Source organism: Cupressus sempervirens, chromosome 4 (assembly GCF_028749045.1).
Source record: "Cupressus sempervirens isolate cs-2001-9-10 chromosome 4, ASM2874904v1, whole genome shotgun sequence".
Lineage (NCBI taxonomy): Eukaryota > Viridiplantae > Streptophyta > Pinopsida > Cupressales > Cupressaceae > Cupressus > Cupressus sempervirens.
Genome location: NC_143121.1, coordinates 382730681 through 382831734, shown reverse-complemented (window position 1 = coordinate 382831734; position 101054 = coordinate 382730681). Strand labels below are relative to the sequence as shown.

General features: G+C 34.7%; 1 protein-coding gene across 1 annotated transcript; it reads left to right on the top strand.

Moving 5' to 3' along the window:
* The first annotated feature begins 33680 nt into the window (after nt 1-33680).
* LOC149561661 (phosphomannomutase-like) lies at nt 33681-99451 on the top strand. The gene is made up of 12 exons (XM_089825228.1): nt 33681-33984; nt 40862-40953; nt 70760-70804; nt 70977-71043; nt 71919-71995; nt 97304-97339; nt 97428-97483; nt 97571-97670; nt 97801-97896; nt 98015-98107; nt 98318-98369; nt 99116-99451. Exons 2-12 carry the CDS (start codon nt 40885-40887, stop codon nt 99166-99168), a joined length of 744 nt encoding a protein of 247 aa, XP_089681354.1. The 5' UTR covers nt 33681-33984; nt 40862-40884; the 3' UTR covers nt 99169-99451.
* The last annotated feature ends 1603 nt before the right edge of the window (nt 99452-101054 follow it).

Sequence of the window (101054 nt, the reverse complement as noted above, 5' to 3'; positions counted from 1 at the left end):
GAAAAACAAGTCTGCAATATGGACAGCATCATGAGTTTTGTGGCATGAAATGAAATGTGCCATTTTGGAGAACCTATCAACCACCACGAATACTGAGTCATTACCCCTTTGTGTCCTTGGCAATCCAAGAACAAAATCCATACTTATGTCCTCCCATGGCCTTGATGGAACAGGCAATGGCTGATATAGGCCAGTATTTTGACTAAACCCCTTGGCAACTTGACAAACCTGGCAACTCTGTACAAACTTCTTCACATCCTGTGTAATTTGAGGCCAAAAATAATGTTCTCTAAGAATGGCAATGGTCTTATCCCGACCAAAATGTCCTGCCATCCCTCCACTGTGTTTCTCCTTAATCAGATTTTCCCTCATGGAACTCCTTGGAATGCACAATTAACTGCCTTTGAACAACATGCCATCCTGAATCAAATAGTCTAACCACTTGGTTCTATCTATAGCCACAGGTTCTTTACAAGCTTTCCATGCTTCAGCAAAATCAGGATCCTCAGGGTACAAATTCTTGAGTTCATCAAACCCAACTACTTCAACCTGCATTGTTGTAAGCAACAACTGTCTCCTACTTAATGCATCTGCAACCCTATTAGATTTTCCACTTCTATGCTTCAACACAAATGTATAACTCTGCAAGAATTCTACCCACTTCATATGCCTCTGATTCAATTTACCTTGGCTATTTAGGTACTGTAATGCCTGATGATCAGTATACAAAACAAATTCCTTTGGCAATAAATAATGCCTCCATTTCTTTAAGGCCTGAACTATCGCATAGAACTCTTGATCATAAACAGAATACTTCTTCTTTGCATCATTCAATTTTTCACTAAAATATGCAATAGGCTTACCTTCTTGGCTTAATACAGCCCCAATAGCGCTACCACTAGCATCACAGTCCACCTGGAATACTTTTCTGAAATCTGGAAATGCCAACACAGGCTGTTCAGTCACCTTCTTCTTTAGCAATTCAAAACTTCTCGCAGCTACTACAGTCCATTTGAACTCTTTTCTATCCCCTCTTATTGTATCAGTTAGAGGTGCACATATGCCACTGAAATTCTTAATAAACTTCCTGTAAAAACTAACCAGACCATGAAATGATCTTACCTCAATAGCAGACCTTGGAGTAGGCCATTCCAAGATGGCTTTTACCTTCTCTGGATCCATTTTGAGACCTTCAGGTGATATAACAAATCCCAAATAGACTAACTCCCTTTTTGCAAAGACACACTTCTTTAGATTAATTAACAGTTTCTCTTCCCTTAGCCTTTCAAGGACACTACGAATATGCAGTAAATGTTCTTCCAAAGTCTTGTTGGAAATTAAAATATCATCCAAATAGACAATAACAAATTTTCCCAAGAACTTCTTAAGTACCTCATTCATGAGCCGCATGAAGGTGCTTGGGGCGTTCGTCAATCCAAAGGGCATGACTAACCACTCATAAAGACCCTCCTTGGTCTTGAAGGCTGTTTTCCACTCATCTCCTTCTTGAATCCGTATCTGATGATAGCCACTCTTCAGATCTATCTTTGTGAAGTACTCAGCTCCACTCAAGCAGTCCATAAGATCATCCATCCTTGGCAAAGGAAATTGATACTTGATGGTTATCCTATTTATAGCTCAAGAATCTGTACACATCCTCCACTCTCCATCCTTTTTTGGTGCGAGTACTGCAGGTACTGCACATGGACTCAGGCTCTCTCGAATCAAGCCCTTCCTCAACAGCTCCTGAACCTGTCTATTTAGCTCCTCTGTTTCAGTAGGAGTCATCCTGTGAGCAGCCTTGTTAGGCAAACTAGCTCCTGGAATCAGATCTATCTGATGACTGATTTGCCTTACTGGTGGCAATCCATCTGGAATGTTATCAGAGACAATATCTCTAAATTCCCCTAGTAAATCTGAAACTTCAAATGGTATTTCACTACTACCTTCTTTATCTTTCCTAGGAATCAAAGCATAGCACATACGCTGATGTTTCATGCCATCTAAAAACTTCCTTCCATCAACAAGACAAATCCTAGCACTGCTACATACCTTTTCACCTTCCTTTTTCATGGGCTTCAATTTGTGGCAAACTCCATCCTTTGTCAGAGAGTATGTGTTTGCATGCCCATCATGTATTGCATGTCTATCAAACTGCCATGGTCTACCCAACAATAGATGGCAAACATCCATCGAAATAACATCACAGAGAACTTCATCATGGTAACTCCCAATTTTGAATTTTACTAAACATTGTTCACTTACCAGGACCTTATGATCATCTTTTACCCAAGAAATCCGATAGGGCTGGGGATGTTTCTCCCTCTTGAGCTTCAGCTTAGAGACCATCTCTTCGGATACCAAGTTATCAGTGCTACCACCATCAATGATCACATCACAACATTTATCCTCACACTTGCATCTGGTACGGAACAAACTCCTCCGTTGTCCTGGTTCATTTTCACCACTTAGTAGGACTCTTTCATTTACCAAGGTCTCTCCTCTTTCTGCATCCTCTGAATGTGATGATTGTGCATCCTCATCCACATGAGCAACCCTAGCTTGGCCCTCAGCTCTCCTATCTATACTTCCTTGTCTTTGAGGGCATTCAAAGGCACGATGACCTTCTTCATTGCAATGGAAATAGGTACCACAGAAGCCTCCTCTTCCTTGGCCACGTCCTCTACCTCTTCCTCTTTGATTTCCAAAGTCTTGATCATGGGAGCGGTTGAAACCCTCATTCCTCTGGTTCCTGCTAGTACCCTCATCTTCATTTTTCTTTTGAGTTTCATTGCGGCCTCCAGATGATCTACTGCTTCCCCTTCCTCCTTGACCGCGCCCTCTTTGTCTTCCTTCAAACCTTTTACTCAGCTTCTCTTCAACTCGTAGGGCAAACTGGTATGCTTCTTCAACGCTGGTCATTCTTACCAGACTTAGTTCCTCTTGGATGCTAGGTCGTAACCCACTGATATAACGAGCAACCTTCTCCTTATTTGCTTCTGCATGCCCTGCTCTAATTAGGAGTCGGTAAAACTCCTCTGTATATTCTTGGACTGACCTTCCTGCTTGCTTTAACCCATGCATCTTCTTAAACAGATCAAGCTCGTAGTCCACAGGAATGAACTGCTTCTTCAATTTGTCCACCATGCGATCCCATCTTGTGATCTTCTCCTTTCCTCTTCTAAGTCTTTCCAGTTGAATCTCTTGCCACCAGATTTTGGCATGGCTTTTTAGTTTGGCCTTTGCAAACTTAACCCTATCCAGGTCCCTTATATCCTCATACTCAAAGTATTCGTCCAGTTCATTGATCCAATCGATCAACTCATCTGGTTTCAAATTTCTCGAAAATATACCCACTTCAATTGTAGGTCTTTTCCCAAACCTAGAAATGGCCCTAAAAAGCCTTTCCTCTACAGGATTCAGAACTTCTCCGTCAACTTCCATTACTTCCTCTTCATTGTCATCCTCACTATTGTCATCTGCGGCAATATTTGCTCCTCTACGAAGCTCCTCTTGCAATGCTTGTACCTGTCTCTGGAGGGCTCTAACCTCCTCAGGATCAACAGCTCTGGCCCTTCCACCACGCTCTCTTCGTGGAGGCATCTCCTAACTCGAACCCACAACCACACAGTCCTGGTGCAAACTGCCTCACAGTCGGCGCTCTGTCTACACACTCAGGAAAACCCGCTCTGATACCACTTGATGGAGACACAACCCAACAACCAGAATAGACACAATAGAAAGGGGGAATTATATTAACTGAGAAAATAAGCTGGTACAAACAGTGCAGAGAAAATAAACTCAAAACATGCCCTGCGGGCTTACAATAGCATAAATCTGGAGAATATTTCTCCTTTTAGCACCTCCTCTCAAGCTCCAATCCGAACTGCCTTTTACAATGCCAAAAATCTCCTTAAATAGACCCCAGAGGGTTAAGGACTAGGAGTGCATTCTAGAAAGTGCTAGTAGGCATCCACCGACAAAATAGAAGGTTTCGGAAGCTGCGTTAGAAGTCAGTGCAATTCTAGAAGAATCCAGAAACGGTAGCCGAACTTCCGGGAGGCATAACTTTTGAACCGTAACTCTGATTGACGAACCGTTTACATTTTCGGAAAGCTCTCGAAGCGCTCTATAGCCCTATGGACCAGCTTTGCTCGTCCCCCATTTTTTGACCCTTTTCAAGGTCATTTAATGCCCCAAACCTGACTTTGAAGCATTCTTAGGAGGTCTCCAAAACCCGAAAAACTGCAATAACTTTCAAACCGTGGGGCCTTTTGACCTAATTTTTTTTCTGGAATGCTCTAAATCTCAATTACCTTCATCTGGCCAAGTCACACCTTCTAGGTCACCAAAATGATGGCCAAATTGCATGCTCCTATTTTTTCGGGATTTTCAAATGCATTGATAGTTGAACTATGAGAGTTGGAACCTTTATTTGAGCCAAATGGGTATCCAAAAATCTAAAGACATAGAACAGAAACTAAGTCTAAGTACATTTTTTTGGGTGACACAGGATTGCCCTTATACCTCTGGATGCTCCTGCATCATAATACATCTTACTTAATCATCTCCTTGATCTTCGTAAATCATTTCCTAGCTTGACAAGATTCAAACACATAGAACTTTGTATATTTATAAACTTTAATATTCATCTATTTGTATCATCTTAAATTGGACACACTCTAATTTAATAAAGTTTTGGCACCTATTTATTGTGAGATCATCAATCTCCTTCTGTCTTTCCATTCTTCCTCCCTTTTCTGTCCTCTCTCCTAAGTGGAATTAGGGTAAAACCTAATAGATATTCTTTAAAGCTCCTATTTTTATGGCATTAAGCTCGAGGTAGGGTCTATTTCTCTTGGGTCATTCCTTGTATTCATCTATCCACTTCAAATTTTCTCCTTTCACCAAAATGAGATTTTCTCATAATCTAGACCTAATTTTTGGATCCCAAGTAATGTTTTGGAGCCCCAAGACAGCTCTGGGGATTTTTTAACCTAATCATCAAGGGTGTAGTGCACCCCTAATTAGGCCCTATTTCGGGCCTCCTCTTTGGATCCCATGTTTTAGGATGTTCGAGTGTTAACTTCTAGGTTGGTTGGCTTGTGAGAGTTAGTCAAGTCCAAGCTCTATTTAAACCCTTCCATTTTCTCCATTTCTCATCCACAATCAATCTATCACAAGAATTCAACCATCAAACATCCACAAGCTGAAACATTCAAGTCTTCTATTTCTCAATCATTCAAGGAATTCAAGTTATTCTCCATTAAAGATCAAGGATTTATGCATTAGATCCACCAAAGGAGTCTATGCTAGATCTTCTATTTGCATTCAAGGCCTCCCTTCAAACATTTTAAGATCCTTTGTTGCATCTTCTATCTCCATCCTTTCAAGATTTATATAGGAAGATTTTGAGTGCATACATTCATGGAGGTTTTGATGTCAATTTAATTTCCTTTCTAGGGTTTTTGAAGTTAAGTTAAAGATATTCCATTTACATATTTGAATACATTCCAAATTCAAGAACATACTCATAGATTTACATTGCTTCATGTTAGATCTATCCCTACCACTTTCTAGCATTCTATTTCAATCATTTCAATTCAAGGTTAATTCATAAACTAGGGTTTGACCAAGGCAAACCCCCCATCAACAACAAACAAACAATCTCTTTGTTTTACAAATTAGAGATATTGACTCAACAAATAAGTTATAGATCTGAGTAACCTTTTTGTCTTTTCTCAAGAGTGCAAAATCAAAATCAATGTCACACTACACCCCTTAAGATTCCATTTCATCCTTGAAGATCCAGTTCCCCCCTAATAGTTCTCTAAAATATTTATGGGTTTTGTCTGCCTCATAGATTTCAACCTAGATCTTGAGTTATAATAGATTTTTACATAATCTAACAACATTTTTTCTAGGTTTTTACTCTACAAGGTAACATCTTCTCCTTTCATTTCCATACTTTTCCATTTCAACATTTCTTTATCTATCTTTTTACATAAATCCTCTTATAGATAAAGAAATGTTGAGATGGAAAACTTGATGTGGGGTTGAATAGCTTCCATTTTCCTACCCCACATTTATTGGTGAACCCAATGTGTTCTCTTATCTTATTTTGGAGTTAAATTCTTATTATATTGGTGTTATATATTTCTCTTGGTTAGCCTACATCTTGCATCATGAAGATCATTTTGTGTGTGGTAATACTTTTCAATATTCTCTTTCTTGCATCTCTTTATAGAACTTATGATGTTTATGAGATTTGTATGCATTTCATAGTGTTTATGGATCTTTATACTCTCCTTTCTTATTCCATTATGAGGTTAACAAATACATATCTTCCTTCTTCCAAGATTATGGTAATCTCTTTCTATGGTTGGCTTATTACCACTTTAGATTATATGCAAACCTAGTTGAGGATGCTCCCAATTCTTTTAAACCTTTGATAAACCCTCCTTATTTTCCTTCCTCTTCTCCTCTTACTTATACATATGTTCAAGCTCAAACTTTAGCTCATGAAGAGGATGTTTCTACATTCCTTGATGAGCTGATTTCTCCTTCTAATACTCATAGTAAAGGGAAATGTAAGGTCCCTTTTGTTCCTCCTCATGTTATAATTTGTTATACCAATTTTTATGCATGATTCTAATGAGAAATATCCTCCTATTGAATATTTTATTAATACTATCCTAAAGTTCATCACATGGTTGTTAAACAAGGTTATACTAGCTTAGGACTTGGTATCAATGAATAAGATCTTAAAAATCCTATTCATGTGTCTCCTAGGATGAATAAACATGGTATTGGATATTCTCCTTCTGGCATAGTGCAAGAATATTCTAGATGACCTCTCCATCTTTTATTACCTATAAAGGATCTTGATTATCCCAATACTCATGGAGGTTTAGTTTTAAAGGTGTGTATTCAAGTAGTTGTTGTTGAATTAAAGAAATTTCCTATACCTCTTGAAGATTCTCTTTTTTTGTATCCATGTCCCTTTAAATAATAAGGATGGTCACAACATTTTTTATTTCTTTAATTTCTATTTGTATGTTAAAGAAAAGGCTTCAATGGGTATAATTTATTATATGCATGAGGTGTTACAATTTCTAGATGATTTCACATAGTCTTTGTTTCTTACCTCTTGGAGAAAATTCCCCATTATCTTGTATAAGTTGTCTTTGGAATCTCCCAATAGGTTTATTTCCATTGTTCTTTCTTTATTTTTTCTTTAGTTCCTTTCTTCTTCCCCTACATGGGCATTTCTTCAAAATCTTATGAGAGAAGAATACATTTCTATCTCTTCTAGAGCTTGTAGTCTCTTTTTTTTGCATAATGTGTTATCTCTATTTTTTACATTTCTTTAATTTACATGTTTATGATATTTTCTTGAGAAGTTATAATGTCATGTTTTATTTGTCTTCCTATATATTGATATTGTTTTATGGAGCATTTTCTTTTGTAGGTATGTTTTTTTTTCTATATGCATAGTTATGTATTTTCTTTTCTTAGCAAAATATAATTCATATATGTGATCTTAATACTTCTCATATTATGATCTTCTATAGCTTCCTTTCAATTTTTTCTTTTCTAAGCATTATTATATTACTTAAAATTGAGTACCTCATTATAGTATGGTATAATATGTCTCTTGTGGGATATTGGATGTTTTTGTTTTGTGCATGGCCATTATTTTTCCTTACAAATCATCCATGAGTTCTTCAAGACTTGGCTATATAATCTTCTATAGGTTTCTTTTCTTGTCTCACACGTGGGGGAAAGATTCTTTGTACATTCTTTATCTTTTCCCTATGGATTTAATCTCTTCAAGCTTATGTGGAACTTGTTTACTATGTGACATTGTTATTTTCTTTATGAAGAATTGTGTCTTGACTATGAATTCTCTCCTTTGAAAAGAGGTATTCTACCCATTATCCCTTATTTGGAAACCATTATCCTTTATCCCAGAATTCCTATTCCTTATATATTGGGGGTTGAATAGGTGCATTCTTGTTCTTCTTCCCTTTTTCTTGGAGATATTATCTTTATTAAGAATCATCTTAGGTGGATATCTTGTTATTAAGATTTCTATCTTTTTAGGATCCTCTTTCCATAAGTGATATACCTTTTTCACAATTGTCTACATTCTTAGATTATAGGAGTCATAACTCCTCGCAATGATTGTAGTTCACAATGATATCTCCTTGTTGTGTAAGTAGGTATCTTCTTTCTCTTACTTCTCAAGACTATTTTATAAGGCATGATAAGGAGGGGGACATATATATTCCCTCCTTTTCCATAGTCTTTTCTCTCATGGGGTAGAAAATATGGATTTTGAGTATGACTTAGAGTACTTTAGCCCTAGATGCTAGTTATGCTTTCTAAGTCATTTTCAAAAATATGAATTTTTAATTCATCTCTCATTCTCTTTTGTGCACACACACACACACACATATGTTAAATCTCATAATGGGTAAAATATAAAAAATTCTAAATCTCATTCATGGGTAATGTATCCAAAATGCATATATGCTAAATGTTATATTTGGGTAATGCATAACAACTTGCTAAGTTCCAATATAGATAACACATTAAAATACAATATTCTACGCCCCATACATGGGTAGAACATTTTTTACACATGACCATCCCATGGTGATAACATGTCTTTTACACATGACCATGTCATGGTGATATAATGGGTATTGAGCTATGGGTGGAACTTTGGTGGGTTGACTGCCAGATTACCACCCTGTTAGACCATTCAATGCCATATTTTGCAACAACTCTTTTGGTGATTCACAATAGGGTGGGCACTATACTGGGTGAGGTAATCACTTTCCTTTTCCTTCTGTCTCTTTTGTTTTCATGCTAGTAGAGATAGATCCAGAAGTTGTATTGATTAATGATATTGCTCTTGCATTTCTTATCTCATTGGATATGTTCTTGTAATGGATTTCAAAATATGATGTTAGTGGGAGAGATGTTACTTTAGCTGAGCTTTCTCTCACTAGTTGATTTGGGCTTTCTTTTAGTACCAAACCTTTTGTCATGTCCTTGTCCTTTTATTTTTGCCTTCTTTTTTGTTTTTATTCTCACCCTTGTGCACGGATGTGGAGTTAGGATCCTTAGTTTTGGGTACTTTTTTATCTTTGATTAAGTGATGTCCTATCTCATTGTGATTCATTAGCTACCTTCTTCTCATCTTCTTCTTCTCTCTACTTTACCACAAGCATGAGTTCATCCACACTTTCGCTAAAGTGGGGGATAAATGTAGCATCTTAAATTGGATGTACTCCAATTTAATGAAAGTTTAGCACCTATTCAATGTGACATCATCAATCTCCTTGTGTGTTTTATTTCTTCCTCTCTTTTCTTCCTTTTCTCCTAGGTGGAATTGGGGTAAAACCTAGTAGATTCTCTTTAAAGCTCCTATTTTCGTGTTGTTAAGATCACAGTAGGATCTACTTCCCATATGTCCTTCTTTTTATTCATTTATCCACTTGAAATATTCTTCTTACATAAAAACATTATTTTCTCATAATCTAGACCTTATTTATGAATCTCAAGAGTTATTTAGGAGCCTCGAGATAGCCCCATGGTTTTTTCACTTGATCATCAGGGGTGCAATGTTCCCCTAACCATTCAAGGGCATAGTTTACCCCTGATGAGGCACTATTTTGGGCCTCCTCCTCAAGTTTTGTATTCTGGGATGTTTGGTTGTTAACTTCTAGGTTAGTTGGTCTGTAGGAGTTAGTCAATCCCGAGCTCTATTTAAACCCTTCCATTTGCTCCATTTCTCATCCAAAATAAGTCCATCAAAATAATTATACCATCAAGAATCCACAAGATCAAACATTCATTTTTTCTAGTTCTCAAGCATTCAAGGCATTCAAGCTATTCTCTATTAAAGATCAAGGATCTATGCATTCAAGGCATTCAAGCTATTCTCTATTAAAGATCAAGGATCTACGCATTCAAGCCATTGAAGGAGTCTATTATGGATCTTCTATTTGCATTCAAGATCTCCCTTCAAACATTTTAAGATCCTTTCTTACATCTTCTATCTCCATCCTTTAAAGATCTACAAAGGTGAATTTCAAGTGCATACTTTCATGGAGGTTTTGATGTCACTTTGATTTCCTTCCTAGGGTTTTTGAAATTGAGTCAATGCTATTCAATTTACATACTTGATTACATTCCAAATTCAATAGCATATTCATAGATTTACATGTCTTCATGTTAAAGCTATCCCTGCTACTTTCCAGCATTCCATTTCAATCATTTTAACTCAAGGTTGATTCCTAAACTTAGGTTCAACCAAGGTAAATCCCCCATCAATAACAAAATTACAATCTCTTTATTTTGCAAGTTATGGATATCGAATTGATGAATAGGTTTCAAATTTGAGTACCCTTTTTGGATTTTTGTGGAACTACAAAATTAGAATCATTGTCACACCTTCTCATCAGGGGTGTACTACACCCATGAAGATTCCATTTCACCCTTGAAGATCTAGTTTCCCCCTAACAATTCTCTGAAATATTTCTAGGTTTTTTTTGCCTCATAGATTTCAACCTATATCTTGAGTTACAATATCTTTTCACATCACCAAACAATGAATTTTCTAGGTTCTTACTCTACAAGGTACTATCTTCTCCTTTCTATTTCCATAGGTTTCCATTTCAACATTACTTTATCTATCTTTTTACCTAAATCCTCTTAAGGTGGGGGTGAGAGAGAAGTAAATCTAAGATATTCATTCCTTTCATATTAGGGTTTTTTATTGATACTTCCTTGTGTATCGATCAAATCCAATCAAAAGGGTGGATCTTGGCCTTCTCCCTTTCACATCTATGTGGAGTTGGCTAGCTTCCATTTTCCTACCCCACACATGTGTCACTTGGTAAACATTACTAATTTATTGGTAGTATGTTGTCTTTTGGTGATAGACATTCTTAGTCATAACTACATTTGGTATCCATATATTGCCCGGTTACTATACTTCACTCAATATCTTCCTTCACTTGGTAACTCTATATATGCTTGGTAAAGGTTCACTGACCTGCCTACCTAGTATTCATTGCCCTTACTCTTTGGCATAATTTGCAACTAATGAAAACATTTAATGAATTTAGGAGTAACATTCACCTCCTTTTGCATTAGTGACAAAAACTTGTTCATGTGCTCAAAATTGTACTTAGTAAAAATTTTGAGTGCTCCCCCTAGACATGTACTTCTTAGTTAGCTTGTATTTTTCAAAAAAAAAAATTGAACTTATATCATCATTATATCTCCTTATCAAAATCAGATTTTCACATATCTATCCCCTTTATATCTCATCTATCCACATATCTATGCCACACTAACTCATCATTATCTCCCTTTTTTGATAGTAATGCCAAAAATGAAACTTAACATACACGATATAATTAATTTTTTTCAAACAAAGCTTTATGTGCAATCTTTTCACTCTCTAGTGTGGTCTTTCATCCTTTCTTTAAATCTTCCAATGTTAGTTTTTGTGCTTGTACCTATGATGAAAAATCTATCATATGATCAAGCACAAAAATTTCATGTGTTGTAGTGAATCCTCTGGTCTTCTTCACAATCTTCTACATCACTTCTAGTTGTGGTATGGGGAGTGCTTGGAATTCAAAAAAAAATCCCTTTCTCTATCCTCTTCTCTCCTCAAGTCATCCTACAAACTCATAAATTATTTTATCTTTTGATGGTGAACCTAGAATGACCAAGGTTAATCTATTAACTTTTCAACACTATGATCTTCATTAAAAAAAATCTTTTCCAGAATATCTTAAGTAAAATGGGGCACATCACATAGTAGTTGGAACAATTTGACTAACTCCTTTAGTCTATCTTCCATCTCAATAGCTATTTTGTCAAGTTCAACTTGTTGTATTGTAATAGATTGGTTAATTTTATCCATTATTTTGTTATCAAGTCTTTTATTGGTTCTCTCTATCAATTTCTCCTGAGTGTCTACATCTGGAGCACTCACTTGTTTAAAAAGTGATACAAGTTGATCTAATATGGGTGACTTTTCATCCAACTTTATCTTTGGGAAAATTTCCAGTAAGATGTCTTTATCACCAAATAATACCTTTTGATGTTATGCTTCTTGCATCAATTTATCTTACAGTGTTTCCTTACTTTTGCATAATTCTCCATACTTTTCTAGAGCCTTAGGGTCAAATTTACTTGGGTCATATTGAGGTATTTCAATGAATTCATCCAGATTGAACTTGTGCTTAATGATGTCTTTGGTGGAACTAGAGTCTATTACTCCTCATTTTTCATTTGTGGCTCAACACTATAAGGGTTATCTTCCTTCCTCTCACATTACTTCTATTGTGTAGGTGCCTCAGTTTGTGCCATATTTTCTTCCTTCTATGGAGATTGTTCTTATGTGTGTTGTTTAGTATTATCTTTCTCCTTTTCCTTCTCCTTTTCTTTTTCATCCTCTTTGTCTTTTCCATTATTCTATGGGGTTGAGCCTATTTCCTTAGTAGATGTACTTGTTACATTAGTAGTAGTATTATCTTTATTTGACTTAGTGGAAACATTACCTTCAAATTTCTATTCAATTGCCTTTGGATTTTTATCATTATTTGTATGTTTAAGTTGTTTGATGATCTTATTAGTATCATCTTTATCCATAGCAGCGTTAGTAGCTAAAGAATCAATAGAATCAAATGAAATATTTACATTTTTGGTAGTACTAGTAGGTGCTAAATATGAATGGACATGTTCCAAATTTGTGCATCACTCATCAATTGTATAGTGGTTGACTCAGTAATAGGAGTCTCTTAAAGTTGTTTCTCGACATTGTCCATGACATCTTGATCCTTATTAAAACTTTCATCTAGATCATTCTCTATAATATAAACAATTTATATTATTTCTTCTTCTATGCCCTTTACCATTTGTGGAATATTCTCAATCACTTCGTTCACTCTGTCAACAATGTCTTCACTATCCAATTGAATATGCTCTTGTTGATGTTGCTTGGTGTACTCCATTTTCTTGCTCCTTATCTAAGTCATATATCATTATATCATCTTCCATAATTTATCACTTTCCTCTTCAACTTCCTAGGTTCTACCTTTTATGATCCTCAATGATCGATTCTTTGTCATGAGTATTTTCTTATTTTTGGCATGGCTTCATCAATTTTGAGTACATTGAAATTTGGAATAGTCAGTACCAATGACCTTTCTCTCAAGTTTCTCTCTAAATCTACAACATATCTCCATTGCACAATTATCTTGTTGTATATTTACTCTAGAATTCTACCTACAATCTCAATAGGAGCATGTCTATTAGTATACATATTGTCAACAATACCTTCCACAATCTTTATTTTGTCCTCTTCATTTAGCTTGTCATACTTTAATCAAATGCATAGACCAAAATCCTTCAAATTTCTTGATTGCTTCAACATGCTCATCAACAAATTTTGGTATAAGATTCTTCACAACTCTGAATTGATCTTCATCAGATTTAGACCTCTCACTATCATTTCCTTTTGCATTATTTTGTTTCTTATGTAGCTTTGTCATCAAATGCTAAACATTCTTCCTTTTGAGATATGTCCCAATTTTCTTTTTCTTAGGCTGAGTGTCCTTACCCATTCCTTTGTTTGTAGGGGGTGTGGATGCAGTGGCCACTCTAGTAGTAACTCAAGTAACCTTAAGACTCTAAGGTTTTTCAATTTGAACTTTCTTCTCCTTCTTTTCTTTTGGTTCCTCTTTTTTCATTTTCTCTTTAGGTTCTTCCTCACCTACCTCCTCTTCATGACCCTTCATTGCCTCTTCAATTGATTTGTCTCTACCTTCAGCTTCATCAAATTATCCTTCTAAGGTGTCAATCATTTTCTTGTACTTCTTCTCTATCTTGGAACTAATTTTTTTATCTTTATCTGTTTCTTGGTGTGTTCATATGTACCAAATGGCTTGGCATTTACATCTGTGGGTTCATTCAACAATACCTCAACTACCTATGTGGCTTGGTCAATATTAATGTCATATTGCATCGGTTCCAACCAAGTAGTCCTCAATTCAACTACCTTTATTAGACATGTGTCTATGTCAACTAGAAAGCAAATAGTTTCTTTGTAGTCTTCAACTAATTTTGGGGATATCCTTAACCTTTGGTGCATTCTAGACTTAAATTGCTCAAAATATTCATTCATAACTTTCTCAAAGCTTTCACCCAAACTAACAGTATAATCATTGATTTGGTAAATCACATATCCATTTGTATCTTGGTTAATATCTCCAATAGTAGGGAAGTAATTTTGCAAACAAAAGAAGATACATATTAGTAATGAACCATATTTCAAAGTATTGGTCTTAGCCACTTGGATGGTCTTTTGGTTATCTTTGAATTGCTTTAGTAATAGCTCAACTAAGTTTATCTTGAAGCCTTTGTTTACAATCTTATATGCCAAATCTATAGCTCTACATGACACATTTTTTGGTCTTCTCAACTAAAATATCTTGTAGGAAATCACAATATGGAAAACTTTGTCTTAGGATCACTAATCATACACACTCAAAGCCCTCTTCCATCCCAAGTTGCATCAGTTTTCTATTTAATTTCTTTCATCATTGCATCTTGCATAACCTTTGTCTTCTCAGTGATGAGATACCCAATAACCATGTGCATTACATCCTTGGTGATTTTCACCAATCCTTCTAACCACATAAATTATCCATGCACTTAGTCGAGAGAAATGCAAATTGCTCATTCTTGAAAACCTTCAAGAAGTGTAGGACATATGTTAAACACATCATATCAAGGTGCTTGTGTTCATCCTTTAACTACCCACAATTATGTATATGCTTACTATAGATTGCAATCGCCAACCTCTCCAATCTTGTAGCAAATAAATGATTGGATGTCTTATACCAACATAACCCTAGTAGGTAAAGATGATGATGCTCTCATATCACCCATTTAGCTACAATTTCAAGATGTAACTTGTAGTTAGGCTCTTAATAATCTTTATTTCTGACCATTTTTACCTTTGCAACCTTTGATACCTTTACTTGTGTTGAACTATATGCTATTTTTGTAGATCGAGAGACTAGGGTTTTGATAAATTATAATGTACTAGCTTGGGTGCACACAAACCTTCCACCAAATCACTATAATAGTTTAAATCTTCGATAAATTCACTAGTTTTATCTCTGAATTCAACTACATACATTGATCTTGTAAGCACTTAAATTCACTCTTAAACACTCATGTATGCAAGATAAATAATGAACCATCGGATGCCCTATTTATAGTGAATTTTTTCTTTAGGGTTGGGTAAGGTTCAATAAATGATTACTTTTGACCTCAGTTTCATACTAACCAACCTTCTTTACCAATCTCAAAACCTTGGTTGATTAATAATATGTTAACACTAATTAACTATCTTGATTGCTTGTGCTTATCAACTAAACCTCCAACTTTACACAAGTTGTCCTCTTACATCTTACATATGATAATTTGGATATCATTTTATGATTCTAAGGAGTTGATAAATGATCTACCAATTCAAATGTAGTTCCCATACATATATTTATGGCTTAGTTTTATGTTGTGGAGCCACCTGATGCAAAGGATGTTGTGTTGCCAACTAATAGATTTGATGTTCCACTATCTTATGTATTCTTTCTCCACATCTTTCCCATGTGGTTTTGAATGTCATAAATAGATCAAGATTTCCATTTCCTTTAATGTTATCATCATCAAGTGTTGATGCTTGGTACCTACAATTCTTGTTCATGTGAACAATCTGATGACAATGAAAACATGTCATGCCATAATTCTTTGAAATGCTAGATCTTCCACTCATGCATTCTAATATAATTTTCTACAATGTGACCATACCTTCTACATGATGTACATGTAATCCATGTATTGTAATCCCAATTGATTGTATTATCTTGTCTACTTAGTATCTAGTTTTTCCTCTATTGTGATATACAATCTTGTGCCTCATGTCAATACATAGTGCATGTGTAAAAATAACCATAAAACTTCTATCTCCTTAGGGTTTTGCTAAATTTGGATCTACATTCAAATGATTGAAGTCCATACTTATTGCAATTATAACAATAACCATCAAACTTAGGAGTGACATGAGTGTTACTAACCTTGCTCTTGCATACATTGGTTGTGTGGCCTATTTTTCCACGGTGATAACATGTTGGCTTCTTGGTTTTTGAAGTTGTGTAAACATTCATCTATTTAGCTTTCTTTGATGACTCTCATTGCTTGGTTCTAGAATGCTTGATATAGCCTAATCTAGTGGTGTCTCTCAATCATCTTTGAATTCTTAACTATTCATCTAATTTCCTTATGCTTTCTTTAGATCTCATCATCCTTTCATTAATTTCCTTTTAGTTTTCAAATCATTCTTCATTTGTTCATTTTCTAATCTCAATTCAACAATTTCTTCCATATTTCTACCAATCTCATGGTTAACATCGAGTAGTTGATTTACCATATCATAGTGGTTTTGTGTCAACCTCTGTATTTCAACATCTTTCTCATTACGTGTTGTAGTCATGTTCATTCTATCTTCTTATTTCATTGTCTTATTATCCTTAGTTTGTCCCTTTTGTTCCAGAACTTCACACGTTCTCACTGATTGAGGTTCTTCTTCTTTTTTATTGATTTTACTTGGTCAGTTAGGGTTTGGTTCTTTTTTCCATTAGAGTTGATATAGTATCTTCAGATTCATCATACATACTACCCTATGATAGTTCTTCAAATTATTCTTCCTAATATTGTGTGTCACTCTATTGATAAGCTAATTCTTTTCTTTTGCTTAGTGATTGCTTCAACTTCTCTTTCATTTCACTGATCTGACCTAGAGCAATCCTTAGTTCCAATCTTTGATTCTCAATTAACTTATCAAGCCTATACCTTTCCATCTATTTGGATCTTTTCTCTTAAGTGGTTAAACTTCGTAACAATAAATCTTACTCTAATACCAATTGTTAAAAATTTAAGGAAAGGTAAGGTGCTAAGAGGGGGATGGGGTTTGTATACCAAAACATAGGCACACTTCTATAAACCATTACACTTAAGAATACCCATGATGAAGAGCATCTCAAGAGGTGGATTATAGCTCTCTATCTATGATATGAAAAGATGCAAAGAGTGTTGAAGTTGATGAAAGATCAACCCCACAACTCCCATGAATCATCTGCATGCAAACACCTATCACAGAAAGAGAGAAGCAAAAGCTATGGAGGCTAGAATTCCCAAATCCATAGATGAGACATTCTTGATGAGCAAAAAGAGAGATTGTTATTATCAAAAGTGAATGAATGAATTACAATGAGATCAATCCTTATAAAGGAAGATCAAAAGCCTAACAGGTAAGTAACCTAGGTTGTATGATAATAATTAATAAAAGAATTAATTATTATATGCCCAAAGTTTAGCTTAAATAAACTAGAGATAATAAGTGACTTAATAATTAAATAAATATGCTTTAATTAATAAGAAAATACTTTATCAATCTAACAACCCTCACCCCCTTAAGATAAACTTAGGGAGTAGCTAAAAAACCTAGAAACTACTACTGAAAGGAGATTTGGGTCCAGTCAACAAAGCCTGATGAGGTACCCAAGCACAAACAAATCTCTAAAAAGAGGAGAAATATAGAAAACCACATGGGAAAAACTCTACTCCAAAAAGAGATGGAAATAATGTTCCAAAAGATAGGAACACAAGATGATCATGAAGAACACCACTAAAGCATGAAGCTGCAAACATTGTCAAAGTATTGATTTGAAGAACCTTTGTTGTATAACACATGACCACATAGAGAAGACTAAGTCTAAAGAGTTGATCAATCAAATATGGAAGATATCTTCATGGTATCCAAAAATAGGAATGAAATAAGTCTATATGGTAAATGATCTATCTCATTAAAATGCATATGTATCTAGCCATTGCAATCGCCTAGTACATAGGATCAAATACTAAATACATAGCTCACTCCATTGAACCAAAAAAGCAATAGAACCAACATGAAACCCCTATAATTCTAAGAGGTAAGACATGAAAACTAAAATTAAATACAATATCTCATGTAGAAAGAAGAACCAAGAACATCGAGAGTGCAAAAGAAGTACAAACACTTATAATGGCATATATCATCGACACATCATGAGGCTAATGTCATGGAGGGAACACTCACTTGAAAAAGGAATATGGAAAATATGGCCAAAATGAAACCCCCCAAGGCACTTTATAATGTAGTGTGAGTAAAAAAAAATACCAAGATGTGCAAGATCCCAAAATGCAATAGAGTGACGCTTTATCTTAGTGTGTTTGCAAAAATACTACGAAAGGATGTCAACAAAGATCAAAAGAGACATAAGGCTGATAGAAGAGATAGTACAACCAATGAAAAATGACCTGAAGAAATATAATCGATCCCTGAACTTGAAACAACCAAGATATCCACCAGAATGTAAAAAAAGAAAAAACTTGAATGGGATGTGCTTGGAGCAGAATGTGAAAAATATAATGTCTCAAAATATGTCTCCCATAGTGCAAAATAGAACCTCTAACTTTTAATGCATAAACTAGAAACTAAACAACACCAAAAGTCCAAATAAATTGCACCATCATGACAAGCTCGAAACCAACTTTCCAATGATATCTTGTTTGTGAAAAATGTAGTCCAACTGAGAAAGTTATGACCAAAAAACCACATATAGGTCAATAAGAGATGGAAGGGCAAAACAAGAAATTGACCACCTCAAGATCTATGTCAAAATGTCTTAGGAAGCATGCCCATTAGTACCATAAATTACAACAATTTGCATGATACAAAATTTTGGTCAGCATACCAAAAATCACAATTTTTGTGCCAAAAAAATCTTGATTTAAGTACCCAAAATTCTTGATTTGTGTGCCAAAAAATCTTGATTTTCATACCAAAAAACCTCGATTTGCATGTTGAAAATCAAAAAATCGTCACTTCGAGAAATGTGCCCAATATCAAAGCAATATATTCTTGCCTCAGATTCCAACTGTGTCCAAATTAGACAAATTTTATATGAAAATAAGAGTTTTTGGATGCCCTAAGCTCAACAGTGAGGTCTATTTGGGCTCAAAGTGCACTACAAAATTGTGACCCCAAATTCAATGCAAAACAACTTTGAAAAATAGAACCCTTTGAAAGAAAAAATATAGATAAAGAAAAGCCAAACTTGTCATAAACATAACAGGGGCATGAAGATCTGGAGCTCTGATACCATGTTGAAGTTGATGAAAGATCAAACCCATAGCTCCCATGAATCACCTACATGCAAACACTTGTCACAAAAAGAGAGAAGCAAAAGCTATGAAGATCATAATAAGTGACTTAATAATTAAATCAATATGATTTAATTAATAAGAAAACACTTTATTACTCTAACAAATAGAAGTGCAGTGACTCTCAAATGAACCAAGCTATGCAACCCTTGCAAAGTGCACCATAGAAAATTCAAAGATGAGAGAAAGAGTGCTAGCATTCAAGAATCACTATGAGAATGTAATGCAATGCCAGCTATGCTAAAATTATTCAAACAAGATACAAGCTAAGCTAACAAGATGAGAGTATTACAAAGCCTCTTATTTAGACTATGTAAGCTATTCTAAACCATAAAAGAAAGCTAAGCTAGATATTCCATGAAGCTACTATGAGAATGCAAGTATGTGGATGTAGATGCAAGAATTCTCTAAGTTATCCAAGGCTTCAAGGTCACCTAGATATTCATGTGCATAATGTTAGTACAAAAACTTAAGGTTAGAGAATGAGGAGAGGACCATCCCTTTTAAAGATAAAAAATTGGTTGAGATTGAGAGGGAAAAGAGGTTTAATCAAGGGTGGAGAATGCATCTTGAATGAGCCATGTGCATAAGCATATCACTTAATCAAGATCAATGGTGAGCTTTAAGAGGCAAAAGAAGTGTGGAGGAGAATAAAGATTCCTCTCACATAGAAAAGTGTGCCCCTCATGTGAGACAAAAAAATATTTTTCTTTTATTTTTAAAATAGGAATAATGCTTTGTGTATGCACACTTAGGATAAGAGGATTTTGGGGACTTTATTTAATTAAAATGGAGCGAGTTCTTTTAATTAAATAGGAACTTAGGATATAGTGGTCAAACCATAGGTTATATCGAATAAATAGCAAGGTGATGATTTGATCAAAGATAAGCAATGGATGAATTAAGCAAAAAAATGCTAGAAAGAGGACTCATAATCTAGATGACAATTTTTGGGTGATTGGAGGGGTGAACTAGTACCTTCTTAAACTTTTAACCCTCAAAACAATTTCAACCTTTAAAATTGTATCTTGATTTGCATTCATATACTTAGTAACTGAACAATAAATAATTGTAAGCAAATCTATTAGATATGATAAGAAAACATCACATAATTAATCAAAACACATAACACAATCATTTTCTCATGCAAAAACTATTGGTTAGAGAGAAAACTATAGTGGGGATGACACTCACAAATCCTTCACTATTGTAGTAAAAAAGGTTGCTCGATTAGACAATACAATGATGTCACTTCTAGTGACTTGCCCTATTAGGAGTAATACAATAGGACCTACTAAAGTCCACTTCGTTAAAGGGTTTTACAACACTCTTCAAGTGTGCACTATATTAGGAGACTTTACAATAAGACTATTAAGTCCACTCAATTAGGAGATTTTTTGCTACAATGGTGAGAAAGTAACAATAAAATGATATGATAATATGCAACTTACTTTTCCCATTCACATCGAATCTGCTCTACATTGATATATCAACTTCTTGTGATGGATTTCACCCAATCTGTCATTGTTCTCTTCTTAGTAGCTCTGCTCTTCTTTGGTTTAGCTATATCTTCAAACTATCATTCCTCAAATAGCTTTATATATATATATATATATATATATATATATATATATATATATATATATATATATATATATAGAGAGAGAGAGAGAGAGAGAGAGAGAGAGAGAGAGAGATCTTGTGATTTTCTTGATACATGACTTAATTAGGGTCTAGAATCTTCTAGAATGCTCGATCAAATAAATAAACCATCCACATTCATCCTTATCATCAAGAACATTAAGAAATTATTTCATTGGCTTAACCTTGTGCCTTGGGATTTTTAAAATCATGCATCAATCCCAATACATCTTAACTAATCATCTACTCGATCTTCATAAATGGTTTCCTAGCTCGGTAGGATTCAAACACATAGAATTTTGTGCATTTATAAGCTATTATATTCATCCCGTATAACTCGATAAACACTGACAAGTCTTCTTGGTAATTTATGCTAACCTTCAGTGATAGACTTACTTGGTCATAACTACGCTTGGTATCCATATACTATTCGGTTACTATACTTCACTTGGTATATGCCTTTGTTTGGTATCTTTATATATGTTTAATATTAAGGTTCACTGACCTGTCTATCTTGTATTCACCTACCTTACTCTTCAATGTAATTTGGCACTAATGAAAATATTTAATGCATTTAGGAGTAACAATTAATTCATTATTTTGTGGGTATCATCCCCATGGGGGTTTTCCCTTGGCCAGGGTTTCCCTAGTTAAGAAAATGCGGTGTTATGAGTTTCTTGGTGGGATGTTCTTTATTGCTATCCAATTTATGAGTGTTTGTGGTTAATTTCTAAAATCCAAAGTGGGGTAAAAAGTGTTGGGATACTAATTCACCCCTCTTCTGAGTATTCCCTATTTCTAGAAAGGTTATGCAATTTACCCATAAATTCTTCTTTTTAAATGTCAAAATTGACCATCAGTATTTTTGTATCACCATCCATCCATTTGCTTGAACAATACTTTCTTTTTTATCCCAAGGTCTTTTCAACATACTTTCTTTCATAAGGAGCATTGGGGACACAAAATTATTGCCTCCTTTTGAGGTGAAGTCCCTCGATTTAGATACAAGGTTTCTAGTGAGCAAGTTTTTACCATCCTTGTCCCTCTTTCTTCATGGACCTTAGATAAAGCTTCAAAATTGTTGGAGCATAATATGCTCAAGTAGTTGGTATATTAGAAACCCTTTTGCCATTGATGGAAGACAATCTAACCGAGAGTGCTTTGATAGTATGGAAAGCATTAGGTGTAGCATGGGTTGTTTTTTTTAAATTTGCAAATTCAACATTTTTCTTATACACCTGAGGTGTTCCCAACTTTTCATCTAATCCCTGTGGCCTACAAAATGAATGAGCATTCTACCAAAGTTTGCATGACCGTTAAAGTTTGTGTTGCTACAAAAAATTGTCATTTTTCTTTATTAGTATTTTATGTGTACTCACTTACAATAATAAATCTATTTAATTTTAATATATTATTTATAATATAAGTTTTGATTAAACTTCATGTATCTAAGTTTAATAAGTAAATATTTAATATTATTATAATAAATTTTTAAATATTTAAATTTAGTTTCAAATTAAGGTAAAAGCAAGTTTTGAAGGGACCCAAAACCCATTACAAAAAAACTAAAGATAAACATTAAAGCACCACCAGGTTTTACAAGTACTTGAAACCTAAAGTTTAAAACATTGAAACTAGGTTTTACAAGGACCTAAAACCAAAAGTTTAAGCCATAAAAAGGAACTAGGTTTTACAAAGACCTGGAACCTAGAGTTTAAACAAGCTAGAAAGCAAATAGTAAAAAACTAGAAAAACTACCCAGACCAGCAACCATCACACTTGCTCCACAACTAGCACCTATAGTAGCTCTTTGATAATGTTTGCCACCTCTTTACCTTCTTCTACAATACTCTGGATTATGTCAACTAGAGTAAGAATAGGAACCTTAAGAGCCTCAACACCCTTTTTCCTTATGCTCTACCTAGTTCTCTTATTAGATCCTCCTAGACTCCCCATCCCTTCATTACCAGGAGACATTATCTTCTCATTACTCTTCTTACCCAGACTGATCACTGCAACACACATACTAGAAGTGACTTGTTCCATTTTATACCACTTTCCTTAATTAAGTAACGAAGCTCCTACTCATATTATTTAAGCTTTTCAAGGATGTTACCAATTTGCACTTCCATCTGAACTCTCTTAGTGCATTCAATGTCAATTCCTTCTACATAACCCCCATTTTCTTCTTGAGAACCATTATTTCATTATATAGCCAAGAATCACCCTAGAGGGAAGCCTCCACTTTAAGCTTAGCAGTGTGAAGAAAGGAAAGTTTTGCATCTTGAGAGTCATCCCTCCCATCTACTACAACCCTAGGCTCAGAACCAACTGTAGTAGTCACAATATTGATCTGGGTATCAATATTAATATCCATATTCTCCATCCTCTCCTCCTTTTCTTCTTACTGTGGTTGTTGTCCTTACTGATAGGGCTTTTATCTTCAATTTCCTTACCGGTATCCTCCTCCATTTTATCCTCACTAGCATTACTCTTCATATGAGAAGGGCGATCACTCTATTTTTCTTCATCCTCCACAAGGGCTTTCGATCCAACATTTGAGTTAGTATTTCTATCCTCACTTCCCTCTACATTGTCTTTACCAATTGACACCCCTTTGCTCCTAAAGTCATCATCCAGGTTAGAACTAAGTTCCCCCATTTCCATTTTCTCATTATTATCAGAATTCTCAAATTTTGTGATTTCCTCAACATTTTTCTTAGTCCTCTCCTATATCAAAACCTTCTTGCTATCACTAGTCCCTTCTTCAACCTTTATTCTCTTAGGCTAGGGATCATTACCAGACCCTTTCCTCCTCTCCAAAAGTAGAGAGGGCTTTATAGCCTTACTTTTACAAAAGTTTTCAATAATTAATATTAAACCTTCATGATGTACATGACAAGATTCTTTCTTCCTATGAGCATATAGGCTTTGAAGCAGAGAGTATTTCAGAAAAAATGGAAAGGAAATCCTATCTTTGTGCCTAAAATGATTTAGGAAAATAAAGTGAAATTCAAGGACTCTCTTACCCCTACCATCAAGAATACAATACTCACGAATACATGACAACACGTCCCTCTAGATAACCTTTATTTGTTTTAGTTTGTAAATGTTGTTATTTTTCTCCAAATTCTTCTCTTCATCTTCTGTCTTTGGAAATTTCCTGAAAGTCACATTGGAGATACTAGTTTCCTTACTAAATTTAATCCCTTCCATTGGAAGCCTCATAATCTTAGCAATAAATTCTTCAGTCAATTTCATTGTGACCCCATGTAAAGTAACCCTATCTTCAAACCAGTTTTTAAAGAAATAATTTGTAATGTGAGGTTTATACCCATGGAGTCTCTCAATGTAGGTCATCACTTTTCTTTTCTACAAAATCTCCCACACAAAGGCCTTTGCCTTCCATACCCTGCAATTAATTGACTCTTGCTTTCTAGGTTCCCCTCCCATCTTGAAAACTTGTTTTCCCCTACAAATCACCAAAGTAGTGAAAACCAAAAAAAAAAAAGTTTTGAAGATTATCAAGGAGTTATTAACCTTACTTACATGCCAAATGCAAGTCATAATAGCGCAGAAGTACTTCTTAGGGAATCTCAAACTATCCTCCATAAGCCATCACTCCTCTTCATAAATTTTCCAATCTTAGGAAATCTTTCCTTCTCTAGCATGTGTCCTATCATAATTAACTATTGATGTCAGCTCCACCTCCTTGCATAGGTCAGCTTGCCACCTCAACTTGCTTTCCCTATAGACAGCTTGGTTGGCAATCCAATTAGCAATTGAATTACCCTCCCAAAAAATATGAGAGAATATAACATTATCAAATTTATTAATAAGGTTTTTTAATTTCTATTATACTTTCCTCAATTGTCCAAGTAACTAGACTCTTGTTATTAAGCACGTTAATAATGTTAAGTGAATCTCCTTCCATCCAAAGATTTTGATAACCATAATCCACTACCAACCTCATAGTATATAGCGTTGTCATAGCTTCAGCTTTATGGCTAGTAGAAATCCCTATAGCGATGGCAATAACATCAACAATTCTACTAGTATGGTCCCTCAAAACCCCTCCACAACCAGCTTTGCCAAGATTTCCTTTAGCATCACCATTAGTGTTACCTTTAATCCAATTCATAGGAGGATATTCTCATTTTACATTCTACCTATGATCATCAATTTTGATTTTATAGCCTTTAGTCTGCATAGGGTAATTGATTTGGATATCATCACTTAGTTTTATGTGAGAATTGAATTTTTCCTTGATAGCCCTAATTATATTATGACCAAGAACCCACTCAAGAATTTCTATCTCTAAAAATTTTATTATTTCTTTCTTTCCAGATTCCCCACCAAAGATGGGGTAAAGTAATTTTCCACAGAAAACTAATATTAACCTCCTTAGAAGGACATGTCCAACTCTGGAAGCATTGATCAATATTATTCTTCTGAACTCAATAGAAATTCCAATAGATAAGGATATAGCTCCACACTTTTTGACTATAATTGCAATTTAAGAAAATATGATTCCTATCTTTAGAATCCCTTTTACATAGGCAACATCTGTTAACCACATAAACCTCTCTTTTTTGCAAATTGTCCAAGGTTAAAATTTTGTTTTGAAGCAAGATCTAGAAAAAGAAAATTTAATTTTAGGAATAAGCCCTTTGATCTGAGCTTTAGTCCATTAAGGTGTAAAGTTTCTACAAATTCTATGACTAAATATGGACTAGATTCTACCTTCTTCCTCTCCTTATCTTGCTATGAATAACTTCAGTTTATTGTCTTGAATAAAAATAATGTATATAATTCAAAAATCTGTCTTTTGTTCTACAATTTGTATATGGGTAGTATTGAGTAAGGATCAGACTCATCTTTGTTCTTGTGTGCTCTTAGACTTCAACGTCACCCTCTATAAATATAGGAATCAAGGGACATGTCCTTAGAAAGGACTTGTCTCTTCCAAAGTTTATTTGCCTAACCTCTAGAAGTCAATGACTTTCCATGAATTAATTAAGTTAAAATAGAAACATAAACAATGAAGTTTAGATTAGTTTTAAACTAAAATAGAAGCATGGATACCAATACCATAAAGAGAACAATGCAAAAACTTAGTTCTATAGTTATCATGTCATATCAGGTCAAATCGATATGTTATCAAATCAGTATGCTAACAAGTTATAGAATTAACACTCCCTCTTAACTTGATAATCATACCGAGAGATATCATATCTAGCAACATCAATAAAGATGAACAAGCAAGAATTGATAGCCTATATCTATCTAAATATCCTTAGCATGTGGTATCATAGAACACATGATACAATGTCATATTACTAAACCTGTAATATGACAAATCACTGCTGCAAAGAATACAATGTATAGGATAAATCTAAAGAGTAATATAAGCTCTTAATTTATCCAAGTTGTGACTCATAGACACTGGTATTTGTATATCACAACATGATCCTAATTTTAAGATCTACCAAAATACAGGATAAACCCCAGAGAATAATAAAATTCTTCCTTTATCTAAATTGTGACTTATAGACATAGCAATGTCAACATCACAATATGATCTTGAACTCAACTAGATCTTACAGTAGAAATCTACTCTTTAGCACATTATCTAAGAGATTTTCATCTCTCATAATGGCTTTTATACAAGAGTTCATTATCTTAGAGATCGTCACCTCTTAAATAATGAAATACAAATGGTGGAGGCCATAACAGTCAATAGCTTGACAAATGAAATTATTTTATTAATAATTTAAAGAATACAAATCGATTACAAATCAACCATACCAAGTCTTCTCCTAAAGTGGTCTATCTTCACTCTAGATAAAGGTTTGGTGAGTATGTTTGTTGTCTGATCTACAGTGCAAATGTATTCTAATTTTATAGAATTCATGTCTACCATATCTCTTACATAATGGTAGGGAATTTCAATATGCTTGGACTTGTCATGAAAAACTAGATTCATCAAAAGCTTGATGGATCTCTGATTATCATAATGAATAAACGTAGGATTCATGGCTTGCCCAAATAATCCCACAAGTAACTTCCTTAGCCAAACTGCTTCTCGAGAGGCCATTACTACTACAATATATTTGGCTTCTATGGAGCTTTGAGCTACTGAAGACTACCTTTTGCATATCCAAGATATCATTACTGATCCTAAACTGAAACAACATCTTGAAGTACTTTTCCTGTCTTTAACACTTCTACCACAATCTGAGTCAGTGAATCCATGTAAATTTAAACCAACCTTCTCATATTTGAGTCCAAAATTAAGATTTCCTTGTAAGTATCTCATAATGTGTTTAATTGCAAATAGGTGAATCTCCTTTGGTTCACGCATAAATTGGATTAAGGCATTAAAAACATAGCAAATATTAGGTCTTGTATTTACTAAGTACATAAGGGACCCAATCATCTATCTATAGAGAGTAGAATCTATGGAAGGTGATTCTACTGCTACTTTTTTAAGTTTATGTAGATTCTGTCTCCATTAGAGAAGACATAGACTTGTAATTCCACATTCCAAATCTCTTCAAAATTTCTGATGTATACTTCTCTTGATTAAATATGATACTGTCAGAATTCTTCCATACTTCTAGTCCTAGGAAGTAATGAAGGAGTCTCAGGTCTTTCATCTTGAATTCTCTAATTAGATCTTTCTTGCATTGATCTAGAAGATGATCATCACCTATTATTAGTAAATCATCAACATACAGTATCAAAATTACCATATCATATTTATCTCATTTATAATATAAATTTGGATCAGCTTCATTCTTGGAGAATCCTAAGCCGATAAGATACTTATCAGTTCTTTCACACCAAGCTCTTGGAGCCTATTTAAGCCCATAGAGAGATTTCTTGAGCCTACAAACAATTTTTTTAGGATCTTAAGTTTTGAATCCTTCAGGGTGCTCCAAATATACTTCTTCTACAATCTTTCCATTTAGGAATGTTGTTTTTACATGCATCTAATGTACTTTCCATCCCTTTGATGCTACAATTGCTAGGACTTCTCTTACAGAGGTATATCTGGCGATATGAGCAAAAGTTTCTTCATAATCAATCCCTTCTTTCTGAGAGAATCCTTTGGCTATAAATCTAGCTTTATATTTCTCAATGCTACCATTAGCGTCATGCTTTATTTTAAATATCCACTTGGAAGAAACAATAGATTTTCCTTTAGGTCTTGGAACAATTTCCCAAACATCATTCTTCATAATAGATTGGTATTTTTTTTGTCATAGCTTCTTTCTAGGCTATATGTTTAATAGCATATGAAGGATTGGTTGGTTTTGTTTTGGACAAATCATTCATGTTTGTTGTATAACTAGAAAATCTTTTAGTTCTTTTGCTTTCTCTAACTGTTCCAGAAGGTGCAACAAAGTCTTGTACTTCCTCGACTATTTTAATGGCCCAAAGTGGTATTTTCTTTGAATTTTGAGTTTCTCCAAGATTTAGATTTTGAATTTCATCTTTAATTTCTTCTATGTTCTCCATCTAAGACTCAGACTCACTATTTCTTTCATAACTAGTTAAAGGAGAAGATTCTTTAGAACTTAGGGCTTTTTTGAATGCTAGATCTTCTTCAAAAATTACATCCCTACTAAGTTCAATACTTTTCTGTCTAGGTATAAAAATCCTATATGCATTAGATGTTTCACTATACCCTACAAAAATACCTTTCCTCCTAGAGGGTTCTAACTTAGTTCTCTTTTCTTTTGAAACATGGATTTATATGGGGCACCCAAAAAATCCTAAGATGACTTATATTGGGTTTAACCTTAGTAAAGACTTCTTCGAGATTTTTATCTCTAAGGTAAGAGTGACGACTTCGATTTTGAATATAGACAACACTACAAGAGGCTTCTACCCAAAGATAATATTCTAGATTTTGATCAAATATCATAGCTCTAACAACTTCTATAATTGCTCTATTCTTTCTTTCTGCTACCCCATTTTGTTCTAGATTATAAGGAATGGTGTACTCCCTCTTAATTCTTATTTCTTTACAAAACCTTTTAAACAAATATGAGGCGTATTCTCCTCCATTATCAGTTGTAAAAGTTTTAAGTTTATGTCCTGATAAGTTTTCAGTTAATGTTTTGAATTCTTTAAATCTCTTTAGAATTTCTTCTGATTCTTTGCACTTTAAGAAGTAAATCCATGGTTTCCTAGAGAAGTCATCTATGAACAAAATATAGTACTAGAATCTTCCAAGTGAAGGAACATACATAGGTCCACATAAATCTAAATGAATTAATTCCAAAACATTATTTGTTTGTCTAGTGCTATCATGAAATGGACTTTTGTTGTTCTTACCCAGTGCACACCCTTTGCATATGCTTGAATAGTCTTTATTTAGTTTAGGTAGACCAATAGCCATCTTCTCCATAGTTGATAAGGTTTTGAAATTTAGATGCGCTAATCTACTGTGTCATATTTCAATTATGTCTACAGCTTCATGAATTAAAGCTTGAATAGGATGACTAGATTCTAAATTCAACTCACACAAATATCCTTTTCTCTGACCAATCAACTTCGCTTTCTTGATTGAGAAGTTCTTTACCTAGGTTATTACTTTATTGTCCATGAATGTAATGTTATGCCCATCATCTTCAAGTGCTGTAATTGAGATTAGATTTCTTTTTATTCCTAGTACATAGAGTACACCTTTGAGAAGAAGAGAATTTCCTAATTTTAGTTTCAAGGTACAGTTTCCAATTCCTTCAATGGAATGTGTTGAATTATCACCAATGGTAACTTCACCATTAACCTTTTTTGATATAGAGTCTAGTGCTTCTTTGTATCTTGTTATATGTCTGGAAGATCCACTATCAATTACCCATGCTTTACTTGAGATTTTATTTGATAGTGACGAATACAATACACGATTCTCAGGATCATAGTTATCTTCTTCCCTAGTAACATTTGTACCGTTCGCTTGTTGTTTAGAATTCCCACTACAATTAAATTTGTAGTGTCCAAACTTTTCACATATGAAACATTTTATCTTGGATAGATCTTTCTTGGGTTTTACATTCTTTTGATTTCCCTTTTTCTTCTTGAAATGCTTCTTCTTGCCCTTATAGGAGTTTGTATTAAGAACATGAAGTTCTTCATCTTCTATTTTCAGTTTCCCTCATTTCTTTAATTTTTTAGATTCTTCTTGAAGACAGTCCCCCTTAAGTCTGTTGAAGTTAGGGAGTTTATCTCTAGCACTTATTCCTTGTACAAAAGTTTCTCACAAATCTAACAATCCATTTATAGCCATTAGTGTTATTTCTATGTCACTAATAATGGTTCCTATACTTGACAGTTCATCTCTAATGTCGGTAACCCTTAGGAAATAAGAATTCATTGATTCTCCTTTCTTTATTTGTATGTGATTTAGTTGCCCTTTCAGTGCGAGAACCCTAGTTGCACTATTGACCTCATATGCATTTAGTAATGCATTCATCATATCAAATGTTGTCTGATGTTTTGTTAGCATAGGTACAATATCATTCTTTACTCCATCTAATATGATCTGAATGACTTTTCTATTTCCTTTACTCCATATAGTTTTATGAGGTTCAATACTAGGTTGTTTGGATGCTCTATCAACAAATTGTTTTACATCATTTTCTTCAAAAATCACCATGATTCTAAATTTTCAGGCATCAAACTGTTCTTTCCCATCAAACCTGTCCTTAGGTCTGATTGTGTATGCCATTGAAGATAGGAGATAGTTGCTAGATATATATAAAGTTTGATTATTGAATTTTGGGGAGCCTAGGTTCAACTACTAGAACTTTGATACCATGTAAAGTTTCTGCAAATTCTATGACTGAATATAGACTAGATTCGACCTTCTTCCTCTCCTTATCTTACTGTGAATAACTTCAATTTATTGTCTTGAATTAAATTAAGATATATGATTCAAAAATTTGTCTTTTGTTCTGCAATTTGTATGTGGGTAGTATTGACTAACGAGCATACTTATCTTTGTTCTTGTGTACTCTTAGACTTCAACCTTACCCTCTATAAATACAAGAATCAAGGGACATGTCCTTTCTTAGAAAGGACATGTCTCTTCCAAAATTTATTTGCCTAACCTCTAGAAGTCAGTGACTTTCCATGAATTAATTGAGTTTAAACACAAACATAAACAAAGAATTTTAGATTAGTTTTAAACTAAAACACAAGGATAGACACTGATATCATAAAGAGAACATCGCAAAGACTTAGTTCTATATTTATCATGCCATATCAGATCAAATCAATCTGTTATCAGATCAGTATGCTAACAAGTTATAGAATTAACAAAAGGTCTAATACCCTTTTCCTCAATTCTAAAAGCATAAGAGACTTTAAAACAACCTCTTGGTTCAAATCCCCAAACCATTTTATCTTCAATATGAGGATATAGGCTAACACCATTCAAGATTAACTAGATACTATAAAAAATCATATTACTTTCAACAAGGTTAACCCATTCATTATTAATCCAATAATTCTCCACAAGAATACCAAAAGTCTATTTACATCTGTCTACAAGAGTTCTATCCTCAAAATCCTTAATTAGAGGATTATCCAGAATCCACACATCATTCCAAAACCTAATCTTCTACCCATTACCCACTTTTCAAGCACATCCTTTGATTAAAATATTTTTAGTTCCCTGAAAAACTCCTCAAATAGCAGAAGGAGATAAAACATTAGGATAAGAAAGAAAATCAGACAAAGAAGGAGCATCAAAGAGGTATTTATGTTTCCAAATAGATCTCCACTCCTTATTGTCATTATAAACTCTCTAACCCTACTTAGCAAGAAGAGCTTTATTCATACTCCTAACAGACTTGATACCCAAACCACCATCTAACTCAGGCTTACAAATTTGATCCCAAGCAATTAGAGCCATTCTCTTCTTATCCTTAGAACCAGATCAGAGGAAGTTCCTTTGGATTTTGTCAATAGTATCAACATATTTAGCTGGAATCCTAAAGAGACTCAAAGCATACGTAGGAATACTTTGGAGACAAGCCTTAAGAAGAGTAATTTTTTGAACTTGACTTAATAAATCACCTTTCCAACCTGCCAATTTCTTGTTGAATTTATTAATAAGATCTTCCCAAAAAGAAATCAAAGGATTTGGCCCCAGAGCGAGTTCTAAATAAATACAGGGAAAAGACCCTATAGAGCAACCAAGAATATTAGCAATCTTTCTCTATCTTGAAACAGGGGTATTGATAAAATACAATGAACTCTTATTCTAGTTGGTCAATTGACCTGAAGCAGAAGAATATAGATTAATGGCCTTTTTGAAGTTCCTTGCTTCCCTAACCTCATCTTTCCCAAGAAAATTGTATTGTCCACAAATTGTTCATGGGAACAAATAAGAGGATGAGAAGAGGACCACAAGCCTTTGATATCTCCTAAAAAAACAAATTTCCCAATATATCTGCCCAAGCAATCAACCATAATAGTGAAGATGATAGGAGATAAATGATCTCCCTATCTCAACCCCCTAGATGGTTTAAATAATTTTGAGGAACACCCATTAACTAGAACAACAACCGTAGTAGTAGAGATCATCTGCATAATTAGCTTAACTACATTGACACTAAAACCAAAAGATAATAAGATCTTATGAAGAAAGGACCATTCTACTCTATCATAGGCTTTAGCAATATCAACTTTCATTATAAAGCCCTGATTATTAGAAAGAGATAAAGAGTGGATATTCTCATGCACAGAGATAACAGAATTAAGGATTTGTCTACCAGGAATAAAACCATTGTGTTGCTCAGAAATAAGAGAAGGAAGTAGAAGCAACAACCTCAAAGTCAGAACTTTTGAATTAATTTTATAAAATGAATTGTAGAGACTGATTGGCATGAATTGATCTGGAGAATCTGCCCCAACCTTCTTTGGAATAAGGCATAGGAAAGTTGAATTAATTTCCTTCAACATCCTTTTAACCCCAAAAATTTCTTTAACAACAGCACACACATCTTTCCCAACCGGTTTCCAGTCTTTCTGAAAAAACAACATAGGAAAACCATCCAACCCTGGTGACTTATCCCCTCCTAACGAGCATACAACTTTATAAATTTCCTCTTCCTTAGGGCTAACACACAACATTCTATTTTGCTCTTCAATAACCAAAGAAGGAATAACATCCAACAACTTAGCCTGATGAGTCAAATCAATTCTAGAATCTAAAGACATCAAAGAAGAGAAAAAGGAACTTGAAATTTGAGATTTTGCTCTATGTTTTAAAGTAGATAAATGAATATTTAAATTCAGTTGAAATTAATTCTTTATATTAAATAATTATTTTAATATTCTCAATGTATTTTTAAATATTTCAAATATATAATATCTAAATTAAAGTTACAAGTAAAATTAGTTACACTAATTGATTATTATTTTTTATAATTATAATGATACCCTATTATACTATATATAATAATATTTAATAAAATACAATAAATTTATTAAAATTAGTAATAAAATTAGATTTGATGTTTAATCACAATTAATTGTTAGATGCTGGTACTGAGCCACTCGTTTTAACTTATAAAATAGTAGCTCATAACTAGATTCCACTATTTATTATTTATCAAAGGTAGAAATATAAATGTATTTTTAAGAAAATTGCATGAATCAGGTGGAAAGAAAACAGATTATGCATAGCACCTATTTGGTAATTAAACGCCTTACTGTCTAGGAAATTGAAAGGTGCAGCTTCAATCCAAATAGGTTGGAGTGCATGCCATACACCTCGTAGTGCCGTACAATATGTTCGACAATGAAATTTGCGCAAGTATCATGCGTCTTTTGAGTGACAACAGCGTGCCTTTCAAGGAAATTAACTGACAATCTGCTACTAATATCCGTCCATCGCAGAGGCTGAGGGGAAGATGCTTCGGTGACTCTTAATTTAGTTGCGGTGCCTCCATCTTATTTGAGGTATGTACTGTCGCTTAATTTTATTTTTTGAACTCCAAACCAATTTCTTTCTAGATCTGAATTTCACTTGGATCTCAATTTGAAATGAAATTTTGAGCTTTGCTCACAAGAAACCAGTCATAATGAAAGAATTTGTTGCTTCCGTTTTATATGTTTTGAACCTATTTGTTATCTTCAAGTGTTGTAATGTGTCCTAACTTAGGCGCTGTTGTCATTAGTTGTAGTTTTGACTAAGATCAAATAAGCCATTTGGATCCCTGATGTGTTTTTGACCTTGTAGGCAAATATGTCTTTACTAGTAAGGGATACCTATTGATCTCTGATTTTGATTGGGATCTTCCAATCAGTCATAGTTTGGTTGATGTAGGCAAGGGAAGAGGTATTTTGCTAGTTAATGTAAAGCAGGGAAGATGCATTGTGCTGGTTAATGTAAAGAAGGGAAAATGCACTGATCCAGCATACGGAGCTTCGACAGATTTAGTTGAAGAGCTTCTGAATTTTGTTTGGTTAAGTTTTGCATTGATGTTTCAGATTGTATTCCATAATCTAGTGTTAAGATGAGAAACACCTTTCAAACGATATAAGCCATGTCTTGTGATTTCATTGGACATTTAGGATTGATGACAATTTGTTGTTTCATATCTTATCTCTGTAAGTGACAGATCTGCTTGTTTCTCAAGCTTCTTGTTCTGTTCACCGTTCACTTAAGCAGTTTGACTTTTTGAGCATACTCTGCCCTCTCATCGTATTCTCGGTTCTGTCCATCAACATGCTTCCTGTTGTAAGTTGCTCATAAATATTAAAAACTCACGATTTTCCATTTTACCATTAGTTGGAACAATCCTGAACGCATGGAATTTAACTTTAAGAACATATCTATAAAACTAATTTAAATGCTGAAACCAGTGATGTTAATATTCCCTTTTTCATACATCCAAAGGATTTCCATCTCTCTTCATGATAGTCCTCTTAGTCATCAAGTCATGAGGTAGTGCTGCTATGACCTTTCACCATCCCGCCACTGCCATTTCATTTTAGATATTTTGAACTAATACCATTTGACAGGAATTAAGATCATGGTGTAGCCACTAATATCAGACTACTTCTTTTGCAAGATGAGTGCAGGTTGAAATTCGAGTATCTCAGAAATATTGTTCTATTGAGCTCTTATCTGACTTATACGCAATGACTGAGCTAGGGAAGTCCATCAAGGACTGTTTTTGTTTATATCTGTAATGATTAAGTTGTGGTAGGTAGTTATTAGGTTCCTTATTTCAATCTTTTGTTGAAAAAACCTATTTGGGAAAAAACTCCACCAAGGCTTTCGTATTTGAAAGAAAACAGGTGGATATAATTTGTACCAGAGAAAGAAAGCTGTGAGATATTCCTTAAATATCACTTTATCTTAGAACATTAGATGTTTTCAGGGGCATCTTGTATGCTCATTGTGTTTTTGTAGAATTTACACAAGAATAGATTCTGAAAATATAACTTTTATTGCATCACTATTGAAAAAGATTACAAAGGTTTGAAAATAAAGAATTCACCGCCAGAAGAAAAAACGAGCAAAAAACTAGATACACATGTACCTAGACATGTTTTATTTGCAAGGGAATAAAACTAAAAACAAATAAAACTCAATTCTAAATACATGCATATAGCACGTTCTCTATTTGCATAAAAACCAAAAAACTAACTGAAAACTTCTTCAGGAAAAAGCTCTTGTTTTTTCCAGCAGCATCATCAATTATCCACATACTCCCCCCTTGATGCTGAGTGGACTCACAATCTGATCATGAAGAACAAAAAACTGATTGTTTTCAACTGTCTTGGTGAAGATATCTACTAGCTGATCTTGAGCGTTTATGTGTTTTAAATATTAATTCAACTTCCTTTTTCTGTACCAAATCATGGATAAAATGATACTTCAAATCAAAATGCTTTGTCCTGCTGTGATGAACTGGATTTTTTGCTAACTTAATAGCACTTATATTGTCACAATAAATTAATGTAGGCTGAATTTGCTTCTCCCCAATCTCTTCAAGAACCTTTCTAAGCCAAAGAGCTTGTGTACCAACTAAAGTAACTGCAACATACTCTACTTCTATGGATGAGAGAGCAACAATGCGTTGCTTCTTTGAACTCTATGTAATCAAACCAGAACCAAAAGAGAAACAATTTCCAGATGTAGACTTACGGTCATCCACACTACCTCCCCAATTTGAATCACTAAATCAACAAGATTGAACGTTTTAGAAGAGTAGTAATGAATACCAAAACTGATAGTTCCTTTCACATACCTCAAAATCCGTTTGGCTGCTTTCATCTATATATTTGATGGATTTGTCATGTACCTTGAAATTAGAGAAACTGAATAAGCAATATCAGGTCTTGTGTGGGTTAGAAACATCAAACTCCCAACAATACTTCTATAATCTATCTCATTAACTATTTCAGTACCATCTTATCTACACAATGCAACTCCATGAGCAAATGGAGTGGAAAGAGGTTTACAATCAACCATATCAAATTTTTTCAACATATCCTTTGCATACTTTGTTTGACAAATAAAAATATCATCTTTACCTTGATAAACCTCCATTCCAAGAAAATATTTCACGAGACCAAAATCTTTCATCTCAAATTCATCCATCATAGTAGCTTTGAATTCATCTTTCATTTTAAAACAACTACCCATATACAATAAATCATCAACATACAAACTTACAATGACAATATCATTTCCTTCTTGTTTGTAGTAAATGGTAGGTTCACTCTTACTTCTTTGGAAAGCCATTCTGCTGAAAATACCCATCAATCCAAGCATACCATGATTGTGGTGCTTGCTTGAGATCATACAAGGCCTTCATCGACTTGTAGACATGATATTCTTTGCCTTGAACTTCAAAACCTTGTGGCTGCCCCACATATACTTCCTCTTCTAAGTACCCATTCAAGAAGACACTTTTCACATCCATGTGATGGATGCTCCATTTCTGAGCTGCAAGAGAGATTAACATCTTAATAGTCTCTTGTCTTACTACTAATGCAAAAGTTTCTTCATAATCAATGCCATACCTTTCAGTGAAACCTTTAGCAACCAATCTTGCCTTGTGTCTTTCAACACTGCCATCACTATTATACTTGATCTTGAAGACCCATTTCGTGCCAATCTTCTTCTTCTCATGTAGAAACTCTACAAGCTCTCAACTCTCATTCCTATGAATTGAATTCATCTCTTCTTTCATTGCTTGCATCCAAACCTCATTAACACATGCATCTTCAAAACATGGTGGTTCAAAATCAGCTTGAGCAAGCAATGCAAATTTTACTATCTCAACTATTGGATTTTCTTCATGTGCTTGATTTTGACTCCTTTGATAAATATCATTCATTCTTCTCATCTTCTTTGTAGGCCTTGGAGTTGAATTTTGTGCTTGAACTTGAATTTGGCCTAGTGCTTGGACTTGATAAGGGACTACTTGGAGGACTTGAAGATCTTGAGATAGAACCATTAGTTGGCTGCTCATGATCATTATTATCAACAATATCATCATTCAAAATAGATTTTGGCTTTTCAACATGGCCTTTTTGATGACCATAAATTCCCTCTTCATCAAAAATCACATTTGTCGAGACAAAAATCTTATTAGTAATAGGATTATAAAATCTATAAGCTTTGCTGTCCTCACTATAACCAGCAAAAATGCATGGTTCACTCTTACTATATCACTCTTGTCTATTCTAATCAGGCATGCAAACATAAGCCAAGCAACTAAAAACTTTAAAATGATTCACATTAGGCCTTTTCTCATACCATGCTTCATATGGAGTCATCTTGTTTAGGGCACTTGTAGGACTCCTGTTGAGAATATAGATAGTTGTAGCAATTGCACCACCCGAAAACAATTGTTCAACCCCTTGGTTTGTAACATGCTTCTTGCCATTTCTACCATAGTGCGGTTCTTCCTTTCAGTCACTCCATTTTGTTGAGGTGTGTATGCAGTTGTGAGTTGTCATTTGATGTCATTCATCTCACAAAAACTCTGAAAATATTTTGAGCAATACTTTCCTCCACGATCGATTCTCAAACATTTCATTGTGCCCTCTTGTTCATTCTCTACGAGCTTTAAACCTCTTGAAAGTATCAAGGGCTTCATCTTTAGTCTTCAAAAAATACACCCAACACATTCGTGAGAAATCATCAAGAAAAGTGATAAAATATGATGACTTACCCAAACTTTGTGTTTGCATAGGACTACATATATCAAAATGAACAAGTTGAAGTGGGTGATGGGCCCTCGGCCCTCCATGCATTGCCTTTTGGAAATGATTCCTTTGCATGCTTGCCTTTTGCACATCCTTCACAAATTTTTGTATGCTCTTCAACCTCAGGCAATCCAAGAACTAAGGCATTTGATGTTAGAAGCTTTAAACTATGGAATTTAGATGGCCATACCTAAGATGCCACAACCAACTTTTATCCTCATAAGCCATAGTGAAAAGCTTTCACTAAATTTCAAAGGAAACATCCTATTATTTTTTCATAGGAACAACTGTAATCACTTTATTTTCTTGATTCTTATCATAGATAATACATTTCATATTCTCAAATACCACTCTATAATTCTTCTCACATAACTACCCAACACTTAATAAATTATGCTTCAATTTTGGAGTATAATAAATATCTTGATGACTTTTCGTACCTTCCTTTGTCTGAACATTCATGACTCCTTTGGCTGCAACCTCCACCATATTGTATCATCAAGAGTCATTTTGGATCTAAAACCATCATCAAGCTTTGAGAATATTTCCTTACTACTAGACATGTGATTAGAACACCCAAAATCCAAAAGCCAAACATCATTCACATTATTTTCAGCTTTGTCCAAAGACAAAAATAAATTACATGAGAAAGGATCTTCATTTTGTTGAACATAATTGGCATTATTATTACCTGATTTCAATCTACACTGTCTTTCAAAATGGCCATACCTATTGCAATGATAGCATTGAATGTTCTTTTTATCAAATCTACCTGTTCCTCTTCCTCCTTGAGCACCTCCTCTTCCTCTGTTTCCTCTTGAATAATTCTGATTTTGATCCCTTCCTGAGCCTTTCTTGTTGTTATTGCTGCTACTAGCACCATCATTCCTTGAAATTTGCAATTGGGAAGCAAAAGCCTTCTCACTAATGCTAGTAGTAGTATCCCTCAATCTATCCTCATGTGACATGAGAGATCCAACCAGCTGATCATACTCCATGGTGGCTAAATCTTTGCTTTCTTCCATAATAATTGCTGCAGTATTCCATCTTGGGGTTAAAGATCTCAATGCCTTCTGTATCACATGCTCTTGGGTCATAGGTTCACCTAAAGTTGCCATTTTGTTGACCACATCTCTGACTCTCACACAAAATTCCCCCACATTCTTTGTTTCCTTCATCTTCAGATTTTTATATTCTCTTTTTAAGGTTTGTAGCTTTACCACCTTAATCTGATCATTGCCGTGATAAGCATCTTTTAGAGTCTTTCAAACCTCCTTTGCTATCAGGGCATCAACAATTCTAGGAAAAAGGCTTTTCAAGAGCCATTTGAATGTGAAATAGAGCCATTGCTTTCTTCTTTTCAGCTTCCTTCTTTATTTTCCTGTCATTTCCTTGAAGATCATTCCAATCCTTAGGCTCCTCATATCCTGATTCAACAATGTCCCAAAAATCTTTACCTATCATAAAAGTCTTCATTTTGATTGACCAATATTGATGATCAGCTCCTTTAAATTCTGGAATTTGCAAAGTATTGTTTGCCATACTGAAACCTTCACAATCCTGAAGCTCCAATACAAAATGTAGAATTTACACAAGATTAAAATGTTGAAAATATAACTTTTATTGCAGCACTTTTGAAAAAGATTACAAAGGCTTGAATATAAAGAATTCACAGCCAGAGGGAAAAATGAGAAAAAAACTAGATACACATGTACCTAGACATGTTTTATTTGCAAGAGAATAAAACTAAAAACAAATAAAACTCAATCCTAAATATATGCATATAGCACATTCTTTATTTGCATAAAAACTTAAAAACTAACTAAAAAATTCTTCAGGAAAAAGCTCCTGTTTTTTCCGCAGCATCATCAATTATCCACAGTATTGCCGAGGTACATATCATCTATCTCCAAGGTCCAATTCCCCACAGGTTTAAAAAGGCAAGACACATATGGTGTCTGATTCAGACTGAATGACCTCTCAAGTTTCAAGTATATAATGGTAATTCTAACTGTTAAACATAGTTTATCATGAATCTAAAAATGATTTTTTGGGGTTGATGTAAAACTTCTGAAAAAAAAGTCATGGTTAACTTGTTTTGAGAAAACTCAAGAAGGTAAACTAACGAAAGATTATGTTGGCTTACAAAAGTTTCATAAAAATTGATGTCAATATTTTTCATGCTTAGTCTAAGTCGTTGATAAGAAAATGAGAGTTGTGAGATCACTATCACCTTTTGCATATCTAGTCCAGTTTTTAAATTCCTACAGCTTACTGTCTAAGCCATGCTTCCTCGAGGTTTTCACATGGTTTTCAAGACCCTTGTTTGCACTATATACAGGTGCAGAAAAACCTTCCTGCTTGCTGTGTGCATTGTCTGTTTGAAGATGTGATATCTAGATTATGAATTTGATGCACTCACATTCAGATCAATCCAGATTTCTATAGCAATAATGCAGAATACAGTTTCCTGAATCCGTGACTCATATTTGGCACCTGAATTTTCTGAGAATTGTGGTGAAAGTAACTTTACAAGAAAGTCACCAGACTTTTTTACTCTGCAGCTCAAGTTTCCTCTAGATGATTACTTACATTCTGACCTTTGTAGGTACATTTGACTGCTCAAATAAGATGGCACAAAGAAAGCCAGGTGTGATTGCTTTGTTTGACGTTGATGGCACACTTACTCCTGCAAGAAAGGTATTTTGCTTATTATCATCTGTTTTTCTTATGGATTTAGAAAGCCACTTTGATATAAATCATTGGTAATGAAATGACATGTACATGGTATAATTTAACTCTTTAAAACATAATGATGACCTGTTTCAAGAGCAGGTGAATGCCAGCTTCATTTCTTCATTCATGTGCACATAAATGATTGTTTTCCTTAAGTACAGAATTCACTTCCTTAACTGAAAAAATGAGTTAAATTGAGAAATATCAATCTGACTTTTTTTTCACTATCTTGGAAAGCCTGTTAATTGAGATAAATTATGCAACTTCAGAATAGTCGATAACTAATTTGTTTGCATTGTCTTGTATTCTTGGGCTTATGCAAATTATGTAACTTTGGAATAGTGGATAACTAATTTGTTTGTATTGTCTTGTATTCTTGGGTTTATGCTGTTTCTTCATGACATGGTTTAATGTTTATGATAGAAGAATTCCTGATATAATTTGTTTGGCATCATTGTTATATCTAGGATCAGAGAATTTATTTTTCCCTTATTCCCATTTTCTCTATTCCTTTTATTTGAATGAATGAATGCCAATTTGTATTGTTACTTTTTTATTTTATTGAATACATGAATGAACCCTAAGAGTATGGCTTATGACTTGTGGATTGGTTATAAGATTGCTCCTAAAAATAAGAGAAACTTAAATTATTGTTGTGTTTCATAAAACTGACCAAAATGATCTAATTGGCCCTTCCTAGCTTCCCTTTCATCCACTAACATCCTGACTCTTCCTCCTTTGGTTGGACTAGTTGATCCATAAAACATATTCTCATGGTGCTACTAATTCCAGTCAGCGCACCAAATTTTTCCATGTTCTTTGGTGCAGTCTACTATCCTACCCTGTCACTTGTCACCATTCCTTCCTAAATGAATACTTCCCTCAATTTAACCGTCAAGCCTCACTTATCAAAAAGTTTCTTATTCATTGTTGAGTATTCCTTTAACGGTCCTTGATAAATAGTTTACATGGATAGCAATGGTTTTTGTCATGGCAATATTGCTAAAAATGTAGGAGGCACTTTCACGATGCACACCCATTATCACTACAAAAACACACACACAATGAGTCTGAGCATTACATATTGCATTACCCAGACCAAAGGAAAAAGAGATCCGATTATATTGGAATGATATTCATTGCATAACTCACACACTTTGGCATTATAGTATAACACATTGCAGTGCAGAGCTAGAAAAGAGATGCAAAATACAACTCTGAATGCATAATGATAAAACACATGACAAGATCAAAACACAAATGTAAGAGGACATTCTACCATGCACAACTATTTTGTTAAGAAATATAGAGTTTCTACTACCGAAGGTTGGAAAACTCAACATTAGAATTAACCAAAGGATTAGATACAAGGCTTGGACTACTACAACATGAAAATCTGGAACTTATATGTAAATCTGAAAATTAAGTTGCCTTAATGTGGAAATACCATGCTTAGATCGTTTTCCTTTATGATGTTAATATCAGCCTACATAAAATGCTAAATTTATGTGGAGAACATGGAATATCAAATATCATGGGATTTATGTTGATCCATAAAACATAAGAATATCAAATAACATGGGATTTATGTGGAGAACTCTTTGTGGGAAAAAAACTCTAACAATAACAGGGGCCAAGTATGCATTATCAACAACTAAATGTGATTACAATACATTGACTTTCATTATCCTCTTTGCCTCCAATATGGTAGCACCTGTGTACCTATGAACAACCTCCTTATGCCTCCTACCTTTTTTTTGGTACTCTTAATTTCTACATCCAAAGTGCTGTTTCTATAGAATGACAAGAGCTTTAGAACATCCAAAAAAGGCGTCCAAAGAAGAATCTTCATTCCAGATGCCCCCAACCCTTGGATTGTGTCAATAGAAGTCGAAAGGACATTGCTTTTGGCTCCAATACTTTCCCTCCAACTTGGGCAGCCAAACATGGAAGATCAACATTACATTAAGTGAAATAAATGACAAAATATCAATACCTTTTGCCTCTTCCAAGCACCCCACTTCAAGAAGCACAAATGTCACTCATTTGTCCACTTACCATGTGTCCACATGTGAGGAAAACAATATTAAATAATTGTTTTTGGTTCTGCTGAGTAACTCTACATTCAACTATTACTCTTAATTTCTACGTCCATAGTGCTGTTTATATAGAATGACAAGAACTTTAGAACATCCAAAAAAGGTGTCCAAAGAAGACTCTTCATTCCGGATGCTCCCAACCCTTGGATTGTGTCAATAGAAGTCAAAAGGACATTGCTTTTGGCTCCAATACTTTCCCTCCAACTTGGGTAGCCAAACATGGAAGATAAACATTACATTAAGTGAAATAAATGACAAATACCAATACCTATTGCCTCTTCCAAGCACCCCACTTCAAGAAGCACAAATGTCCCTCATTTGTCCACTTACCATGTGTCCACATGTGAGGAAAACAATATTAAATAATTATGTGCACAACCCACCTTTATCAATGCTATTGGAATGCATAATCCCGTATGAATGTATTATCGATAATAGTGAATAAATATTGCAAAATTTTTTCTTAATACACGCTAAGTGCCTTAGGACATTCACCATGGATGTTTGGAACCATGTCATAGGACCTACAAGGTAAGTGCCATCTTAATCTTAACACCGTTATCTCTTCAGAGAATCACAAACATTGACATTGTGGTGAAACATATTACACAAATCAAAGAAAACATAGAAAAAGTTAAACTAGAAAGAGAACTGTTGCATTTGTATATCTCATTATACATATAATTCACAACTTCATAACATGATGATAACACAACACCAAATGATCTTATAATATTTTGCCCCTAACACAATGACACTAAGTAATCCTCACAACGTAAGACCTGAAGAATGCATAGAAACACTTGTGATTATTTAGAAATGTTCTTGTGCTCAAAAAATGAATTAGTTGCAACACAACTCATGAACACAACACATAACAATACACAACTACAATGGAAGAATTTACTGTCATAAGAGGCTTCATGAGAAGGTGTAGATATCTTATATCATCCAGCTCTATAGTTGTTTTGGGGACAAAGAAACTCAAGAAGGGCACCATTGTGTCTCCAAACAAAGGGTGAAAACAAAATGAACTCAATAAAAGCATCTTGCATTGCTTGCTTGTGTACAATTCAAATGTTTGCATAGTTCTAGTCAAACTTGCATTACTTTATTAGGTAGTCTTTGAAATAAGGCGTGCTTTAGGAACATTTGCACAACTTCGATTACTAACTTTAGGATTCTTTTTTATCAAACTATTTTCAAACCAATTATGAGTCTTCCTCAATTGATTGGATTGAACTCGCTACATGTTCCCCTTTAAGTTGTTTTTGCTGTTTCTTTTGTGGCTTGATTATTTGTACTTTGGTAGCATGAGTGATGGTATGTTGACATTGATTTGTTGCTTCTTGCACACCGGCAATCTCCTTGATTTGATAGCTCATGGGATTGTTTCATGATTCAGTAGATGATTGCATTTCAAGGTTCAGCGATTGTTCATCTTTGGATCTAGCAGCTAATAGGTCACAGGGGAGATGGCTTTATTTCATCTTTGGTGCCCACCATTGGTCAGCTAAATTAGTAATGGGGCTCACTTCTTTTATAACCTCAACAATGATGTTTCAACGATTTGTAAGTGACATGTTTGATTTGATGGGTTCTATTGGTTGTTAGAGGTCAAGACCAAATGAAAATAAGGAATACTAGGGTTTATTGCTAGTCCTTTGAATGATAATAATTTGTTGTCTAGAGTCATGTTGGATACACCTGGACAGCTAACTTGCGGGCACCATAGTTCAGTAGGCATTTTTATGATGCCACTGCCAAAGACAGATTATTCTATGCAACTTTGACACTATAGAGGATTCAATTGGCTTGTTGGCAACATAGTTGAGACCCAACAACTATCCTTTGTAATTTATGACATGTGGCTATTTTATTGGTTTGTTGGAGGGAAATTGAAAATTTTGGAAGCTATTGATAAGCAGTTTAGATTGCCCTGTGCATTGAATGCAGATTGTTTGAGGAATATGAAGAAGAAGAATATTCATTTGGGGATTTTCTAATAGAACTCAATCATTTGACAACTATTAATTCAACTGCCCTTGCATTTTCCAAAAATCCTTGCCTTCTTTCTATCTTTTTCATTTCTAACTTCATATATTTGGAGTCCACTTATTCAGGGCTCTAGCTAATATTCTGCATTAGGCCTTGTATATGTGTCTAGATAGGAAGCCTTTTGTAGGACACAAAATTGAATCGTGATCAATATGAGCATAAAAATTGTGGATGATTTCTTCTTGTCTTGTCTTTGTGACTTGTGAATGAATGGATTCTTGTGACAATTTTAAACTGTTTATATTTTGTTTTGCTATGGAAAATTGCAACCCCCACAACTGTTGATTTCAGAATTGATGATTTCTTCACCGTGATCTACAATTTAATGACAATACAAGAGCTTAGAAAGCTGAATAAAGCTGCTAAACACTACTAACTCAAATTTTCTAAAATATCAACTAACATGAACACATCCAAAAAACCAAGGTTGCATGGGTGCGTGGGTACGGGAACGGGAACGGGTATTTTTCAAAACTAGGGACGGGGGTACGTGTGTATGTCTAATTTTATATATATATAATTATCTTATAGAAAATCTGAAAATCAAAATATCAGTCATGAGTCATGACATTGAGCATCCAAAACAAGAAATCCAAAAATGTTTAAACTTATAAATTTATAATATATACAACTGCTGAATGTTTAAAACTTTAAACTTTAGAGTCTAGATACTTAACAGAGAAGACAAACTTTAAATACGAACAATAACAGTAATAACTTCATAATGATAAAGATACTTAACAGAGAAGACAAACTTTAAATACGAACAATAACTTCATAATGATAAATCATATAGATAGGACATATTGATATTAAAATGATAAACTTCCAGTTTAAACTTAAAAAGTTTAATCAGTGAAAATCAGAAAAAGTTTATAGATTATAATCTATTGTTAATCAGCATTGTACCAAAGTCTCAAACTGATTACATATCGAAATAAGCTTGATAAACAGCAAGCTGATATGCAAACAAAAAACTAAAACAAAAATCAGACATCTTAATCTATTTTCTAGTCTTCTATGTCTTCATCATCCATATCAAGGTCCTCAGTTATGATGCTGTCCAAATAGTCATCACTCTTGAGCTCAGGTTCCTCTATTGGTAGAGTAACAATAGGCAAGTCAATAAGGCCATCTACTTCAACCTCTCCATCCACAAGGGCAGCAAGTTCTCCATCAGGTGAGGTTTGATCCCATTTTGATGAAGGACCATCATTGTATCCAGGATCTAGATGAGAGAGCAGACGAAGTGAGCTGTGAATGTACACCAATTTCTCTGCTTTCTTTGACCCCAAACGGTTTCTCAATAGTGAATGAATGAACCCATAAGTGCTCCAATTTCTCTCACAAGATGAAGAGCTAGTCTTCTATGTCTTAATCGGCATTGTACCAAAGTCTCAAACTGATTACATATCGAAATAAGCTTGATAAACAGCAAGCTGATATGCAAACAAAAAACTAAAACAAAAATCAGACATCTTAATCTATTTTCTAGTCTTCTATGTCTTCATCATCCATATCAAGGTCCTCAGTTATGATGCTGTCCAAATAGTCATCACTCTCGAGCTCAGGTTCCTCTATTGGTAGAGTAACAATAGGCAAGTCAATAAGGCCATCTACTTCAACCTCTCCATCCACAAGGGCAGCAAGTTCTCCATCAGGTGAGATTTGATCCCATTTTGATGAAGGACCATCATTGTATCCAGGATCTAGATGAGAGAGCAGACGAAGTGAGCTGTGAATGTACACCAATTTCTCTGCTTTCTTTGACCCCAAACGGTTTCTCAATAGTGAATGAATGAACCCATAAGTGCTCCAATTTCTCTCACAAGATGAAGAGCTAGCTACTTGTGAGAGCAATCTTATTGCAAATGATTGCAATTCAGGATCTCCACCTCCATGGTTCCACCACCACTCTATAGGGTCTATCTTTAATTATCATATAAAGCTTCCACGGAACCAAACTTACCTTGCCCATGTGAAAACTTATTCCATTGACTCCTTAAAACTGCAGCATCCTCACCTCGGTCATAGATCTTTTTTATTGCAGCCCAAAATCCTTTCATTACCTCTCTATCCTGATGTGGAGCCCTCTTCCGAGTCACTTGTATATCATGCCATTTAAGATTAAGAGCATATGCAGCACAATGAAGAGATGTGTTAAGCTTATTCCATCTTCCATGTAACTTCTCCTCTATCAAAGGATATAGAGAAGGGGCTTTTATATCAGTTATTGTCTTCACTTTTTCACACATGGAATCTATTGCTTCATAAATTTCTCCCAAACATGCCTTATTTGAATCTGCATATCTGATCAGCTCACATATGGGCTTAATAAACTCCACAACAAATTTCACATCAGCCCAAAAATGCTCATCAAGAATCATACCTCGTACCTCAACAACAGTATTTGAAGTAGATTGTCTCCAAGTTGTCCATGCTTCACTAACAACTGTGGAACACAAAGCTCCCTTGACTTCACAAAGGCAGTCAAGAAGAATGAAGTAAGAAGCAAAACATGTATCAACAGGTTTGAGTAGCTCCACCTTGGCAAATTTACGATAGATGGCTTGTGTGTGGTGGAGATCTGTAATCCATTGAAACTTGCCAATGTCTTTGAGTGCATTATTCAACGAATGCACACAACAGGGTGTCCAAAATATATGCTTGTACTTTTTTTGCACCAACATACCTGCTGCTTTACAAACAGGGGCAGCATCAGTAACAACTTGGACCACATGTGTAGCCCTCACCTCCTCAATGCCCTCACATAGCTGGGTGTGTAGAAATTCTGCATTTTTCTTGCCTTGAACAATCTATTGCCTTCAAAAAATAAGGCCCTTTGCTGCATGTTACCATGACATTAAGTAATGGACTATTTCTAGCATCTGTCCACCCATCCATCACAATACTGCATCGCTCTGTAACCCACACTCTTTTCAGTGGTGTAGTTTGTTCATCTAATCGATTTTTCTTTTTATCAAGTAAAGTAGTGCGAAGCTTTTCATATCCAGGTGGTTTATACCCTGTTGGTGCATGAAGGATAGCTTGGACCATCTCAATGTAGAAAGGGGAGCGAGAAACATTAAATGCTATTCCATTTGCATAAAAGAATCGTTCAATTGCTGCATCAACAACATCTCGACCATGCACATCAAACAATTCTCCAATGGGATTTGAGCTGCCAATGTGTTGTCTCTTGTGGGCATGTTCTGCTGCTACATCTGTAGTTGAGACATCTACTTCTGAATCTCCATGTTGACTCCGTACAGGCCTTGTTGTTGAAGCATGAGAGCTCTTCTTAGCAACTTTCCCTTCAGCTCTTTCTTACTCCCTTATAAGATCATATTGTTCTACCTCATTCGTACAAGGATCAACACATACCCCAGATATGTGAAGGAAGTGAGCCTTCACTCTCGTGTAAGAACCTTTCCATTTCAAAGGGCAAAGCTTGCATGTGACCTCGGCTGATCCACTTGAACCCTTCAGCCCTCGAACACGATCAACATACTTCCACAAAGGATACAGCCCTTGCTTTCCTCCGCCTGACATTCTACCTGGAAATTTTAAAAAAAAATTCAATAATTAGTGTTGAACTGTCGAGAAGATATTGTATAGCAAATAAAAAAGAATTAAAGACTTAAAGTTGCTTTATATTGCTTTATATTTTAAATTTAATATCTAAAATAAATTTCACTTTAAAATTTAAATGATTATTTAAATTGTAAACATCTATTTAAAATTTTAAAAATCTATATTGATATTATAATTTAAATTTTTAAAATTTTAATATGATTGTGTATTGTGACAAGTCAAAATAGTAAACTACTAAACTGTAAATTAAATCAATAAAATAATATTTTAACTAAATTTTATCAATTTTAAATTATATAAAAAATAAAAAATTAAATAAAGACTAAAGTTAAACAATAACATTTAATTTCAATAAAGTTATAAATTGTATAAATATTGAAATTTAAAAATATTTATTAATTTATTTGGTTTAAGTTTACTGTAGTTACGTAGTGTTTAAACTTTAACCTTAAAGTTTAAACTTATTATTTTAAATATATAATATATCCGAAATAATAAAATATAATATGTTCGATCATATATAAAATTATTAAAATATTAAACTTTGTTAAAACTTTAAAACTCAAAATTTAAAAAAGTTGAAAAATAATACTATATTTTCTAAACGTGAGCAACAAAATTAAAAATAGAATTCGTAACTTCAACAGTAAAATACCTTTCCGGATTTTCTTGTGCGAGCGTCGAGTCTGTGGATGGAGAAAAATGGGTAAAACGGACTGAGAGAAATCATAAGTCTGAGAAAAATCGCTAAAACCGTCTTTGCGTGGAGGAAAACCTAGCGTCTGAACTTTGTCCTTTCGTTTTTTGGCTGTTTGCCTATGTTTAACCTCGTCTTCAACCTGCTATGTTTAAGCTTTAACCTGCTTGCGGATGGTGAGTGTTTAATGCCGCGTTTTAGTCAATATAACACCGCATTTTAGTTCAGATTTTATGTTACGTTTCCAACACGACAAATTGTGCTGACTCTACTTTTTCAAAATTTGACGTTGCATTCCAAAATTTTAGAAATGTGCCCTAGTCCATACCCGGTATGGGATACGCGTCCTAGTACCTGGTACGTGTACCAGGGGTCTAGGTACATGTACCCGTGCAACCTTGCAAAAAACACAACGAAAAAAAAAATCTTCATAAAAAGAAAAATCCAAAAAAAGACAAAAGCTAAGAGATAACATTTACCATGCATGGCTATTTGTCATAGTTACACCACCCTGGGGGACGAAGGGATGAGGGAATGAGGGGACAAGTTTCCAGGACAGGGGGACAAAGGGGCCTTAATTTGGGGATGGCGGGGAACTGGGGGGGGGGGGGGTTGTATACATTATACTTATGGTACTAAAAATGCTAGTTATGAAAAGATTTATTGCAATATAAGATATAGAGATGTAAAAGAGTAAATACTTGAACAATGCATTGAATTGGAACATCAAACATTGAGCATAAATAGTCAAATCAACAAATAGTTAGCACCGAGACTTCCCCTGATCCTCGGTAGAGGTGGTGGAATCTGGTGGCACTGCTAGGGATGGGGGAACGGAGTCCCCAAGTCCCTAGTGCGTGGGTCAAGGGGGGGGGACGCGTCCCTGTGTTACTATGCTATTTGGCCATCCTGCTCATACACAAATCTATATATCCATAGCCTATAAAAAGGCCATTGTCCAAAGTAGAAACTTTGGCTGAAATCAGTGGTTTGCAAGTGGAAAACATCATATGGAGCAGATCACTAGTGATTGATAAGTCCAGATGATTTATACACAAATTTCCTTCCAATGCATTGACCTTTGGCCCACTGGGCTGCATGGCTACTCTAAGAGGTAGGCCTTTTATCGTACAACCATCAAGAACTTGTAAAGCCAAGGCAGCATGCTAGACTTTTTCATAGTTCACATGCATAGCCCAAAGATTGTTGTGAAATTTTACGACGGATCATGTGATAGGAAGCTAAATGACCATATAACTGAGACCTTTTTCTTGGGTCTTCCCCTGTAATGTTTTCCTCTAGATTTCCCACAATTGGGGAAGTTGCATTTGAATTTCCTGAAAGAAGTTTTTCCTACTGCTCAGCTATTTCCATGCCTAGATGCCTAGAAATCAATGCAAATAATTAGACAATATTAATAAAAAACCTATAAATAATTTTTTATTGTTTAAGATGGGAAATGATGGAGATCTACTTTATTGGTAACTATGATCCCATGCTGATCTTTATAAATAAAGAAGTCAAAATCGCTGTCTATATGGTATTCTTCAGCAACTTCAGAGTGTTTTTTTCTCTTTAAGAAAGCAAAATATACTATAAGGTACAACACTTCAGAAGTAAAAGATAATATAAACTTACCTGGATAAATGTTGAATTGTTGAAGTCTCCAAACTAGATTCTGTAGATGGTTCTGGTAAATGATCAAAATAAACTTTGCAAATTGGAAAAAAGCATTCATGGAAAAATGTTGTAGTGTTTGATATAAATAGATTTTTTAAGAAATGAAGATTTGAAATACAAATTTTTAATTATATAGAAATATAAATACTGGAGTAATTATATAAATTTGTAGATGTCAAAATAGTTTTTTATGAATTTTAAAATATAAAAAATTACATTGTAGAGATAACTATATTAATGATTTTTAGTGTATATATTAGTTTTAAGTAGAGTAGTTGGATACACCTGTGTCTCAATTGCACGTGTGTACTACCTTGTCTAATATTGATATGGATATGACTAGGATGCATACAAAATATGGTATCCCCAAATACCAAGAAAACACTATATGGTGTATTACGGATACAAATATTAACTACTTTTGGTTGCTTATATTAATTTTAAGTAGAGTGGTACAACCATGCCCCTAAGCACGTGTGTACCTCCATATCCATTATTGATAATGGATATGACTAGGATGCTTACAAAATATTATTGCATCCAATTGTTTTTGTAAGGATATGTTCGAAGATGTCACATTAGTGGCTATTCTGTATGGGTTGCATATGTGGAATATTGAGTTTCTGCCAACCAGGTCTGAGCAAGTTCCCATGATGGCTGAGGTGCTACTGGTTGAATGATCACTTCTTGGCTAAGCATTCTCTGGGCATTTTGATGTTCTTGTTGTAGGGCATTATAGGTGCTACAGATTTGGGCAGGAAGGCTAATGTTTGCTTGGTCAATAGAGGCATAGGAGCGGCTACGAACAACTTGATTAATCATAGTAATTGTGCCTTCTGATACTGCTTTGCTAAGGAAATCTGCAAAAATACTTTTGATTTCTGGAATATGAGCAATTGTGAAATCAAAAAGTATCTAGGAATTGAGCCCATCGAAGAAGCTTTCCACAAACAACCTTATTCATAGATTCTTTTTTGAAAAATCCTTTGATATTTTGTAAGTCAGGCATAAGGACAAATGATTTGTCAGGGTACTTTGCAATCTTGGTCAATATGAGCATAAATATTGCAGATGATCTATTCTTGTCTTGTCTCTATGACTTTTGAATGGATGAATATTTGTGTCAATTTTTAATTGTTGATATCTTATTTTCCTATGGAAAGCTGCAACCCTCGCAACTGTTGATTTCAGAAATAATGATTTCTTCACCGAGATCTGCAATTTAATAACAATACAAGAGCTCAGAAAGCTGAATGAATCTACTAAACACTATCAACTCAAATTTTCTAAAATATCAACTAACATTAACACATACAAATAACACAACGAAAAAATAATCTTCATAAAAAGAAAAACACCAAAAAGGACGTAAAGGTAATAGATAACATTACCATGCATGAAGGAAACTTGAAGAGATTAAGCATGATAGGTAACTTGAAGCTATGACAAAATTTCCCTTGTTTCCATACAAGTCAGGAATGTAAACCATACACTCTCGCTCACTGCAAGGAACAATTTGGGTAATAGAAATTTTGTTTTCATTGACCAAACTGCCATGAAAAACTTGTATGGGCATTTGGCCATCCTGCTCAGACACAAATCTAACATATCCATTGCCTTTAGAAAGGCCATTGTCCAAAGTAACAACTTTGGCTGAAATCATATGGAGCTGATCACTAGTGATTGAAAGTCCAGATGATTTATAAAGATTTCCTTCCAATGCATTGACCTTTGGCCCACTGGGCTGCATGGCTACTCTAAGAGGTAGGCTTTTCATTGTACAACCGTCAAGAACTTGTAAAGCCAAGACAACATGCCGGACTTTTTCATAGTCCACATATCCTTAGCACAAAGATTGTTGTAAAATTCTATCATGGATCACATGACAGGAAGCTAAAGGACCATATAACTTTAACCTTTTTCTCTAGTTCTTCCCTTGTAATGGTTTCCTCTTGATTTCCCACAATTAGGGAAGTTGTATTTGAATCTGCTGAAAGAAGTTTTTCCAATTGCTTTTCTATCTCCGTGCCTAGATGCCTGGAAATCAATGCAAATAATTAGACAATCATATAAACAAAACCGATAAATATTTTTTTATTGTTTAAGAAGGGAAATGATTTAGATCTTTGTTGGCAACTATGATCACACCCTGATCTTTATGAATAAAGAAGTCAAAATTGATGTTTTCATGGTATTCTTTGGCAACATCAAAGTGTTTTTTTCTCTTTAAGAAAGCAAAATATATTGTAAGATATGACACTTAAAGACTAAAAGATTATTTAAACTTACCTGGATGAAAGTTGAACTGCTAAAGTCTCCAAACTAGATTCTGCCGATGGTTCTGGTAAATAATCAAAATTAACTTCTCAAATAGTAAAAAAGCATTCATGGGAAGAAAATATTGTAATGTTTAATATAAATAGATTTTTTAAGAAATGGAGATTTAATATTAATTTTTAAATATATAAATATAAATATTGGTGTAATTATATTAATTTGTAGATGGCAAAAATTGTTTTTTTGTTTAATTGAAATAAAAAATTAAATTGTAGAGATAACTATACTTATGATTTTAAATATTCATATTAGTTTTAAGTAGAGTAGTTGGATATACTTGTGTATCTATTGCACACATGTACTACCTTATCTAATAATGATATGGATATGACTAGGATGCATACAAATATGGTATCCACAAGTACCAAGAAAACACTATATGGTGTACTCAAGATACAAAAATTAACTACTTTTGATTGCTTATATTAATTTTTAAGTAGAGTGGTACAACCATGCCCCTAAGCACGTGTGTACCTCCACATCCAATACTCATATTGGATATGACTAGGATGCATACAAAATATATTCCATCTAATTGTCTCCATAAGGATATGTTCAAAGATGTAATATTAGTGGCCATTCTGTATGGGCTGCATATTTGGAATATTGAGTTTCTTCTAACCTGGCCTGAACAAGTTCCCATGATGGCTGAGGTGTTATTGGTTGAATGATCACTTCTTGGCTAAGCAGTCTTAAAGCATTCTGATTGTCTCGTCATAGGGCATTATAAGTGCTACAGATATGTTTTTGATTAATCATATTAATCATACTAAGGAGTCAAACTATATTGTAAGTCAAACAACCTGATTAATCATATTAATTGTGCCTTTTAATACTCCTCTGCTAAGGTAATCTACAAAAATATGTTTGATTCTTGGAATAGGATCAATTGTGAAGTCAAAAATATCCAGGAATTGAGCCCATCCAAGAAGCCTTCCATGAACAACTTTATTCTTAGATTCTTTTTTGAAAAATCCTTTAATATTCTACAAGTTGGACCTAAGGAAAAAAAAATTGTCAGCAACTATGACCTTATAATATGTTGCCCCTAATACAACGACTCTTAAGTAATCCTCACAACGTACGACTTGAAGAATGCATAGGAACACGTGTGATTATCTAGAAATGTTGCTGTGCTCAAAAAATGAATTAGTTGCAGCATAACTCATGAACACAACATTTAACAATACACAACTCCAATGGAAGAATTTACTGTCATAAGAGGTTACATGAGAAGGTGTAGATATCTTATATCTCCATCTTTGTAGTTGTTTTGGGGATAAAGAAATTCAAGAAGGGCACCATTGTGTCTCCACACAAAGGGTGAACGCTGAACAAATAAATTCAATAAAAGCATATTGCATTGCTTGCTTATGCACAAGTCAAATGTTTGCATAGTTCTAGTTAAACTCGTATCACATTATTAGTTAGTCTTTGAAATAAGGCATGCTTTAGGAACATTTGCATGACTGCAATTACTAACTTTGGGATTATTTTTTATGTAACCCATTTTCAAACCAATTATGGATTTTCCTTGATCAAAGTGTATTAAACTCACTACATGTTCCCCTTTAAGTTTTTTTTTGCCTTTTCTTCTGTGGCTTGATTATTTGTATTTTGGTAGCATGAGTGGTGATATGTTGACATTGGTTTGTTTCTTCTTGCAAATCGATGATCTCCTTGATTTGATAGCCCATGGGATTGTTTCATGATTCTGTAGATGATTGCATTTCAAGGTTCATTGATTGTTCATCTATAGATCTAGCAGCTAGTGTGTCACATGGGAGTTGGCTTTATTTTATCTTCGATGGCCACCATTGGTCAGCTAATTTAGTAATGAGGCCCACTTCTTTCATAACCTTGAAAGTAATTTTTCAATGATTTTTAAGTGACATGTTTGATTTGATGGTTCTATTGGTTGTTAGAAGTCAAGACCAAAAGAAAATAAGGAATGCTAGGGTTAATTGCTAGCCCTTTGAATGATAGTAATTTGTTGTCTACAATCATGTTGGATACACATGGTCAGCTAACTTGTGGGCGCCATAGTTCAATATGCATTTTTATGATGCCACTACCCAACACGGATCATTCTATTCAACTTTGATGCTATAGAGGATTCAATTAGCTTGTTGGCAACATAGTTGAGGCCCAACAACTATCCTTTGTATTTTATAACATGTGCCTATTTTATTGGCTTATTGTAGGACAATTGAAAATTTTGGAAGCTCTTGATAAGGAGTTTAGATGGCCGTCTGCACTCAATGGAGATTGTTTGGAATTTGAAAAAGAAGAATTTACATTGTTGAGGATTTTTCGAATAGACTTCAATCATTTGACAAATATTAATTCAACAACCCTTATATTTTCCAAGAATCCTTACTGTCTTTCTCTCTTTTTTTGTCTCTAACTTCCTATATCTGGAGTCCACTTATTCAGAGCTCTAGATAATATTCTGCATATCGATGCTTATAATTAGGGCTTGTATATGTGTCTAAATAGGAAACTTTTTGTAGGACACAAAAATTGAATCTTGATCAATATGAGCATAAAAATTGTGGATGCTCTCTTCTTGTCTTGTCTCTATGACTTATGATGAATGAATTTTTTTGTGTCAATTGTAAGCTGATTCTATTTTATTTTCCTATGGAAAATTGCAACCCCTGCAACTGTTGATTTCAGAATTAATGATTTCTTCATTGAGATCTGCAATTTAGTAACAATACAAGAGCTTAGAAAGCTGAATGAATCTACTAAACACTATCAACTTAAATTTTCTAAAATATTAACTAGCATGAACACATCCAAATAACACAAAAAAGAAAATCTTTATAAAAAGAAAAATCCAAAAAAGGAGGACAAAAAGCCAAGAGATATCATTTACCATGCATGAAGGAAACTTGAAGAGATTATGCATGATAGGTAAGCTGAAAGCTATGACAAAGTCTCTTGTTCACATCCAAGTCAGGAATATAAGCCACACGGTCTTGCTCACTGCGAAGAACAAATTGGGTAACGGAAATTTTGTTGTCATTGATCAGAATGCCATTAGAAACTTGTACAGCTATTTGGGCACCCTGCTCATACACATATGTAACATATCCATAGCCTTTAGAAAGGCCATTGTCCAAATTAGCAACTTTGGCTGAAATCAGTGGTCGGCAAGTGCAAAACATCATATGGAGTGGATCACTAGTGATTGATAAGTCTAGATGATTTATACACAGATTTCCTTCCAATGCATTGACCTTTAGCCCACTGGGCTGCATGCCTACTCTAAGAGGTAGGCCTTTTATCATACAACCATCAAGAACTTGCAAAGCCAAGGCAGCATGCCGAATGTTTTCATAGTTCACATGTGCATACCCCAAAGAATGTTGTGAAATTTTATCACGGATCACATGATAGGAAGCTAAATGACCGTATAACTGAAACCTTTTTCCGGGTTATTCTCCTGTAATGTTTTGCTCTAGATTTCTCACAATTGGGGAAGTTGCATTTGAATTTTCTGAAAGAAATTTTTCCCACTGCTAAGCTATTTCCATGCCTTGATGCCTGGAAATCAATGCAAATAATTAGACAATCGTATAAACAAAAACCTATAAATAATTTATTATTGTTTAAGATGGGAACTGATGGAGATCTACTTTATCGGCAACTATGATCACACACTGATCTTTATAAATTAAGAAGTCAAAATCATTGTCTGCATGGTATTCTTTGGCAACTTTAGAGTGTTTTTTTCTCTTTAAAGAAAGCAAAATATGCAATAAGATACAACACTTCAGAACTAAAAGATAATTAAAACTTACCTGGATAAAAGTTGAATTGTTGAAGTCTCCAAACCAGATTCAGTAGATGGATCTGGTAAATGATCAAAATTAACTTTGCAAATAGGTAAAAAGCATTCATGGTTAAAAATGTTGTAGTGTTTGATATAAATAGATTTTTTAAGAAATGAAGATTATAAATATATATTTTTAAATATATAGGAATATAAATATTGGAGTAATTATATTAATTTGTAGATGATGAAAACTGTTTTTTTATTAATTTTAAAATATAAAAGATCAAATTGTAGAGATAACTATATTTATGATTTTTAATGTTTATATTTGTTTTAAGCAGAGTAGTTGGATATACTTGTGTCTCTATTGCATGTGTGTACTACCTTATCTAGTATTGATATGGATTTGACTAGGATGCATACAAAATATGGTATCCACAAGTAGCAAGAAAACACTATACGGTGTATTATGGATGCAAATATTACCTACTTTTGGTTGCTTATATTAATTTTAAGTAGAGTGGTACACCATGCCCCTAAGCACGTGTGTACGTCCATATCCAATATTCATATTCGATATGACTAGGATGCATACGAAATATATTCGATCCAACTGTCTCTGTAAGGATATGTTTAATGATGTAATGTTAGTGGCCATTCTGTATGGGCTGCATATTTGGAATATGAGTTTCTTCTAACGAGGCCTGAAGAAGTTCCCATGATGGTTGAGGTGCTACTGGTTGAATGATCACTTCTTGGCTAAATAATCTCTAGGCATTCTAATGTTCTTGTCATAGGGCCTTATAGCTGCTACAGATTTGGGCAGCAGGGCTAATGTTTTCTTGGTTGACAGAGGCATAGGAGCGGCTACAAACAACTTGATTAATCACATTAGTTGTGCCTTCTGATATTCCTTCTCTGCTAAGGAAATCTGCAAAAATATACTTGATTCCTAGAATATGATCAATCGTGAAATCAGAAATATCCAGGAATTGAGCCCATTGAAGAAACCTTCCATGAACAAACTTATTCATAGATTCTTCTTTGAAAAATCCTTTAATTATTTTGCATGTCAGATATAAGGACAAAAGATTTGTTACCGACTATGATCTTATAATATGTTACCCCTAACATTGTGTCTCTAAGTAATCCTCACAACGTATGACCTGAACAATGCATAGGGACAAGTGTGATTATTTAGAAATTTTGTTGTGCTCAAAAAATGAATTAGTTGCAACACAACTAATGAACACAAGACTAACAATACACAACTCCAATGGAAGAATTTACTGTCAAAAGAGGTTACATGATAAGGTGTGGATATCTTATATCATCTAGCTCTATAGTTGTTTTGGGGACAACGAAATTCAAGAAGGGCACCATTGTGTCTCCAAACAAAGAGTGAAAACAAAATAAACTCAATAAAAGCATCTTGCATTGCTTGTTTATGCACAATTCAAATGTTTGCATTGTTCTAGTCAAACTTGCATGACATTATTAGTTAGTCTTTGAAATAAGGCACGCTTTAGGAACATTTGCATGACTTCAATTACTAACTTTAGGATTATTTTTTATGTGACCCATTTTCAAACCAATTATGAATCTTCCTTAATCGAAGTGTATTCAACTCACTACATGTTCCCCTTAAAAGTTTTTTGGCCTTTTCTTCTGTGGCTTGATTATTTGTATTTTGGTAGCATTGGTGGTGATATGTTGATATTAGTTTGTTGCTTCTTGCACACCGACAATCTTCTTGATTCGATAGCCCATGGGATTGTTTCATGATTTAGTAGATGATTGCATTGCAAGTTTCAACGATTGTTCATCTATAGATCTAGCAGCTAATAGGAGGTCATAGGGGAGTTGGCTTTATTTTATCTTCAGTGCCCACCATTGATCAACTAATTTAGTAATGGGGCCCATTTCTTTCATAACCTTGAAAATGATGTTTCAGCGATCTCTAAGTGACATGTTTGATCTGATGGTTCTATTGGTTATTAGATGTCAAGACCAAATGAAAATAAGGAATGCTAAGTTTGTTGCTAGCCCTTTGAATGATAGTAATTTGTTGTCTAGAATTATGTTGGATACACATGGTCAACTAACTTGTGGGTGTCATAGTTCAGTAGGCATTTTTATGATGCCACTACCCAACAAGGATCATTCTATTCAACTTTGACACTATAGAGGATTCAATTGACTTGTTTGGCAACATAGTTGAGGCCCAAACAACTATCCTTTGTAATATATGACATGTGCCTATTTTATTGGCCTTTTGTAGGACACAAAATTGAATCCTGATCAATATGAGCATAAAAATTGTGGATGATGTCTTCTTGTCTTTCTTGTTTATATTTTATTTTCTATGGAATACTGCAACTCACACAACTGTTGATTTCTTCACTGAGATCTGCAATTTAATAACAATACAAGAGCTCAGAAAGCTGAATAAATCTACTAAGCACTATTAACTAAAATTTTCCAAAATATTATCTATCAATTTTTTTTTCTCCAAAATATCATCTAACATGAACACATCCAAATAACACAATGAAAAGAAAATCTTTATAAAAAGATAAACCCAAAAAAGGACAAAAAGCTACGAGATAACATTTACCATGCACGAAGGAAAATTGAAGATATTAAGCATGACAAGTAAGTTGAAAGCTATGACAAAGTTTCTCTTGTTTCCATCAAAGTCAGCAATATAAGCCAACACTCTTTCTCACTGCGAGGAACAAATTGGGTAACAAAGATTTTGTTGTCATTGATCAGACTGCTAAAGGACCGTATAACTGAAACCTTTTTCTCATTTCTTCCCCTATAACGCTTTCCTCTAGATTTCCCACAATTGGGGAAGCTGCAATTGAATCTGCTGAAAGAAGTTTTTCCTACTACTTAGCTATTTTCATGCTTAGACACCTAGCAATCAATGCCAATAATTAGACAATCGTATAAACAAAAACCTATAAATTTTTTTTTTAATTGTTTAAGGTGGGAAATGATGGAGATCTACTTTATTGGTAACTATGATCACACACTGATCAATTGAAGTTAAGTGCATTCAACCATCGGCTTACCACACAAGGCACTCCTACCATTAGCAAGAGGCTAGTGGCCTGAATTTTTTCTTGTCAAGCAAATAAACATCCACAACAACTTGCATTCAACTAAGCTACTTCAACATGAAAATAAATCTACTCCAAGAGAAAGATTGAGGAAGCCATGCAATACTACAAAGCAATATTAAGTAATCTACCATGAAGAACTAACAACAAATTATCAATTACTTTGACCAATCTTTCTATCTTCACGCATTTATGGAGGCTTGGAAGAAAAAGTTCTTGGGTCGAAATCCTAAGGAAAAAGGATTTTCATAGTGGGAATCCTCTGGTCAGTGGATTCCCACCAAGCATGATAAAAATTCATTCCAGTTTTCACTTAGCATTAAGATTCATTTCTCTCACAACGCTCCAATCTTCCCATTTGATTTGTCATTCATTTTACATGAGGAAAATAAGGCTAAAGGGAAAGGGAAATTTCCCAAGTTGGGCAGGATTATTGTGGTACGAATCCTCTGGAGAGAGGATTTCCACCAAATATATATTTTTCTTTTTTGATGGTTATTTCCAACTTTTCTCTCCTTATCAGTAAATCTCTCCCTAGGTGCCATCCCTCATCTTCAACTCTCTTTTAGAATTATAAAATGCAGTGGCAAAATTCTTGACGTTGGGGGATTCTATTGGTGAAAATCTGTAGCTCAGAGGATTTCCATGGTGGGAATCCTTTGGTCAGAGAATTTCCACAAATTTTTTGTAGCACTTCATTTCCTTCCATCCTTCCAAGATTTCGTTTCTTATCAATTCCACTCCAACACAACAACCTTTAGCTCTAACACTTGCTTGAAGTCCATTTTGGTTTGAGAGGATTAAGGTAGTGGGAATCCTCTAGAGAGAGGATTTCCACGATGGAAATCCTCTGGTCAGAGGATTTCCACGATGGGAATCCTCTGGTCAGAGGATTTCCACCAAACATGACTTAGCCCTCCTTTGCCTTAAAACTTTCCAAACCTTCATCATTGTCAATTAATTTCATCTCAACTCAAAATCCTTTACATCTAACACTTACTGGAAATTCATTTTGGTGCAAAGTGGAAAAAAGGGAAATTTTGGTTTGAGAGGTTAAGGCAATGGGAATCCTTTGGAGAGAGGATTTCCACAGTGGGAATTCTCTAGTCAGAGGATTTCCACCAAACATGATTTCCTCACAACTTATCCCATTTCAACATTCCTTGACAATTTCTTGCTTTATTTTTACTCATGATTTTGAGTTCATGCATGAGACGACATTTTGAATGCCTTAGAGGGTGGTGAAACTTTGGGATTGGGAGGATTAACGCGGTGGGAATCCTTTGGAGAGAGGATTTCCATAGTGGTAATCCTCTAATTAGAGGATTTCTACCAAATATGATTTTGTCACTTAGACTACCAAAAGTTTCCATTTCACACCGTTATGCTAATTCTTTAGCTTATTTTCAACTTGCTATGCCTAAGCATTATTTTGCATCAGTTTTAACTTGATGAGAAGAAGAGTGGAAATCCTAAGGAGAGAGGATTTCCACAATGGGAATCCTCTTGTCAGAGAATTTCCACCACACATGACTGCGACAGTTATCCTTAGGAAAATTGCCATATTTCCTTCTCTTCATCGCTTAAACATTGCATCAATCAATTTGCCACCTCAATAACGATCCCTGATAACCAAGTTTACACATTGCTTTGTCCTAAGGGAAAATCTTGAGATTTTGAGGAGAGATGATAGCTGGTGGGAATCATGGAGTTAGAGGATTTCCACTAGGGGAAATCCTTTGATCAGAGGACTTCCACAAGGGGAAATCCTTTGATTAGAGGATTTCTACCACTGTCTAAGTTTGTTAGCAATCCTTCTCCCATCTCCCAAGCATGTAAAGCTTTCTCACTTAGACTAATACTCTACCCTTCACTAGGACATAGGCTTTGAAAATACCCCAAAAGGACGTCAAAGCCCTCAGACAAATAGTACTTCCCAACAAGCCAAAATTGCTCAAACTTGCCCTCGGATTTGGAGACTTGAAAATGTAGCCCACTAAAACCATCTAAGACAACTCCTACTTGCTAAAGCAAAAAGAAGGGGTTCCCATTTGCAATGGGGCAAAACTTCACAACATGATCATTTTATGCAACTTTGATGCTATAGAGGATTAAACTGGCTTGTGGCAACATAGTTGAGGCCCAACAATTATTCTTTGTAATTTATGACATGTGGCTATTTAATTGGCTTGTTGTTGGACAAATGAAAATTTTGGAAGCTCTTGATAAGTAATTTTGATGGCTGTGTGCATTGAATGGAGATTATTTGAGGAATTTGAAGAAAAAGAATTTGCATCCTTGGGGATTTTCGAATAGAATTTAATCATTTGACAAATATTAATTCGATTGACCTTGCATTTTCCAAGAATCCTTGCCTTCTTTCTCTCTCTCTTGTCTCTAACTTCGTATATTTGGAGTCCACTTATTTAGGGCTCTACATAATATTTTGCATATTCATGCTTAAAATTAGGCCTTGTATATGTATCTAGATAGCAAGCCTTTTGTAGGACACAAAATTGAATCTTGATCAATATGATGCATAAAAATTGTAGCTGATCTCTTCTTGTCTTGTCTCTGTGACTTATGAATGAATTAATTTTTGTGTCAATTTTAAAGTGTTTATATTTTATTTTACTATGGATTGCTTTTTTCATTGGTAGCAAGTTTTAGTTTTTAAAATAATTTAAGCATAAGTGCATAGCAGTTTGATAATAACATTAGCCCTAAACTCATCATACTTCACCATTTTTCACAAAAAATCACTAGTTCACCTCAAAAACCACTACCAACCCCACCTTCTACTATCCCATCTTTGACATCTACAGTTTCAATTACAATTCACCTCCAAAAGAAACTTGGCATTCAACCATACCATTAACCCATAAACATTTACAGAATTTACAAAAATGCCATAACCCATTTTAAACAAAAAAGATACATTATGCAGATTGCCTTCACCCAAGATTTAATGATTTGCATTGAAACCTTTGAACTCCTGAGCCTCCTCAACTTCTAGATGCTACATTATTCTTGACCATTTCGCCTTTGCTTACACAGAGCCTCTCTTTTAATCTCTCCTCATCTTCCTCAACCACCCAATAACACGCTTCATTTCTGCAATTTCTTCATCCCGCTCTAGAATCATCACAACCAATTTTAAAGCTTTCCGCCCACGGCGAGCTTCCTTGAGCCTTTGCCTTCGTCACTTTTCAACAAACCTCCACACAAATGGGGCAGTGCCTTTGATTTTTTCCAAACCTTGTTGGTCAAACAAATTAATTGCAAGCCTTGGGATTGCCTGTTTAAGAATGTTATCCATACCGCCAAGAAATTCCTATGTGACATTGGTTTCCATCACCATTTTGATGATCTCCTTTGACTCCCCTAACGACAAACCCTGTGTGATGATCATAGAAAACAAATTTGTGTTTGTTCTATAGCAATTTTTCACCTCTCTAAAATTATGATTACACTATCTGTCAACTTTTTTATCTTTAAGCACAAACATTTTATCCATTTGTTTCTTTGTTATTTGGCCAAAAAAATGGGTTTTGTTTCTTGGGTGAGGTGCGAGTGAAAGTTGTCTCCATCCTCACACTACTAAGCTAGAGCACACTTTTCAAATAACTTTAATGCTTACAAAAGTGAACATCAAATGCCAAGTATTAAAGACATAGACTTCAAACTTCCTTCGCTATTGATGCAACATCCTATAATGTGCTTATGTCACATCTACCACCTCACCAAAATAACTCCACCTCACTTGTACACCACTGCTAAAGCATGCAACATCTGCTGGCAAATTTTAAATTAAATGTTGGGTAACGGTGTTTTAATTCAAATTGCATAATCTAAAGTCTTCGACTTTAATGTCACCTTTATTTTTGAAGGATAATGCCCAATTGGACAAGCAATTTGCCTCTTTAATACCTTCTCATTTCACACAACTCTAAAATAAATCGCTTCTTCTAGTTCATCATTATTAAATTTATATATTTTTGCAAATGCCTATTCTCCATAGCCCCTTTCACGATTGCTTGAATGATAACAAGTGAATCACCTTCTTAGTTTAGTCTCCTTAATCCTAAATGTTTTGCCACCTTATTGCTGCCAATTTTACCTCTGCCTCTGCAACATTATTGGTGCCATCTTCTAATCTCTTTCCTCCTAAAGCTTACGTGTTCCGATTACCATCCCAAAAATAGAACCTACTCCTAAGGGCCCTGAATTTCCCTTAGACGTCCTATCAAAGTTCACCTTCCACCACCCTATCTCTGGTTTCTGCCAAACAATTGGATCATCACTACAAGGACTTGGAGAAACCTAGTGCTCCCAATAACGGAGATTTTCCTATGGACTATTATGCATGTGCCTATTTTATTCTAGCAATTGGTAAAGAGACCTTGATTGGTGCCCCAACACCATTATAATCTGATTTCATTTACTTACCTCCATTATCTTCTCATCTGTATGGTTGTTATTATTCATCGAAAATCCTACAATTAGTTGGCCTTTCAATTGTGGAGGTTGTTCTACAGGCTAAGTTTCACTCTTGCAAAGTTTCCCATAGTTGTGGTCTTCATGTTTGGTGGATATAAAGTGCTGCAAATATTTTCATTGATTTTAAAAGGCATATGAACAACATTGTTGATAGAGTATTGACCCTAGGAAATTATATTAAGGCCAAAGGTCACTAATCGTTTCAAAGGCAGATCACATTATTTCAATTTAATTAAAGGAAAGATTATATTAGAGACTGCAGAATAATTTTAATGTTTTAAAAAAAATTTAATATTTACTGTTAATTATGCAAGAATTATTTTGAGTCAGAATTATTTATTCAGGGCAAAAATTTGGCATCTTAGAATGGGCCTTGAGATTTGTGGGATAGATTCCAATCTTATGAAAAATATTAGTTTAATTACCCATGGTTTTTCCAAAAAGCCTTGCCTTCTTTCTCCCTTTTTACACTCCAGCTTATACAAATGAGGTCCACATGCTTAGGACTGCAAATAGAATTTCTCACATTCATGCTTATAATCTGACTTTATAATATTATTTGTAGTATAATCAATTTTCCTCTTTACTTGTCAAGTCTAGAATGTCAGGCATGTGCCCAGACTCCAAGCCTTTTGAGGTATGCAGAATTGAATCTTGATGAATAAGAGCATAGAAATTGTGGCTGGTCTCTGCTTGTGTTGCCCCTTATGCGTTATGAATGAATCAATTCATATGTTATTTTCAAATGTCTATGAATTCTTGTGCTATTTTCAAAGTCTTTATATATTATTTTGTCATGCCCAAAATACGAGGGCAAAAAAACACAGAATTTTTATTTTTTATTTTTTATAATAATAAGATTCACTAAGGTTTAAGAGATGATTCATGAGAGAAGAATTAGGTTTACTATATTCATTTTAAGTTTATAATCATGATAAGAGATACATCGAGGAAGTTAATTTCTCGTTAGTAAATTGTATCAACATTCGGTTCGTTATTGCATTAAGATTTCAACGATATATTGAAATAATTTGCACAATAATATAAATTGATCTTAAATTTAACTAAACAACACAAATTAACATGATCTTATTAGTCTAACATAAACTTGTTTTAAGCATAACAAACTTATTGGTCAAAAACTTTATTTAATTTAAATCTAAATTTAACAATTGCAAACAACTACTCGTTTAGTGCTATCTCAATAGAACAAGATAATACTAACACAAAATATACTTGAAACTTTGAATATACTAATTAAATTTGCTACTTAGTTAAAACTAATTTCTAGATAATACTAATTTCAAATTTGACAATTACAATCTAAAATTTATACTTTACCAATTAATTTATCACAAAACTATACTAACCCCAACTTTTTAATAATAAATACTAAAAGCTACAATATTCTATCGCATTATAAGACCTAACTAACTTTACTAACACACACTAAAACAATACTAAAATCTAAAAATTATTCTAACTAAACTAATCTAATTTCAAATTAGAACGTTCAAATTAGCACTAGTTAATAATCTCATAACTAAGTGCTATCCTATACTAACACCATTTTAAGCATTGGATTTAAAGTTTTAACTAATCAAACTTAAGTATATATACTTAAACTAAACAAACACAAATCTTTACTTAAAATTTTAAAAAAATCAATTGTACTATTTAATCTGTCTAACATTAACTTATCAAGTCTTAAACTAACTAAGCTCTAAGACTAACTTGAATCCCAAATTAAATCAAATCTAAACTAAGTTACAACTTAGACTAAATTAAACTAAAGCAAAGAAGAAACTAATTAATATTAAGTAAATCATTAACATAAACTAATCGACATACTAACTATCCTACATACTAGCTAATCTACCTTACTAACCTAAGGCCTACCTATCCACCTTGCCCACTTGGCCACTTGGCCACCCTGTCACCCTCACATCCCCAAGCACTTGGGCGGAACCCAATACCAACGGCGCTGCTCCCAAGCCTGCGCTGTCACAGGTCCTGTCCCCCCAAATGTACAATGCCAAGCCCTCATATTGCGTGCGCTTGAAATGGAGGAGTGAGGATGAGATAAAAAGGAGGTTGATGGGAATGTTAAGATTAACATGCCACATGTCATGGATGCCAACCAAGGAGGTCGCGCGCTGCCCGAGGTTATACTAAGGAAGAATTTCGCATGGAGAGGAATTGGTAACGTGGTTGGGTTGCCAAGTCAGCATTTAATGCAACCACTACTTGCTCCTTTGACTTGCGCCTAGTCCCTACTGTCGCCTAAAAGAAAGAGTGAGGGGGGGTGAGAAAAGAACAATATTAATAATGTAAATGCTTACTCCTTCAGGCTTCCCATGCGCTAGATTCATGGGATAGGTGTGAGGGATTAGGTGGAGGTTTAGGAGAAGGGGAGGGTAATAAATGTATAAAGTAACTTAGGTGAGTTTAAGGATAGAGATATATAAGTATATATATTTTTGTGTTATTTAATTGTTTTACACCAAATTTATTTATTTTTATATTTAAAGGATTTGAAAAAAGATTTTAAAAAGGGAATCAATTGGGAATATGCTTTGTTGCCAATGGGATTAAATTTGTCTCCCCATACAATTTCCAGAGAGCAAAAAGCTCCTGGGATGATACATTTTTTTTCTCATGCTATTTTTTTTTGGTGTCTTCTTTTTTTGTGCAATCTTTTACAAACTTGCATCACTATTAAAGAGGCATATTTTGTGTATGCTAGGTTTTTATAACAATGAAATGCATATATATTTTTTTGGTCAATATTGTGTTTTACAAATAGGTTTAAAACAAGGGTGTATGCTTCCCTTTTAATTGGAATTTACCAATTGCATGTTTTATCAAGACGATTGAAGTAGATCATTAAATCAACAAGAGGGAATTGTTGCATCTCCTAGAACATATAAATTTTGATTGAAATTTCAACATGACGAATTCCTTACTTAACATAATTGAATTTGAAAGGAAATGTTATAATTAAACATCACCATTTAATCTATCCTTCCACACATATACACATGAATTGAAATAACATAAGATACAATGCACGGAGTTTCTCTCAATCTTTTCTCTATTATTTTAACTTGGTTCAAACTAGTAAGAAAACCCGACATCTTTGCCAAAATACATCAAAATTTAAATACATGTTTACATGATGTTACAATTCAATTGAATTCTCTTCTAGGTCTTTCACAAGAGATCTTTTCCAATATCTTCAATGCATCAAGGGAACCATGGGAAGGACAAGAACTGACCCGGAGGTAAAACAACATATATGATGAACAATTCAAGCATGCATTCCCAACCTGGTTTTGCACAATAGGTTCAACATTGAACCAAAATAGGGGGGGAGGTGGATTTTCTCAATAGGAGATGTCAATCACCATACCATAACATAGCTCTTTCGGGGCCAAAATTCAAGAACTTCTGTTATTCTATAATGCCCTTTCGGGGCCAATATAACAAAGGTATTCATTCCTTCCCTTCTTCAAGAATTCAAATTTTCATACAAGGTATGAGATGACAAGTAGGGGCCCATACACCTTACCCTCTTTCTCTCCTCTCACCATGAGAGGAGACTCTACACTATTGAGGTTCAACTAAGGCCCTTCCCCCATACATGGCCACTTCTTCCCTATCCAAGGGTGAGTGATGCCAAAACAATCCCCATGAAATCCCCTCGAAATTTCAAAGCAAAATATAAGAATGACATCCAAAAACAAGTCAAGATCCCTTCCAAACAATCCCAACACACATACAAGCAATATAAGGAGCACACAATGCCTTATACATGAATCAAGCATGAACAATAAGAAGAAACATGATCAAAAGAGTGAAGAGCCCTACCTTCACAAAAAAAGTTATAGTAAAATGACAAGTTGAGAAGAGCTTATCCTTCCTTTCCTTCCATCTTCCAACTTCTCTCTAAAAACTAGAGATTGGGTAACAAAACCAAAACTTCTCCAAAATGCCTCTAAATATGGCCCTAACTCAACTAGACTTTAAGAAACCCTAAGGTGGAGTTTGAGCCACCAACTCATGGAGGAGACAAATCAATTTTCACAATCAACCAAAAGTAGGGTTTTTGAGTGACCCTAAAAGTCAACCAAGGAGGCTAAGGGGGTGGAAAGTACTCCCAACCCCTACCCTTACCCCTAGGGCACTTAAATTTAATGTTTTTAGGCCTTAAGGACTTAATAGAACCCAACAAAAGCTAGGAGAGTTTTTAAGACTATATAACAACCTTCAAAGAAAGATAATACAAAATAGCACAAATTGGCAAGGGGTACAGTTCCGTCTATCCATTAGGTTTCTCGGCTATCTATCTTGCACACTCATTGCACACATCAGTAGTCCAAGAAATCACATGCATTATGTAAATTACGTATCAGAAAAATCATATAAATTAAAACATTCTTTTTTCTAATAATCAATTGTTTATCTAATTCTACTCATATTTTCGACCATTAAAATTGCATAGTCAAAGTGTTAGTTTTTGCATTCATTTACTTCATCATTATACATGTTCATAAAGCATTAAATGACGAAATCAAGTATCTGAAAATAAAACATCACACATCATAAAATAGCATAATAATGTTCAGTGTATCAAATAATGTCCCGACATATCGAGTCATGAGTATCAAAATGATAAAGTATCAACTAAGCTATGATGGGTCGGGGCGAGGCCTCACATATTTCTCTGTGAACTACTATTTATATGTCTATTTTATTCTTGAATCTTGTATAGAGGATGTGATTATCACACCTCCACTTTTAATAGAGGATTTCATATTTGCATCTCTCTTCCTTTTCTCTTATTTGAAGTGTGGTAATGTGAACTTGTTGATTTTTTTACAAGGATTCTACCTTACAACTTTGGAGGTTGTTTTCCGCGCAAAGTCTCACGCTTGGAGAGTCTCCAATTATTGTGCTCTTCACATGGTGTAGACATAAAGTGCATTTGTCTGATCACAACAGATGGCTATTATAATTTATATTTGAGTAACAACACCATGTTTAGTAGAACTGTAGTTATCCTATTGTTTTTTGCCTATTTATTAATGGATAAGATCAATGAATTTGGAGGATGCTTGTTGGAGAATTTGTACTACTGTCGGTCTTTGTTTTGTCTTTTGGATTGATAGATTAGGGATTAATGGTCTCACAGCCTCTGGGGTGTAAATGAGGGCATGAGTCATAGGCTCACATCTTATGCACTTTCTCGAAGACATTATTTTCATTTTGGTATTAATGCCAGAGCAACAGGAGCAAACCCTGTGGTTCCCAGGGTAATTTAAATCTGGATCTTCAGATTGTTGTTTCATTTCAGTTTCAAAATTTGAAAGATCTAAAACAGCTGTGAATAATTTAGTATTAAGTCATAACACAGTTGACAACAATTACCAATTGAACATTCATGAACAATGCAAAGGCTTTAATGATCTTGGTTATAGCATATAGACTTATGCCAAGGAATTTCGTGTAAATTTACAGATGTTGAACCCACATCGGAAATTTACAATGCCACGAATATGGGAATTCCTACAAATGTTCCCATTGGAATTTTGCTCTTATTGAAAAGTGCTCTTTTAGTTCTTATTTTTCAGTTGATGCAGTTGTTCCTTTCTGCACCTTCAATTTGTAAAAGCTTATTTCAGGTCTACAAAGCAAATCTCTTTTGAATCTAAATAATTGCCGCTCTTATAGAATATTTTCTTCTTCTGTTTCTTGTCTGTTATATTTGTTAAGGGATGTCAAGAAGAAGGTTTTGAATACTTATCAATTCTTTCCAATCTTTATTTGGATTTTATGGCTCTTGAATTTATTATGTTTTTAACTCGTCTTCATTTATTTATTCACTGCACAGGAGATATCGCAAGAGATGTTACAATTCATGCAAAATTTGCGTAAGGTATCACATTAATGGTTTTCTGACTAGCTCTCTTTAGTACTGGCCTCCATTTGTTGACTAACATTGCTATTTCTCTGAAGTGTCTTTTCCATTTGTAGAAAATAATATTAAGAGTGTGCTGATTTCTGTTATGGTATAATATGTGGAATACCATTACTTTTTTGGCATGCAGGTTGTGGCTGTGGGAGTTGTAGGTGGCTCAGACTTAGTAAAAATAACTGAACAGCTTGGAAAAAGTGGTTTGCACTAATTGCTTTCAAATCTCTTTAAAATGGAAGAAGAAATATAATATCACAACTTCTCTTTATGTGGGAAAATATTAGTATGAGTTATTCTTGACAATTTACAGTTCTGTATGGCATGTTTCCCTTCTTTCAACAAGGAAGAGAAAAATTATTATAGTTTAAGATGAAGGGAATTTGAATTAAGAGGCTACTACCCTGCTTATGCACAACCTTTGGCGAGACTAAAAGTTACAATAAGTCTACAAATGTTAGAATTTTGTCAAAAATGCTCATGAGCAAAAGTTATGCAGATTGCTAAGTATTCTTTGGATTTAATGTTTCTATCTGTCAATGGTTTATCTACAACCAGAAGAAAATTTCTTCAAACATGAAATATATCAATTGATATGTTAAAAAGGTGTAAAAATATTTACTTCAAGAGGCTTTGTCTCTTGCGACCTAGTCTACAAGTGCATTTGGCAAGAACCAAGTGACAACGGGACTTTGAACATTTGTTCCACAGATATCACAAGATTCAAAAAATAAAGGTGTAGACTTTTTACTCTTAATAAAACAATCGTATCTAACTGCAATGAGATTTTCAATGGATGAAATATCCATTATGGATGAAGTCAAGGTTTAAGAAAATATTTACTGTTATTATTAATTTTTTTACTTGTTTTCTAAGTAGAGCGCTCTGTTCATAATAGTTTACTTATGCTTTTATCTTATTGAATTTGCACTAGGCTCTTAAATGGATATAGACAATTCATTGCTACTGTGTCGACCAAGATGAGTTTTAGAATCTACTCTGATACTTTTTTTTTCCCTAAAATGTGAACCACTAAACATGATTTATTTTTTCATCGTTTTGATCTTTCCACTTGCAGTTATTACAGATTATGATTATGTCTTCTCAGAAAATGGCCTTGTTGCTTACCAAGATGGCAAAATGATTGGTAATCAGGTAATTCTCTTGCTCCCCAGGAATTGATTCATGAAATGATAATAGAATTAACATCAATTCATTCTTTTTTTTTGTTTTTTGTAATTATTATATGGTCCATGTCTAGTAATATGTGTTGTCACTTGGAGATTAGATAATTCTAAGGCACACTACCATCCTTATTTGAAGAATATACATTCATAATGCAAATCATTATAGGGATTTGATGGATCTGACTTATTAGAACAGACTAATATATACTGACACTTCAAAATGCTACTAAGGCTTAAAATGAACACATTGTTGAATTGACCTATCAGATTAAGCCTTATTCTTTTCTACAATGACCTAGACACCATTCTTGCAGTAGATTACAAATATGTGAACACAGATGCTGCTACTTGGAAAGCCAATCTCTGTTAGAGCATTTAAGGAGTTTTTCAAATGTTATTTGCTATTTATGGATAACCTCTAAGAAAGGAGAAAATGAGGCATTCTCTTGTAGTGATTTGTAGCCTTCTTAATACCTCCCTCATTGTAAATATCTGCATGTACCCTTGGCACAGGTCTCCAAAGTGCTAATGGTGCACAAGCATCTGAGGACCAAATAGCACCATTCGGTCATTTGGAGGATCCAAGAGGAAATGAAGCATATCTAGGCCCATAAGGCCATTTCATTATCTTTTTGTGATAATAAAGTCATTTAGGACTCATATTGAGTCATATTGCACTTTTGTAAGCAATGTTGCCAATATAGACAAATATGGCCTAAAAGGCTAATGCAAGTGCTAAATGGGATAGTTTAAAGGTTTGGGTTATAGTTTATGTCTATAAGGTCTACAAGAGACCATTTGAATGTAATGAAAGTGACATCTAAATGAGAGGATTAAAAAAATGTATGTAAGTTGTCAAGGTTGACAACGAATGGGATTAAGGGACAAATTGACCAAATATGGTTGTGGAGTAGTTAGAGAGGTTGGTCGTCAGTTTTGGGAGTTCATCTTAGTCTATAGAGGCTGGGAAAGTCCGATCATCGGCAGAGGATTGGATGTATAAGTCTGAGATTAATAAAGTTTTAAGTTTCATGTGTACTTTATAAGTTCTGACAGTTAATTTAGTGTTTTCAAGTGTTTGTTCTTTGTTGATCTATTAATACTTAGAAGGATCTTTGAATGTAGATGAAACGGTAATGAATCCTTAGCATTTTGGCTTTTGGAGAATGTAAATCCATTTGATATTTACAGAAATTCAAGTGTTTCTTTGAAAACTGTCAAAAACCCCTGGTTAGGGTATCCAGGGAGATTGTAAAATGAAGTATTCTTGAGTTTTAGTAGAACCATACCCCATATTGTACAGGAGGATGGGGAAGTGCATGTACAAAAACCTCCTGGGACTGCAGGACACCATGTACAAAGACCCATGAGAAATGGATCGATGATAGGTCTGATAAAATTGTCACAGAGTTAACAATTTGGTGATAGTTAAGGGCAAACCAGACTTTGCCCATGCAAAAGTTATTGATCCAAGTTGGTGAGTTAAGATGGTGACTTGGAAGAAGACAATTGATGTGAGAAGTTGTATCTCACTGAAAGCTTGAAGAATTTGTCCATAATGAAGAGGACGTGTTTGGGCCCACTGTGCTCTGCATCACAGTGGTATTAGAGCAAGGGATTAGATCCGTGTAAGGTGTAAGGTGAAGATGGCTTTGACAAGATCAGAGAGGGAAATTCTACAAGCATCTAAAGCATTGAAGGATTGTGAAGAATGGAAAGAAGAAAAGAGAAGAGGAAGAGAGGAGGAAGCAAGAAGAGAAAAGAGAAGAGGAAATGAAGCAAGAGGAATTGAGAAGCTTGAGGAAACCATTAGAGGAAAATTCAGCAAGGATGGAGAAGCTTGCAGAAAGCATAGAGCAGGACAAGTGGAATAACAAGAAGTAGGAAGAAAAGTAGAGACCCTGGTTGGAAGGACTATTGGAGACAACCAAAAATTGGCACTTGAATGTCAAGAGGAAAGTGGTATGGCCTATGGAAGGGCTAGTAGCAAGAAAGAAGTCGATGACTGAGGAAAGGAAAGGTACTAGGCAAGGTACAGCTGTGACAGTAAGTGAGAAGGCTAATGTGGTAGCCATGAAGATTGAGGATGGTTTGGTATGCCAAGGGGAGTGGCATGAGGAAGAGGATCAGTTGGTGAAGACTGATTTGGCCTCAATGTGAGAGGCTAAGACTGAGAATGAGATGGTAAAGATGGCGTTGAGTCATGAGTAGGACTCAAGAGTTGGCGTATTCTCCAAGTATGGATATATGGCATATTGATGGTGTCAAGATAGAGAAGTATCATTGGCAAGTGTATTTGGTGAACTTGCAGATGTGTGCAACAGAAGTGGTCTAATTTATGAGATGAAGTTGATGGGAAGCAATGAACAAGAGATGAAGTGATATGCCATATCCAAGGAGCAAGGGACAAGCCAAGATAAGATGACACAAAGAGTATACTTTTAAACCAAGGGTCAAGATGAAGCTCTTGCTTTTTCTAATTATTTGTGGTGTAGGTATTTCCAAGAGACTTGGAAACATTTCAAAGGTGGGGCACTTGAGGACCAAAGAGCACCATTGGGTCATTTAGAGGATCCAAGAGAAAATGAAGCATTATTAGGCTTATAAGGCCATTTCATTTTGTAGTTGGGCTAATAAATCCATTTGGGACTCATATTGAGTCATATTGCACTTTTGTAAGCAATGTTGGCAATATAGGAAAATATGGCCCTAAAAGGGCTAATGCAAAGGCAAAATGGGCTAGGTTAAAGGTTTGGATTATAGTTTATGTCTACAAGCTCTACAAAAGACCATTTGAATGTAATGAAAGTAATATCTAAAATTATAGGATCCAAAAAAATGTAAGTTGTCAAAGTTGACAACATATGGGATTAAGGGACAAATCGACCAAATATGGTTGTGGGGTAGTTAGTGATGCAGAGAGATTTTGCCCAACAACTTTTCAATAAGGTAACACTCAAGCTCTTTCCAACTATACGCCAAAACCTACAAGGTTTATCTATCTCCCTTCTTACAACACTTCATGCAAAACACTCAAATCAAGTTTCCAACTCCTCAAGGTTTGATAAACCCCTTCATTCATCAAATACTTGAACTAAATTGCTATTTTGCAAGGAGGCAAATAGGGAAGTTTTGAAACAACAAGACTATCGCTATTTTGCAAGGATGGAATTAATTATTTGTGAAACAACGAAACACCTCAGGTAGTGGCCACTCCATTGCTACTTCTTCTCCGAGGACCTCCATCCTTGTCGCCTCCAACATCTTCTTCGGCATCTTTTCTACTCTCTTCTTTCCCTCCTACAAATGGAAAAGGTAACAAATGAATGGTGAGCTCTCCTATTTATGGCCTTTTGAAGTAAAACTAGGGTTACAATTAAGGTTTTTCTATTCTATGCATTTAGATAGACATGTATTCTTTTCATAATAACTTGAGCCTAGTAGCTTTGATTTTCTCACCGTTACAGGTGTTGGAATTGTTGTTCAGCTGCCCTTCTTTTGGAACTAATTTAGTGAAGTTTGCATAACTTTTTCATTAGCTTTAAAGATATTTTCATATCTTTTGCATATCCGATTTATAGGACTAGCTTTATCACCCTGTTTCGCCTTTTTCTAAGAAGTAAATGAAAACAAGGGGGCATATGGGCACCTACAAAATTCACATAATCATTCCTAGTAAGTCTTAGGAGATTTTGGCTTATCACTAATGTGTGTTCTGCAGGGTGTGGGTACTAATACTTTCTTGAAGGATTTGGGCGATGTGGACTTTGCTATGTCCTTTGTCTTTAGTATTTACTAAAAGCTTTCTTTACTTTAGCTTGCATATTCACATAGTGTCATATCCATATAAAGTGGGATCTAAATTTATAGTTTTTAAATTGGAAGCACTTCAATTTAATGACAGTTTAGCACCCTTTTACTACAACTTAATAATAAATTTTCCTTTAAGATGCATTTGTATATCTCTCTTCATTTCTCCTAGACAAAATCTAGGTAGGATCTAATGGGTCCTCCTTGACATTCCTATTTCATGGCGAAAAGCTTGAAGTAGGACCTAGTCACTTGGGTCCTCTTTTTCTCTTCCAATCACTGCAATCCTTTTTCGGTTTTCCTGCATTGGAATTGGATTTTCTCAAGATGTGCACCTAATTTCCTGAAATCAGGACTTGTTATAAGACCTTGGGGGAGTCCTTGAGATTTTGGAACTTGGTTAACAGGGACACGATGCATCGCTATTTGACAAGGACGCAATGCGTCCCTGCCAGGGACCCATTTTGTGTCTCCTCCTTAGGCTCTATATCGAGATTGATACGAGGCATTAATTGCGAGTCGAGTTGGATCACAAGAGAAATTTTATTCCAAATCCTTTATAAGCATGCTCAATTGCTTCATTTGGCATAATGATACAAGGCAATGTGATCAAGCAATGAAGCACTCAATAGAGAAAGATCAAGCAAGCATGTTTATACTTTTTGTGGACATCCCAATTTGACATAAGAGCAATTGCAAGGTGGAAGCAAGACTCTTAGAAACATCCTTTGAAGAAAATGAGTTCTTCATCCTTCTATTACCTTCTATCATTCAATCATTCAAGATTCAATCATGGAATAGCAAAATACGGATTATGATTATGGCTTAGAGTACTTTAGCCTTGGGGACTTGGTATGCTTTCTTGGTTATCCTCAAATCTATGCATTGTTGCTTCATCATTATTCATATCATTCTTCATGTTAGGGTTTGGATCTTGGCATTGCACATTCAACACTCATACACGAGCATTACGCACTTTACTATTGATTCAACAACTATCCATGAAGGTGGAAACCACCAAAACGAGGGGTTAACGAAGGAAAACCCCTACATAGCCACCCAAAACACCCCATTTTCAGATATTAGCATATTTTGGAATGTGGAACAAAATACTGATTTAGATACCCTATTTGCAGATCTTCGGATGCTCGAAAACAATTTCGTGATTGAACATTGTTGAATAGGGACGCACTGCTTCCCTGTCAAGTTGACAGTGTTGGCTTAGGTAGACCTTGTTGGCTTAAGTCGACCCTACTGGCTTAGGTTGACCCTATTAGAAGACAATAATTTCTGGGTTTCGTAGATTCTACCATCAGAGGTTTAGATCTAAATTCGCTTGGTGTTCAAAGCATTTGAGTGGACAAAAATTCAGATTCTGTTGGTGATCGTTTCTCGAGGTAAGTACCTCATTTGTTTTTGTCAATTTAGCAAATTTACATTTCGATTTTATCATTGCATCATTGCATCCTTGCTCTTAGATATAGAAGTAATTTACTTACATACCTATTAGGATCTTGAGGATTCAGAGATTATTTCTTCTATCTCTATAATCATTAGATCTTGGCTTGTGTTAGTGCTTCACTATCATTTGGATTGCATTGACCTACTAAGATCTAGTAACCTTAGAGGTGGGTAAGGAGTCCTTTTCCTTGATCTCACCCTCTTGAGGTGTTGGATTATGCGATGTACCTTACTCTATTTCCTTGCATCACATTTTACCCTACACAACAACTATCCCCTTCCAAGTGGTGATTGCATTCTTTCCCAACTTTGCCTTTTCTGTTTGGACAATGTTCCACCATGTAGGGGTTGCTCCTCTTAGTTTTAACTTGGCAATTTTTACCTTTTTTCCTCCAGGTGTGCCTTCACATTCAAATAGATTCTCTAGGGCTTCCAACGAGTCCATCACAACATCAATGTTCATTCTCCTACTAAAAGTGACTATTTTTGCTTTTCCTTTCATGGCCCTAACTCCCATGGACTTTAGAACATTAAGGAGTGACCTCTATTCCACAAGAACTTCATCTTCCTCATCCTAACCAAAGGCTTCCTCTTCATCTCGATTCCCCTCTTCTCTAACAAAGTTCTTCTCCATTGCCTTCATTTGGTCCTTGAGTTTCTCCAACTCTTCTCTAAGCCATTTATTGTCTGCTTCTTGCTCTTGCAACTTCTTTGCAAGTTTTGCATTGGTGTAACATCTGGTTTTCTTCTAACTAACATCAACATTAAACTAACTGAAATATATTTCATATTCACATGACATAGGATTCAATAACGTTTTGAAAACTGAATATTTAAGTCTACATTGCTTTTCTAATCTATCAAGATTATCATTAACTAATAATTTATATAATCAGCTGAAAATAAATGCTGAACTAATTACAGTTTTCTGAAATGAAAATGCAGATTTAAATGCAAATGATCCTCTAACTATTTTAAAGTAAATATCTAACTTTTAAAACTTGAAAGGAAAATACTAAACTCACAGGTTAAATAGAACATATAGTTTTTAGTTGAGAGACTTTCTAATTGGTTGTCCAAGCTCTAGCTTTGGTGAGAGGAGAAGCATTATCATAGGCTTAACCTCCCAACCGTGGACCTTTTTACTTATCCCCATAAGTTCTAAATTAATAGAATGACCCTCCCTACCCCGAGTTTGGGCTTGGGACGTTCATTGATCCAACCATTAGAGTAATCAGGTGGGTTGGGGTCCCAGCAGTTATTCAAAGGGATAACTGAAGCGTCTGGACAACAAAATGATCAATTTGTTGTGAAAAGTCTGCCTATTACCACCCTGGCCAAAGATTTCGAAATGTGGGTTTATAACCCGATCTCCACCATTCAGCTTGACAACTAATTTCAAAAGTGGAACTTGCATGAGCTTAACATATATTAGTTTGTTTATGTATGAATGAATTGGTTACTAATTTCATTTTTGTATTTCTTTTTAATAGGTTCATCGACACATCCTCACCATTATTGGGCCATCAGGCCGGTGACTCCTTGGTGCCTGAACAATTAACTTTTACTAATATATCTTGTACCTATTCACAAGATTCTGGCTCTACAGCCTGTGAATTCCTTGGTACTTGGATTTGTTACTCATCTCAGATTTGGACATTATTCCATATTGTATAACATGTTTATCAAGAAGAAAAGCATTCAAGAAATTTGCAGAGTTTAATATGTTCAGGTATTATGATGGTAATAATCTTATATCTAAAAGAAAACAAAATTGTGGCAGTTGATTACTCTTGAGAAATATACTAAACCAAAATTATGATTGTAGTCGGCTTTTTCTAATATCACTTGACATTTAAGATTTGGACTGACTATTATGCATTTATCCATAACATAGTTCGAGTTCAAAAAGAGGATAACGAAAATCTTGCAATCTATCACTGGGAACAATGAATTCTATATTGGTTTACATAAGCTGACTCGGCATGATAACAGATAGTAAATGGAAAAGAAGAGGAATACGTCTTACGTGACACACTATCACTGTAAACAATGATGACTCCCGCTTGGCTTTAATTTGGTTCCTTGTTCTGAATTCAGCGGTGACTTGGCAATAATAATTAATAGGAAACAATGCAACCAGATTTCGGTGCTAATGAAAATAGTTTTATGGAAACAGAGACAGACTCGGCAAGAAAGATAATGGTTCAACAGTGGTCTCTGATACATGACAAGGATGCATAAATAAGCTTAAGCCGACCTTACGGCTACCCAACAATTACAAAAAAGATTATGCTTGACTCTTTATTAAATCGGCTAGAAGAAATAAGGAGGGAAAATTTAAAAGAAAGGAAGATGGAGAGATTTATTAAAGTAATTATATCATTTATATTATCTTATCATCTTGATTAAATTTATAGGTACGTATTTGCAAGGTGGCATTATTGGATTAAAGATTCTAATGTAATGGTGCCACCTTGTAATTATTTATCTATGATCTTAATTGAGATAATAAAATAATATTAAGTGATTTTATTATTTGAAAAATTTATTAAAGGTAAGAACTTTGTTTATTTTTTAATATTTATATTGTTTTCACTTAAAGCTCATGCAGTTCCACCAAGAAATATGTTGTCAAGTCCTAATAACCTTGCTAGAGCAATTTGTAAGGCAAACCTGTCACCTTTGAAGACTGAACCTTATGACCATCCCCTTCCGATGACCTCGTTTCATAATGCTTCCCCACTCTCTCCGGTCTTCATTTGGCAACCTTTAAAACAACATTCTTGCCAAAACATCAATTCAAGATTCATAATTTGTTAAATAAAATCATCAAGTGATCATTAGGAAATTTCATTATAATAACTAACTCATTCATCATAAATGTTCAACGGCTAAAATTAATTGACTCTATTTCACATGAACACAATGGCTAGATTTAACTGACTCAGTTTCATATGATAATTAGATCGATGCAACGACTAAAATTAACTGCTTCAATTTCACATGAACATGAAGAAATAAACAACGGCTATTACTACCATGATATAACGACTATAATGAACTAACTCAATTTCACATGAACATGAAAAATTAATTTGGTTCAACAACTATATTTAGTTTAAAAATTTTAGAGGAAAAATTGGGATGTAACATACTCACCCCCTTAGGTTTTTCATCGTCCACAATGAAATAGTATCAAATTGTATTTAAGGATTAAAATAAAAGAAATGAAATATTCAGTTTTCAGTTTCTGTGAAAAGAGAGGGATATTTTTGAAAAATATCATGATAATCTTCCCATGTGGCATTATCTTTTGTATGCTGGTTCCATTGGACCTTGCACTGAGTTACCTCTCGATTTCGTAAGCGTAGCTTATGTACCTCGAGTATTCTGAGTGGTTTTACCTCTACCACTCCTTGCTCTCGCACCTACAACAATTTCCAATCAGTCATGTGCTCATGGTGACTAACAAACTTTTTAAGGTAAGACACATGGAAGACGTTATGCATCCTGGCAAGGGCTAGAGGTAAAGCAATCCTGTAGGCCACTGGGTTAACAACCTCCAAAACTTCGAAAGGTCCTACATATCTGGGGGCCAATTTAGCATTCTTGCCAAACTTGATAGTGCTCTTCTGAGGCTTAACTCTTAGTAACACCTTGTCCCCTACTGTGAATTCTTTGGGTGTTCTTTTAGCATCAACATAACTTTTTTGCCTGTGATTTGTTTCTTTCAACCTTTGGCGGATTTGAAGTACTTGTTCTTCCATCTCTTGAAACATTTTCGGCCCAACAATGATCCTGTCCTCTAATCGATTCCATCTTACTGGGGTTCTGGATTTACAGCCATACAAGGCCTCAAAAGGAGCCATTTTAATCAAAGACTGGTATGAGTTATATGCAAATTCAACCAAAGGTAAGTACATTTCCCATTGATACTGCCGATCCATACAATACACCCTTAGGAGGTCCTCTAATACCTGATTCACTCGCTTTTTCTGACCATCTATCTCAGGATGATAGGTTGAACTTATATTTAATTTAGTGCCCAAGGCTAAAAATAGTGTCTGCCAAAATCTGGAAGTTATCCTTGTATCCCGATCTAAAATGATTTTCTCTGGAACCCCATGTAATCTGAAAATTTCTTTTATGAACTTATGGGCTATCTCAGGTGTCCCATCAGATAAATTCCCTGGAATAAAATGTGCAACCTTAGTCAATCTATCAACTACGACCAAAATAGTGTTATGTCGATTTCGGGTCATAGGCAACCCTTGTACAAAGTCCATGGATATTACTTGCCACTTCCATTTTGGTACTTCATTTGGGTGCAACAATCCTGCTGGGTATCTATGTTTCGTTTTCACTCTCTGACACTCTAAACAACTTGCTACAAACTCAATTATCTCTCTATTCATTCCTTTCCAAAAGTATAAGGTTTTTATGTCAGATAACATTTTCGTTACTCCCGGGTGTCCTGAATATGGGGCTGAGTGATACTCACCTAGAATTAATCTTCGTAACTTAGGATGATTGGGTACATAAATTCTGTGGCAATATCTCAACAATCCATCATCTTCTAAGTTAAAATCTGAATACTTGGGGTCTTGCGGATCTCTAATAAGTGCCATGCTGATTTTTGCATAAAATTTGTCATGCTCCAAATATTGTAAAATTTGGTCCCTCAATTGAAATTTTACCTTAGTCATTGCTGAAATATGTCTTCTCCGACTTAAAGCATCAGCCACCTTATTTTCTTTTCCTTTAATGTAGCTTATGTCAAACTCATAATCTGCTAAAAATTCTAACCATCTCCTTTGTCTAGCATTTAGATTTTGTTGAGTGAAAATATATTTTAAACTTTGATGATTAGATTGGAGCTCAAAAGGTTTTCCAATTAGATTATGCCTCCACATTTGTAAAGCATGTACTATGGCTGCTAATTCCAGGTCATGAGGTGCATAATTTTGTTCATAATTTTTCAACTTCCTAGACTCATAAGCAATGACTTGTTCTTCTTGCATCAACACACCCCCTAATCCTTCACCTAAAGCATCAGTGATTACTGCAAATGGTTCTTGCGGATCGGGTACCCATAAAGGAGGTTCAGTAGTCAGTTTTTCTTTCAGAAACTCAAAGGCTGATTGACATTTTTCTGTCCAAACAAATTTCTTTCCCTTCCTTTGAAGTGATGTGATTGGATAGGCTATCTTTGAAAAGTTCCTGACAAATTTTCTGTAAAATCCAGCTAATCCCATGAAACTCCTAACTTCAGATACGTTTCTAGGTATAGGCCATTCTTTAATTGTTTTAATCTTAGATGGATCTACTGCTATACCCTGTGCTGAAATAATATGCCCTAGGTACTAAATTTTTTTCTAGTAAAAGGTACACTTTGATAATTTCCCATATAACTTATGTTCTCTAAGTCTCTGTAATACTATCTCTAAATGTCTCTGATGTTCTTCTTCATTTTTAGAATATATAAGAATATCATCTCTAAATACCAACACAAATTTGTCCAGACAATCGTGAAATATACTATTCATTAAGTTCATGAAGGCTGCAGGGGCATTAGTTAATCCAAATGGTAACACCGTAAACTCATAATGTCCATATCTAGTCTTGAAAGCAGCTTTGTGTATATCCTCATCCTTAATTCGCAGTTAATGATATCCTGATCTTAGATCAATTTTTGAGAACACAGTCGCACTCTTCATTTGGTCGAAGAGATCATCTATCTTGGGTAACGGGTACCTATTTTTGATGGTGACCTTATTAAGCATCCTGTAGTCTATACATAACCTCATGGTTCCATCCTTCTTTCTTACAAATAACACAAGGGCTCCCCATGGCAAGACACTAGGTCAAATCATCTTCTTATCCAACATATCCTGCAATTGAATCTGCATTTCCATAAGTTCTGTGGTGGTCATCCTGTATGGGGCTCTGGATGTAAGCTCTACTCCTAGTACTAAATCTATGGTAAAATCAAATATGCGAGAAGGGGATAATCCAAGAAGTTCCTTAGGAAATACATCTTGATAGTTCTTCAAATAGGGATATTTTTCTTCAAATGATTCTTTTAATTTTTGCTTAATTTCTCCATATTCATAAATATAATCATCCCCATATGTGGTTTCTCTTGTATCTTCAACCCTTACTGCGAATTTTTCACAACCTTTCCTTCCATATCGCTTAAGTTGCATTGCTGAAATCTGTTGAGCTCTGATTTCATGTTTGATCCCTGAAATACTTGTGGGTCTACCTTGATCATCCACATAGTTGACCGTTTTGGCAAGGCAAGCTACCTTAGCCTTATGTTCGATGAACCAACTAATTCCAATGATAATGTCATAAGATCTTAACGGAGCTACATATAAATTCAATTCTGTGGAGAAGTTCGAAAAATCAACTTTGGCTTCAAACGGGCATTGCTCTACCTTGGCCCATGACTAGTTTGCATATTCGATTGTCCATGGTTTTGCAATGAAACCAGATCTTTTTGGAAATTTACTTAATAGTTTAGGTGAAATAAAACATTCAATTGCTCCAGTATCAATGAGTATAGTCACAGGGTTTCCATAAATCTTACCCGGTGTTTCAATGGGACCCATCTGCTGCTCCGCCTGTCTATTATCCAAGGCTGCCTAAATTCTCTATTGAAAAACCTACTCTTGTTGTGGCAAAGATGGGTGTTGTGGCTGATTGAAGTTAGGGCACTATCTCTTATAATGGTTCCCTTTGCAAATATAACAACCCCCTTGGTGGTCCTCTTCTTTCATTATTCCTGTCGCTTTTGCTCACATGATAATTTCATTGAATGTCTCTGGTTCCATTGCTTTTGTTTTCAGGTTTGTTGTTCTTAAAGTCCCTAAACTGTTTCCTTGGTGGTCCAGATTCAACACCTTCTCAATTCCAAATGGTCTTTCTCTTATTGTCCCTAATAGAATCATCCTTTTTAACCTTATGTTCTTGTCGAACAACTTTTTCCAAAGCTTCTTCCATGGTTCGTGGTGCAAGGACATCTACGGCTCTCCCTATCTTGTTATTTAGTCCCATGATAAATTTTCTTACCTTTAGGTTGGTATCTTGTTGGTAGGGTGGTACATATTTAAGCAACCTGGTAAATCTCTCCTAGTATCTATGAACTGACAAATCCCCCTGTTTCAAGTTCTGAAATTCCATGAGTTTTTGATAATAGAAAGTTTGAGGCAGCCATCGCATCCTAAATATGTCTACAAACTTTTCCCATGTAATGTCAGTAGATCTAATGTTCAATTCCACCTTGGTGTTTCCCCACCAAGTTGCTGTTTCTCCAGTGAATTGGTATATGCCCCAAACTGCCTTTGAGGTCTTTGAAAAGTTTCGGATTTCGAAATATTGTTCCATCTCAATTAGCCATGCTTTGGCTTCCTCTCTAGATTCAGTACTAGAGAATTTAGGGGGTTTAATTTTCTTAATATTTGTTGATAAATCAGCCATGATTTCCTTTTTCTTTTGTTTATCAGCTTGTTTAGGGGAGGGGGTTTTATTATGTCCTGAGACTTCTATCTTAGCCTTGGGTGTGTCTTGCACTTCCTTGTGATGTTGCCCCATCTGGGCTTCCATCTCACTCATTCTTTTATCCATAGTTTCTAGTTTTAGTTGTGTTCCTTGTAAAATTTGAAGTAACAGTTCGTTGGAGGTTTGATGGTTCTCTCGAACTATCTCTCGATTTTCCACATTCTCGTTGTTACTCATGTTGTATTTCAGGTATTTCACCTGTTAGTTTACACAATTAAGTTTATAGTTTAGTTTTTATTGCTCAACTAAGCAAAAGAAAGTTTCATCTCATTGTTTGCCAAAAACATTTTCAATAACAGATTTATTTTCATTGCTCAACTAAGCAACCTTAATTACAAAATTTCATTTATATTGCTCAACAAAGCAAATCTTTGATTACAAAAAAATCATACCCATTGCTCGACAAAGCAAAATTTTACAAAATCATATCCATTGCTGGACAAAGCAAAATTTTACAAAAGCATATCCATTGTTCGACAAAGCAAAATTTATTTCCAATGCTCGACTAAGCAATCTTTATTTACAAAAAATCCTCTATTGAGGTAGTCTACATCCATAGAGTCTTTATTCTTGTTTTGCAACATCTGGTTTTGTCTAATACATGTCTCGTATCATCCATGATCTATGAAAATGGAGGGGGTTGCTCTGTTGAGCGTTCCAATTCTGAATCAGTTTTTTCTTGTATGCTACCTTCTTGGCAGGGGTCCATCGGATTCTCTCCTTCTTCATTCGTTGAATGGCTTGGTTTAGTGTTTCATTATCTTGAGGTTCGGAACAGCAAGAGTAATCGTACTTAGTCATATTCTTAATGAGGTAAGGAAAAATAGGATGTCGAGTTTTCTTGTGAGGTGTTCTACGTACCAACATCCTGTATTCAGTTGTCAATTTTATTAGATTTTAAGAAGGTAATGTGCCTTAGGTTCAGTGTTGAACCCAGCGCTCTGATACCATATGTAACAACTAGTTTTCTTCTAATTGACATCAACATTAAACTAACTGAAATATATTTCATATTCACATGATATAGGATTCAATTATGGTTTAAAAACTGAATATTTAAGTTTACATTGCTTTTCTAATCTATCAAGATTATCATTAACTAATAATTTATATAATCAGCTGAAAATAAATACTAAACTAATTACAATTTACTGAAATGAAAATTCAGATTTAAATGCACATGATCATCTAACTATTTTAAAGTAAATATCTAACTTTATAGTAAATGATTCTTAAAACTTGAAAGGAAAATACTAAACTCACCGGTTAAATAGAACATACTCTTTTTAGTTGAGAGACTTTTTTAATTGGTTGTCCAAGCTCTGGCTTTGGTGAGAGGAGAAGCATTATCATAGGCTTAACCTCCCAGTTGCGGACCTTTTTACTTATTCTCACAAGTTCTAAATTAGTAGAATGGCCCTCCCTACCCCGAGGTCGGGCTTTGGATGTTCATTGATCCAGCCATCAGAGTAATCAGGTGGGTTGAGGTTCCAGCAGTTATTCGAAGGAATAACTGAAGCGTCTGAACAACAACACGATCAATTTGTTGTGGCAAGCTTGCCTATTACCACCCTGGCCAAGGATTTCAAAATGTGGGTTTATAACTCGATCTCCACCACTCAGCTTGACAACTGATTTCAAAAGTGGAACTTGCATGAGCTTAACATATATTAGTTTGTTTATGTATATGAATGAATTGGTTACTAATTTCATTCTTGTATTTCTTTTTAACAGGTTCCTCCTCACCATTATCAGGCCATCAGGCCGGTGACTCCTTGGTGCTTGAACAATTAACTTTTACTAATATATCTTGTACCTATTCACAAGATTCTGGCTCTACAGCCTATGAATTCCTTGGTACTTGGATTTGTTACTTATCTCAGATTTGGACATTATTCCATATTGTATAACATGTTTATCAAGAAGAAAATCATTCAAGAAATTTGCAGAGTTTAATATGTTCGGGTATTATGATGATAATAATCTTATATCTAAAAGAAAACAAAACTGTGGTAGTCGATTACTCTCGAGAAATATATTAAACCATAATTATGATTGCAGTCGGCTTTTTCTAATATCACTTAACATTTAAGATGTGGACTGACTATTATGCGTTTATCCATAACACAGTTCAAGTTCAAAAAGAGGGTAATGACAATCTTGCAATCTATCACTAGGAAAAACGAATTCTATATTGGTTTACATAAGCTGACTTAGCATGATAAACAAATAGTGAATGGAAAAGAAGAGGAATACGTCTTACGTGACACACTGTCACTGTAAACAATGATGACTCCCACTTGGCTTTAATTCAGCTCCCTGTTCTGAATGCAGCGGTGACTTGGCAATAATAATTAATAGGAAACAATGCAACCAGACTTCGGCGCTAATGAAAATAGTTTTCTGGAAACAGATACAAACTCGGCAAGAAAGATAATGGTTCAACAGTGGTCTCCGATACATGACAAGGATGCATAAATAAGCTTAAGCCGACCTTACGCTACCCAACAGTTACAAAAAAAGATTATGCTTGACTCTTTATTAAATCGGCTAGAAGAAATAAGGAGGGAAAATTTAAAAGAAAGGAAGATGAAGAGATTTATTAAAGTAATTATATCATTTATATTATTTTATCATCTTGATTAAGTTTATAGGTATGTATTTGCAGGGTGGCATTATTGGATTAAAGATTCTAATGTAATGGTGCCACCTTGTAATTATTTATCTATGATCTTAATTGAGATAATAAAATAATATTAAGTGATATTATTATTTGAAAAATTTATTAAAGGTAAGAACTTTGTTTATTTTTTTATATTTATATTGTTTTTACTTAAAGCTCATGCGGTTCCACCAAGAAATATATTGTCAAGTCCTAATAACTTTGTCAGGGCGGTTTGTAAGGAAAACCTGTCACCTCTGAAGACTGAACTGTATGACCATCCCCTTCCAATGACCTCATTTCGTAATGCTTCCCCTCTCTCTCCGATCTTCATCCTGCAACCTTTAAAACAACATTCTCCCCAAAACATCAATTCAAGATTCATAATTTGTTAAATAAAATCATCAAGTGATCGTTAGGAAATTTCATTATAATAATTAACTCATTCATCATAAATGTTCAACGGCTAAAATTAATTGACTCCATTTCACATGAACACAACGACTAGATTTAACTGACTCAGTTTCATATGATAATTAGATTGATGCAACGGCTAAAATTAACTGCTTCTATTTCACATGAACATGAAGAAATAAACAACGGTTATTACTACCATGATATAACAACAACTATAATGAACTAACTCAATTTCACATGAACATGAAAAATTAATTTGGTTCAACAGCTATATTTAGTTAAAAAATTTTAGGGCAAAAATTGGGATGTAACAATTGGTCACCATGATGGATACCTCTCCCTCTAATTCGTGGAATGACATAAACTCCTCTTACTCCTGCTCCCATAAATCAACTTTCTATGATACCAATTTGATGAGAAGGCAAGTTGCTTTGGATGGTCTTTTGCCTTATAATAGGCCTAATTGCCTGTCCTTCATAAAAATGTCAAACCACAATCCCTAGGAGTATTCTCACCCTTCTAAATCACTAGTTCAGAATGTCATGATGTATCTACAACCCATATAACAGCCAAGTTCACAAACTTCACTTTTCAAACATTGTTGGACTCTTGAACACATAGGTGCAAATAAAGACATCTTAGGGGTTTGACCACCTACACCCATACTTTGACAAAACTATCATTGGGATAAGTCTCCAATGGCCAAAAAATCATGAACTTGACAAGTTTCAAGATCCCAACTTCTCCCAAGCACCCAATCTCATCAATTTTCCTATTAGGTCTATGAGCCCTAATTAGCCCTCCTAATTTGATTTTTGACCCACAACATTGACAGAACTTGGGATCTCACAAAACTGACACCAAATTTTGGTACCCTTTTGCCTTCTCTATCAAGCTTCCAAGTTTTGGGTCAAGATGACACCATTTGATTAGGATTGCCTTTATAAGGCACCTATTAGGCTATTTACACTTGTTCCATAGACTCACTAATAGACCTTTGGTCTCAACCATTCGACCATTCAATCATCACTACAACTAGGTCAAACACAATCCAAACAATCTTCCCAATATGACCAAACACCTTGATCTTATTCTCCAACCCAATTAGCTTACTCTCTGAGATGCTAAGATGCTAGGGCTTGCTCTAAAAATTCACCATGAAAAGTGGCAAAAAAAATGGCTTGAGGATATTATAGTACGTACATGGGCCTTGTAATCCCCCAAGTTTCAAATTTTTCCAACTGTGGGTGCAGGCCCACATCCCACTGTTTGTCTCCAAACCCTTGGTATAAGGGTTTTATAGTCAAACTTGATGCAAAAGGAATATAAAACAGTGTCTTAATCAGATCTACATAACCTATCAATCCAATTGCATGTATAACACATACAAAGAACACAAAAATTGCTGTAAATCCTCAATGATTCGTTCCACAACTTGCCAAAATCATCAATTCCTTGTCATTTACGGCCATTAAAGAGGTTATTCAATGTGTCCTCAACTATTGACAAACTAATTTTTGAACTAGTTGCCCGTTATCTACCAAATTGCAAAAGTTGTCAATGTTGTCATTGACAGCATTGCAACTTTTTTTGCAACTTTCATTTTTCACCCTCCTAAGTACTCAAGGACCCAAAACAATATGAAATGACCATGATAGGCTTAAAACAAAAGCATGAGCAAGTGGGGTTTCCCACATTTTGATCTCATTTGACCAAGAATGCCCAATAATCTCTAATTAGCCCTAAAATAAAATTCTATGCCAACTTTGGCTTGCAGTAACTTTTTCTTATTACAACATTGGTCCACATGACTCATGTGACCTAATTACACTCAATCTATTCTACTAAGGACCCAATTGGTTTGGGTCTTAAATGCAACCTTGAGGTGCTCTTGCACCAATGCCACATCATACAAAGGCACTATATAAGGCCTATGGTGGAATGGGCATAGGCTACATCAAACAAAGTCACTGGATAAGACCCTTGGTGGAATTGGAATGGGTTACATCATACAAAGACACTATTTGTGAGGGATAGTCCATATAGGTGGAAAGCAATTGCACAAGGGGAAATGGCAAGGCCTCACTAGGTACACCACCTTATGAAGCATGAGGCCAAGAGGGACAATAGATTCTGCTCTTGGGCCTAGATTTGAGTTAAAGGCACCCTTCTGTTATCTTTCCACCAATCCATATGGAAGTTAAATGCTATAAGTGAGTTCCTTTTGTATTCATTATACATTGCTACCTAAATCTCTAGGTAAGTGTTGTATCTCTCTTTTATCTATTTATAATGCTTAAGGCAAATTATATTACACTAACCATATAGTCGTTTTGTATATATGCACTTGTTCCCTATATAGTGATTGGAGGACCTAAATTAGTATTTATCTTGTTTCATTAGCATTTTAATTGGTGAAGTCATATCTCTAGTTTCTTAAAATTCTCATTTTAATGGAAGTTTTGATTCTAGGGAAAAAATTAGGGCAATCCCAAAAGGGGGACATTACAACACACTACTTAGCATAACTTCAACTACAATTTTCAATGGATGATAAGAAGAGAACTTGTGCTGATTAAGGAAAGGAAATCAACATTGATGGTTTTGTTCCCACTGTTATGTATCAATAAGGACCTCAAGTCACCTCTAGATGTCATTGTAATTCAGATTCTTTAGGAAAAAAATTCTAAAATTGTTTTTTCGCATGCTCTGTGATTGGGGCATCTTTAAAAAAACTACAAGTCAAATAATAGTTTTTTAGAGCAAGTCGAACTTTGATATTGCTATCAAGAGTCAATAGTGTTGTTTTGAAGTCAAACTCATTGCCCCACAAAAAAACTACATAGTTGAATCCTGGTAACAATATCGCGAACTACAGGTTACCTATCTTAATGCCAAATAAAATACTACACTTCAAAGAGCTGTAATATAGGCATTATTAGTTTGTCCTTTGTTTTGTTTTGCGTATAGTAGCAAGAATTTGCTCAGTGGAAAATCGGAAAATGGAAGAAAAATCAATTAAACGAAAAAATTGTGTGAGGCGTAAGAAAGATATGACTACAAAAATCATAAAAAATAATCTAGAAATGGAATACAATGGCACATGAAGGCTTTAGGTAGTGGAAGGAGAAAAGGAGTTCGATCAACAAGGGCAAGCAATAGATCTATCTTTAGAGGTAGGCAAACTTGGATAGATGGGGTAAAAAGTCCTTGGATATACCACACTTTTCCATGGGTACCATTGTGATTCCATTTGGAGGTGGGTGGAAGAAATGGAAACAATTTCAAAAAGACAATTGATGAAACACATCCACAAAAACCCTTGAGAAAAGGGAACAAAAGGGATGCAAGGTAGAGGTATCAAAAGAAGGATGTTAAGGTGACAGAATTGGAAATGCAACAAATTGACAAAAAATGGTAATGTAATAATAATACCATCAAAGATCATTACTCTGAGTATGGATTGCTTTAAGGAATGAGCTCTCTCGATGAAATGGTGTGGAGATGGATGCGCTCAAGATCGGGTCATAGATTGGTGGAAGAATGCCTTCAACATTTGACCAATTTTGACTATTTTTTTGCATAGAATACACCCTTCCTACATTAAAGCATGAAGTCCTTCATAGGATCCCTTATCTTTGAAGGGGTCAAACATCCATTGCATAGAGTGGGCACCCAATTTTGATCTGAAAAAGTATGTGCTCAAAAAAGTTCCCATGTGATTTAACTTATTTGGCCTGCCTACGGAATTTCAGAATAGGGGATTCCCTAATCAAAACAGGGAATGCTTTCTAAATGGAAAACCAAGAGCGAAGGAAAATATTCTTCTAGAGATTGATTCTAGATTTGAGATCTATGAAGAGCTCGTGATCATTTTTGAGTTTGGGAAATGGTTTTAGAAAGTGACTAAGACTAAATGACCCATCTTAGGTCAATGTTTATTACGGAAAACAATGGAAGCCAAAAGCCCATGCTTGGAAGTTGAGGCTGAGTGCGATCATAAAGTTGAAACCAATTCAATAACATCCAAAACAAATGAAGGGTTGGAGTTAGCGTTTTCTCCCTCTAAACTTGATGTGTTGCCTTATATAGAGGATGGGAAGGAGAAGTAGGGGATAGGTAAAGCAAAGGAGATATTGACTAATGAATAGTACGGAAATAAATCGAAGAAGCAAAAGTTGGGGAACTTTTTGGTTTCAAAGCCTCTAAATATTGGCATTGAAGGAGTAGCATCAGGACTAAAGAAAGAGGGTGAAGGGGTCAAAGTCATGGAGTTCACAATTTAAAGTCAACTAGGACTAAAGGGAAAAATTCAATGAGTGGAATGTGAGGTAGAGAAGTAGCCACCAAAAGGAATAGAATTGGTTAAGGCCTCACAAGTGAAAGAAGTGAAAGAGTGAATGTTACATTGGAAATATAGAGGTAATGTGTGATTTTTTAGGTATATTAGGAGAGTATGAGAAGGCGACTGAAACAATCCAGCATTGATCAGTGAACATCAATCCAAGAAGTAGGAGATCTTGCAAGAGCTCTTGATTGAAGAAACAAAGGTTGTAATATCCTCCCCTGATTTGAACTTTGACTTGTAGAAATTTAACTTAAGGAATATTGTCAAACACTTTGTATGCAAACTCATAAAGCTGATTTCCTCAATAAATTGCTTTCCAATGAGTAGATTTACGAACAACTATGAAGTGACATTAAAATGCATAATACACATCATAACATTTTCACAAACACTTGGCACACATTCAACAATATATGAAAAATCTGGAAACTCTTTCAATCTGCTGATAAAGGGTGATTTTTAAATGTAGATGTGCACTTACAGCTGCCTTAAAGGCTGCAACAACTATTCAGACTTGTATTCAACAATTATTATGCAAAGTATCAAAATTTGACAGAAGAAACTTGGAATTAGTTGCCGTAGTATTTTGCAGATGTAGTCGGCAGCCTTCCAAACTTCTAATCAGCTGGAAAAACAAGTAAACTTGATACCAACACTGTTCACGCCGTACTGTAGAAAAATACTGTTCATGCTGACTGTAGCAAAATACTATTCATGCGGCACTATAGCAATAACTAACTTCAGATCTGCACCTCAAACCATTGTAAATTTCTTTATGCGAACGCCCCAAATGAAACCCAGTTTGTTTCCTGAAGTGAAAACACCATTGATCCTCCTGACTGTGTCTTCCAACAGCAAAGAGAATGCTAGCAAAGAGGGATTCCGTCCTCCAAGCCCGATAATCAGATATCCAGCAACATAACATTAATCTTCATCCAAGCATACAAAAAAAAAAGCTCTTCCATTTCTTTTATAGTGTTCTCACAAGAGCTCAATCCTTCGTTTTCTTAATGTGGGATAAAACATAACTCCCTTTATGTACCTTATGTCTCCAATGTGTTATAAAAATAAAGGAAACTCTTTTAATTTAAATATTTCCCACAAACTATAGTCTATGCATTAATAAAGTTAAATATTTAAATTTAACTTTATAAAATGGCTTTATCAATGCATAACAAATCTTATCAATGATAAATAAGTTTTCCTGTCGATTTTAAACAATTACCATCGACATACCACTGTGACTGAATGTCCGGCCATGTCCAAGATGACTTACTATAAATAGTAAGTATGCTCAAAGTTGCCTCAGAACCCCTCAGAAAGACCTGCAACTAAAACTGTCTAGGCCAAATGGCCTCTAAGCCCCTTTAATGTCCTAGTTAGCCTACGAGACTGTGGGGAAATAGGCTAACGACAACATCATGCTATGAATGCTAGAAAGGGGGCATTACAAAGGTAGTGGAGCAGGAGTGTTTTTTGGTAGTGTGGAACTCCTAGAGTACAAGCTTTGGAGGGACTGGGCATCAATTAAACCCACTCTACCAAGACCAAGCTAGACTGTGGGAAGTCGGTAGAGAAAAGGCAAGGAAGGAAATAATTACTAGATATCAAAATCAAAGATGGTGAAGTAGAAGATACCATGTTGTTAAGATTAGGGGAGGCCCCTTTCCCAAGTGGTCATGAAGCTCCTTACGTGGAATGTTAGGGGTTTAAATGCCCCTAACCAACCCTTGGTGAAGTGCAAGTTAAATATGGCTGGCAGGCATACTCCTGATCCAGGAAACCAAATGCAGAAATGGAACAATTCATCAAAAAAACTAGAAATTGGGATATGAGAAGGTATACTCCTGATGTAGGACACCAAATTGATCAAGGCAGAAACGAACAATTCATTAGGAAATTTGGAAATTGAGAGATGAAGGCTCTCCAATCAGAGGGAGCCTCAGTGGTTTGGCAACAATTTGGTATGGTATCCTTTGAGATAGTGGAAAATAGTAAAATTGGATAGGTAGATGAGTACATTGATTATATGCTAACCTGAACTTCTTATTGATCAATATTTATGGGCCAATAACATGCCCAAAAAAGAAAGAAATGTGGAATGAGTTGGATGGATTTCTGGCACACAATCCTTTCCCATTCACAATCATTGGGGGTGATTTCAATGCTATTTTGCATTTAAAAGACAAATCAGGGGAGTTGTCCGCAAGATGAATTGATTGCAAAAGGACTTCAAAAATTGGGTAGATAAGAACAAGCTCCTTGAAATTGAGTCAGAAAATGACTCATACACGTAGAATAATAGAAAGTTGGGCTTCAGTAACATAGCAGAGAAACTAGTCAAGTTCTTTTTCTTGGAGAATCTGGTTACCTTTCCCTTCAGAACAAAGGGATCTATCCCCCTATGCTTAGGATCAGTTCACTATCCACTCTATCTATAGAGAAGAATTTTCTTCATTTGCAGCAGTTGCTTGTGGCTTTGGGCTGAGGTACCTAAGTGTCCATATTTGTTGCATCTGAAGCACTGGATCCTAGAAAGATCCCTTTTCTTTTTCCTGGAATCCGGAGCTGACTCAAAGTTCTTATCCTTGAATCTTTTGAAATTTCCTTTCTTCCCTTTTTCTTTTGAAGTGTAAGCAGAAAATACGTGATCATCTTCAAGATGATTTTTTACGTCCATTTCCACTAGCTTCTAATCTGCATTCTTCTTGATTGCAATCATATCTCAACTTGTCAAATTTAGAAGCTTATCTTCACTAATACCTTGGTTGAAGGATTCCCAAGAGTGGGGAAGTCCATTCATGGCAAGCATGACTAAATCCTTATTTGCAAAATATTCTCCAATTGCACTAAGTTGGTTCTTTAACTCTGTAATCTTTATTAAATATGAAACAACTGATTCACCTTCATCCATTTTCACATGCAGAAGATGACATCTCAGGGCGAGAGCTCTACTACTGTTGTTGAGTTCATACAGATCCTTGAGAGTCTGAAACATCTTTGGCTGAATCTAATTTAAGATAATTGGAATTAGATGATCCTTAACCAAATCGATCATAATCTTCTTTGTCATGATCTTATCCTTTTACCATTCAGGTTTTTCAGCTTCTTCAGATGGCTCTGTAACATCAGAATTTACATAGTTCAAAAGGTCATTCTCTTGTGCAATCAAAATCCTAGGCTTCCATGAAGAGGAGTTTGAAGAGATGTAATTTATCTTCAACATTCAAATCATTCACCATTGTCACAAGCTGAAAACGAACAACTGAAAGTAGAAACAAGTATAACTTGATACTTCTAGTTCTGGGTCGTTTCCTTAGACCGCTCTTATAACTTGTTAAATTTTAACTAAAAGCATGTAATTGCATTAAAATGAAATGTAATAAATCAAAACAATCAGATAATACAAAAGTTATCGTGGAAAACCTTCCTCGCCGAGGGAAACAACCCAGCCCACCAAAGATAATGCCTTTATTTTAGGTTGAATATAAACATACAAAAATGATCCTCTGTTTGATTGACTTCAACTTGTTGTCAATAAAAATAACCAATTCTCAGAGATTGTTCTGCATACAATATATGGAGAAGTTTTTGTAAAGATGATCATATGATGATCAAAACACATACTGCTATCTAGAAACAATCTGTGCAATATTTTTTATGCTATGCAAAAAACACCTCACATGAGCTCAAGACTTAACCATGCACAACAAATATGCATACGAAACATGCGGAAGAGATTCTCTCTTTCAAATATTGCCTGTACAGAAAATGCAATACTCGTGGCATCAACAGAGATAAATCTTACTACCGAAAATCCTGATATCACCAACACACATAGATCATGCACAATAATGCAAAAACTGTTATTAATGGCAAGGTACAAATTAACATAATGAACCGACACAACAAAAACGCTAAAGGCAAAGAGTCTCAACTGTAGCCAAGCTGGCAGACATTACAAGGATATACAAATGTTGAGAAGGAACCAATGATAGCAGCTACAAGGTTGACGTGGAATCATAAAGGCACGAAGACTCCAGGTCAGCGATCACATGAAGACGAAATGATAGAAGAAAGAACAAGGCACCAAGAAGATAACTACAAAGAACGGTAAACTGATGCAGCTCGATCATAGCAGAGACAAAAGAGGATGAAATTGAATGGCATATCATCAGAAATATATGAGTCTCTATCACAGCTTCAACTTCAGCAATACTCATGTGATGTTTCCTTGCTATTAGAGATTATCTGTGTACTGGAGGAAGAAAATCAGTTTTTAAGGCCTTGGAACCTCTAGTTATATGTATTGTAGTCTATGTAAAGGCTTTTTTTTTTTATTGTGAATGAAACTTCATATATTGATGGTTTTGACAGAGAGATTCAATTGCTGTTAAATATCACGGAATATATATCACTACTTTTTCAACACCTTTTGAGATACATGCAAAATTGTGCTGAGTCCATCATTAACTCATCACAGGTGGATCCAGCAGGTAGACTGTAAATAGTTGGTCCTTTACAGCCTACATAGAAGATGTTCTTGAACTGTTACAGCACAGGGTATCTGAAAAAGGCTTAAAAAGCCAAAAGTACTATTGCAATTGTCCAGATTCTATCAGTCTTCTGTTATGACAATTATTTTCCATCTCTGTTATGTGTGTAACTCTAAATTATACATGGTCACAAGTTATTTATGTTGATTATTTGGTGGCAAGTTGTATTTTTCCACCATCGTATAACTGCTTCAAAATATTGATGTCCCCCAATCCATGCATTCTGTGTCTCTGTAATAGTAGTTATTTTTTATGGTTTCATGTATGTAGTTGGTATATGCATTTATTATACATGAAAATCTAACATTTTCTATAAATTGTTCTATTTTTAATTTTTTACAAATCTCAATTCAAACTGAAATTATCAATATCTACATTTCATTGAGCTTAGATATTACTAATTCGGTGTGTTCATAACTTTTGGCTTCTAGTAATTTTTTAATGTTATACCTGCAGAGTTTTAAAGAATTCCTTGGGGAGCAAAAACTGAAGGTAAAAGTTGTTTTACAATTCTTGTGAATGCATTTTTTTGGCTTATAAATGCTTCTTTATAATAACAACATGCACAAAATAATTGCAGGAGTTCATTAATTTTACTCTTCATTACATTGCTGACTTGGATATCCCACTAAAAAGGTGACCTCAGAGCATTATCTTCAAATATTTTATATTTCATGGCTTAAGAACTTCTGAATTTAATTGTTGTTGTGCTTATATTCTTAGGGGTACCTTCATAGAGTTCAGAAGTGGGATGCTGAATGTGTCACCTATTGGGAGAAACTGTAGTCGAGAAGAAAGAGATGAATTTGAGCAATATGATAAGGTTCTTCAAATACAAAAGCCTTTCTTTAGTATCACCATAATGGTTTAAACTTTAAACTTCTTTACAAAAACTCAATACAATGGGCATGATCCTTTCTAGTTATTAATTAAAATTATTGTTTCATTTGCAGATCCACGGCATACGCATGAAAATGGTTGAAGTGCTTCGCACAAAATTTGCACATTTAAAGTTAACCTATTCTATTGGTGGACAAATTAGCTTTGATGTGAGTACTTCACCTTGTACAATTCTTGAAAGTGTCACTGGGAAAAATTATGACAATATGCAATTGCTAAAAACTCCAGTATTGATCAAGTTTTAGTGTATTGGAATGTGTTTTACAGGTTTTTCCACAGGGCTGGGATAAAACGTACTGCTTGAGATATTTAGAGAATTGTTTTGATGAGATACATTTCTTTGGGGACAAAACCTACAAGGTATGGGTCTTGAGACTATGGGACATTGGGTGCTTATTATATAAAAACAAGTCTTGCACTGTAACAGTAGTTGTGGCAATTTTATGGAAAAGAAATATATAGGTTGATGAGAATGCAATCTATCTTAGTTATGGGATGGGATGTCTATAACTAATGCTACTTCCCCTTTTTCTCTTACATCTGAAATCATTATATCTATGGATGTAACAGGGGGGAAATGACCATGAAATCTTTGAATCAGAAAAGACAGTGGGTCATACAGGTTAGTTTCTTATTGTGGAATGTATGGTAACTTCAAAGTTCAAAGCATATTTATCTGGTCAGAAAATTTTGCCTTGTTGAGAAGGATTTTTTTTCCAAAATCCAGTAATAAATTTTAAAAAAGGGTAAAATCTCTACATGAACTCAAATCTCTAGATTGAATTTGACAAATATGATGGGGCCAAAAAATCTGGATCTGGCTGTATGTGAGTTAGATCTGGTCAGATGTTTTAACAATGCTTTAAAGTGATTTACTCATTGAAAATCGAAATTAAGAAAAAAATTTCTGTACATTCATCGAAGAATTGTATTAAACCACTATACATGTGGAAAAAATACATTTAAGGCCATATGCCCAAGTTTTGATTTAATAGATTTTCCTAATAAGAATGGCAGCCATGTTATCTATTCAGATATGTTTACCATCATGCACCATGCATTGTTCCACTTCTGTTTCCTCCTTTAGTATTATCAAAGAAGCTTATATATCTATATTCTAGCCCTTGTATACCTGGTAAACGTGTCAATGCTTCCCCAGTGTGATTTATGGCATCCTTGTATTCCAGTTAACTTTTCGTCCATATCAATGATTACCTATCATGATTCAAATATAATTTTATTTTCTCATTCAAGCTTTCACATCATGATCTTAAAACACATTTCTCCTTATTATGAAAGTTGGATCTGATTGATTCCTCTTCATTTGTTTTGCTAAATTTGTATCCAATATTTACTTTTGTGTTGCAGTGACAAGTCCTGCAGATACCCTCAAGCAGTGCACAGAGATTTTCCTCTCATAAGAGTCCGCATTCGATCTTGCTGACAGTGGCAGGGATATGGAATTAGGGGAGAATGAGTTACATTGCTGCTTCTCAACAAAATATCTAGTTCTTATTGAAAACTATATTGATATTTTTAAAGGGACTTTTAATCTCATGCTTTTCTAGCAATTTTTTGTGGGTAATAAACCTATATCATTCCTCTTGTTTTTAATAATAATACCGTGCAACACTTGTTGCTGGCAAAGATTGTGTCAAACATGTATTTAATTATTATAGTGTCATATATCTTTGCAAGGAAAAATTTATGTTCATTTTGTTACTTCTATTGCCTTTCTATATGTTATGTACAAAATGATGTGACTTTTTGGCTCATCAAAAATCAGATTTGTCCTGTTTTACTGGTTTGGTCTCTAAAGTTTTAGACAATAGTTAGGCATATTGAATAATGGATTGTTAAATTATGTTGTTCCATAATAGTTTCTAAATTATATGCTCCCCCCAAAGTCATTAGTTGCTTTATGAAAATAGTTCATCTAACAGATACTTTTTATAATTTATGTAGGGTTGTCTTAGGTTACAGAAACTGGTTCCCCAGTAACAATCAGCGAGAAAGCAATCCAATAAATATCACCAATAGATCTCTTTTTCCACATTGATATCCACTATCTTTTTTAAGTCTTTACTTGAAAGGAAATATGAGAGCAGGAAAATCAAATATAAATCCAAAGTGTGCCGATTGAAGTAATGTTGTCAAAGTAGAGAGCAACTCAAGAGCAATCACTCAAAACTTTAAGAGGAGATACAAGCTTTCAAAAGAGCAAAAGCAAAGAAAAACCTCTTATGTATTATGAATGAAGGCAAAGCCTAAAGAGAAAAAAAGAGAGGAAAGCAAGAAGCTCATTATAATTATATAAAAAAAGTGAAGAATGAGAAGAGAATCTTCTCTTTAGATAGTGATTAGGAGAGGAGTTATAAAGTAACTCGTGAATGCCACCACTCACAATATATGTATGCAATGTATCACCATCCTCATAAGGAGTGTAAGAATTTGCCTAAGGCAATAATTCAATGCCAAGATCAAGAAGCTCAATAGATAGCACAAGAGAGAAAAATGATGATAAAATGAGAATGGATATTAGATGATTGGATATCAGATAATTGGATGAATACATTATAGAAGTGCCTTCTATATAAAGGCAACTGATATGACTAGGAGTTAGCAAAGAGATAAGCATAACAACTAAGCACATGTCCACCAAGAGTGGATTATCCTCCATTGTGCATGAATGTACGTGCAACAATGAGAGGATAAAAATGCAAAGGTGTATCTCATAAATAGATGTAATAGGCAACATGTGCTCAATTGGAGTGCAAACTACTGTGTTGTCTACATGACGACTCGTAAATATGCAAACCCCTAGATGTCTACATGACAACTAATATGAATATGCATTATCTTAAGTAAACTTAAGTAAAATGTAAATAATAAATACTTGTTTACACCAACACCCCCTCTTAAGTGCAACTTAGGGAAATGCACTTAAGCTCACAAAAGCTAAAAAATAATGCAAGATGGTCCCGACTACTAGGCCATGCTAGGTACCCATGTACAATATACAAATGCAAATGATATGCAATGCAATCTCTCATAAAGAGGAGAAAGAGGGAAAATCACATGGGAAAAAACCCCGTCCAAAAATAGAGATAAGTAAAATAAGAGAAAATGAGAGAGAAGAAGGCCTCATGTGAGGGAAAGATCCCTCCCATAAGATAAAAGAGAGAAGTAAAGTGACCCCCCCTTCTGAAATATCACACACCCCCAAGAGATCTCGCAAATGGATATACTTGACCTCAGTGAAGGGTTTGGTGAAGATGTCTGCAACTTGCTTTGCTGTAGGACAATA

Bases quoted from the DNA above. Each gene is read 5' to 3' on its own strand.
- LOC149561661 (XM_089825228.1), top strand. From the start codon at position 40,885: ATGGCACAAAGAAAGCCAGGTGTGATTGCTTTGTTTGACGTTGATGGC. The intron at 97,671-97,800 runs GTTCTTCAAATA...TTTCATTTGCAG, and splicing joins AATTTGAGCAATATGATAAG to ATCCACGGCATACGCATGAA. The intron at 98,370-99,115 runs GTTAGTTTCTTA...TTTGTGTTGCAG, and splicing joins AAAGACAGTGGGTCATACAG to TGACAAGTCCTGCAGATACC.